This window comes from Chelon labrosus, assembly GCF_963514085.1.
Source record: "Chelon labrosus genome assembly, chromosome: 7".
NCBI lineage: Eukaryota > Metazoa > Chordata > Actinopteri > Mugiliformes > Mugilidae > Chelon > Chelon labrosus.
This window is the reverse complement of record NC_140343.1, coordinates 9,189,097-9,308,415: the sequence shown is the minus strand read 5'-3', so window position 1 is coordinate 9,308,415 and position 119,319 is coordinate 9,189,097. Positions and strand designations below refer to the sequence as shown.

General features: G+C 40.8%; 2 protein-coding genes across 3 annotated transcripts; one reads left to right on the top strand and one right to left on the bottom strand.

Moving 5' to 3' along the window:
* Positions 1–9,188: 9,188 nt before the first annotated feature.
* cUnh1orf52 (chromosome Un C1orf52 homolog) lies at positions 9,189–13,200 on the bottom strand. The gene is made up of 3 exons (XM_084548543.1): positions 12,663–13,200; positions 10,969–11,176; positions 9,189–10,555 (listed from the first exon to the last, which is right to left on the bottom strand). The coding sequence occupies exons 1-3, from the start codon at positions 12,948–12,950 to the stop codon at positions 10,401–10,403; spliced, it is 651 nt and encodes a 216-aa protein (XP_084404669.1). The 5' UTR covers positions 12,951–13,200; the 3' UTR covers positions 9,189–10,400.
* A 25,686-nt stretch (positions 13,201–38,886) lies between these two features.
* col24a1 (collagen type XXIV alpha 1 chain) lies at positions 38,887–119,062 on the top strand. Of its 2 annotated transcripts, XM_084548354.1 has the most exons (60): positions 38,887–39,562; positions 49,369–49,439; positions 52,996–54,320; positions 58,266–58,319; positions 60,097–60,150; positions 62,491–62,544; positions 63,959–64,012; positions 65,825–65,869; positions 66,421–66,474; positions 66,928–66,972; positions 68,061–68,114; positions 68,227–68,271; positions 68,641–68,694; positions 69,077–69,121; positions 72,947–73,000; positions 73,866–73,910; positions 74,304–74,357; positions 74,813–74,866; positions 75,495–75,548; positions 77,807–77,860; positions 77,946–77,999; positions 78,874–78,918; positions 79,110–79,163; positions 80,011–80,055; positions 84,762–84,815; positions 85,760–85,813; positions 87,252–87,305; positions 88,101–88,154; positions 90,628–90,681; positions 90,828–90,872; positions 92,340–92,384; positions 94,576–94,629; positions 95,239–95,292; positions 95,394–95,447; positions 95,629–95,682; positions 96,845–96,898; positions 97,128–97,235; positions 97,874–97,927; positions 98,171–98,278; positions 98,727–98,780; positions 99,994–100,047; positions 100,189–100,245; positions 101,103–101,156; positions 102,093–102,146; positions 106,709–106,762; positions 108,180–108,233; positions 109,070–109,177; positions 111,139–111,246; positions 111,362–111,469; positions 112,644–112,697; positions 112,829–112,891; positions 113,407–113,460; positions 113,553–113,588; positions 114,544–114,579; positions 115,324–115,350; positions 116,143–116,208; positions 116,307–116,475; positions 116,587–116,696; positions 116,909–117,142; positions 117,514–119,062. In XM_084548354.1, exons 1-60 carry the CDS (start codon positions 39,510–39,512, stop codon positions 117,658–117,660), a joined length of 5,121 nt encoding a protein of 1,706 aa, XP_084404480.1. In that variant the 5' UTR covers positions 38,887–39,509; the 3' UTR covers positions 117,661–119,062. The 2 variants fall into 2 exon arrangements, 1 of the variants encoding a protein (XP_084404480.1); XR_014699166.1 differs by lacking the exons at positions 114,544–114,579; positions 115,324–115,350; positions 116,143–116,208; ... (2 more) ...; positions 116,909–117,142; positions 117,514–119,062 and having other exon boundaries at positions 111,362–111,443; positions 113,553–113,582.
* The last annotated feature ends 257 nt before the right edge of the window (positions 119,063–119,319 follow it).

Below are 119,319 nucleotides of genomic sequence, written 5' to 3'. Positions count from 1 at the left end.
ACCAATGTTTAATAAATGTAGTATTTCCCAGGAAAAGTAAAAACTGCATAATTTCTCCAAAATAAACAAATAATTAATTAAAAATCCAGAGATAGAAATGACAAAATGACTTTACTGATGATTATTTCTCTGTTGATTAAGGACTCAGTCCATTGCCTGTTTGTTTTAGCCATCAGTAACAACTTTCGGGTCCCTATAATCCCTCTTTTAATGTTTTCTCCTCCTCATTAATAACAGTTAATGTCTCTAAAAAAGCAATTATGATGATGCAAAATGAATTAATACCGTTAATAAAGTAATCAGTAAAGGGGTGTGAGGTTTCTCTGGAGCAAACTGGTGAATGGATCTATTTGAGGAGTGGAGTTGATAAAAAGAGGTTGGAGGATGATGAACATCAACTGGGCCTAGTAAATTATTAATTAACCACTGTTTGCCTTTATTTAGGCGTGACTAATTAGAAACTGTAGCACAGGGGCATTTATAGCTGTTGGAAAACACACTAATAAACACTTATATCTGCTCATAACTACACATATCTGTGTTACCCTCCTGTCAGTGCTAAACACGTGGATTTAAGCGCGTTTATTTAATCAGTGGATAATAAATGGCAGCGGTGATAATATAAAATGATCTCATTGTTGACCAATAATTCACATTAATGTTCCCCTCATATTTCATTTCCACCTTAGACTACTAGTGTCCCATTAACATTTATTAGATGTTAATTTAAATGCTAAATAGAGGGACTTAATTAAACTGAACCACACTGATACATCTGTGTAATCTAGTGGAAGAAATATTGGGCGTTATCATAGTATTCACACAAAAGTCTTGCAAACATAGACTGACATAACGAGAAGTTTAATCAGGTTTAACTTATACCTTTCTACACATAAAACTAAGTACAGACATCAAATAAAAGTAATGTAAGTAAAAACTAATATTCCCTTTGGAAGTATTGGAGTACAAGGACTTAAAATTGCACTTAAGTGGCTGTTCTCTGGCTCTCAACTGTTAGGATGTCTTCATGTATGATCAGAATGTCCTCTCTCTCTCTCTATCTCTTTGTTTTATTTTATTTTATTTTGTATAACTGTCATGTTTTCAGTCTTACATGCGGAGAGAGTTTGCAAGCCAAAGTCCGGTTGACAGCCTGTGAAATGCAGCTCCATCCTCACCGTTGAAATTCAACACATATTTGACCCCGAAATGTGAATTAAACGCGGTTGGGGAGCAGCGAGGCAGGACTTCAAATTGCCACCTTCACTGGTAGCTGTGAAGGCATTCCAGCAAACAGCAGGGAAAACAACCCCTCATCTCTGGGTTGGGGGTGGGGGGTGGGGGGTTGCGCTCAACCCTCCTCTGACAGAGACGAAGAAAAATTACAAGCCGCCCGTTCTAAATCACAATCCACAATTTAACAAATGAACGGGATTGTGTATGCCGCGAGCCTTTTCATAAGTTCATCTTCATTATTTCACACATATGAAGGCCATTTTTTTTTTGGTGACAACACCAAACCCACAAGCACGACCTGCCTCGTGATGGATCGCCGTCGATTACTAGACTGCCACTTTTATCTGAAGTGTATCTTGAGTAATCCTCTCTTCTTTGACCTTGCATCTCACCCCTGCCTCTGCTCGCGGCACCACCCGAGGCTTAAGAGCGGCCAAGGCGGCGGAGAAAGGAATGAAACATACTTCACTTGAACCTTAAGCCATTTGTTTGCTGTTGCCTCTACTTGGAATGTGCGAGAGGATGAGCTGCTGAAAAGCTGCAGTGGGTGTACGAGTGCACATGCGCTCTGTACACCTCTCCCTTTAAGGCACACATCTGAATCCATTAGGAGCGCCCTGGCATAACTGTGTCTCTGTTAAAGGTACAATGTCTACCCATGATTGAGGGCATTTATTGTCAGAGCCATTCATCGACAGGGCCCCTCAACCGGCCCCCACCGCCTCCGCTGCCCTCAGTAAAACATGATAAGCATCTGTTATTGCCCTGCAGGAGCCGCGTAGGCCCCGACGCCTCGGCCTGCCTCCCCGACTGACTGACTAGACCCTGTCTGGGCAGTTATTCACAGGTCAAAACCTGCAGGCTGCATAGTGTGTGTTCGTGTTGTGTGAAGGAGAGGAAAAGGGAAAGCAGGAGGGGGGGGGGGCTGGGGACAAGAAGCTGGATGCATAGCGAAGGATGCAAACATCTGAGCCCCTATACGGAAGCGCTATAGTTGTTGGACACGCTCGCTGCGGGGCATGTGCAATCTCTTTTTTGACAAATAACGACAATTAGTGCAATTTTCATAGTGAAAATATCCTGCATTCTTCAGAAGGTGATTTTTATCTTGTGACATTTGTCAGTACCTGCAGGGACGTCTGTCTCTGAGAGCCGCAGCGTATGTCTGGGTCGCACAAAATGTAACTCAGAACATTAATCAAAAAGTATCTGAGGCCATTGTTTGATCCATAAAGCTTAAATAATCTGCCTGTTCCGCTAAACAGTCTAAAACATGGAAAGTTTTTCTAATACCTTTTTAAGAAATGTCTCAGGTAATTAATGCTGCTCATTATATGACTAATCACAGGGTGGAAAGATGGTGCAGTGCTTAGCCTTTTAGCCTCACAACTATAATGTGTGTTTCCTCCGGATGCTGCGGCTTCCTCCCACAGTCCAAAGACGTGTAGGTTACTCTAAATTGGCCATAACTGTGGCATAATTGTTCTAGGTTAGCCCTGTGATAAAAACGTCCACCTCTCACCCAGTGGGATTCACTTCACCCGCCCCCCTACAGGATAAGCAATTATACATAATGGATGGATGATTAGTTTCCATTTATATTGCAAATTTAAATTTATTATTATGCCCAAAACCGGTTTACGAAATATGATGCATCATTTTTATTACGCTGCCAAATTGCAATATAAATAGATCAAATTATCTCTTATTTGTGCAGTTGCATGAGTGATAACATCAAACTGTAGCAAGGCCTACGAGCTGCTATCCCCAAAAACTCATTAACATTGCTACACTGGGTGACATTTCCCTTCTTCAATATGAGCGCAGTTACAAAACATATTTAAATCTGACCACTGCTATGAAGTTTATGGCAAAGCAGAGTCTGTTTCACTCCCGGAAGTTAATTCTTGTCGGGGTGGCAAAGCTATTAAGACAATAAGTCTAGTGTTAATGATGCTTAAAATCTTCGACAAGAGAGTCCAGCTTGGAACGATTTGTCTTTTTTTTATATATCCGACAATGTAGTTAAAGAAATAACTCAGCATTTCCAGGACCGTCGAGAGAAACGATTGTAAAATGCTGAACTGGTGCATGAGCGATAACCCCTCACAGAAGCAACGTCTGGTGCTGGTTACGTTTCTGTGGCACACAGCTCTTACAGCTATTGTCCACAAACTATTAAAACGTCTTCAGTGAGCCGCGCTGTTACACCGGCTGAAATGTTCTCTCATTACCACGAACACTATAATTTATTTAAAGTCAGTTCCACATTCGTCTTCCCGCCACTGTACACACAGCTGAAAATAGTTCCCCAACAAATCCAGCGTTCATTCATGTTTAAGTAAAAACTATTTAGCCTTTTTGAATCACGCTCTGCCACACGGACAGAAGAGAAGACGCAAAATGGACATCCAAAAATGTCCATTAAATATTGTGGGTTTTGATGACAATAAGAAAGCTGATTTTGTGTCCACACTGGCAATATAATGTCTCCTTTTTCTGTTTTTGTTCCTCCACCAGTCACTTGCGCCCTTTTGTGAAGGCAGCAGCAGAACATCTGCTCCGCTGGCCTCTTTTCAGACGGCCTGGCCGCAGAGCGTACTAGGAATCAAACTGAGTGTGTGACATAGAGAGAGAGAGAGAGAGCAAAATAAAGGGAATGAATGTATATATGTGTGTGTGCATGCACGTTAGCCTGTGCACGTGTGTTGGGATTCGGGGCTTTGCAGCTGTTGGGGCTCTCCTCCTGATGGCCGCCCATTGTTCTCTCTCTCTCTCTCAGTGTCCCGGCCAGTTTATGGGCCTTCCCCCTATTTTTTTTTTTTTTTTTTCAGTGTACGCCGCAACTAAATTTATGCCCTTGGACACAAGTCTTTCTCAGGGTATAAATTAGGCTGGACGATCCCTGTCAGAGTAGTAATGCCAAGAGCCTGCAGCTTTAAGTCACAGGGCCACATTGTTGTCAGTGCCATTCACTCATATTTTACAACTACAAAAAAAAAAAGAAAATGCTGAAGGAGCTATTATTGTGCCTCCTTTATATCGGCACCAGGGTCTTGTTAAAGTTAGGCAAATGTAAATTAGGTTTTGAAGTATACATAGCAGCTTTAATGATTATTTTTAGAAGCAGAACATCTTTAAATATGAGTTTAACGCCCAGATGTAAATTCATCAGATAATACATAGATGCTAAAACTCTTCCATGAAAGAGTCCAGCTTAGATTAATGTGTCTTGTTATAACAGACACTGTAATTAAAACAATAATTCAGAATTTGCAAGAGCAACAAGAAACAGTCTGACACAAAACTAATGTTTTGCTAGACCCAGACTGACTGCTCTCCCCGTTAACCATGTTTACGCTAAGCTAATAGCCATAGCCTCATATCTAACAGGCAGAGCTCTGTCAAGCTTAAAAATCTGAAATCTGAAAAACAAACAAATCTGATAGAAGCGTCTCGCTACACCTGTGTAATCGGAGTGAAGACAAACATCATAAACTATACAACCTCCTCATAATAACCTTCGGTATCTTTTCATATCCTCTTGCCCAGAACCCAGATAAGCTCTTATCTGACCGAGACAGCCAGAATATTAACCTTGATATTCTGCTTTAATATAGACTGTAAAAGGTGGCGTTTAGTGCTCGTTGGCTGTAATTTCTGCACGTGAAGGATAAAGATAAGAATCAGACACTAAATAAGGTCTGATTGGCTGCAGCATCAGGAATAACATGGCACAAAGTGAAGATATTTAATTAGTTGCTGGCGTTCATATGATGTTGAAACTATGCACTCCCAAAAACAAATACATGGGTATGTTAGCATGTTGAGGTTAGCATTTTTTTCGCGGAATATAGCATGCTAACTGGCTATTCTAAAATGATAACTCCAGTAAATTTTATTTGCTAGTAATTAAGAGTGTAACTTTTATTCTAACTGTGGATATATCAGCTAAATGCTAAGTTAAGCTAATTTCCTCGCTCATTCATCACATAAAACAGTGTTTTTCAACCTTTCTTGAGCCAAGGTACATTTTTTTCACTGAAAAAATCACAAGGCACACCACCAACCAAAAATGTTGATGAATGAAACTCTGTAGTCTATATTAACAATATAAAGTCATTCTTGTCAAATTGTCTTGAATAGGAATCAAATAAACACAAAGAAAAAAGTCATATATATATATATGTATATATATACATACACAGACACTTGACAATGGCATATTATTTGCAGGTAATGATTAATTCGTTTTCAAAAAAATTGGATAATTTCCCATGGCACACGTGATGATCTCTCAAAGCACACTAGTGTGCCGCGGGCACAGTGGTTGAAAAACACTGTTTTATGGCATAGGATGCCGGGGAGGACAGAGATTGTGCGTAAGATAAGATAAACATAAATTAATTGAGTTGCATCTAAAAAAGACGTGTATATTCTAAAAAAACATGGATTATAATCAATAAATAAACAGAACAGAATGGAGGACGAATGTGTAAATTATACTGTCAGTTGTGTTTGTGTATTTTCTGTTTCTTCAAACTTACGCGACTCATTTTAGTCTGATAGGGTCGAGATAACAGAATTCACACAGATAGCATCTCCTCCATTTCGGGTCAGCTGACCTCCGCCGGCTCGACTAGACGCACAAACACACACATACACACACACTGCCTGGGCTGTTTTTTGGTGTCTGCTTCATATCGTTATCAAGAGACATGCTGATTGAAGATGGGAGGTCAGACGTCTCTCGCTACTGTTCTCTATCTTGTGAGAACGGTGACTGAACGTTCTTTTCTCTGACAGCCTGAAGTCTGTTCTGTCATGTTTATTCGTGTTGTCTCACTTTACGGTCCTCAAAACTACATCAGTGAGATGAGATCTAAAAACATTTGAATCCTTTCAGAACAATACATCAACTTTTCATGAGCTAGAAAAACTTATTTGTTTTCAGTTAGTGTATTCTGAGCCAATAAAGTAATTTGTGTTTTATTATTTGAAACGTTCTTGCTTGCATATGCAGATTATATTATATAAGAGTTAATGAAAAGATGAGATTTGTATCAAAACAAATTCTTATTGTTATCGTGATTCTATCTTTAAGTCTGATGCTGCTCTTTGCTGAAGATCTGATATTACTGGGTAAAGAGGTAGAGAGGTATGTCTGCTTCAAACAAGAGGGAACTTTTAGTAATATTCAGCAGCAATCAGCGGTCGGTACCACAAAGTTACTGTAAATTATAATATTGTGTTACTGCCTGATTATCGTTTGGAAAATTCCACCCTACGTTCAACACGAGAGCAAGGGAGACGAACCTGTGGTTTATAAAAGACCCGGTCAGCTCCGAGCCAAGCAGTAGCTAAGATCATGTTCTGCTTTGTCTCTAAAAGGAATTGGTTTAGATTAATAAAATATATATACTTCTGATCTGAAATAAGAGAATAACAGGTTAGAGGGATCTGTTTGAAAGAGGACTCAGTTCTCTGTTGAACATCTGTTTTACGCTATCTGCCACATATTGCTGGTGTGAAAAACAACTGTTTGCCTCTAGAAAACATCCAAGAATGAGGGTAGTCAAGGGGGGTGTGGACAAGAAGACAGCCTCCTAAATGGGTGTAGAGAGTTGCTGTACAGCACTACTGAAATACCATTTATTTCTAAATACCTGCAACTCCTATCAACCAGTTTGTTTGCTATGCTAATTAACTAATCATGCTACCAGGCTGATATAAGATAACAAAATCTGCAGATATTACTAATAATGACCATGTTAGCGTTGAACAAGTGGACATGGTGACGTTAGCATTTAGCTGAAAAGAGCAGCCTCACAGAGCAGTTAGCATGGGCGTGCATGCTATTACTTTAGCTGTACTCTGCTTTGTGCTAATTAGCTAGCTGTGGCACCATAACAGGCTACTCTGAAACAATAGACCTGGTAAAAATTACTTGCCAACAATCAGCATGCCGGCTTTGTTAATGCAGGTATATATGAAGAATTATTAGCATTTAGCTGAGAGGAGCAGCCTCACAGAGCGGCGAGCATGACTGTTGACCCTTTTTCCAGTAAAACCATGAAATTATAACTACCATGCTAGCTTTGTAAATGTGGTTGTGTTAGCATGCTAATGTTAGCATTAGGCAGAAAGGAATAACAACATGGCACAGCTAGCATGACCACATAGGCTAGCCTGCATGCTGTTACCTGCTAATCAGTAAATTATAGTATTTACTTATACGTATAAGCTTACCTAACATGACAAACGTGGTGAATATCACCTGCTAATCATCAGCATATTACAGGTGTACCTGTGGGCATGTTAGCGTTACCTGTTGGGGCACCCTCACAGAACAGCTAGCATAACAGTAGACACTGCATGCTGTAACCTTAGTTCTGCTTATTTTTATATTTTGCTAATTACTTGCTAATCTAAGATTAAAACGTGGTAGGGTTGTAGCATTTAGCTGAAAAGCCCAGCCTAACAGAGCAGCTAGCATGACTACAGAACCCTTTTCCACTAAAACCACCATTAAATAGCATGCTAACACCTAGTAACTATTAAACCATTAAATTAGAAGGCTAGCATTGTAGATGTGGATATGTTAGCATTACCTTAGCTTTAATGTTTTTGTGTAACTTAAAGCCTGCTAACATGCTAATCCAAGACAATAAACCTGGAAAATATTACTTGCTAATAATCAGTATGTTAAGGTTGCTAATGTGGATATATTACATCAACTGCATGCATTTGGCTGTGAGAGGCATCACAGAGCAGCTTGCATGACTCCAGACACTTTCCATACAAGAGAAAACTGTAGAATAAAGTTCTTGTATTGGCTCCGGGTGCCCAGACAGCAGCCAGAACTAAATTTACATACAAGCTGCGACATTGTGCTGACTCTTTGAAAATGTCATAAGTCAGATAGCAGCAGCTGTTGGCAGCCAGCTCAGTAAAAGGCCCCTGAATACTCAATGGCCATCATGAGGTCTTGACCTTCCAGTAAATGTGTCAGAGTGATAAAAGGTTAGTGGGACTGACATTTTTCAAAGCCCTGAGTGGATAAGCAAACAGCCACGAGTTACTGGAAATCTCTTAGTTTAGTTAATTATTCACCTTTTTTAAGTGAACTGAAATTTCTTCACTTGATTTTGACATTGAGAGTTTTATCCTAGGTGAAATTTATGAGAGCTGTTTTGGGACCTCCGTGACTAATGGGATTGGTACAAAGTGTAACATAAGACCGAGACGGTCCCTTTTATTAAATGAGGATAGAGTCAGCCATGTGTGACATCCAGCGGGACAAAAAAAATGCTTTCCTCTGGTAACATGATCCCAATAACACAAAAAAGGCCAGAGTCAAATAATGCTCTGGATATCACATCAAAGTCAGAAAAGATGCAACCCCACAAAAAAAACTAAGCTGGATTTGTAGTTTTCCAGACAGTTCGAAGAACGGCGCAGCGCAAAACATTTATCTTCTGGGAAATTTCCAACCACTAGACTGACAACGAGATGAGTAATTCTCAAACACTGATGGATCTGACCTCGCTGGCTATTTCTCATACAGTCACCAGGGAGGGAGAGAAAGAGAGAGAGAGAGAGAGAGAGAGAGAGAGGGGAGTTACTTGTTCATAAATATGGCTGATAAAATCAGTCCGCTGCCGTAGTCGTGCAGGACCAGGTACACATTTCAGACAAGGCCAGGCACATACCTGGAGGCTGGAATTTTATCAGAAGCATATTTACCACTATTTCATGTCAACCCACGATGACAGATAGGCCAGGAATTCCTCTGATCACTAAACTGTTGCAAAGTGGAAACTTTTTCAATGCTTGGAAAACCATTATGTTTACGGCCACAGAAATATAACGAATGACCGAGGGAATGTGCAGTCAATCACCTGGATAATAAACTTTTTTTTTAAAAACAAAATAAAAGACAGACATTTTCTCCAGTAAAACACACTTTATTGCCTTTAGTGGTTTATGACTGAATACTACAAAATACAGCTGTTTACACCTGAAAGAACAGACTTTGCGGAAGAAAGAAAAGGTCCATAAACAAAACATGGTTCCAATAATCTTCTGTTATAATACTAAACAAGTAGGAAGTTGATTTTGCTTATTTCAGTGCTGATTTTAAGTCTTGCGTTATACAAGGTACATGAGACTGAACAGTCTGTATGCATCGAGTATCTCAAGAGAACTGAGATGAGAGAAACTTCCAAATCGAAGATCGGCACTCACTTTTTGGGAAAAATTACACACACACACAAATATATATATATTTACACACACACACACAGGCCCTGATTGTTGTTTAGATGCCCAACATCTACACAGTCAGACCTGATCTGACTTCACTGTACACATGGAGGGAGGTCTAGTGTAGCTCAGGGGCGACATCTAGTGGCCAAAAGCAGAAAGAAGTAAGTTCAACAAGATTTACATCCATTTTATAAGTTTTTAAAGGAGAGACGCTGCATTAACACTACACGCACACTGTCATATTATTTCAGAGGTGAAAATATAATACAAGACAAACCACAAAAACAGAGTGAACTGCGGCAGCCAGATGTTATTTCAACTCAAATACAACCAGGAGGGAAAGCCAACTAACTAGACTTTCTGTTCAGTCTGTGACGGCAAGATGAACCTTCATTTAAAGTCAAACATGTGTTTGTAGTTTTACTTCTTTCAATTAAAATTACTTGTTCAAACGAGACTAGTGACCAAGTCTCAGATGGCTTGTCTGGTAATGCCCAGCGCTCTGTGTCTTTTATAAAGCAGTTTCTATTGATATCCCTCACCAGTGCATCTTTGGAAGACAGCTGGTGAGCAAAGCTATAAAAAATTAAGACCTGTGACAGTAATTAACAAAAATACACCAGAGTTAAAAGACAGCTGGACTGTCTGATATTCTCGGTCCTCGGAGATATAAAGCTTTGTCGCAGACAACATTAAATTAAAAATATTCTTTCACATGTGCGGACACCGAAACAAACACTAATCCTATTGCAAAATGTCAGTATATTGATAAAATGACCCTGTATGTCCCCAGCATATCACCTGCGTGGACTATATGCTGAAATCTGAGAATGTTCTCTGCTTGGATTTTAAGATTTAAATCATAAACTGCTTCCTGGCTGCAGACAGTTTGGGCCTCACTCAATGTTTTGCCGCAGGATCCTTTTCTCTTCCTCTACAAAGTTCTTGTCAGATGTGGCTTGTCCCATGTCCCTCTTCCTCTTCTCCTTCTGCTGGAAGGTCTCCACTCGCTGTTTCTTGGCCAACGCAGCCGACTTGTCCGATTCCTCGTCTGATCACCAGAGAGGAGGATTGGTGGGTTTGGGGGTTTTGGGGAGGGGTGGAGGAAAGGTGGAAAATGTTGAGCGCCATGTTCAAATATAAGAATAAAGCGAAGCGAAAAGCAGGGCAAGTGTGTTTTTTTTTTGTCTTGTTTGTTAATTTTTACTTTCCATAAGCCTGAGTGGAGACTGTTGCAGCTGAGGTTGTGTTTTGTGCATGTTTAGATATTTGCAAAAATCCCCTCGTTTAACAACCCCCCGGTTAGCTTAATTATTGCAAATGCAAGATGTTTTTTGTGGTATTAATTCTCAAAACCAGTGTCGGTTTAAAGGCACATCGAATTAAAAAACTGGTATAATAGTAGTTTGAAGAATAAAGCCTATGAAAGTTAAAGAATGTGACTATCCTGCGGTATTTACTTACCGTCAGAGTCAGAGGGCTGCTCCTCTGCAGGTAGGAACTGAGCCTTGCCGGTGAACGGTGCATCTTCCCCGTTATCTTCGTACACGTTGGACCACTTTATAGCCATGTCCATACCTGGTGGAGGTCCCTTCTTCTTCTCTGGCTCTGCAGTGTAGCTCTCAGGAGGGGGCACAGCGTTTGTCTTCCATGGCTTAAATTCTCTGGCAGGCTTTAAGGGACAGAAACAAACAAAACAGAAAACTGCTTTAGAGAATCCAACACGGAAAAGATGCAAATTAAGTGTCCAACAAATGCTCAGGAACAGCTCGGTTAGTCAGTGCGGTGGCTGCTGCAACTGTGGTTTGTTTCCGAGTTACAGAAATCTTTGGAGGAGCTTGTGGACTAGGGGTTAGAGAAGTGAACTTTGGACAAATTCCCCCACTATTGGATCTAATACATAGATCAGCCACAAGATTAAAACCAACAACCGGTGAATAACATTGAGCATCTCATTGTGATTTGTAATTCGTATGTGTAACAGGCATTTACGTGGATGTTAGCTTGATATGTTCCACCACCTGAACATTGTAGCAGCACCAGCATGGCAACAGCAAGGGGGTCCTGCAACCTTGGATCCTGGTACGATAACCTTTGCTTGTGCATCAATGAGCGTTGATCGCCCATTCATTCCTTTTGACCACTGCAAACCAGCATCAACCCACAAGAGCTGCAGTTTAGTTTTTTAGATGCTCTGACCCACTCATAGAGCCAGCACAGTTTTTCCTTATCAGATTGGCTCAAATCCTTCCACTTGCCCATTTTTCCTGATTCTCACATTGACTCTGAGGACAAAATGTTCACATGCTACCAGACATATTCACCGACAGGTGCCACGACAAGGAGATAATCTGTGTTACTCAGTTCAGTAGAGATTATAAGCGATTAGTTAAAGCCGACTGGTGTAAGCGATGCTATTTATTTAATAGATGCTTCAACTCGTTCTGTCTATTCATTATGTGATGGCTTGTTTTAAGTACCGGTCATTGGTTGCACCATACAAGATGGCATTTAGTGTCATGATAATAATCTGATTAATCAACATTTAACGCAGAGTAATGCTCCAAAAACGTGAATCCTTTTAATTGGTAATTAAACCAAAGTCTAAAGTGTTGCTCAGTTTCTGTCTTCTCACAGATGTTAGATTTATTTTTTAAATATCATACAAATTAGAAATACAAATGAACCGCAGGGGGAAAAAAAAAATGGTAATAAAATATTCAATAATTGTAACTTTTAATAAATGATATTATGTGTGTATAAAATACCCTTTTTGTGTATTTAAAAAATAAAAAAATACAATTTCCACCTTCACAAATAGGCTACTTCCGTTTTATAATCTAACCATATTTATTTAAACATTTCTCAGAATGTCACTAAATTTTATTTTATTTTTTAGCATATATTAAACATTATGTTGAATTATACTTAATTTATTTAAATAATGATGAACTAATATTACAAACATCTTCTATTATGTGGTGACATTAGCATAGATGTGGCTAATAAAGTGCTAACTGTGGACGTATGTGGAGTCTACTTTACCGTCATTGTAGTTAAAACAAAGCAATTGTCTCTAAAATATCCTAAAACTATCATAAACGTATATATATATATATTTAAATCTCTAAAGTGAGCTGTAGTAATGTTATTTTTACCTCTTCAGGAGGCTTGACCGTCAGACTCTCCCAGTCTATCTGCTTGTTCAGGGGGTTGTAGAGGAAAGCCGGCTTGGACACGGAGCCGAACAGCTCGTCGGGTCTGGGTAAAGGAGCCCCACCGGCGGCTCGCTTGGTCCCGTGTTGAGAGGACTGAGCTCCGCTTCCCGCAGCCTCAGTCCCGGCTTTCTTCTTCTGTCCCTCCTCGTCAGAGTCGCTGCTGCTGTCGCTCAAATCGTCGTAGCTCGAAAAGAAACCCAAAGAGGTGGACTTCTTCTCCTCTGTCATCTTGTTAGGGTTACTAACTGTCAAATTAGGAAATAATATGTATAAATTAAACTCGACAAGAAGATGAAAATAAGAGTCGCCGATTCTGACTCGGTTAAATGTAGACCTCTAAGCGCTACTCCATTTTGAATAAGCCTCCAAAACAGTCGTAAAGCGTGACAATAGCGTCGTGACGACTGTCGTAAAGCAAATCTATTAAAGGAGCAGGCAGATTAAAATCTAAAATATTCCTGCTTCAATTACGACTATATTAATATGAATATTAATATTAAAAACAACAATAATACTACTACTAATAATAATAATAAAGGAAAGAAAAAAAGACCAGCACCTATACAGTACTGTGAGGTAACTAAGTACATTTACATTTTTGAAAGACTTTTGCTATGACTCCTTTTGATTTTTTTTTTTTTTTTTGTGTAACTCATATCTAATCAAATCTAATTTTACAAATTAACCACTGTTTAACATTCAGCCCTAAAAGTCTTGCTTTTCAAAAAACAAATCCACAACGCCAGTGAGGTTATTTCCACCTTGTTTTAGCCATTTGGCTTCTGGGTTGTTTATTAAAGTAGCCATTAGAAAATAGCTTTTATCCAAAAAGCACATTGTGCTATTACTGGAAGTTTCATATTCTACAATGGGGGTAAAAAAATTCACAAAATAATTTTACCAGGGTTTACTATACGGTTCAGTTCAGGACTAAGAGACAACAACTCATGGATAAAGATTAAAGATTTGTCTTGTCTGCTACACCTGTATGCAGAAATCATTAAAAAATGATCTGTGCACACAGAAAAAGTGATTAGCAACTTTATTAAATATATTTTTTTCACTTTTGCAGAAGTCTTATATTTTGTATATTTACACATGTTTACAGTTTGTAATGTTTCCTAATTATGCTATAATATATTTTGAAAACTTTAACCCACTCATTGAAATACTTGGAAATTTCAACCCTAGAGTGTTACTGTCGGGCACAAGAAGACTTAATTACTTTTTTTAATATTGCAAAATTTTTAATTTTCATGCAGAAAATCGAGATTAATGAAGTTACCATGTATGATTCATTTCCCTTAAGTGGTAAACAAATGTAAACATGTATTTAGACCAGTCATGGTTCTGTGTTTTGATTTCATGCTGAGTTTTGTTCATGTTTTTGAGTTTCCTGTTTTATTTTAAGTTTTTCCTTGTTTCCTGTCTTGCTTTCTTCCTGTCCTGTGATTTCCCACCTGTGTAATTGTCTGCCCCCGCCCTGATTGTTTTCACCTGTGTCTCCTCTATATATGGTCCTGCCTTTCCCTGTATCCTCTGTTGTTTTTCCATGTCTTGTCTTGTCAGGTCTTATTATAGAGTTACTGTTTCCACGTCAAGTTATGCCAAGTTTTAGTCTTGTCATGTTCAGGTGTTCTTCTTGTTTTGAGTTTTGCTTTTGGATTATCCTGCTGTTTAGCAGCGCTTCGTGTTTCCTTCTGTTTGATTAAATTCGTTTTTGTCAACTCCTGCCTCATCACTCGGGGCCTCGTGTGAAGGGTGCGTGCCCTCAAAAACGTTCCCTACGTTCTTGTTCATGAACGTATGGTGTCCAGCATTTGGGTCCTACCTCATCCCTGAAAACCCTGACAAGACCATTAGAACATAAGTGCTGATTCAGGCACTTATCGATATTATCACATTAGACAATATTAAGACACATCTTCATGGTACTTAATAAAGCAGTTACACTCAGCGTTCACGCAGAGGTTGACCTTGCAGACCACATCTTCCCTGAGAACGTTGCCTTAATCTTCTCTGATTGGCTGAGTGAAACCACATGCTCTTAACCTCACTGAGAGGCCCAGAGACGCACTTTAAAATGTGTGCTGAAGTTACCAAATGTGATTCCTTGTCCTATAAAGGGTTAAAAAGAACTAATGAGCGTGTGCAATACACAGCATGATCATCAAGATGAGGACAATGGGAGGAACAGCGAGAGGCAACCCAAGAAGGAGCGTTGCTTCCATTTTTCGACCACTAGAGTGCAATACAGTCACACCAATGACAATCTGAGCTCTCCTGAAACATTATCCATGAAGTTTTGCGCATCATAAATGCTGCTGTCAGCTATACTCATATAAAACAGCTTCTTAAAGTCTTGGCTATGGCATTGTGAACTCTGATTCTTAAATTACTCGTTTTCCAATAAGTTGATGGCTCGTGTTTAGACAAGTTGTATTAAATGTTCAGCACATCTCCCAAATCTCCTCGTCGCCGTCCATAACCAAAAAAGTTAAGACCCCCCCCCCTTCTCTCAGCCTTTTCTTCTGATGATTGAGAGGCCTTTGGCGAACCTAAAGTCCACTCAGTCAGACTCAGAGGGGCCATGCTTTGCCCCTCATGCACAGGTCAAACACCCACTGCAGTGCACATAACAGCCATGGAAACATAACTCACCACCCCCACTCCCCTCTCTCTCTCTCTGTGCTCAATAATAACATTGCAGAAGCTTCAAATTAAGTGTTGCACATTTTTAAGTGACTTGGAGTTGCGTAGAGATTTACTGAAATCCCGGTCGTAGCATATCCTGAAGGTGAAATTTCTTGCACGGGAACATATCTGCATTTTTGTTTCCACCATGGGCCAAAGAGACGTCTGCACGTTTGTGATGAATTGTTGTTCTCTTCCTTCTCTGGCTTGTCATCACCTCATGCTTCTCCTCCTCCTTGTCGTCTCCCTGCTTTTTAGTGGGCAGTCGTGGAGCAGCGGTACCACCAGCAGCAGCAGCAGTTCTCGTAGCAGTAAACTAATCGCTAATGCTATCAGGAGGAGATAAGTTGATGTGCACGGGAGGACTAGCAGGTGTTGCTGAGTAATTCTGATGCATTACAGCAGCTGATCACCAGTTTTCCACCAACAGAAACACTAATTATTCCTTTTTAAAAAATAGATGTTTGGGAGACATAAATTAACCTTAAACAAGAATGGGTGTGGATGGACGGGTGTATATCATGGTGTTACAACCTCTTTTTATCCTAAGTTGAGCGCTTACACAAATCACAACGTTTGCCGTCAGCTAATGACACGGTGTCAGGCTGTAACTTCTGAGTGAGCCGATATTCTTCTTTTGGCGGCTTGACCTCGGGACGAGTGTGAGGAGAATTCACGGTTAGACATGATGGAGAAAATGACCTCGCCTGAAGTGAGCGTAACTTTTAGCTCTTTAACCTTAGAGTTTCTCATTTCTCTGAAGAAAAGCATGCACTGTTTTGCTGAGCCTTGATATTCAACATTTATGTTCCTTTAAATAACAGAAAATGTGCTTCTTGAATCCCAAACAAGGTCTTCCTCTTATATTTTTGTACGTGGGAGACGTCAAGGTCACATCATTTCTCCTCATAAGAACAGAAGGATTTCTAATAAATGCAGATATTGGTTGTCTAATCATGTTGTTGGCTTTGGACCACGTTAAAGCTGCATTTAAACGGATGGTTAATCCAGCACGCCGCCCTGTAGCTAGTGCAACAGGCTCTTTCTTTCTCCGGTTTCCACCGTGCCCGATCATGATGTGAGAAATTCCACACAGAGGTGAAAAGCCACACCTCTCTCCACGGCTCCGTCCAATCTAGCCGTTCATAATATCTCGGATTTTATCCCAACACTCAGCTCGGGTCGGGATACTTAGCAGAGAGAGAGAGCGCCCGGCAGATGTTTTCTGACTTAAATGAATCCTTATTAGCCAACGAGGGCATTCAACGACACTCACTGAGATGTTTAGCTGCATCACCTGCATGTGTTTTTCCACTTCTTGAACGCACCCTGGGTGATTTCCTTGCATATTTTGGATCCCAATTGTAGAAATCCTGTTTACATTTTGCGTAATTAAACGCACCATCTACAGATTCCTTGTATCTGCAAACGCTTATTAGTAATTGATGGCAACTTCCCACCGCCCAAAGACATGCTGGTTAGGATCACTGGTGATTCTGGGATAGGCTCCAGCGCCACCACGACAGGACAAGCAGTTACAGAAGAAGAATGAATGAATGAATGAAATACAAATGAGTAGAGTTTAAACAGACTATGCTACTGAGACGACCTTTGACCCGAGGCTCAGCTGATGTAGTGAGACCAGATAAAATATGTTAATGGAAAGAACAGACAACACAACAGTCAAGATCGTTGCTCATTAACTCTAATATGATTTCTTTCTTTTTACAAAGCTGCATTTCTACACATGCATTTCATTTTTTCCACAAAGATTTGTAACATCCTAGAGCCGCAGGTGGTACACAAAACATGATTCCTCCTCTTGACTAAATAACTGCTCATGACCCAGAACTTTAATTTGTCACATTTGCTGCATAAATGTTAAATTTCAGTTGTTTGTTCCTGGGTTGCTAACATACACCGTAGCCCGTAAAGTCAGAATATGTTTTTTTTCTACCTCTTCTCATGAAATATGATTTATATAAAGAGGAATAAACAGGGGAGTCAGTCTGAAAAACAAAATGATCCTAACTTTACGAGCAACAGTGTGTAAACCATTTCTAAATTCTCATTTTCCAGATAATTTATTCAGCACATATTTCTTACCATTGCTACATCTGCAGATGATTTTTTGTTTTAAAAGAAAACATTCAAACATGTGGAATTCCTTTTAAAATAGGTTTTGTGTGTGGCGCTGAAGCCCTGGATGCCTTTCCAAGACGTATTTGCAGATGATTATGTCGGTTTTACGCATCTATATTGCGCATGTCTTTATCTTTAGGTGTCCATAGAGCAGCTAGATTTGCTCTCTGGGCAGGATTCTTTGCTGCACGGTTGTTGTTGTATTTTTTAGCAGGCTACTTTTGACCATGAACAAAAAAAAAACATCATCCAATTGCCCCTCAAGCTGAGGCTGTTTCCCTCAAGTCCAGCCTGTGTCCTTCAAGAAACGTCAACTGCCCTCTCTCTCAGACCATGACAGTGTTGGATGATGATAGCACTTCAAATGTGGCCTTAAATGTCATGTAACACATGAAATGTAATAGAAATAACACACTTCTTTTGTGATTTTGCATTGTCCATTGTTAGTGTCGCACAGCTTGCATTGCAGCACACCAGCGGAACAAGATATGAAAAGCATCCAAAAATCCCTGAAAGTAGCACCTGTGGAAATCAAATATGCATGCTCTCCTTCTCTTCCAGCATTACTAGATATATATCTATCATCGCTTCCTGTTTTTTTTTTTTTTTTTCCATCTCTTTTTCCGTTTGAATCCAGCGGTGATACAATTAACTGTAAGAGAGAGAGAAAAAAAAAAAAAAAACAGAAAGCTGAGGTGGAAATAACATGTGGTGTCATGCTGGTGTTTTTTCCCCCTTTCTTTTCCCTCTAGAGGTAAAAAAAAAAAAAAAAAGAAAAAAGTTGCATCTGTTTTAGTTGGAAGTCGTGACGCTCATGTTAAAACAGGTATTTTTGTATTTATACACGCTCAGGGTAGCTGCATTTGCATAATTCACCTCTCTTCACCTTCCAGGGCTTTCTGTTTGCTTTCCTTTGCACTACCTTTTCCTTTTTTTTCTTTCCTCCTAATTCCTTCCCTTTCCTTGTGTTTTTGCAGCTCTTCTGTGCTGCGCAGACACACGCACACCCGCCACGTTGTTTTCACTGGTCACCTAACACTTTCAAACCTGAGAGGTGGCATTCTTTGGCTCATTACATTAAGTCGAGGCTCTGTTTGCACCGCGGCCTGTCGGGGCTCGTGGCTGGAGGCCGGAACAGGATTCAACCGATGTGGCAAGGGGGGGGGGGGAGAAGAGAGAAAGAAAGAAAGAGGGAGGGGGGAGAAAAAGTAGAGAAGGAGGAGAGACAAGTTGGGAGAAGGTGTGGGAGATCTGGGTCAAAAGGACAGGGGTTTGCGGGACGGCGGTGCGGGCAGGGGTGGGCGATCATCCCCATCACATGTTCCGCGGTGTCCTGCCGTGTGGATGGCTGTGGGCTAAACACACACAGCACACTCAACCCCGTGCCCTTCCTGATGCTTTGATTTTCGCCGCTCTCCCTCCTCTGAAAAACCCTGCAACCTCGGGAACATGCCCGTGCAGACACCGCACAGCCACTCACGCTCCTCTACTGTACTCTGAGGCGTTCATTCATACGAGAACAAGAGGGACAGCCGGAGAGCATGCAACGACCGACAGCGATCTTTATGCACAGTTAGGCTTAGATAGACTTTAATCATCCACAGGGGAAATTGATTGGTCACAGTAGCTCAGTTGCACGTAAAAAGCACTCTTAAGAACCACAAATAAAAAGAAAGATAAAATAAAGTATAAGTAAATCAGGTAAAATCTAGTAAAATAAAATAAAAGTGTGTACACATGATCAGGCGTGACATTATGACCACCTTCCTAATATTGTGTAGGTCTCCCTTGTGCCTCCAAAACAGTTGTGACTCATCAGAGAATGGACATGGGCCTTCTGAGGGTGTCCTGTGGTGTCTGGCAACAGGATGTTCTTAGTGGGGACCTTTGGGTCATGTGGGTTGAGGGGAGGGGCCTCTGTGGATCATCCCGCAGATACTTGATCAGTTTGGGATCTAGTGAATTTGGAGGCCAGGTCAACACCTTGTGCTGTTTTTGATCAGTGTAAATGCAACCAATGCCCCCAAACAATTTTTATAGGAGCAACTATCACTAATTAATTTAATATTGCTGTTATATTGTTAGCTAAAAAAAATATCCAGTAGAAAATGTTCAAATGTTCAGTCTTTCTTAGTTGTGGCTCTTGTCAGCGTCATTCGTTCCAGATCCAGTCAGACAATCTATCTGTGGGCTACATTTGCATCTTTTTGCTCTTGGCTATCTGTTTTTTTTCTTGTAAATCTGTTTGCGGTCATCCAGTTGTGTGGTTTTCTCAAGTTTGCGACTATAACGTATCTCTTTCTTTGCCAAACGTCCTGTAGATGTTCCTTCCGAAGTAGCGTTAAAATGCTTCGCAGACTTTAAACTCCAGAGATTCTGCTTCTCAGCTGACAAGAGTGAATTAACACTTCTTAACAGGCAGGAAAAACACTCAAGCAGGACCCGAAGAGACAAAAATAAACAGGGAAGAGTGTCTCTGTGATTTTTGCAAGACGAGATTCAAGGCTGTCTGCTGAACTTATTGGTCACCGCTCAGAAAAGCCTCCCCCCATCTGCGTGCTCTGCACATGTCACAGAAGAATGCTTTGAGCCGAGGCCAGCAGCATATATTTTCAAATGCATAATTCAAGCCCCCCCACCCACCCCCCATTCGGTTCTGTCTGCCAATCATGCCTACAAACAGGAGAGGAGAGCAAGGTATCGAAGGTGGCAGATAAACACGGGAATGAGAAATATCTGTGTGCATACTGGAGTTAATTAGTTAATGCACAAAGCTGATTTTTTTCATGTTCAAAGCAGCCGATAATCCATGTAGAAGATTCTCTGAACCAAAAGCCCTTTGTGATTGGAAACGTCAGCCTTTCTGCTTGTTACTACCAGCAACTGCATGTCCTCAAGTCTGAACTGTGCCGACAAACTTAAGGCGTCACTGTACACATATGAATGCCATGTGGGTTTTCCCTTTAACACGGAGGGAAGGCTGGGTGCCAGGAATCATGGGCGTTCCTGCAGGTTATCAGGCTCGTTCTGGCCTTATGAAACACTTTTGTTACGTAAAAAAAACACAAAGGGCATCACACTGCAAGTTGTTTTGAGAGAGAAAGAGAGATAAAGAAAGATAGAACGAGGCACGTCCCGCAGCAAAAGTCGTAAAATACGGCACGCGTTCTCAATCACTGCATGCCCCCAAGACATCAGCAAAAATATATTCCTGGCTCAGAGAACATGTGCGTGATTCCTTCGCTGCATAAGGGAAAGCCGAGTGCACATTATGAACTGATCAGATACAAATCTTTTAGGAATGTCTTTGATTTTTACAACAAATAAACCTCGAACTGGAGAGAGGGAAAGCGCCGTTTCTGAATTATTCTTCGCTTCATTATTCAAAGAGACGCCTTAACCCCAAATCTGTTTCTACGGTGAATTAATGACATTCTTATGTCAACATATTCACACTGCCTGGCCAAAAAAGGGTCACATACACTCTAATATTTTGTTGGACCGCCTTCTGCTTTGATTACAGCACGCATTTGCTGTGGCATTGTTTTGATAAGCTTCTGCAGTGCAGTGGAGATTTATTTCCATCCAGTGTTGCATTCATTTTTCACCAAGATCTTGTATTGATTGGGAGAGTCTGACCACTGAACAAAGCCTTCTCCAGCACATCCCAAAGATTCTCAATGGGGTTAAGGTCTGGACTCTGATGACTCATTGTCATCTTGGAATATGCCCGTGCCATCAGGAAAGAAAAAATCCATTGATGGAATAACCTGGTCATTCAGTATATTCAGGTAGTCAGCTGACCTCATTCTTTGGGCACATAATGTTGTTGAACCTAGACCTGAGCAACTGCAGCAACCCCAGATCATAGCACTGCCCCCACAGGCTTGTACAGTAGACACTAGGCATGATGGGTGCATCACTTCATCTGCCTCTCTTGGTTATTAGCATAACAATGTAGTGTACATTATTCATAGTGATCACAAATTATGCAGCATTTCCTTACTGTATTGCAGACAGCTCAGAAAACGGCAACCAGCAAGGGACATGTCTCCAGATTTCACACCGAAAACATGCAACACCATATTTACAAAAAACAAGATGAAATGGAGTGAATCACAGAAAATGATCAAAGTGAGACAACTTCAACAGACTGCGGAGCCTTCAAAATGAACCCAGCTGCCTTCACAAATGTTCCAATACCGAGTTGCACCTAGAACCTAGAAAGACGCAGATGTTTCACCTCTCATCCATGAGACTTCTTAGACTTTTATTTTTGGAACATCTGTGGGTGATGCACATCTGAAACTAGCATGACTAGAGTCTGATCGTGGCCAAACACGACAACAATGACTTTAATTAGAAGATGTTATTCAGAATAACCTGGGTGGCACCTACTTTTCGACGAGTTATACAGTTTTATTCCAGTTACCAGACCCCAGTCGTATGGGTTTCAGGTGGACAGCAAACCAAATAATGTTCCAAATGAAAAAAAAAACAACCTTTCTTTGTTTTAGCTTTGTTTTAGACACACTGAACTCTAGGGATCAGAGGAACTTGTTAGAAGTCTTATTTTTGTCAACAGGCCAGACTGGGACCTGGACATTTTTACTGAATTAAAGCTATAAAATCTGTTTTACAGTTCAGTTGTTGAGGTCAAACTAATTTTAAGTTGTCAAATGTGATGTAAAAGAAATGAAACACAGCACATGCATCTGGATAAGCAGGCTGGAAGAGCCTTAATGCTTTCACAATTTGCCGTGGTTACCCATAGGTGAACTACATTACATTACTAAACTCTTCCAGATTAAGATTTAAACACAACTTTAATACCTGTCCAGAATCAGAGAAGTACTTTGTGCTAAGCTAAGCTAAGCTAAGCTAAGCTAACAAGCTGCAGGTTGTAGCTCCATATTTAAGAGACGTATCGATCTTCTTGTCTAACTCTCAGTGACAAACCCAATCATTGTATTTGTCATTCCTTTAAACATTCCTTTAAACATTGTCCAGTAACTCTTCTGCTCCTGCGATGTGTCAGACACCGAGCCAGCCGTCTGTTCCAGCGCCATGTCTTCTCCTGCTGTAGGTCCCATGTGTGATGGGCCATGTAAGAAAGGGATTGGGGCACATTTCACACCTTGGGGGCAGCTTTGTGGGGGGGCTGGCAGCAGCTTGATGAGCAGGGTGCACCTGGCTGAGGTCCCCGAGCCTATTTGGTGCAGACATGGTTTACAGATCAAAGAGGTAATCCCTGCTCAATCCAGCCACACTCCTCCTCCTCCTCCTCCTCCTCCTCTTACGCCTTCTCCTCCTGCAGTGTCTCATCTTGAAGTTCAACAACCTGCAAAGCGGTCTCTGCGAAACGCTGCTCGTCCTCGCTCTTAAACGCTTGCACTACCTGTCTCCCCCGATACCCACGGTGAACCCTGCGGCCCTGGCTGTGGGATTTTCTGACTCATTAGCTCTGCTCAGTCAAGTGGAGCAGCCTGCAGATTCCTTCCAGCCAAGTTCATCAACCCGGCCGGCGACTCCGGCTGTGAGGCGATAAGAGAAATGTGGCTCCAGCCATCGGACCCCGCTGGGACTTTGTTTAGTGTGAAATGAGATGAGGAGGAGGAGGACAAGGAGGAGCAGGAGGGGAGAAGATGGGAGCGCTAATCAAGGCCCGCAGATGGTTTTCCGATGCGGGCGGCGGGGCGGCGTCGCGGCCTAACGCAGTGCAGCGTATTTAACGCAACTTAGCAGTGTAGTTACAGGGGTGTTAACGCCTGTCAGTTACACGGCTGCTCGTCTTGGCAGCAGGTGTCTGTTTGACCCTGGGCCTAATGTGCAGACGGTGTGCTGTTTGACCCGGACGGTTTAAAGGAGTACGATGAATAACGAGGACACAAAGAACACCTTTTCACACAGACATTCCCAAAATGTTTAATCTTGACCTGAATCCTGGTTTAAAGGATGATGTTTGCTCTCATCACATGTTCCCTGACATTTGGGTTTTGTACCTGAATAACACAAAATAAGGTCAACATCTTGTAGCTAATAGTCTCTCAGTAAGTCATAAAAATGCAACAGGGAATCAACGGCTCCGTCACTGAAGCAGCTAAACGGAATTCAGCCACATGTCTTGACGTCTTGTTGTTTAACTTTCATTCCAGAGACTTTCATTCATTAATTCAGCCTATCCCAGCTGTCATTGGGCGAGAGGGGACAGAGGCGGGGTACACCCTGGACCTACGGCCAATTTAGAATCACCAGTTAACCTAAACAACATGTCTTTGGATGGTGGGAGGAAGCTGGAGTACCCGCAGAGAACCCACAATGTCCTATAACAGTTCAGCTGCAGCTCCAGGTTATGATCATCAAGAAAATGTCTGCCTTCCTTTGCCTTGTGTGCAGGATTCCTTGACAAAGATCCCCACTTATAAAGTTAATTACACATTAATTTAGTCACACACGTTTGAATATTGAAAACATTTTTCTGGCAATGTTAGAAGAGTGAGCTCTAAACTTTCTGCAGCCACTTTCCAAGCCTACGGTGAGTTAGTTTTTAACGCTGAAGGGATGGATTTTAGACGTTCAAAATCTCAAACGTTCATCATTCCTTCGTTATCATTCATGTGTTACGGCCCTCGGGGGCCTCAGACCTGTCTCTGTTCACGTTAACCCTTGAGTGTATCACCAGTGCAGAGTTTCAGCTCCTTACCAGAGTTGACGCCGATGCCGTCTTTCTCACCCTGGACCTTTACATCTGCATCTGCACCAGGTTTATAAGGACGTCTAATTTCACTGATTTTATGTGAGCTGTTCCTCTTTGTGGGGGCGGCACAGTGGTGTGGTGGTTAGCACTGATGACTCACTGCAAGAAGTTTCTGGGTTCGAGTCTATTGGAAAGTTTGTATGTTCACCCTGTGTCTGCGTGGGTTCTCTCCGGGTACTCCGGCTTCCTCCCACCGTCCAAGACATGCTCTTTAGGTTAATTGGTGATTCTAAATTGGCCGTGAGTAAGTGTGAATGGTTGTCTGTCTCTCTGTGTTAGCCCTGCGATTGACTGGAGACACGTCCAGGGTGTACCCCGCCTCTCGCCCGATGACAGCTGGGATAGACTCCAGCCCGCCAGGACAAGCGTCTCCTGTTCTGTGATTACTTGTAGGTGCATGGAACTATATCTGTCCCAGTGAGTAAATAAATCAAAATCTAAAATTACAATTCATTAGATCCACTAGGATGTTAGCTGATTTGAGCAGGTATCATTACTGGTTTTGGTTGTGTTAGCTCATAGATAAAATAAAATTAAAAGAATAAAATTTCTGTCCTCTGTTAGAAGTTGTTTGGTTTTATTACTTTCTTTGCTTTGCAGTTTGTGTCTCATTTGTTCCTCTGTTAATTTGCTAAGCAACAAATGACCCCATGTCTTATGTTGATTCCCTTTACTCTAACTGAGCTGGAACAAAAGAAAAAAATGGTTAAATTATTTTTTATCCTTTTGTGAATGGTGCATTTTAAGGCAGCGAGAGGACAGAGGTCAGTCCCACTCTTCTCTTTGGTCAGAGAATCACAGGGTCCCTCTGTTGGACATTTGCAGGAAGAACTCCTCTGTGAGAAGACACAGTGCAACACCCACGTTACAGCAGCACAGGCCAACCCTCAGCCGAGCGTCCTTGCAGGCATCGAGTTAGATAAGTTGCTGCACTCACAGAGATAAATAAAACCTTGGCAGTTCCCATTTTTTTTCCTCTTTGGCTGCACTCAGATCTGATGTTAGCAGAGTTTCGATAGCAGAGCTCCTGAGAGAATTGAGGTCAAGGTATTGAAAAGATTAAATATCTTCTTCCTAATGGGAATACTTACCGGTTTCCTGCTTTGTTTTACTCATTTCTGGGCTCTTGCCTCCAATGTTGTTCACAAATGTGCGCCTTATTTATCTTGGCACATGAGGTAATTTTTGTTTTAGCGGGGGAAAAAAAAATAACAGGGCTTATACAGATATAGCCTTGTGAACAGGGAAGATCAAGTGTCCCTGTCTCCGTGCTGTAAATAAATGGAGCAGCAGCCTCAGTCTCAGTCTTCTGAGAGTATGAAACCCTTTTTTCCCCCCCAAACTTTATGTGTATCTTCAAAGACAGCCATGTTGTTTCATTTAAGTGCATTCCCTTAATTTCCATCTCTGTTACCCAGAAGAGGACGCAGACAGTTTGTTAATCCACCAACAGGCACTTCGCAAAACATGCAGGGCACAGATAATAGCAGGATGCCTTCGCTGTGTGTTTTTTTTTCTTAGCTCACGCCAAAGGCGGCTCATTTAGAGGAAATTGTTCGCAGATCTTTCCACAATCGTTGTCTCGGTCAGCAGAAAGGTTTCTTCCTGTAGAATTTGCTTTTAGACTTTGAGTTGATTTCCTTTTAGCGCAGACAGGTTTGAGTTTGGATAGCTGCACTTTACCGACGAATGAATTTGTCACCGCGTCTCCTGTTATCAAGGACTACCGTCTCTGAATCGTCTGTGTCGTGGTGGGAAACCTTGTAATTCAGCTTTCAGTCAGGACCACTTTAGTCAAAGAAACTTAAATTGTTATTCACAGCAAAAGAATATTTGGCTCTGTTCTGGGACGTTTGACATGCGTGTACATGGAAAGCCTAATGCAGGGAGAGGAGCGGCAAAGAAAAGCAGAGACCTCCCCAGAACAGGGGACATGACAGAACTGATTAAAAGAAAAAGAAAAAACAGCTGGGTGGGAGGTTTCTCGCTGAAGAAATAGCTTTGATTCAAGAAATAAGGTGACCTTTGAATTTGCCAAATAATACCTCAGCTAAACTATCAGCTGATGTGGACTGGATTAGGGATTAACTATGATGTAGATGCACATAGACTGAACAAATGCTACGCTCAGCTTTTGGGTGAATTTTCACTGTTGTGTTCTTTAGTGTAACTGACATAAAGAGCACATTGGTGCAGATATTCTCCTTTGAATCTCTGTGATAGTGTGAATGCATATTTAATATGTCAAGCTAAACCATGTCAAACCAAGCTAATAACTAAACATCATCCTCATCTTGGATGGTTTGCCCTATAGAGGGCTGCAGGGGCTATCAACAGATCCCAGCTGGTTTTGGGCAAGAGTCAGGGAACATAGCTAGTCACTAGTCCCGGGGAAGGCCCCGAATGCAGGACACATACAGAAGGACTGCACAATAACAGTGTGTAGTATCTATCTGCACATTTTAAATTGCACTGTGGATTGCACAGTCCTGAGTCTCAGGCACTCTCAGGTACTCTTACCGCTTTTGGGTAAAAAACTGTTTACGAGTGCTTCCCAGAAGCAGTGTAAAGAGGCAGTGGCCTTGGTGGGAGCAGATCTGTGTGTGATGTCTGTGGCTTCACGCAGACAAAGGTAAATCCAAAAATAAAAACCACAAACCAAAAGGAATCAAAAACTCAAGGAGATCCAGAAGAAACACACGAGGAACAAGGAAGGAAGAGGACTATATATATATATATATATATATATATATATATATATATATATATATATATATATATAGATAGATAGATAGATAGATAGATAGATAGATAGATAGATAATGATGGAACAAGACACAGGTGAGACTAATAAGGGGCGGAGCAAAGAGTTTGCAGGTGGGAAGACACAAGGGAAGCAAAACTAAGGAAAAGAAGCCGCAACGAGGACCTTTACGATTTAAAACTGGAAGTAAAATAATAAGGCTATTACAAGAAACTCAAACCCAGATGAAAGTCCAAAACTGAAACTGAAAAAAGAACACCAAGGAAAATCTAGGTCCACATCCTGACAGTGAGAAGATGTGCCGACTACGCCAAAGAAGATTTTTAATCACAACAGCACCAGATTCAGCTAGATTTTAAGTACGAACACAAATGTGCTAATGAATAAAAGATTTTACAGTAAAATCATTAGGTATTTATTTTGTAGGCCCTTCATTCCTTCTCTTTGTAGATCTCATTACATAATGTGTCCCCATGTGACATAACCCCCCGCCTTAGATGGCTAATGTTTGGGTTTCCATGCTGTCCAGTGTCCAGCAGAGCCAGTCGACTCAAAACAGTCTGAGAGTCACGGCGCTGTTGACCCCAGCTCTGCCTCTGTCTGGACTGCTCTCATACAATCTATTATTTATTCTCAAGGTTTGCAGCAGAGCGCGTTGCCAGAAATATAGCCACGTTGTTTCAATCTCAGCTCCCGAAACGTTTATTCATGAAATAGATACAGAGAGGTGTCTAACTGGATTAACGGAGCAGTTTTTCAGCAGCTGAACGTCACAGCTGTGTCTTCTTAGCGAACATATTACACTAACCACAGGATGCTGGCCGCTACAATGGTTTAAAGTCATATATTCAGTAATTTCTTTGTCAATTCATCAATACAAGGAAAAGATTAAGTATTGTGGGTATTTGTATGACTTATGTGCTCTGTTTGAGTCTCACATTTCCCTAAAAAATGTTCATCCAACTTCTCCAAGCTTCCAGTGTTTCAGAATCAAAAAATCTTATTGTCCCAGTCAATTCAGCTTCTCTTAATCCATCTATATGTGGCACTAAGCCCCAATCAAGCTAATTCAACTAAACGTTGAATGTAATCACGTATACACCGATCAGGCATAACATTATGACCACCTTCCTAATATTGTGCAGGTCTCCCTTGTGCCTCCAAAACAGTTGTGACTCATCAGAGAATGGACATGGGCCTTCTGAGGGTGTCCTGTGGTGTCTGGCAACAGAATGTCTTTGGGTCCTATGCGTTGAGGGGAGTGGCCTCTATGGATCATCCCACAGATACTTGATCAGTTTGGGATCTAGTGAATTTGGAGGCCAGGTCAACACCGTTTTTGATCTGGTCTGGTCTAGGTGGGTTGTACATGTCTAAGTAACATCCACATGAATGCCTGGTCCAAAAGTTTCTCAGCAAAACATTGAATTATCACAAGATGATCAATGTTATTTACTTCTCCTGTCAGTGGTTCTAATGTTATGCCTGATCGGTTTATATTCCTACACTTACGTTTGCATTTAACCCATTTGTTTGAGTGCACTTATAGCAGTGACCCTACAGTCCCTTCCCTTCTTTAACCACTTGTCCGAGGCTTCCCTTTTATCCAAGGGCTCTTTAGTTGTGGTAGCAGGGCGGCGGATGTGAGATTAACACTGAATAAACAACAGTGCTGGTGATTATAACAAAGGATCGTGTCACCCGATGCAACAATGTGCCTTAATGATGTGTTTTTAGTAGTTTTTGGAAAACAGCAGATGCAATCAAGAGGTTCTGGCCGGACATAGCAGGCAGCGTGTGTTAGCTGGATCAATTTATTGTTTGTTTTCTTGCTTTTAGGGGATTTGGAAACAGTTGAATGCAGAATTAAGTCTTTAATACGTTTTTCTATTGGCAATTTTAGCTTGTAATGTTAAGGCTGCGGAATCAAATTTGAATTAAACCTAATAAGATGAGAATCGCTTTAGACTTTACTGCATTAAAATGAGGCAACAGCTAAGTCCAGGGCTTTCAACTAAAGAAGCTCTTGCAAATTGGTTCCAGGCTAACCCCAGTCATCTCAATTAATCAGTCACCAAAGATACAAACCTGTGATCCTCGACCAGATCCAGAGCTGATCCAGGCCATTAAAGAAATGTATGAATGAAGTCCTTTATCCAGTTCACTGTTTCTGTAGGAAACTGTTAATCCCACATTATTTTAAATCCAAGAAGTGACCTAAGACTTTTATGTCTCTGTAATACTGCTTCTGGCAGCCTGGACGGCGTACACATATGAGGTAATGATTAGGAAGTCTTTAGCTGCGGGACAGCCACACCAAACCTGGCTGTAACCCTGATAGCAAACACATGAGGTAGTGGTGATTGTCCATCTGTGTCTGGAGCCTGGCTTTTTAACCTGCGCTCGGACTGACAGGTGGCAACCGCTCCGCCTCAGTGGACAGAGAGGCTGCGGGGCAGGAAGTCGGAGCTATTTTTTGCCCTGGTGACAGTAGAGGTTGACACGGGGGCAGCTGGTGGACTGAGAAGTGTCTTGGGCTTAAACCAGGCCTGACACGTGGGGAACAAAAGCTCCTTGCCACCCACTCTGTTTTTTGCTTGGCAGCAGGGGACAGCGACATGTTTACCGTGACCATTACGTATTAATTTAACATTTAAAGCAGGCCCCGTCAACATCGCTATATTAATGTCATGTGATTACATCGTTTCTCTCTGCTCTTCTGACCATTTTAGCCCCTTTTAGCTTTTTGTTTTGTGTTTTATTAGGGATTAGAAATAGAATTAACGTTACACAGTTAGAAATATTTGGTCTAAAAATCAAGATCTCGCTATTAGGATTGCAATGCATGTGATGTCCTTATCATTCAGCTCTGACAGGTTTGGCGTAGGGAGGCCTCATCCTGGCAGCGGCGTTGGTGATTTGCATGAGTTTGGCCTGTTTATTGACAGAGAGCTGAGGGGCAAGATGGGTTGAATTAACCCCCCTGTAATGTTTGCCTAAAACATATAAAAAAAAGGCAGACCCAAAGTAAATTTGAAGCTGTTCTTGAGCCATTTGGCGTACAGACATGGTTTTGGCCCCTTTTGAAAGCTAACACTCTGAATTTTTCTCAGAATCTGTCTAAGTGCTACAGGCACTGAGTGATGGGAGTTTGAATACACTGAAAAGGAAGGATTTTCAATAATATTTGCCTTCAAAATGATTGTAGTTTGGTGGTGTGTATCGGAAAACACAAAGGGATCGCACCTTGAAGTCTTACCTAGTCCCATTTCAAATTTGACAATAATACTACGGAAAATTTGTATTTTTTTCTAGGAATAGCACCAAGTGTGCCCAAACTGAGCCATTTGGAGACCATTTGGGTATCAATGGGTGATGATCTTGGGCTCTTATGAAAGAGGACGGGCCGTCGGAACGGCAACAGTTTATTAGGAGGAGATGGAAGCCAGCGTAGAGTTATTTAAGTTGTGAGAGGGGTTAGCAGAGATCGTTCTTTACAAGATGGAGAAGATCTTTAGCTGGGTACCAAAAAACTTTGGACAAAGTCATATGTGTCCGGAATTTAAGGGTTCGCCAAACAAGATTTGAAAACGTGGTGTAAGTCTTCATATTGTGTAAGTTGTAGCAGAGCACAAGGTGTACGAGAACGAGTGCGTTTGTTTGCCGAGCTTGGTCACACAATTGATCTGTAGGTTCCACTTCCATCTCTCAGACAGCTCTCATTGTAGAGCCGCCATGTGTCACACAGTATACCTTCGATATGAGGGATTTCTGATTCTGGTTTTAGAATCAGAAGGTGACGGGGGGAGAAGGGCAGCGTGGAAAAAGAGGAGCAATAAAATGTCTCACTGGAAAATAACAGAAACAGAGGGATGTCGGCAAATTACGGCCTTAAAATGGATCTGACAAACAAGAAAAACTACAGATCTCAAAAAAGAACTTAGTAGTGGCTAAAGGCGTTAATGTGCAGGCTGACATAAACAGCTAAGATAATTGAAACCAGGTCTTTTTGGTTCACTCTCACTGTTCTCACAAATAAATCCACTATTCACACAAACAACTCTCCAAATGATGCCCTATCTCCTTCGATCTACCAGACTGCTGCTAGGCAACTGATTGCAAACAAGTTCGACGACTTAAAGGCTGCCAGTACGTCCTTCTTTGTGTTTCTGCTGTTGTTGCTACCTCATCAGTCTGAAACCGATCTCCTTTGCCCCATGTTTGGCTCAGAGCTTGATTCCTGTCTTCTGCCTCTCCTCCTTCTTCTTGTAGACCAGCGACTGCAGTGGATATTCTTCTGCCGCAGCAGTAAACCTCTGTGCGGTTGTTTCTAATATTTGGCAGCATACCCTGTTTTTCACGCGCTCGCTCTCCCACAAAACAAATAGCGTGCCTGCTTTTCATTGTTTCAGTTTGACGTTTTAAGTGGATGCACTTGGACCTCAGAGAGGATCTGCACGGGTGCAGTGTCACGCACAGATAAGGCCAAAAAGAAGAGGAGATGACTTTTCCCCTCCAGTGTCCCAACAGGGGCTGTCCAGCGGTTATAAAAAGGGAGACATTAATTGCCAAGACGCCATAAACTCTGTCGCTAAAAAAAAAATACATGGAGGTGTCTCACTGTGTCCTGTCTATTTTCTCCGAGCACTCTACCGTCGAAGCCTGTGCCAGATAATATTTTAACGGAGCGTTTGTTTAAATCCATTTGTAGCGCCGGATGTGGGGCGTGTATACTTAAAAAATAGAAAAGTGTATTTGCTTCAGAACAGCTTGTCAGATTATTGGAATTTTTTGACTTTTTGAAAATGCAGAAAAGCCACAAAAAGAAGAGCTACGAAAAGAAAAAGGTTTTTTTCCTTCTAAATCCTGAAAAACTGTCATGTGGGAAGACTCTCATGGTTTCTTGTTGTGACAGGTTTCATAAGTTCATGAAAGACATCTCAATCTCCACCTCTAAATCTTTGAGATGATATGATGGCAGACAAAACTCTCTTTTTGTGTGTGTGAAAATATAGAGAGAACAGTAATAGACTCCCACCCTGACGCAACTTCTGCTAAAAGCCGTAATTATAAGATGAATGATAGTGGACGGTTGAGCCGAGAGGGCTGGGCGTGGGGGTTGACCTGAAAGGTAAGGCCGGCCTGCGGTCAGAGCAGACATGTGAAATATTTCCGTCCCTCTTAAAGTGCGGGGAGAGGCAGCAGCGAGCTGGTGTGAAGTCTTTTCTGGGTTGGACACTTCCGTCCGTGAACGAGGGGGACACGCATTGCTGAACCGGTCCCGCCAAGGTCACTCCCGCGCGGCGCTGCGCCCACTGTCTCCTGTTGTCAGTCTGGCACCTGTGTCGTCTCCTCTGACAGCTACTCTCGGTCTGAAACTGGATCCGGCGACTACTGAGCTCTGCTCTTCGAGTGCCCCGGTGAGATTTAGCCCAGTGTTTGTAAATTGCACTTCAGATACTTCCAAATATTATAAAACTGTCCGGGCCGAGGAAGCTTTCCCAGAATCATAAACCATGTCTCATTCTTTTGCTGCTTTAGCTTAGGCAGCACATGCGGCCGTTTCGTCGTCCGGTAACAGAACTGAGCTGTCAGTGGTGAGATGAGATGTTTCATATAACTCTTTTATCTGTTTGGTAAATAAGAAGCTACCACCAGCAGACGGCTGATGCTGCTTTCTGCAAAAAAACAGGAATAAAGGAAGATAAAACAGGATTATAGCACTAGCTTAGGTTCATCCAAAGGCAATAAAATCCCTCTGGAGTGCACTACATTCAGTTAACACTTCCTAACATGTTATATTTCTTTGCATATAAGCCCATATGAAAAGTGGAACAACATCAATTTGCATTTTTATGGGGCGTTACTGTGTGTGCCAGACTGTTTCTTTATGTTAAGCTATGCAGCTGGATGCTGACTGTAGCTTCATCTTCTCATCCAATGCTTGGCAACGAAGCAAACCAAAGTATTTTCCTAGAGTCAAATGCAGGAATTGTAAGGAGAGGTGAAACGAAAGGGATTCGGGATCCTTCCTGAGTCGCTGTCCTGATTGTTCAACACGTCATCCTTGCACACAGATTATCTTCATCGGCTCTGGTTTCACTTCTCGCAGAAAAGTATACGGGACCGGGCCTAAATTACTCGCGGCCTAATAGTATCATTGGAGATAAGCGCAAACATGCCTTTCAAGCCGTCCTCTCAACCCTCCCGAGAAATTAAATGGGACTCTGTAAGAGGAACATTGTGGTTAGCAGGCATAAAGCCACTCTCTGTTCCGCGGCCAGCTCCTCGGAGGATTCCCGCCAGACGGAGGATCAGCCCCAGAGATGAAAGTGAGGTCAAGGTGGCTTTTTTCTCGTCCTCCCTAAATCAAGCTTCTTCTCTGGCTACTCCTCTTCTGTTCCCAAACTGAGAGCAGACAGAGCTCTGGAAAATGAGGGATGATGTTGATGTAGGGGAACTGTGTTTGCCAAATATTGGCTCAGGTTGTCTGAATGAAGACAACTGCACCGGCACCACATCTGGTGTGATCGACGGATTTTTGGAACGACTGTGCGTTGGTCATGTTTTTATCATGTCTTTCTGCATCCAGTGCTGCAATTTTGTTGTTCGACTTAATGCACGGGGATGCATGCTCTGGGTAAACCTGTGCATCTTGCTGTTATGCTGCAGAAGTGAAACCCTTATCTGGACTAAGAGCAGTGTGCCCACTTATTTTCTCAAAACAGAGTCACTTTACACGATGCAGACCAATAAAATAAGACAGAATGAGAACTAGTGAGCTCATTTTCAAAACATTTGTAAAGTTTTTAGTTTTCCCACGACCAGGCTGGCCCCAGTGATTGTGAAATTGAAGAGTTTTGGAACATAGTGACTTGTCCAAGATTTGGCTAAAATTAAGTAGCTTAGGAAGTAGAGCCTTGGTCTGGGAGATGACTAAGAACCCAACAGGTGTGCAAAGTCTTTCCCTAGAATTTCCCTAGTAATGTAAATCCAACAGACGTCAGAAGTCCTTTGCAGAGCTCGGAGAACCGGCCTAAAAGGATGACCTTCATGGTAGAGAGTGAGGAAAGAAGTGAGTGGGCTGGTGAAAGAAAAACAGAAAATATGTGTTCATTGAACACCAGGCACTGCTCATCCCCTGCTAGTAACAACTCCACAGTGAAGCCTAGTGGTGGCAGCATTATGCTCGGGGGACACTTCTCATCCACCTGCGACAAGCAGACCAGTAGAAAGTGAACGATTGCAGCCAAATACAAGGAGGTCACTCAAGACAAGCTACTGCAGAATGAAGCAATCCCCCAGATGCTATGAAGACTGGCCACCTTTCAGAACAACACTTTAGAGCCAAGACAGCAAGTCTCTGATTATCCCTATGTGTTCCAGCCAAAGCCAAGACTTAAGACTGGTTTATACTTCTGCTTCTACTTCTGTAACAACACTGATCATCTTGTGACAATCCAATGTTCTGCTGGGAAATGTCTGGACCTGGCGTTCGTGTGGATGTTACTTACACATGTAGCACCCACCTAGACCAGACCAGGCACCCCCACCCCATAGCAATGACAATCCTTGATGGCAGCAGCAGGATGCAGCCTGAAACAGGCACACACACAAAAACAGTTTAGGAACAATCAAAAAAAAAAGTAAAAAATCTGTCAGGAGGAATGGAATACGCTGCCAGAGTCCAGGTGTGCAAAGCCTGTAGAGACTTAACCAAGAGGAACTGGAAGCAGTAATGTAATGTAAATAACCTGACGAGGCAATTCAGTGGAGCCACTTCGCTTCATTTCTTCTTTGGAAATCACATTTGTTTAATTTGGAGAACGTACAACTTTCCTTTCTCCCTGTTTCTAAGGAAGATGGGAAAACCATCTGAATACTTCTGGATCGAGGCCTCATTTCACAACAGGTGATTTCAGAGCCACCGCGGAAAGACTGCAGCAGCAAAAGAAGGAGCGCTGCCACATTAATTGCTTCCGCAGTTTAAAGAGCACTCCTACATCTTACCTCTTCACCTGTTTTTCCAGTCAGCTACCCTGTTCCCTGTCTATAGCTAAATTCAAGTACAGACACTGCGCTGGGTTCCGAACAACTGTTAATTGACAATGTTAGAGAAAACTATAAATTATTTAATGTTCATCTGAAAGTAATTTATGATCTTGCAACATGTGATTTAGGTCGCGTTTAGATGCCAGAGGTTTTTAAAAGTTGACAAACGGGTTTGTTTTTGCGGGCTAGGTTGACTTCTGCTCGACATGTGCAAAACTAATTACAGACACACTTTTTAACGGGTGCAGCTATACGTACAGTCAGTTTCCTTCTGGTGATTTCCTTACAGTGAAGCAAGAGTATCACTTAAATGTACACCTAATACATGATCTACAGTAAGTCAGTTTTCTGTGAATGGAAATTAGATCTGGATGCCCTTCAAATGAACCATCAAATAATTAGGCGTTGATTCAAGAGTCGTTCGTGCGACTCAAGAGTCATACGTACGATCGCTGTGCTTGCAAGTCTTCTCAATAAAATTAAAAGCCAAACACGCCTCCCTGAGCGCTGTGTGTGTTCCTCCGCTGTGCCCCCTCTCCACCCCACATGACCCCCAAAGGGGCTTTCACTTTCCCCGCACACTCCCAAACTTCCTCCCTGCCCAAACACCCCCTTCACCCTGGACTCCCCTGGCTCCTCTCGTCGTGCTTTCCCATGATCCCTTAAAGCGCTGCAAACCACCTCGCTACATACAACCTCTCGCACACACATACACCCACACTCTTACATGGAGCATTGTTTCAGCTATCAACTGCTCTGTATTTCACCATCTGTTAAGCACTCTCCCAGCTGTTGCCCACTCTCTCCCCGCTCGGCAAAATAACAGCCCTACGAGCCGGTGACACGCACGCAGGACAGAAATTACACAGGCCCGTGTCTGCTAATTAGAGACAGGGCCATGGTTTAGCATCTTGTCAGTCTGCAGGTAGAGTCAGCTGTCCCCCTTCCTGCACAGACACATGCCAACCCTCCCCCCCTCCCAGTTACTGATGAGCTAATGAGGCTGATCCTGTCGAGAAGAATGCGCTTATCGTGGACACTTGAAAGCACATTTTTATTTAGTCTGCTTGCAGCTCGCAAGAAAACTTACAGTTTAACCAACCGCAGAGATATGTTCTGGTTTCTGGAGCCAGACCGGTTGACTCTTAAGCCTATCGTCCCGAAAGCTCCCCACATTTACAAGCTGTTACTGTACTATGAAATGTTAACCTGAAAGACAATACGCTCCGCAACCGCAACCATGGCTTTTGGATCCAGTTCTTCCAATGGGAAGCTCTGGATTTGAAGTCACTGAAGACAGGGGAGTGTGCAGATAGATAGGAGTGCATACATGCAGCTCCTGGGACTCGGGCCAGGAACGAAGCTGCATCCAAATGAAGTACAGACTCCAAACATCATGCTACCAGCAAAGAGAAATTTTAGTTTTGAAACATGCAAAACTGAATAAGATGAAGTTGTTTTAATGTCAAAGCAACAAGAACTACTTTGGAGCATTAAAAAGTCGAGCTAGATTTGGACATGTGCGCATTATGTAATGTTTGATCATATGGAAGGACTTTGTCTGTGACCACATGCAGCTGTAATCAGATTCCTGTCTGGCCTTTGTGTGCTTCTAAAACTCTGCAGTCATCGGCCCACAGCACGGGCCTTTGTTTTGTGACTCGATTACAACACTTTTACTGACCAAAGGTTTTGAAACTGCAGGAGGGGGAATACCACATGTTACAGGACAGTGTCAGCGCGCTCTCATCTGTGTCGGCCCGTTCCTCAAGAGTGAGGCACGGGAGAAGCGATCTGATCCTGATTATCGGACATCAGTCGCTTTCTGGACCCTGCGTTTTTGGTGCTCGGTGCACGATGGACTGATTAGTGCACATCTGGACTCGTGGAAAAGGAAAAAGCGTGAAAAGTTTGCTGTGTATATATATGTGGCTGAAGACATTTTACAGTGTAATATCGTAAAAAGGTTTTTACAAGACATCTTTATTGCCAGAGAGGCAACATTTCATCAATCAGGTTTTATAAACACGACCCATGTCTGAGTTCAAACTCAAGAGACGTGTGATTTAAGCCTCCAATATCTGTGTTCGCTCTGTGCTACAAAACAATCATGTAATTAATTTGTTCATACTGTTTCGTCAGAGCACCAGCATCTCCACATCTCTTGCTTCCTGGTAGTGGAAGAAAACATCTGGTCGAAACATTGCTATCCTGAGATGCTGGTTGATGGCAAAGCCAGAGAGGGAGCGACTGAGATGGAGAGGGAGAAAAAGTGCATCCCGTGCATGTGCTTCCTCCTCGGAGACAACCGTCTTTTATGAAGAGGGGGGAAGAGAGATTGACCCACTGCTGCAGACAGACCTCCGTAGCACAAAGGGCCTCAGATACCTTGTTTGCAGGCACCACGAAATCTTTATTAACCTCACTGTTTATACTGGCTGGCGGGCTCACTTGGAGTTTCCATGTCACTTTGACCTCTCTCACATTACTCCATGTTTGGGCATTGTAACTGTTCACTGTAACTGTCTTTTTGCGGTTTTCAGGTTAAGGAACCCTTTGTGCTCCAACTGGGATTCAATGCAGGAACTGCTCTGTCTCCTAGTAGCCCCCCTCCCCTCACTCCCCACAAACCCACCCTCACCTCTGGTCCCTTAAACTGCAAACCATATGGAGTCCCTTGCTGTCCTGGCTCAACTGAATCTGCGGACATCTAGAGGAGGATGCTGTGGGGTGCTGTGGGGGAGGGAGTTGGGGGGTGGACGAACCGGGGCCCGGGGACCCACAGAGCTCTGTTTGTTCGAGGTTAATGGGTTAGCGTGGATGGAGGGTGTGTGGGGGGGGGGGGGGGGGGGGGGGGGGGGGGGTGTGCTGGAAGTGGGTTAGGGCCTGTTTGTTTGGAAAATTCGATGGCAGAGATAACGAAAAGAAACAGTGTCGTTTTCAAGAGGGGAAACTCTGCGGTGTTGGTTACAATGGAACAAAGAAGGGTTATTCCCACATATAATCAGTGCCAGCGCAAAAAATCACTTATGATGAACTCCACTAGATGTGATACACCTAATAAATCGGTGCTTGTGTACAGTAAATCGCCTTCAAATTCAGCGTCCTCAGACCTGCATGTGCTTTGCATCACAACTGTTTGTTTACAGCCGAGTACAAATGCAGCTAATAGGGGGCCTGTGTTTAAATACGAGGCGCTTTGTATGCAAGCCCACGAAAATAAGGACCACGATGCACTTGAGTTGTTTCACATACTGCGAGACCACGCATCTCTTGAAGGCATCAAACTGCACAGTTTCACCGTGCCTGACACCACAACCCTGACATTACAACAAGATCATTACGGAAGATTGCAAGCGCTTGAGCCAATTTAGATCACAGATAACCATTAACCAAGGAAGTAATGCCCCCAAAAACCTTTTCAGTTACTTTTAAAAGTGGGGTTTCATATTGGAAATTTATTTTTAATCATATTTTTAAGTGGAAAATGGACACTGCACCCACTTGCTGGAACAATATTCGCTGTACTTAACTGTAAAATGGTCCTAATATAAGTTGTTTAATGCTAGATAACAGATTTTTTTTTTTTTTTGTTTGTCACACTTTGCAGATTTGCATGTCAGCAAAAAGCTTCAGGCTTAATCAGCTGACATTGTTTCATTGTTATTCCATCGTTTGTGTCTTTGCAAATAAAGGTTTTACGCTTCTCTCTACTCTAAGCACAGACACTCGCCCATGCTGAGCACATTGTGAACGTACAGTAGGCAGTGGGGCTAATACAGTAGTCAAAATAGACAGCAGACATTGACAAACACAAGCCAATACTCCATCCGTGATGTCACGAGTCGGTAACTGGTGAAACCCAACACCACCAGCTGGAAGGAGCTGTGATGGGGTGAATACGGATCCCCTTGCATCAGTGCAAGTCAAGGCACATAGCAGGAACCACCGCCTGGAGGTAAGGACGCACCGAGCTCAATCTGCAGCTGAGTTGAAGACCAAGAAGAAGCCGAGCGCTGATTCTTTGTATCCCTCAGAGCAGTCGAGCTAACACCGCTGCAAAACCGACTTGTCGCTGTCCGAGCCAGTTTTTCTTTTTTTTCTATGCAACTGTTGCGCGTCTCCACTTTGGATAGAAATAGCCTGATCACTGCGCGCCGCAGAGCGCAAGGGATCTGAGAGGCTTCGGTTTGAAAGAGTGGGAGAGACCTCTCCTTCGGACTGCAGTACGATGAGGAAATTCTGAGGTGGCAGCACTCCTCCGTCCACTTCCACGCTTCCTTTGGCTGTTCCCAAAGGGCTAGCCCATGTGCAGGCATCCCCTTGAGTGTGATTCTGTTTTCACCCAGATCTCTGCTGCCTGGACAAATGCATACAAATGCATTTAGGAGCTCAACGGACAAGGAGTGGACACGTTTCCGCGGCAGCAACGTAAGTGGACATTTGGTTGAATACTGTGCAGATGTCAGACTATCTCTGCGCATTGGCGCCATTGAAACGGGGTTTTCATTTAAAATGGCAACTGGGACTTATCTCGGTTTATGATCTTTCCCTGACAGGGGTGTGAATTGACTTAATAATTCCGGTAGTATAGGTAAATATTTTTGACACCACACAGAACAGAAGCATTAGATTTAATATTAGGATCCTTACTCTATCTTAAAACTATTGTTTCTTTTTAGGCTACAACCAGATCTCCTTGTTTTCCATTAGGTTCAATCTGTCTTCAGTGTTGAGTGTGCTACAGTGTAATTGTGTACAAGGACTCTCTGCTGTCCAGGTTTACCATCCCCATCTGACAACTGTTCTCATTGATACACTCAACTCTGAAAGGGTTAAATATTTCAGAAGCAATTGTGTTTCATCTGTTTTATACTTGACAACCGAAGTCTTGGCTTTGAACTCAACATGTGAACATGCAAGCCTGGGATCCCTTGCACTATAATCTGAATACCATGTGGTCCACAACTGAACTGAATCCCCTCCTTTTTATCTGACTTCCAGTCACATAGCTGCGATAAGCCGGAAAATAAACACATGGAGAGAAAGAGAGAGGGAGAGAGGGGACGGATGAGGATGTCTTGGAAGCAATTATGCTTAGTCAGCATGTTGTAAACTATTGCCATAGTATATTGAAATAAAAGATCTGAAGCAACTGTATTGAAGACAAATGGATTTATCAATTTCTGTTGAAGTCTTCAGCTCAAAATGGCAAAAAAAGATACCCTAAAAACTATTTAGCCCCCTTAAACCCAAACATTCCTCATGGAAGTGTGTGTTATTGACATCTAGCGTGCAGGTTTTGTTGTCCTGTTACATTCAGCCGGGGCCGTGCAACATCAGAAATGTGCATGCCTTCAAAGGATACTTAACAGTGAATTTACTATCTTCTATCAGTTTGTCCAAGTTGTCTGCAATCCATTATAAATCTCTTCCAGATATGATGTATTAAAAGAAGAAAAAAAAAACATCACAAAGCTTTTTGTTTTCCTCAGCTGATAGTGTTTGTTAGATGGAAAACAAATTGGACCTGAAATCCTGTGAGATCCATTTGTTTTTGTCCTTGAGGGTGAAAATGAGAGCCTTATGGGAGAACTGAGTTGAGAATAAATCTGGCCTCACTTGAATTCACAGTCAGAGTTAGTGTGTATGCATCGGTGGTTAACTGGCTCCTGAGCCCCAAACAATCACCCACTGTTGGAGGCGTTGCTGCTCCATCGCCACCAGTACAGCCACAGTGTCTCCTCGACACAGGCTGATGGTTCCCATAATAAGTCGATATGTTTTTAAGATGAGAAGTGAGATGTCTAGACTTAAATGAAAATCACCTCCGCGTGTTTTTCGTTGGATCTCGATTGGTTTTAAAAGGAAAGTTTGGGAAGATGTTTGGAGTTGTGTCAAGAACATCACAGTAAATGATGACAGTGGGCTTTAAATTGAATGTGGTGCAGGCCTTGAGCTCTCGTGTGATGGCTTTTGTGTTGGGCTGTAGTAGCAGATCAGTGTTTTTCCAGGTATTCCAAACTTTAGAGGAATGTAATGACCACTGATGCTCCTATATGATTGGATGCCGTCAAACTCTGACTACGTAGGCATGTTTTTCTCGTCCGGTGCTCTCCATCTCTTATTTTCACGACAGGAACCACAGATAATGCAGCTGGCACGACTTTATGGCCTACATTTTTTGTTTTTTATGTATTATCTCTGTACCATGTAAACACATTGTCATGCATTCTCAAGTATGAAGTGGTGAGATGGATTTTTGCTGTGTCGGTGACACAAGAGAACATGAAACCTTTGGTTACACTAAATAAAATAACAATAACACTAAAATGGCCATGTAGCCAGTTATGATTTTATTTGTTCCTGCTGCTCAGACGTATCATTCAATTTAATTTGTGGTCACAATAATTAGAAAGACATGGGAACAGCTTAACAAATGCAGACACAATGTCCTGGTTTCTGCAAACATTGTTATTAACAACTATGTTTTTGCTCAAGCTAAAAACTAAAAATTGGCCCTTTCATTCACAAACCACTGCTGAGGTGGAAAAATGCATACTTTTACCTTTTTGTCTTTGTTTGCGTTGGATTGCTCTAACTAAGCCTGATAATCCCAGAAGAAAGTAATTCATAGTAGGATCAGAGCCCAGTTCCCATCTTCTTGCTCACCTTCTCCACACCAGCGGCTTTAGGGATTTTGGCCTGTCTGTCTGTGTGAGTGAGTGTGTTTAACCCTCCTAACATCTGCAGGTCCCTCTGCAACAGGAAAGGGCAAACCAATAAAGGCTGGTGGAAGTTTACTCACAGCCCTTTGTCTGCTCGCTGTCTTGTGGACTAAGTCAATCTTTACTCTGGTCTGCGGTGACCTCTTGACTTCTGAGCACCAATTGAGTGAGCTTTCAAGCCAGCTCTTAATCAGAGAAGGAGCAGACAAACGTGGCGTGCTGCTTCTGGACAGTTGTGTGTAGATTTACATTTTTATTCATTAACCAGGCTAAACGCAGCAGTTTGGGAATCATTATTGTTTCAAGCCCTGGGAAATGAAGAACAACAAGTAGGCAACTGAATCCAGGAAACTTGTTGACCTGCTAATTTCTACTGATGACCATTTGGAGAGGAGCAGACAAGCCCACTTAGTTCTTCCGTAATGAAGCCATTATGATCAGGATGCAGGTACTAAAGCTGAAACGCGGCCAGCGGGAGCAGATATTGGCAGTAGATCAGTTCCCTCTTCATGTCCAGGAATGTTTTTGATGAGATCGAGAAGCAAAGCATGCAGGAACAGAACACCTGATTTGCAAGATATTGATCTCTTCATTGAGATAAATCTCCGGTAGACTTCTACCACAACGTTCATACGGTGCATGTAACTTTTCAGATATGTTACGAGCCTCAATACGACTCCTTGGAGCTCCATGTCACTTTATGCTTCTCAGAGTTATTGGTTTCCCTCTGTTTTGAATTCCATTTTAACTCGGGCTCAACTCGACCACGTTTCGCCAAAGGGGCATTTAACAGTAGGGGTTAAGCAAATGCTCCAAGGTCAAGCTCTATAAACCTCAATTCTCTGAATAATGACTCTATGCGGAACACTTCCAAAGAGTACTGCCTCTACTGTGCAGATATTCCGGTGGCTGAAACTAACCACGGACAGCAGAATGAAGTTAAATCTGACGGGTCAGTCAAGGTGACTCCCAACCGGTTTGTTTTGAAGGTCCAACATGTCCTTACAAAACAGGGAACCATTTTGCCAAAAGCAAAGTAGAGAAAAGCAGCTGTACATTTTTTTTTTATTTTTATTTTTTTTACCTCAACGATTCCTTCTTGGTAATCCTCCAGAAGTTTAACAATTTGGAGTTGTTTGGGTAGATAAACAGCTTTGCAAGCTTTGTTGCTACTCGTGGATTTTGTAAGCTGTAAGCCCCATTACACATGTAAACTGTGAAGGCCATCTCTTGATAGACAGCAGTGATGAACGTAAGAAGATTGTTTCCTCTTCCTTATGAGGACTGCAAATACAACTTAAGTGACTTTGCTCCTATTTGCCAAGCCTAATTGGGCACTTCGCCTCCCCATTTGCCTCTCAGCCTTCTCCTCGGCTGAATGAACCATTGTTAGGGATCCAAGCTAATTTTGAGGGGAGAAAGGCGAGATCTGTTACTGCTGGTGTGATTCATTGCACAGGGGAGTTTTGAGTTGTGATTATTTATAGTCTTGACATGACACCCACTCCCCACATAGTGGTATTTCCCTTAGTCAACAGAGCACTGTTTGGGGAGCTTTGTCTTGCATTCAGCAGTCTTTTCCATTAACTGCCAGGACTGGGATACATGTCATAGTGTACTGTCACTTATACAGACATTTACCTCAAGATTTAATAAAGAAACAGGAACAATGGTAGATTTGCTTGATTGATTAGTCCTGTTCACTCCACTGAAGCTTTAAATGTAAAAACCAAGTTCGCTACGTGATGCTGGGGCTGAAATCTGGCAAACAGCAGGGTGGCAAATAGTTAAGGTGCTGGAAAATTCCCACCGCTTACGTCACTATAGATGTGCTGAAGAGATGACCTGTGTCTGTTTGGTGGTAGAGCCTCAGGGATGCTTTAAATAGCCGGGAGACTGCGAGACAGACAGCAAAAAAATCTGTCTGAATCAGCATCAGATGGCCCCACACACACTCCTAAAGGGAATGTTAAGTGTTATATTTAGTTTTTTCCTTTTTTTGTTCCACTTTTAAAAGCTGCCAAGCTTTAAGTAGAACCAGCCACTCATTGGGCCTTATAAATGTCAGTTTTATCCTCTCTCAACAGATGAGTGATTGTATTCATATATTCCACGCTTGTTTTTCTGTATTACTTTTGCCTAGTTTGGATAAGTCTGTGTTCCCGGTTGTGGAATGTCGCACCACTTTCTTGATGGGGGACAGGTGACAGACACAGCCCGTGGTGTTTCTACTCACAGATGGCTTTTTTCTTTTCTTTTTTTATATTTTTCTCTTGTTTTCTTTTTTTTGCCCTAATTTTCCTCTTCTTTTCTGACTTTGATTATGTTTTTTTTCCTCAAGTATGTCGGGCCGCTTTGCTCTGGGAAAACAAATATGGCTGCCTATCTGTCTGTGGTTCTATGTCAAACAGAGCTGCACAAACACTTGTAGCTTTTTTTGCTTGTTTAATCCGATGCTCAAAGGCCACAGCGGAAAAATGTTTGCACGGCATTTATCATGCTGTTTGCAGCCATCGCACTCGCGCAACAATCCCTTAGAGTTTAAGGTGCCACAGCAGAGCATGATTGATAGCCCTCGTTTTTAGACTTACACAGCTGAATATTAAAATAGCAGGCCTACTGTCTCCTCATGTATTTTGTACAGTCACCGCACCGTGTCAGTGCTGAAAATTGTGACGCTAGTGGCCAGAACGACTTCAAGCAGCTGTTACTGTGCACAGGGCTGCTGATGTGATAGATTTGGCTCTGAATATGCAGAGCATGCCTGGAAAGTATGTTGAAGGAAAGATGTAGGGGCAATTTAGACCGCTGTTTAATTTTAAAAACCAGTCCTTAATTTTGTATAAATACACAGTTTATAATAGTTATTGTATGTATATTTTTAATGTACTGTGTAGTGTGTTTTTTTTTTAACTTTATCATTAAATCCAATCTGAACAAAAACATGACTATTTTCTATGGTTAATGATACTTTTTTTTGTCTTTGACACTGGTTTACAATTTTATAACAAAGGGGGCAGAACATGCCTAGCTCTGTTTGCTGTAGTCTCACACAAACAGAGGCACAAATGAACAGTTTTACCTTAAAGGACCACTATGAAGAATTTAGTGACATCTAGAGGTAAGATTGCAGATTGCAACCAAATTAATACTTGTCCAATCATTTAGAACATAATGGTATCTGATTCCAAACGATGGTATGGCACCACCAAGTTCAAGTTGCCACTTTAGTGTAAAAAGTGTGAAAACCGCTTTCTGGTGTTTGGCTCGTCTGTTCGTGGGCAGCTGTAGAAACCTGGCGGACTCTGGGGAGGAGGACCAACTGCCTCTGTCAATAATACGATGTTTAGTTATAGGAGATTATACACCAAAGAAAATTAATACTATACTGCATTTTTGCTAATGGGAATCTCTAAATGCTGCAAAACTGTGGGAATAAAGGCTGGGAACAAGAGTGCCTTGTTGAACATGGTGGCGTGTGCAACTGCTCGTCTCTTGAGTGTGTATCCTCTGAAGGTAAATACGCTGTATCTGCAATAAAGCAGACATAACTTATCCAATGAATTATAAGTTAAAATACAAATTTTCCATTAATTAGTTTAAAATGTTGGGTAGTTTTAACAGTGGTGTTAAAGTGCACTTAACTTGACAAACAAAAACGATAGGATTTCTGTGAAAACTCAAACAAGTCCCATTGCCCTACTTTTTAACATAATAAAAATAAGTCACAGTAATAAATCAATAACAATGTGACATGTTTTCTGTGTCAGTGCAGATAAACCCTTTTGACAACTTCTATATAATATTTGACATGTGTTTTGAAAATTTCATCTTAATGAAGAAACGATGTTAGTATATTGTCCTCTGGGTTCATTTACATGTCATTGGCCCTTTATAGATCATACACACAACATGATGCTCTTCCCTCAGTTATATAGAGGGCAGTGCCATCTAGAGGTGGGGGTCAGCGAAAGTCAAAAGGTCACAATATGAAGTAAGACTACCACAAAGGCCTCTGTATCTGATATGTGTGATTAGTACTTTTCAAAATAAAAAGAAATATTTTAAATTAGTAGACTGTCAATTGGATAAATCTGTTTTTGTCAATGATGTTCCATGATCCAGATGCTATTTGAGGACATTTTCAAAGGCAATGGTACATGAAAAAGAAAAATAAATTTTCTCATTCGCGTTGTATTTGTGGCTTTTTAATTCTGTGTAACAAAATAGCACAGTAAACATCCCCTACAAGCCCTTTGGGAATGAATCTCCATGAAGAAAAGTCCTTACAGCTCAAGAGAATTATGTCTTAAAAGGCGAGCACAACACTTGTCTCTCTAAATCTTAATAGGGGCTTTTCCCTCCGTGTGGTCACAGCTTTATTGAGCGTGCTTCCACGAATATAGCATTAAAAAGTTATTAACTAACTGTGCCTTTGAGACAAAATCCATCATAGCCTGGAAACAATAAGCCATGATGACACAGAGATGCGCTATGCATTGCTTTTGACTATATTTTCAAGGTTGAATGCCTTCTTAAACAGAGAATTCAGGTTGCTCTTTTTTTCAAATGTTCCATGTTGTTATTATCAATGAATCTAGACATTATTTATCTGTTTCGTTATTTAATTGTTTAGTTGACAAAATATAGGAAAACGACTGAGTTAATTGCTCTGTTGCTTGATCTGACCTTTCAGCAGTCGGAAACCAGATATTAAAGGTACTGAAATTTCAGAATACTGTACTTTAAAATTAAAAAATGTTGATATATAAAACGTACCAACTTGGTTTCACATATTACTAAAAAATAATATATTGAGAGGATAGGTTGGGTTGTGTAGATGTTGCATTTGCACACACTTTGCAAAACAATATTACAGTTTGGTATAAATAAATATACAGCAGGGACACTAAATATTATTTTAAAAATAAAATGTTTGCGTATATAAATGCAAAAAAATTATGATAGTTTATAGCTTGGATTAGCATTATTGCTTGTCGGTTGGCTTTGGCATTTCTTTCATTGCAACGTAATGTCATTAAAAAGTGATATTTCCTACTTTTCAACTGAACCTGAACCGCGCAGCGACGTTTGACATGTCTCAGACCCCGGATGTTGGCACGCGCTCTCAACATCAGTAAACAACAGTTAATTAGTAGACTTGCAACGGGTTGGAGTGTCATTCATAGCGAGAATACTTATACCATATCGAGGTAGGTTAAGCTGGCATCAAACAAAAATTAACAGAAGTGTCCGTTGTGCGGTAGCGATACAGCCGCTAAAATAAAAGTTCGGATAAAGGAGGAAGAGGGAGTTCTTCGTACCTGCGGAAAGAGAGCTCACCGCATCATCAATTGCGACTAATTGGTTAAGAACATTCGAGAGTCTTAACGACCCATTATAGGTTTTATTGAATTATATTTCAAAGCTAAGTTAAACTACTCCCGTCAAAATTTCTTTCTTACGTTTTTTTTTTTTCTCTGTGAAGACAGATTTCTTTCGTAAATGATAAGTTTACTCATGGTTTAACAGATGCTCTTATAAACTAAATTCACATTTACTTTGGCTAACACATTTCAACAACCGGCTAACATTAGCCCGTTAGCCTAACGGTCATCTGGACAACCGTTAACTTTCAGTTGTTGACCGTTATTTAAATTAATTTATTTATGTTCTTCAACTATTAATGGGATATAATTGTGATTGTTTCCCGCTCTTCTCATGCTTTGCGAGTTTGCCAGTATTATTTTAAGTAACATTTTTGTTTCCTTAAATAAAAAAATCACTCTGGCGGGCATTACAACTAGCAGCTAATGTTAGCTCGCTAGCTTAACCTATGCAGTTATAACATTATACAGAAATCTCGACGACCGTTAACGGTCAGTTATTGACCGTTATTTAAGTGTGCTTTGAGAGTTTGCTGGTATTATTTTGACAAACATTTTTCACGACTTCACTTAAATGCAAAACTCATATTTACTGCCAATCGATTATTGACCATTACTTCAAAACAACTGGTATTATGACCTGTAACTGTTCCTAGCCCTTCAGATTGTTTGAGAGCCACTGTAACTACTTGACTGAGAAATACACACTGATCAGACATAGCGTTATGACCTCTGACAGGAGAAGTAAATAACATTGACCACCTTGTGACAATTCAGTGTTCTGCTGGGAAATGTTTGCACCTGGAATTCATGTGGATGTTACTTAGACATGTACCATCCACCTAGAACAAACCAGGCACCCCGACCCCGTGGCAATGACACTCCTTGATGGCTGCAGCCATCCCCAGCAGGATGCAGCCTGACACACACACAGAAACTCAAAAAAAAGAACACCACAAGGTGTTGACCTGACCTCCAAATTCCATAGATCCCAAACTGATCAAGTATCTGTGGGATGCACTGGAGCAAGCAAAGTGATCCACAGAGGCCCCTCCCCTCGAACTAGTGGACCCATAGGCCCCCACTAACAACATTCTGTTGCCAGACACCACAGGACACCCTCAGAAGGCCCATGTCCATTCTCTATTGAGTCATAAACAGTTCTGTTTTGAAAGCAGAAGAGAGACCTACGCGGTATTAAGTAGGTGGTCATAATGTTATACCTGATCAATGTAGAATTCATATTTACTTTGGCAAACAGGCATTTCAACAAGCAGCTAATATCAACTTGCTAGCTGGTACATGGACCACTGTCAATCAATTAATGGCCCTTACTTAATAAGCAGTTTTCATCTTTAAGCACTGGTGTCACAATGTCTCATTGTTCCTAGCTCACCCCATGCTTTAAGAGGTGGCAGTAGGCAACGATTATTTCATTTAATTTAACTACAGACTATTATGATTGTGGATATTATTGCAAGCGTATTGGTATGGTATTGTGTATTGTGCATGCTGGTTTAATGGCATGATTTACTGACACACGCTAACCTGAACAGGTGTTGTTTAGCCCTAAAGTGAGCATTCATGTTCTAACCAATGCTGCCTGCTTCTGTTGGCTTACAGGAAGTATTTTCTGAAATAAGTGTCCTTGTATCATCACCCAAAGCTATTGCTTCAAATAGATCTGAGCTTTCTACTTAACCTGTAGATTTCAGGAACAATCTTTCGCCTTAGTGTTACCAAGGAAAAGCTAGACATCTAATAGCTAATAACCGAGTGGGAAGTTTGTCTCAGATTTAGCTGAGACACCTGGTATGCTTTTTATGTTGAACAGCAGAGGCTCTTGTAAACGACAGTATGTCAGCAGTTTTGCAACACGCAAGCTGACTTTCTCATACTTTTGCCCTGTGATGGTCTGGCAAAATAAGCTGACATATGCATAAATAAGAATCGGGTCTGTTGGGGAAAACGCACTCATCTATGCAGTACAATGTTAGCTGTGCATCATGCTCATCCTTAATTAGCTAAACACAGTTAATTCTTTTGCTTACTTTTTTTTATTTTTTTTAAACATACAGCTAATCTGTTATTTAATAAATTTTTTATTTTTTTGTCCGTCTAGGTGGAACTTTCTCCTGCTCCTGTCAGTATGCTCAGCAGTACTCTCTGGAGAAGAAGGATATCTATCTCAAGGTAAACAGCAGCATTAATCATTTTACTTTTACTGTTTTTACATAAATGTATTTTCTGTTTGATTTATTTGTTTTGGATGAACTCTCTCTCTTACATTTGATAATGGACCGATTTATTTGTTAATTTGCCTTTTCCCTGTTCATAATAGATCTTTTTTTCATGACTTACATCTCGACTTGTAGGGAATATTAATAACGTCTTCGTTTCATTTTGGGGGACCTAAGTTTGTCCATGCTGGTTGACTGTCATGATTTAACTGTGACAACTGAAAATGAACCTCCAATGATAACACCTGTGCTTTCCCTACAATGAGGGCCTTTTGTAATGACAAATTTTTTGGCCCTATTTGAATTTTAGCATTCCCTCCATCTCAGGTCTCATGTTACCTTACATAAAGCGTATGCATAAAGTATACAGATTTAAAGTATTGAGAAAGAGAGTACTGATATATTACTGGTACTTTTTGGAACATTTTCTGTAAATAGGATCTCCTCTTTCTTTGCCCCCTTTTTCTCACTTTTACCTTCTCTTCCAGCATGTCAGCTCATGCTCTAAAAGTGCAGTCTGAAAGGCCACTCAACTTTTCCTACCCTTTTTATCCGTCTGTTTTCTGGCTCGCAGCCCTCTCATCTCTCGTCAGTTAGAAAAATTTGTTACATACAAACGCAATTTGAGCTTCACATTAAGCACTTCAGGAAAGTACACGAATCAGCCAGAGAAACAGGTAGAGGAAATCTCAGGTAAATACTGTTTTGGCAGATGTAGTTGCTTTTTTGCCAGTCCAGTTTAGTTTCTTAATAGCAGCTGGATTGTTTAATTCACTTAGACGTGGATTGATGCCATTAAAAGAATCCGAAGAATGCTTCACAGATGGTTGGATGAGTGCTCTGTGAATTAGTATACAGGGTATTTTTGAATGGCATATCCCAGAAATACACTATCTTGTATTATTACACGCATTGCACATGTGTGTAATGCATGTGATACATTCTTGTCACGTATTAAAGGCTGACCTCATGACAAATCCTCACATATTTGTTCGCATCTCTACATGTATGTGCATTGTCTACTGCCTCGGGCACAGATGAAGTAAACTGCCTCAATGTTCCCTTATTCCAACTTGCTTTGTCATCTCCCTTTGTATGTATTGTTAACCAGTTCACTGCATGTAGAAACAGTCCATCCATCATAATGGTGGGGGAGGGGGGATGCACACAGAGTGCGTGAGCAGCTTGTCTTAACATACGAGACAGGTTAATTGGAATCTGGGCTGACATTACCTTAGGCAAAGAATGTCAAGGACATTTCAGTGGGAGCTCAGATCAGCTGCAGATAGACAGTCTCCCAATCTGGACTGCAAGAATAAAATCCTTGTGAAACCGCATCCAGGACAGCGTAGTGTGTTGTATTTCTCTTTACCACACTTCCTCTCTATATGTCTGTCTTGCCCTCTTTCCCTGACCTCCTTCTTGTAGACAGAATTGAGTATGACTGAAATTGTGTTATTAAAATAACAAAACTAAATGCATTTGATAAGTGGTCTACCGTCGGCATATTTACCAAAACATTTAGTGTTGTGATACTATATTCTTTGTTAACAAAAGCCCGTCTGTGACTCCGGCTTCCTCCCACTATCCAAAGACATGCTCGTCAGGTTCATTTGTTGATTCTAAATTGGCCGTAGGTGTGCATGTGAGCGTGAATGCTTGTCTGTCTCTGTGTGTTAGCCCGTGATAGACTGGCAACCTGTCCAGGGTGTACCCTGCCTCTCGCCCAATGACAGCTGGGATAGGCTCCAGCCCCCCGTGACCCTTCACAGGACAAGCGGTTACAGAAGATGAATGAATGAATGAATTCTAGAAACTACTTACAGTGTTTCCTCTAGGATTTTTTTTTAGCAGTGGGGGCAGGCCTGCCGAAAGCACCCCCCCCCCCCCCCTTTAATATAATACTAAATAATTATATATATGAGAGTATTTGGCCGCTATTCGCGGAGAACTTAGTAACGTCAATGATTCTGATAAGCTCAGGCCGGTCGCATTCGCCTCGCAGCCGCTCAATTTGTGATCTGCTGCATAAATCCTTCGGCCGGCCGGCCGACCGGGAAAAGTCCTGGTCGTCCACTCCGCCCCTGGCCCCATTTCTGATACAGCGGCAGCAGAAAATTAAACCATGGCGGGCCGCCGCTCCAAAATCAACATAGAGGAAACACTGACTTATGCTTTAAACTTTTTCAGAACATGTAATCTTAAAAATCCCTTTCCTGCTTTAACCCCAGCTCTAAAAAATCGTGCATGTAGACTTCAAATGTTCTATTTGTTCTTGCTATTGTAGGAGACATAACGTAATTGGTTTATGCTACCGCTGCATTCGTGAAATTACCTTTTGTGTGATTCGACAAAAGGTTTTAAACCAAGACTATAGAAAATGTATCTGTCAAGTTAGTTAATTAATTAGTACTGGTATCGATATTTATTCAGTGTTTAAATTATTGTAAATATTTTGTTTGTGGTTCAAATCGGTATACGTCACTGAATGGTTGATCCCAACAGGTTATATTTAAGGTACATTAAGGTACATTAGGCTGTAAATATGCAGCATTATTTTTTTTTAAGCAAGCAAACATCATATGTTATTAATTCCTGCTCAGTAATCTGCTCAGGCTTCCCACATACAGATGAAAAGTTGGTTCAAATTAAAGTACTCACTTTTCCCTCCGCCTGTCTATCTGTCTATTGCTTTTTACTCAAAGCCAGAACTTAACACAATATCCTCTGTCTTCAGGTGATGTTGAAGTGCTTTTACTCGACTGTGCCTTCTTGTCATCAGACTTAACATAAATTCTTTGAAGAAATACCAGCGGCATGACAAAAGAGTGACAGTACCGTTTGATTCAGAAAGGCTGTGTGCACTGGTTTCCTGTATCCTAGTCCGGTCCCATGCTTCTCTCAGTCTCCTCTGCTCATCTGGGCTACAGCTGCCCATCTGTTACGTAGAGAAAATCAGGGATAAGATCACCAACATCCCAATAACGGGGTCATACTGTTTGAGCATAATGGCTCATCAGCGTCTTTTTCTGTCATTGCATGAGATTATATACATTATGAAATGAGGAAATTATAAAATTTCTAGCAGGGACACTGGACTTTTTTGTAAAATTCTCAGCGAGGGAGGAGAAAAGAGGAGGATTTAACCACTCTGACACTGATCATACCTTTCTTTGAGCAGCAGTCTGTAATGACTTAAATTATAAAATCACATTTACACAAATAAGAGCTAAAGATGATAGTGTGGCAGACATTGTGGGTCTTGGGTCTACAATAAAGAATTGTTTTATTCTATGAAATTAGTTTAAAACAACCTTCATAAAAACAATACATTTCAATACAGTTTTACATATTAAACAGTTATCTCAAATGCAGTTGAAATTAAGAATAAGTCCAAGTTGACTTTTGTTTATTTTTATTTTTAGAAAGTTATGAACCTTAGCCAGTCTGCTTGCTTTGTGATTGAATGTCAGCATTTTAAGCTTACCAGTGTGTCCTCTGTCCTTCAGGAGTGGATATCCTCTATCGATTGGGACTTACAGCTCAAAGCAGCACAGACGATCCCTACGAGAGGACGAGCTCACCTCCTGTCACTTACACCAATGTTCCCTCAACTGTGGATGTCCCTGTCTCTGGATATGGGGTGTTACTCGATGCAGCGTCTCTCTATGAGGCTCCAGCAAGCAGTCTGTTCCCAACGGAGTTTGGCGAGGAGTTTTCTGTTGTGGTTAGCCTAAGCTCCTGGCGAGCAAACAATGCTTTTCTTTTAAGTGTCAAAGATGGCAGGGACAGGCTGCGTTTTGGCATCCAGTTACTACCACGCAGAGTGGTGGTACATACTGCGGAGAAAACCTCCATCTACTTCAACTACAATTGGCAGGATGGGCGTCAGCACCCTTTTGCTGTTGGTGTTCGTGCTCGCTCAGTGTCCTTCTATGCGGATTGTGGAGCGGTGCAGCAGCAGGAACAGACCCTGGGGAGATCTCCAACACTGGGCGACTCTGGGGGTCTCTTCACTCTGGGGAGGATAAACTCCAAAGGGGCACCATTCAGTGGTCGAGTCTGCCAACTAGATATCTATCCCTCAGCCAAAGCTGCCGCGCACTACTGCAACTACCTTAAAAAACAGTGCCGGCTGGCCGACACTTATCGATTGCCTGTGTCACATCCTGGTGTGGATATTCAGGTAAATGACCCCCCTTCAACCCATCTGACAAAGTCCCTTCTTGGAGTCGCAGCTACCCATCACACCATCATCAAAGCCACTGCAGCCGTCAAACTGTCCCCACAGTATTCAACGGTACAACCTCATCTGAGGGACCAAAGCCACATTTCCACATTAGAACCCCTGTCTGACGACCCCACTTTTGCGACCCCAAGTAGACAAGCAGCTCTCGATCTTGCCTACAGTACAACAATCGCCACTGGCAAAAATGTGTTGGTGGAGAGCAGCAGGCCCCAGGGGGACAGTGACCACTCAGAAAACAGCACCGAGGAAGAGAGCAGCTCTGGGATCCAGCACACTCTAGATGCTGACCCAGGCCTGAGTTCCCCAGTCAGACGGAATCGAGTGAAGGAAGCACTCAGGAACAACTCGATCACCAGCTCTAGTCACCAGCCCCAACAGACTCATCGTGTCTTGGAGACTAATCTGAAAGTCAACAGCACCACTTTGTACAGGGAGAATCAGGTGGACACCTCAGAACATCATGATCTGGATGGCAGCTATGATGATGTAGATATGGGAGGATATGATTATGGATATGAGGAGCCAGACTTCTTCTACGACTATGAAGATGGATTCCGTGGCCCCAAAGGAGAGCCAGGTCCTCCGGTAAGTGACTGAATTTATTAATGACAAGCAGAAATATGAATGTTTATAGAATAAAATGTTTTAGATACCAGTCAAATGCATTGCTGGTCATGATTAAAGTAAAATAGGTACAAGGCATTCAAAGCAAATGTATGGCCCTCACACGTTTAAGTGTAAAAATTGTCTTTCTTCCATACACCCAGGATATATGAAAAACGTTTTGGCGGTGTGGTGATTTAAAGGCGATGACATGTCCAAGCATGGTTATTTTTTCATGTATATACAAGTTGTTAAAACACGTCATTCCATTGCTGAAATACTGCCAGCTACTTTCGTTCTTATGTTAGAGAGAATAACTCATCTGTGAACAGGAGACTTTTTTTTTTTTATATATATAATAAAACATTTGCTGTTTCAGCCTGATGATGTAAGCCATCTATCAGAATAGCTTTGCCTCCGGACAGGCTTTTATAGCTTAAGAATTGCTTACTTCTCCTCGAGTGAGAGGTGCCAAGTTTAAACTGAAGACTGTATTTAATGATGTAAGATGTCTGGTCTAAACTTCCAGATTCTATAATGCTCCTTCACTTATGAAGTTCCTTCAGGCTTGTGGAAGGGACACAGTTTAGCCAGCCCAGCACTGTTGTAGTTTATCTCCATATCTCACAGGGGTTCATGGACTGAAGTATAATGAGCATGACACACTCTTATCCAAAAGTTAGTTTCCAGTGGATTCTTTTTTTTTTGGCACAAATTATGTTAAATTGGCCAGAGTGTTCTTTTGTGGTGTAATTGTTTGTTTGTCTTGGCTACTGTGGTTAGCTACAGTTAGAGGCAAGTACAGTATGTGTTGAATGCTGGGTCAGTTGAAAGTCAGTGGTTCACTCTGTGTCAGTGACTGTTAGTTTACATTAGAACAGGTTGGCTTACGCCCTCAAAGGAAGAACTGCACAATTTTTCAGTCGCATAAAAGGACAAGTACATTGGTTTGTACCTAAGGTGCCAATATCACAGCTGAAGTGGAAAAACTATATTTTATGTATTGATTTGTCTGTTATAGGTGATGAGAAAGGAAGCTGCAGTGAACTTTTTAATTTTTAAAATGCAGATTTATATAACCTCCCCAGCTCCGCACTGTCATGGTGACTATGGTCATTATGGTTGCTTCAGTACTCTGGTGTTAGCCAAACAGTAGTCCACAAATTAGGGATGGCTATGCCTCTACAACCCTGTGACCTCATAAATGTAATGTAATGTTTTTTTGCTTGGTTGGTTTTCCCATATGCCAAATATCAAGCTCAAAAGTCACAGAACTGATGTTAGTTTATCCTTCTGATTGTAGTTTAAAGCCTCTGAATAAATAATCTTAGATTAGATCGACTTCATTATTACAAATATCCAAAAAAGGTTCAAAAAAGGGGCAACTGGACTTGTATAGTTTTTTCAGAAGACGTTTCACCACTCATCCGAGTAGCTTCTTCAGTTCTGGTGGACTGGTGGGAAGTCTGAGGTTTAAATAGGAACTCCTCCTGAAAAAACTTGCTTGTTATGCTAATAACCAGAAACTGGTGCAGCTAATTTCCCTTAACGACTGGGTACTTACCTGTAGTTGAGGGGGGGACTGTGTTGTCCCTGTCCTCTATCCTATGAATGGTTCTCTAACGACTCTTGTCCGTCAGAGGCTCCAGTGTCAAGGTGTGAATGAGACTGAAACTTCTTGGGGACAGAAGGATGACTGAGAACCTTCACAGACTTCATTATTACAAAGCTTTTGATACATGATACTGTTGCGTTGGGTTTTATTGAGCCATTACAAGAATCATCTGTGAAATAATCAAAATAAGTCAAGTTTTATTATCCCCAAATCTTCATCTGAAAGTAAGGCATATGTGGAAGTTAAAAAGTGGTTAATAAATAGTACTGCGTCAAAAGAGGACGTAGTACTGAGGTTTAATGGTTATGTGGTTTGTGATGATAGTGATGTTTTAGTTTGAACTTAAAAAGAAGGGCTGAAGAGTGGACTTCAGTTAGTCGTCACCTTTTTAATACATTTCTCCTCTTGGTAACGTATTAGCTGCTTGATATACACATGTAAGCTACACACAGCAGAAATCTAGCTTATTGACCTTAGTGTGGGTAACAGCGCCTGGGACATTGTGATTCAAAAGATGATGACCTTCATTCTGCCCTTTGACTTTCCAGAAAATGTACTCCTTGAATTGACTCTTTCGGGAAGATTTGACCTTTGACTTGGCAGCGCAGAATATTATCATTTTACTGTGTGAGTGCCTCGGTTTCTTCAGGCCCTGTTGTTGTGGTGAAGGCGGTGGTGTGCTCACAGTTTCCATGTGTCAGTGTGTGGGAGTCTGGAGGCATAAACAGCTGTTTCTTTATTCATGTTTCCCTCTGTGCTCATGTACTGCTGCGATAAGGGACATGGATGATCCAGAACAACACACTGTAACCACTAGCACAGCAAAATGTCTTCATAGTAAAACTGCTATAGAACAGTAAACGCTTTTCATTTAAATGTCTGAGTTCTGTATCTGATAGAAGCGTAGGCTTTTGGGTTGTGATGGCAACAGCTTCTCAATATTATACAGTGATGTCTTGATATTATTAGTATTAGTTCATTAAGAATTCCCTTAGCGGTGATTAAAATAATTCTATATACATGCTGACCTTATAAATGTCAGTAATATATCCTGCTTTGTTAGATTTTGTGATACTTGACTCACTCTTTACTTGATGTTTCTCCATTTTTCACCATGCTACTTTTGTAGGAGACCAACCAAATCAGTAGTGAAGATATCTTTTTACACTGCAGATCAGAACTGACGTGTCAGGTCCGTTGTAAATGAGCAAACTGAATTGAGTAAACCTTTGCTTGGTTTTATAAGCCTGGGCCCATATTGTAGTAGTTTATAGGATATCACACCACTTTCTTTGGCTTTTATCAGATCTGCCAACAAACATTGATTTAATTTGCTATCTGTGTGTATTCACTATTTGCAGTGGTAAGTGTGGTAGTAAATTCTGAATGTCATATGATTTCTCTGTTCTCTTGGTAAACAGAACAGCAGAAATGTCTTTTCAGTTTAAACCAATTTCCCATCTTTGTTAAAATACTTATACATCCAATTATAATGGTTTAATGTCTTTTATTCTTGGTGATTTAACACGAATGAAATAAAACTTGTATAATTACATCTGCAAAAATAATATACCACTGAACAGTAGGATAAAGCCAGTCTGCTGTATATTGTCAGCTTTTCCATGTTTCTCTGAGCATTCATGAAATCAATCGTGTGATTACTGGAGAATTACTTTTTAAAACTACTTTTTACTTTGATTAGTAGTAAACTGCTTGATATATGTGTCATAGTTGCTTCTCTTAATTAATGAGGAATTTGCCCAAGTTAACTGAGTATGATCACTCGTATACTAGATCAGACTGAATGAACAAATAATACATTTATAATACATGAAACATGTAATGAAACAAATAATACTGATTTATTATTAATATTATTATTGGTAAGTGTGCTTTTATACAAATGTGTTTTTACAAAATTCTAAGATAGTGTAGTCCATCATAATCCTAGTATTACAGGGCTTATTTCATGGCATGATGATGAAGGACATGTTAATCCCACGGGTTGACCAAAGACTGCCAGTGTCCGTCTCATCCTGAGACTGTAACCAGACCGTCCTGCTCAGAGCTTTCTTAATAGAGCTTTTAGCCGAGAACACTTTGCTCATTTCTTTGAACGTGGCTCTTACATAAATACAGCACATACTCACCATTGCAGAGCCCGGGACAGTGAGCTACATGTTATTGCTTGCCATTAACACACTCTATCTCTTTTTTCTTTTTCCCCCTTCACTCATCCTCTCTCTTTATCTCTCTCTATCTGTACAACATTCCCTTCTTTCTCTTCCTGTCCCTCTGTCTCTCTGGTTTAGGGTCCTCCCGGTCCCCCTGGTTTACCTGGTCCTCCGGGCAAAAGAGGTACTCGGGTGAGTAATCAGTGCACAGGTGATGGTACACAGACAGTATGCTGAAATCTGTTCATCAGGAGGAGCGTTTTACTAACGTGTGTGTAACAGGGGGAGTCGATTAAAATAGAGCTACCAGATATGTGTCTTTATATTTCTTTCCTCATGCAAGCAGAACTTAAAGGAAAACATAATAGTATAGACTCAAAAAGTACAGTTTTGTTTTGAATCTTTTGAGAGACTGACCACTCTACAGGGGTTGTCAGAAATGATTATGGAAGGACTGTAAACAGGTGAACATCAGGTCTGTCGGCTCTTAATGGACTGAGCTTGAGCTTAATTAACACATATGTTTGCAGTCAGCGTGATTAAACTCAGGAACCAACCTGTGTTTGCATGACAACGAGATACTTTGCATTGAGGGTGCAGGGGACGTTGTAGCATCAACATTAATGGCCAAAATGTTTTAGCCGCAAACAGCAGCAGCATTGGCAGCGAAAGGGTACATCTCTACTCTGATCTTGAGGCTACTCTTGCAAGGTAGTCATATGATGCAACGCTGTGATCATGCCACCAGACCTGGCATCTTTAAACAGAACAAGACACATTTACTTAACGGATGGGGGTGTGTGCTAGAGGGGTATAAAGAAGTTGACTCTTGGTCTTTGCTCTGCCTTGCACAGCCAAATCATCATGGCTAATTGAACTCATGGAATGTAAATACCTGAGGTGCTTCAGTAGAAGACATCATGAAGTACAAATAACTGTATTTCTTACAGTTAGTTTTATTCCCTCTTAATGTGTCTAGATGAGTGGGGTTGTCTCTCTCTGGATATTATGTGTGTCCATGCTTACAGTATGTGGTTTCATGTGGTTTTATGTCTTGAGTCTATCTAATAGTCTTAGCTCAAAGGAACACACAAATGTCATTTTGCTTCCTTGTATTAAAACAGTGCAGGGTATCTGTGCTGCCCAGAGGGTTAGTGGGCGAGAGTTGTTTAAGCTGCAGGCAATGAAAGATGATCCAGCAGAGATAATGTGTTCAAAGAGTTATCAGATGCCAGAATACCTCACAGCAGTTTGTAATGCTGGAAAGTTACGGTTGAAAACCTCATGTATATTGTTATTGTGTTAATAGTGGAAATGGTGGTCCCATTATGCAGCAGACTATATGTATTTAAGTGGTCACTGCAGGAGTTTGGCATATGATGTGATGTTGGTTCCAGTTTGAGAAAGGATACATGTTACAGCCAGATGACCTTGTGTCCCTATGCTGAATTTCTGCTGCTGCAAAGGATTGACTCCCTTCAAATGAAATGGAGAGCTGTCCTTATGTCTGAAGGTTTGGAAAACATGGTTGTTACAGAACATACCCCATAGGCTAAGTCATAAAATGGAAACAGAGTGAAGCTTGGGATCACTATGTGATAAAAAGCTGAGGGCAGTGCACCGTGGCTGACTTTCTGCTGCCTCAGCACAGTGGAGCAGACTCATTTTTCTGCCTCTGATTGTTAGCATTATCAGACTTTAGGCATATGAGGGCATGACATTTGGTGTGGGCATTTATCATGGAAACAGACTCTAATGAGATGTAAAGGTCTTTAATTTGAAACAATGAAGGTTAAACAATGGAGATTAAATGAAATCGTATGTCGAGCTGTTTTCTCTCTCATTCATGTCACCTGTCTTTAGATTGCTACTGTATATTTAGCCATTTTAAGACTTACTGACATGTTGTCAGCAATGTGCAATAATTTGATTTTGTATGTGTTTTTTCTTCTGTGTGGATGTGTTCCAGGGTCCCACTGGTCCACATGGAAACCCAGGACAGCCTGGACCACCTGGGCCCAAGGTGAGTAAGGGAGACATAGGCAGCTCCCTAAGAGTACCAGAGCGTTCTGGCTCCTATCTGTGTATGGTCACTGGAAATTAACATATTCAGTTCTAGGATTCTGTCAAGAAAACGCAAACAAGTCCTCCTTTCTTTTTTTTTTTCTTTGATATACCATGAATACCTGACTATTTGAGAGTCTTAAACATATTAGGAAAGAAGTGAAAAGCAAGTGATGAAATAAAATAGCCAGTTTCCTCAAAGAAAAGGAACGGACAAATGAATTGGTCATGCTTCTCAGGTTTTGTTAGGCTCAGGCTGGTTTATGGACTTTTACAGGAAACCTCTACAGCTCATGTTGCTTGCCCTGCAAGACACTTTTGTAGTGATGTCACCAGGTCACTGAATTATCCTTAAAATCCTGCACACTTACGGAAATGTGTTCTGCCATATAGTAAAAACTTTAACTGCCACAAATGGCATCAATTATAGAAACTGACGTGTTTGTTCCCTGAAGAGAGAGAGAGCATGTGCAAGTGGAATTAAACCAAACACGGCCAGATGTAGACTAGCATGATGATAATGATCAAGCATATTGTCACAGTGTAGCAGGAAAGACAGGAGGGTGGTTGTTGGCCTAGATGACATACCCTTAGATCGTTATTACACTGGTTTTCACCACGGGGCCTAAATGTGCTAGTCCCGGCTCATTAACTGATTTCATATAGAAGAAAAAAAATGAAAAGAAAGCTACTATGGGAAGCCTTTCACCAGCATGGGACCAGATACATTAGTACAACTGAGCAAGGATGTGGGCAGCTCCATGCAGATGTTTGTGGTGAGTGTATTCCTGGCTGGCTACCACAGAGTGGCTGCGTAGACCATGCAATCAGTGGTGTATGCAACAAAAAGTCATGTTATAGTACCATAAAGTGAATGCTTCATCCTCCCCCCTTCATCATGTTGGATACCTCCACACTTGTGGTTAGCAGATATACTATACCTCTAAAGATCTGTATTTTATTATGAAAGAACCAAATGTTCTCTTTTCCTTATTCTGTCAAACAGCACAGGGAGATGGATTCTTTCTTTTCACCTTGATGCATATGTGGTTGAGGTGGATTGATTGGTTATCATGAAATACTGGGTCACCTTCTGACTGTCTGTTCCTTCAGGTTGTACACCCACATTCATGAGGACAAATACAAAGTGTATCTAATACCGTCGTGACCGTTTAGTGAGTCAGCGTCAGCCCCCAAAAAACCCTCTGTGGAGGCAGGAAGGGGATTGAGAGACTCTTTGTCTCAGTTTAGAAAAATATCTCCTGTTTTTGGTTTGTAGGACAAATACAAAGGATCTAGTCACTTATGCTGAGCTTAGTGCTTAGTTGATGTGTTTTAAGCACAGTCTGAAATGTTATGACGATGTGCTCTAACCTTGAATAGGCTTGTCAATCTGCTTCATGCATTGCTGATTGTTTTTTAAAAACAGGAAGGATCTCTGGTTTTATGCTATGGGAAAAGTTTTGCTCTCCCACCCTGAGCCTTTGTATGCTTCACTGGCTGTCAGTCAAAACTATGGAAACACGATGCTCAAAATTTAAGTTGCCAGCTGGAGTTACCAGCTAGTGAGAGAAAGTGTCAACTGGAAGTTTTGTAGAGAAATGTTTAAACATCTCTGAATTTTATGCTGAATTTTAAGATATTGCAGCTTTGTCATTGATGCTGGTTTTATGTCTTACTATCCAGAGACAGTTTTCTCGTGTACAGAATTGCCTGAGTTCTGTGGCTGTTGAAATGTAGTGTAGCTGTTCTCTTACTCTTACTGTCATTCTGTAGTAGTTCTACTTTTTATTTTAAGGGTAACTGACCTGTTGTATCACCTAGTGCCTGAGCGACAGCTGTTGGACAGCTGCCCTGACATTTTACTGTTAGATACCTTGATGAATTCATGGTGGTAGCCAGTTTCCTTTTAATGCCATGCAGTGCTGCATGCATGGTAAACATATGATCGATGTTTGTGCCATCATTAATACCTAAGCTCTTTTAGATTCATTAATATTAGTCAATATACTTCTAACCTCCAGATTGGTCTAAACCTTTGCTATTTCCTGACTCATTACTTTTGTTAATTCATGTCAGTATAAGGCTTCTCATAGACTACATTTCTAACCTACACTGTGAATGTTGGATTGACATATTCAACCTAGAATGGAAAGAAAAAATGCAAAACATTTTATAAGTGTTGTCAGAAAAGAAAATAATGAAACATTGTAAAAAATCTAGTGCTGTTAGAGATTAACAGATCAAAAATAAATTTGACTTAAAGCACCCTGACCTTGTGACCCTGTCTCTGTTCAAGGGTTCGAAGGGAGACCCCGGGCTGTCTCCAGGCCAGGCTCCACCAGGAGATAAGGTAAGAAATCAGCTACTTCTCCCTGTCCATCTATTCCTTGTTTAGTTTTTCTCACATTCTGTTTTTCCACTTTTCCACAAGGTGTCTTCTGTTCCCCTATGTGTCATATCGTTTCACCTTACTTAGTGTCTGCTTACTAACTGGTTTTGTCTCACTTGTGGATTACATTAACAGTAATTGAAGCAAAACATTGTGAAATTATCCTAAAATGCTGGTACAAATCTTATGGTATAATACATTTTTTTACAAACCCACATGTGATAAGTGACTGAAGACTCAACGCTCTAATGCATAGATGATGAAAAACAGATCTTTGACTTTAATCTAATAAAATACGTTCAATTCAAATGTAAAATGCATTTGAGGGTCTGGTTTTCTGCATCCGATTTAATGCATTCAACAACTTCCCCTAATGTTCTTTTGTTAATTCTATTTACTATGATGTATGATAACTGGCCATATCTCATGTTGTGTCAACACATCTGGTTTCATTCCATCATCGTCTCTTTTTCTTCCAGACATTCTTATAATAATGATTTTCCTGAGCAGTGCTGCTAAATCTCTTGACCTGAACTCTCTGCATGAAAATTCAACACTCCGCGTACTTATAGAAATTCCCCCAGATAAATATTAAAGTTCTCTTAAAACCAGCATTATAGTGACTTCATTGTCATGTCAGACAAATTGTTGTGGACCTGTAGTCTCACCCAAGGGGTTTTCCTGCCATAAAACCTCCATAAAACTTAAGACTTAAAAAAAACTGTCTTGCTGCTGTCCTCTATGAGCAGCACCAAAGGGTTTTGCACAGTACCTAACTGAATGATCAAAAGAAATGTATGCTGAATTATATACTGCACTGAAAAGAAATGTTATAATGGCAAAAATTTAACCTACCGAATGACTGTGCATTGTACTCTGTGCTCTGTACTCTGTATGAGCTGTTCAGACACAAAAATGAGCATAATTTGTCTAATCTCCTTTCACCCTCTCACCTGACGTCCTTCCTAATTTTTCAGAATAGCTGAAAATCTCGCAACATATGGTTTTGGTTTAGAGGCAGCCATCTTTCTTATAAAAACATGGTAGACACTTTCTGAGGCGCTCATCTCGTTTGAGCTGTCCATCTCATTAACCTGTGAAAAATTCAATACTACTTTCTTTATCTTAAATAATGAATAGTCTGTTGAATCAGTGAATCAGTTCATTAATCATTTGAGAAAGTAAGAAGGTTAAGTTATTAGTCATATTTAATAATTTTCTCTAACTAAATGCATTAAAATATTGGTTATATTTTAGTGCACTGCCAGTCATTGTTACATTACCTTTATAAAGTTTTAGCAATGGGATCCGATCAATATCTTGTCTTATGGTCTTATTCTCTTAAATGACAAAGATCTTCCATTTGTTTCATTAGGGTGACCGAGGTCCACCAGGTCTACCAGGACCGGATGGATTCCCAGGTCCACTGGTAAGATATAATATGTTTAACTCCTTAGAAACTACAGACCTGTCTGAAAATATGTTTGTGTGTGTGTGGCAGTACTTAAGTTTGTTTTTTATATTTTAATGAAATGTGTGGGACTGTATTTTAGTTTGAAGGGAGGATGTTTTTTTGTTTTAATTTTCTTTAAATCCTGTGTATTTGCATACCCACTGTCTTCTTCACCTAATCATGCTGTCTGTCTTCAGTCCATCGTTGTCTCAGTAGGAGGAAATGTATACAGCATATGTATAACTTCATCTACCTGCCTCTTCACTTCATATAACTTATATGCCAGTCTGCCCTTCTCTCATTTTGGGTTTGTGATCTCTGTATTAGGATGTGCTGCTGCCTTGCTTAAATCTAATAGTCCTTGAAGTCAAGGTCAGAGGTCATCTGAAAGAGGAAAAGCACTCTTCGACGGGTCAGGTGGTCATATCCCACGCCTCCTCAGGTCCTAGATCAGCAATCGTCATGCCTATAAAAAAAGAAATCATGGGTGCTGCTATCAATAAATTAAAGGACACTGGCATTCTCCCTTTATCCATCCTTCACACAGCCATTGATGATTGTGCAATAGTTAATTCAGATTCTTTAGTGTGTTCATTGTCTCGCTTTAAGGGCCACGTTGTAATCATCAATAGACGTAATCATCCTGCCGCTGACATGGCTATGTCTACACAGTTGTCTAAGTAGGCTCTTATTGAATCTCTTGAGTCTGGTCTTCACATAGCTGGCCTTAACCTTCCTCCCAGGAGGCCACACCACTGTTTGCAGTAGCTGAACCTAATATACCCAGCACATGAACTGTGCCCCAACAGATATTTTCAGAGGAAATGACTGGCTCGAGGCCTATGCTCCTTACCCCTATGTGGGCCTATTATTGAGTGTGAAGGCTCATGTGTCACAACCTGTGAAGTGCACAACAGAGTCGGTGGGACTCTTCAAGAACGTCTGTCACTGCCCCAAAAAGATACTGACCTGGCCCTGACCTTGTGTTTTGTAGCTGCAAACATCTGTTGTTGATTATCACTCCAAAGGGAAAAAGAAAAGCTCTGATTTACTGAACAATAAATCCTGTTTAATTTTCAAAGAAGATGTGCTTATTTAACTAAATGTGGGATTTGGCTGGAGCACAGAACTAGCGTTGGATCAGAATGAGCCAACTTCTCCAGTTGTATCATTTACTGCTTTTTAATTCCACAGCTCTTTATATTTTAATTGTGTCCTTTTCCTTTTTAAACCTCACCCGTGCTGTATTCTGCAAAAGAGCTTGTTTTGTTTTAAAGAAGCTGTCCCATTTTGAGACAAACACATCACATCTTGAATCATCACCTTCTTCCTCAGGACAATCCCATGCACACTGTCCACAAACCACTACTGCTAGACTGTTTTCCTACTGATGTAGCTTTTGTTTGGGCAGTTGGTTGGTCCACCATGTTGTGCCAGACTTGCTGTGTGATTTTGGACAGACAAAGTCAGGATGACTTGGTGCAGACATTCACGTGTCCCCTCACCACTGCCCCCCAGTGAATTGCAATCACTCTGGCAGTCCCTTGACTGCACTTGAATTTGTCCAGTGCTTTGATTCATGACACGGCCTTTGGGCATCAACATTGGCCTCAATTTGTGCTTTGTGTTAAACTACCTCAGTGAACATGATACACGGTAGACCTCCTTTAGTATTGAGCTTTAATTAGTGCATGATTAGTTGTTAGAGCAACTGGAATGACTGTGAATTCTTTGTCCTGTGTTTATGCTTCAGAAATACTCAAAATACTTGTTTAATTCATTTTTAAGGGTCCCAAAGGTTATCCAGGTCCACCTGGAATGCCAGGAGAACAAGTAAGTAGTCCCGTGCGTACAGTATGTGTGTGTTCGTAAACAGCAGTTTTATATCGCCGGAAGTCCATCACTGCATTTCTTTAAAGGTTTAAAGTCTAAGTCAGTAGATGGACTGATGCTGGTTGTCTGTGTCACAGCATGCGTACGCAAACGTATACAGTATACACAAACTGGAGTGGTCCATATACTGTACAGATATACAACCACAGCTTGCATATGTTGTAAACCAGTTACACCAGTCATTCAGCTGTTTCCTTTTATCTTCTGTTTCTTCCTGTTACCTTGATGCAAAACATTTCCAGCTTGTCAAAGTACAGGTAACAAGCCCTACAGTGGGCTGGCACAACAGCAAAGTGAGACAGTGAGGGAGGGGTGGGTTGGAGGGGTGCAGAAAAGTGCAGTTAGTAGACAGGGTTGTCTGGAATGAACAGTGCTTGTTTTATTCCTGCTGGCAGAGCTGGTAGAAGTCAGTGTTTCTCTTCTTTCACTTTATCCATTCACCTAATCTCCCTATTCACTGTTCATTCATTCATTCTCTGTGTTTGCTGCAGGGCATACCAGGACCTTCTGGGGAAGCTGGAGCTGCAGGTTACCCTGGCAGGCAGGTGCAGTGAAAAACACAAAAATAGCTTCTTCATGAATCCTTTAAGATTCTTCATTGCTTTACTGAGAACCCAACAGAGTACATAACCATAATAATCATAACTGCCAAACGCACACTGATTTCTGCTGCAATGTGCACATTACATGCTCATTTTGGATTTGGACATAAGTGATAAACATTTGCTGTTTCCCCTTGAAAATGTACTGTAGCTTACAATGAAATGCAGACATAAATGGTCTTTATTTCCTTTGTTTTCATTTGCCAGCAGTAGGGATGAGAAAATATAAAGTGCGACTTAAAGTATAAACAGAATGTATTTGCAGTCAACTGTCTACAGCCAACTGCATTTCTCTTCTAAGCTCCTTTCAGAGTTTCACCATGTGAAATCGATGTGGCTGATTTTACTGTGACAATAGAGCCTTCTCATCAGAGTTTTTATTATTGTTTCTTGCAGGGCTCAGCTGGGCCACAAGGTAGTCCTGGACCTAAAGGTGTCCGTGTAAGTACAAGTATATCTCTTCAGTCATTTTGCCTAATTTTCTGGCAGTTCTCGATTGAATACTTTATTTTCTGAAAGGATTAGGACAGTGTCAGACCATCTGCCTTCCTCCAGAGAGACTGGTCAAGGTCTGACTTGTATTTCTGACATACTGCCTTGAATCTGAATCTGCTTGTGGGGGCTGGTCAAACTCTGTGTTGTCACCACGAAGGCTGACATTTTCTTCTTACTACAGTTCATTCCTCTGTAAGGAATGCTGCAAGACAGGAGAATGTAGGAAAAGAAAAGGGGATGGAAAAGAAACAGATGGGAGAAAGTATGAAAGCAAAGGTAAAGGGGTCAAATGAGCTAGTGAGAGAAGGGACTTAAGTGCAGCATTGCTGCTCAGAGAAAGAGGATATCCGGGATTACTGTGTCAGACTGAGGAAAAGGAGCCTCACAGACAGACAAGGCTGGAGTGTGAATGTGTGAAAGAGAAAAGGAATGAAATGGTGGGACAAGAATGCACAAATGACTCATACACATCACCTTTAGCGTACACCAACTAACCAACTAAAAACCGGAATACAGCAAAAGTAGTTCTTTGCTGCAGCTGTGTTTTGTGTTGAATGGAAAGGCAGCAACACTGATCCTGCCTCTTACTGAAATTACTCGAGATTTTCATGTCACCTCATTGTACTTACCCAGCCAACAAATGTAAAAAGAGTGTGACATATCAAGCATCTAGCCAGCGACGCCAAATATTATTTCAGTCATAGAAATGCAGAAAATACTTAATTCTAAATGATGTTGTAGTACTGTGTGAGTTCACAGACACAAGAGCTCAGTACAAGATTGATTCATCATGGCATCCCATGGGAAATTCTGTAAAATGTGTGCCCTGTGTGAGGCTCGAACTCCCAACCTTATGAGACTGACGTGCTGCTTCCTTCAACATGCTGTGTTACCACTATACCAGCTTTTTTGGTGCCAGGTTTAATAGAAGCACAGTGGAGTGATTTACCAAATTAAATTCTCTTTCACACTGTAGATGTGTTTTTGTGGTGTTGGAACACAGAACACCGAAATGAAATATTGCTCATTTTCAGGGTTTCATTGGACCTCCTGGTGTTGCTGGGCCGCCAGGACTGGAGGGAGAGAAAGTGAGTGATGTTTATTTGTTTTAAGTGCACGTCATGTCGGAGTCCTTTTGGTCATGATTCCATTGATTAAATTTTTATAGTAGTAATGCATCAACTTGTTTTTATTTTCTAGGGCATTCCCGGTCCTGTTGGAAAACCTGGCCCCAAAGGAAGACACGTAATAATGAATCTATTTATTTTTATTTTTTCAGCCACAATTCCTAGTTTGCTGAACAGCAAAGATATTCTTGTGTGGAAAATTATGTAAAAAGGACACTGAGGACCACAGGTTAAATGGTGCAGAGAGAGCTAAGACAAGAGAGCCATATTGCAAATGCAGTATTTTAAAACTATGCTACTGTGTTGAAGTCGCCAAGTGGGCCCAGTGTTTTATCTAGTTAACATACTGACAGATCTTGCACCATTTTTATTTCATGTAAAGTTAACGTTGAGCAATAGTTAGAGGAAACTGTGTCGTAAATGCTAACTGTAAGTTTGAAACTGAACGCTACATGACATGCATGACGTGAGTGTACTTCTCTGCCAGGGTGTGGTGGGTGATGCAGGAGAGAGGGGGCCTCCTGGCCCAGATGGCAATGAGGTGAGAACTCGTATCTGCCTCCTGGTGAATGCCGTTTTCCTCCTATTCAGTCCTATCTTGTTGTTTCCTGCATTAACAAGTCATTCTGCAACACAGTGGATGAACAGAAACCATATTAATCTGTTCAACTGTACAACTTTATAAATAGCTAATATTATAGTACATTTGGAAACAGCTTTTTGAGCAAAGTTTAGTTTTTTTTAAACTTTTTTTCAATTTTACTGAGCAGTCCTGGGTTTCAGACATAAATATGTGTGTTGAGATGCTTTGTCATTTAGGAGGTTAGATTTGCCCATTGTACAGTAGCCTTGAGAATGAGAAATTTTCTGTACTGTAAATTTCCTGTCCTGTGTACTTAGGATGTTGCTGTGATGTTTCACAGGGCCCTGTTGGTGGGATTGGCATCAGTGGCTTCCCTGGTCTGAGGGTGAGTTTATATTTAGCAGAGGTAATTTTTAATGTTACATTTCCCAGTGTCTCATCGGCACTTTGTTAGATGTATCTTCACTTGGCTCACAATTGTGCGTCTGTCTGTCCTCGTCTGTCGTTTTTTTATTCTGCTTGCCTGTCTGTAATGATTACAGTGAGGTTTGGTTGATTGACGGCAGGATGATTTTCTTGCTGCCAGCTATTTCTTGATTAGACTTGCAATATTGCTTCTTCTTTTGTATAGATGTATTATGAGTCTCACTGTTAACAACTGCCTCTACTGACAGAGTGACTGCCAAAAGTTATTTCCTGTGTGTTTAGAGTTTGGCCACTGTTAAGGCTTTAAGTAATCCTGAGGGATTCAAACAAATAGAATGTAAATATGAAAAGCTTCAGACCTTAACATGGGCTTAGCATGTTTAAAAGGTCCAGATGTTGGAAACTGTTGAGGAAGTGCAGCTATGAGGTACAGAGGAAATGAAGGAATTCAACTTCAGATTATGAAGATGTCCTGTGTGGATAGTAGGGCAGGTGTACAGACAGTGGAGCTTGCATTACAGCTGTACCACTGGGGCGACCTTTTTTGTCTAATCTTGACATATCTCTTATCTTTATCATTAATCAAACAAATGGGTCTGCGACTCTGCATAAAAATGTGCATCATTCCAGTTAAGATATTGCAGCATTAATTAGTGTTAGTAAAACGGATAACTTGTCATGTCACAAGCAACACATTTTAATAATTTCATCATAACAATAGGACTGTTGAAAACATACCTAGACACCACTGCAAAAACTATTTAGAACTGTCTCACTTAATTTTACAAATCAACATGGTGTTTGAGAAAAACACTCCCACCGTAATGGTGAGAGAGAACCTGGGAGGTTCTCATTACACTCCAGTCATAGGTCTAATAGAGAATATTTTTTTTCTTTTTCTTTTTTACGGCAGAATGTAGTACAGCGTGAGTTCACAGAGGCCGCTTAAACATCTAGATGTTAATGTCAACAAAATGAATACAGCTGGAAACAACACCTTCCCTGTGCCACCCTTTCAAGCTTCATTTATGCTAGTTCGCTGTCCTCTGAGCAGATTTATAGGGGTGTTTGAGGGGATCATTATGTGGCACTAGACACATCTGGAGGGATGGGGTTTCCTCAACCTTCACCTCAGCTTCTGGCTGTAAATCAGCTTTAATACTAACACAGTCAGCCATGAAATATTCAGACACATGTTTAAGTATTTTGTTTTTACTTAAACAATGCTTTCATCTAGCAGATGGTTACAGATAAAAAAATATATACAGAGAACACAAAGGCTTTAAAATAAAACAGTTTTTCTTAAATTTGAATTTCAATTCTCATCAGAATATGGTACCAGAGTGTGGTAACATGCCACTGAGATTTCAATATGGAAATGAAGAGGAAAAAATACACCTGGACACAATTTGATTGTCCTGCAACCATCAGAGCCATTTCAGCAAATTCAACTCCACAGTACTCAGATGACTTGTATGACTACATCACTGTTACTCCTCTGTCCGTCACCATATAAAACCCACCAAAATGGTCAAAGGGGGTCGGTGCTGACTTGCTGTCAGTCCATTTTCTTAAGATAAGATTAATGTTGATGTATGGAAAGAGTATTTTGCCACAAATTGTGAGCTTTGGTTGTAATTTAAACAGAATCATAAGTCAGAAGCCACAGTGGTAATAAAACCTCACGTTGTCAGAGTCTGTCATTCTCTTAAGCCCTTTCTTTTCCTTTCCTGGGTTTACATTATACTTCTTAAGTCTCTGTTAAGGTGCCACACACTTTGTGCCTCACGGCTAGTGAACCACACTTGACCTCGTTCAGTGATGTTGAGCATAATTTCTGATGCAAGTGTGTTTACAATGTATTTTGGCTTGACTTTGAGCTTTAGTGGTATGTGACTGAATAAACACTATGCACCATTAATAAGCTGATGGAGCTGATGATAGGACTATGATCTTTATGTAATGATTTATTGCGACAGATTTCCAAAATGCTGTAGCTGCAAAGAAAAGTGTGCATGCATGTAATGTATGCTTCATTCATATGACAGTTCCATTATCCCACTTTATCCTGCAGACATGTGGACAGCACATAGAAAGGCTTTATCCACTCAAACACTGTAATCTAAATTAATTTTTCCCACTGGTGTTTTACATTTTGGGAATGTGATAGACCCTATTTACAGTCAGTCTAGTCAGATAGGAAACACAGGGGTTTGTAGTTTGCAGCCAAACCATTTAGACCTCACTAAAGAAGCAATTGAAAACTAGCCCAGTGACTTCTGCATAGGTGTGGGTGAGAGAGCCTTGTTTTGCCTGTGAAGAACTTTTTTTTCTTATGCTTACAATGATTTATTTAAACTGTTTAAGTGCGTAAGTAATTCTTCCAGTGTGCATTAGGATTGGAGGAAGGCCAACCCTGGCTGGTATGCAGCCAGTTAAATTTGTGGCTACGAGGTACATGTTGTATATGTAGCCAAGTGTAAATTAAAAAAAACTTTAATCTGATTTGGATTGTATCTAGATATGAAACACTTGACATGACAGCCCTGTGTGCAGAAGCATTTAATATTTGATTGGATTTTGAGGCTACCATGGTTGTGTTGAAACAAGAAGAACAGGAATGCAACAATCTGGTTTTCATCTGGTCTTGAATCACTTGTCTTCCCGTGTGGCTGGCAGATAGTGGTTTGGATGATCTCTAACCACCTGGCAGTCAGGCCTCCTCTTGACAGCAGTTAGAGCAAAGGCTTAGTGAGGTATGTTGATGCACCAGATCACTACAGCTGGATTGGTGGACACCAGAGGTTTCTGTTCTCTTTTCTGTTGATCTTTTTTTTTTTTTTTTTTTTTTTATGTTTTCGCTATTGAAAGCCTCTTTTGGTGGAACATGTGATTTGTGTTTGGCGTGTCGCAGTACGACAGTGAAGCTGCAGCATCAAACGCAGATCTTACAGGGTCCAGATGGACTTCTAGTTTAAGCCACATGTCCGAATGACACACCATAGGCCATGTTCTCTCACTCACCTCTCACTTACAGCTTTTATTTTGTTTTTGTATTTATATCTGACATTGGTCAGTTGGTACAATGTCAGATTTGTTATACTAACTTTTTTAATGTCGAGATTTGCTGCAAAGAAGTGGTAGAAATGTTGGATTCTCAGTTGTTTTATAATCATTGACATTCATTCTATGATTTGATCGTTTACAGACCTTGACTTTACTCGTGGCTTTCTAGGAACAAATTCTGCCAAAGACATTGTTTTACACTTACTCCAGTCACTTTCAAGCCTTCACTCTGTCTCAAGCATGAATAAAAACTTAATTAGGCAGGGTACTGGTTTTCTTAATAAATAAAACCTTTACTACAATACCAAAGGAATCCATGTCCATACACAGGCACAGAAATCTGCCATTAATTACTCTTTGTCAGTGGAACAATGTGCATGTGCTCTTTTGAACCTAGACACACATGCACACACTTACTGTTGTCACCACAACTCAAAAACACAGCGAAAACCACCTGATCACACTTTCTGGCCATTCTCACCTCACCTCTGTCAATTAAGAGTGGATGTTGTGGGCCAGTAGAGGTGAGCAGGGCCGAGCCCAGACCAATACAAGTCTACAGAATACACTGTCAGCACTGCTTAAAAGGAACGCTCATGTCAAGAAGGGATCAGAAATATTTTGTGTAAATAATGTTACTCAGTGTTAGTCCAGTACAAGTAGTATTAATGGCTCTGTGCATTTGTGATACATAAATATTATGTCATTCTCTCCACAGGGGGATCCAGGGCCTGAGGGACCACGAGGACTGCCTGGTTTGGTGGGACCTCAGGTAGGCTAGATATTGGCTGCTGCTAATGCTCTAAATTTTAGGAAAACACTGTACAATACTGTTAGTTTATTAATTAATAATGAAAGGCATAAATCTAGACTTAACATGTACATATGTTGACATTAGGGGTGTAACGGTACACACAAGTCACGGTTCGGTACGTACCTCGGTGTGGGGGTCACGGTTCGGTATGGGTTTGGTACAACGGGAAAAAAGCAACAAAAACTCACACGTATAAAACTAACTTTTTTCATTTATTTTGACACCAATAGACTGAAAAAATAAAAACCACCACCTGTTATAAAAGTAAAAAGTAAAAGTAAAAATTTGAATAAAACATAAAACAGATGCATTAGGAGGGTTCTCATACCATTCATTCATTTTGTTCATATAGAGGAAAAGAAAAAGCACAATTTCTTGTAGAGATAAACTGAGGGCGTGCCATCGCCGTTATGTTGCACCGGGAAACCAAAGTGTTCCCACACTGGTGTTTTAAATGAAGCCGACGGCTCTTCCAACTCCACACTTCTCTTAGTACATCCATCCGTGCTCCACACTGTCAGTTACTGTTCTTCTTCGTCTGTTTTTCTTCTTCTGTAGGCTAATAACGTTTGCTGGCAGCTTTTAGACTCATTACCGCCACCTGGATTGAAGTGAGGACTTTTTTTTTAATAGGCTACTCACTCAGACGTATTTACTGTATGACTGCGTGCACCGAACCGTGACACCACGGGACGAATACAAATACCGTTGCACCCCTTGTTGACATGTATAAACATAATGATCAGCGTCCTTGCTTTTCTTTCATTCTGTCTGACTGATTTTTCAACTTTCCCTCCCCCCTCCTCTCTTCACTCCGTGGCAGGGCCCAGCAGGACGAGCCGGCCTGCCTGGATTGAAAGGTGATAAGGTGATCTAAATATTTATATTATTGCAGTGCATCTGTGTGTAATGTGTCACTAGCTTAGCTGACATAATTTGACATATTATGAGAGACCCTGCGGACATTTTTGTAACACAGTCACTAATTTGAACTCAATATAAAGTTCAATATAACGACAGTATGTATAAGCAATTCTTTATGTTAAATATTGCTATTGCTGCTATATAACTTCTTACAATCTGGTCAATGGATTTTGATGGTTTTAACGTGTTCCTACACAATGTAATGTGTATATGTTTTACAATATACTGTACAATGTGCACTGGTTTTTTTCAATCTATTTGTTATCTATGGTTGTGTTAGGATTACTGTTGCAGGGTGGTGTTGTGTTATATCTCTGTATGATACCATGAAATCTAGGGTGAAGTAGGACATAGGGGCGAGCCAGGAGAGATGGGGTACCAAGGTGATAAGGTAGGTCTTCTGTGTCACAAGAATTACATACCACTTGGCATCTAACACAACAATCAGTAACTTTTATCGGACATGATGTCACTTTCTACAACCCCAGCACACAGAGACACATATGACCTGATAATACGTCTACGATTAATGCATTCTGTTTCAGGTTTTTTAAACATGCTGATGTGAGCTTTGTTTTTCAGCTGTTACAAATAACTGGACAATAACTATGAAAGAACAGTTGTCTTCTAAATCAGGAAAAAAGTAAAGCACTTCCATATATTCAGAAATACATGGTGTGAGTTTAAATACATGCAGATGATGATTCATTAATCATATGAAGTCATCACATAAGGCTTTTTCCATGTGGATGAGGGAGGCACATCCAGACATGCACTGTGTTGTATGGAAACACACACAAAGGGTGTGTATGACCAGTTTAAGAGAACTGTGTCTGTATCTTTCAGGGTGCTTCTGGTGCACCAGGTGTTCCTGGACCCAGAGGGAAACCAGGACCGCCGGTATGTTCGTGTGAGTGTGTATGTGTCTGTGCATATATGGGTGCATGTGTAGAAATTACTGAATGTGTATTTATTAGTGCCTTGGCGTGTTTGTTCCATTTTTGTTAAACTTGACAAAGCAGAGTAAGCATGGTTTACCACATAATTTGTTTGCTTGTCAAAAGACTCTTTTAAAGAAGAAATATGAAACATTAAAAGCTCCCCTGCAAGGAACAAGGTGAACAATTCATGGTGGTCTAGAGTAATGAGAATAATCACATAGTTGAACCAGTGTAATAAGAAGGAGAAGTATGTAAACTTTTTTACACATACATTTGCCAAAAGAGCTGCAGATTAACTAGGGTAAGTGCTACTGAAGTGTTTCATCCATTCAGTCCACACTGGCTCCAGCCTCCTCCTAGTGTAAGTTCCTCAGAGCCAAATATTTTATTGTCAGTGGCAAAGTGGAGCTGACAAGGTGACAGAAGAGAAGGGTTATTGAATAGTATCAAATTGTTGTCAGAAAATAATGTAACGTCACTTACACAGAGTAAAAGTGATTTTTTTGATTCCACATTTTCATGCTGTGTTTTTTTTATTTATTTTTTTAAACTATTGTCTCTGGTTTTCTTTTCTGTATTTTAAACAGGGTAGAATTGGAGAAATTGGGGCACAAGGACCATCTGGGCCTCCAGGACCAGAGGTAGGATGTTATCAAGTTTTCTTTTTCTTTTTGAAGTAGTATTATTATTATGTAAAATATTTGTCTCTGCGTACAATGAGGTCTGTATGCATAAAACAAGCCATATGAAATGAACACACGATCACACAATCTGAACATTCTGAACATCTGAACAATCATTTTGCTGTGCAGTTTTATAAGCAATTCAAGTGTAACAACCTGAATTCAAGTCACTGCACCCATTCATTGATTTGCACTTAATATTAGTTAGATGAGCTTTAATGGAAGCCAGTTATCAGCTGTTTAGGACAGATTCCATCTTTTGTTTTCAGGCTTGTAAACTAAATGCACAGAAACATGAGTAAGAAAAAGACAGAAGGTAGCATAAGGGTGTTTTCACACCTATATTTTGTCTGAATACAGGGAGTAATTGATACGGTATTGTTACAGTGTTGCATTTAACCTTGGTTCAGTTTGTGTTTTACAGAGCAATTGAGACAAAGTTTTGACAGTCCCTCAACGCTATGTTCTTGCAATCAGTTTGTAATTGGTCATAATTTTGCAAAAAAAAAATAAAATAAAATTTTTTAAGAAATAATTAAATAAAGAGGAGCAGAGGCAGCTAGTTGGGCCATGGTGTTAACTGTGCTCTCTGGTTCATGTACTAGTATTCTGTGTATAAACAATATGTTCGGATCAAGCAACTAGGCTGCGTGTAGAAAACAAGGTTTAAGTGTATATGATGAGACAATGCCCTGCTGCTGCCACACACCTCCCAAGGAGCAGCAGTGTGCTGCCACACACCTCTACTGGAGCAGCAGTTTTCAGACTTGGATAAGATGAGACAATAAGAAATGATCCCAATGTGGGATTATTTATGCCACAGTGAGCGCAGAAACTTGGTAGGCGCCTTACTCCTTGGGCAACATGTGTTCACATGGTGAAAGAACTGCTCTGGGGAGCTTTTGCAGTCGGGGTAAGAAAGCCCTCTCTAGTCTGGCTCAGCTTGGTTCACTGGTTTCACAAATGTGATTGCTGTGTTCACAGCAGCAAAAAGGAACCGACCTGAGGGATAAACACTCACACTGTACTGATACAAGTGGCATGACACCTTGAACTCTAAAATATTGTCAAGTGCATATTGTTATTACAGTTTCAGTAATATGTTGAGACAGCAATCTACAGATTACTTGGTGTAGTAAAACAGTTGTAATTGGCATTTCCAACATAGACACATATGTTTTACAAGATTGCTAGACATTCATGGTCACTGTTAATTAGTAATGAATGTGTGATTGTGTGGTGTTTCTGCTGATCTTCACTTTGATCTATGACCTGATGTCTTGAAAACTAATGGAGTTTTAGGTGATCTTCTTACATTGAAATGATGTTATGGGAAATACGAGATTTCAAAGATGACTTTTTGATGATTGTATTGTCCTTTGTTTCCTTCACACTCTAACATCAACAGTTTCACTTATAAATTAGATAGTGTGGTAGTCTAGTAGAAACAATGATTGCAGCCCCTGCCATGGTGACTACTGAGCCTTCTGCAGTATATCATAATAAGATCAGATAATAGATTTCACTCTGATTCCCTGTTTTGCGCTTTACTTATTCACTCTTCAGTTGTGCAATGATTGTTTGATTGCAAGCATTTAAGACACCAGTCATCTTCCCTTTACAGCATTAAAACAACATTTAGACGTTTGTTTTTCTGTTTCTTGAATAGTCTTCAAGCAGCCTGTGTTTTGGATGTTGGATACTTCACTTTTTGTCAAAGAGTCATTGTTGATGCTGCACAGCATGTGAAAAGCATGGAAATGTCATAGACACATGCAGCATTCAGGAGTGCTACATGAGTCAAGGTCACATAGGCCACAGCCAGCAGGCATATCTTCTTAAATGAGTGATTGTGTCATCGCAGGTATGCCTGGAGGTATTCAGCTCAGTAGCAGTTGTCACTGTTTTTACATCAGTTTTCTATAAGCCCGCCTACGCTCAAGAAAGACGCTGCCCCTGTGTCTGTCTGATGCAGATTTATGCAGGACACCTGCAGTTAGTTGCAAGGAGGCGTTGCTGTAGTACATCAGCACATAAAAGGCCCACAACTGTCAGACCTAGTGGGACCATAACTGGAATGTAAAATGTAGTGTCCTGTGTTACACCCAGAGATGCAATGAGTTGGATTAATGCTTGGTATTATACAACTCTGTTGACACAATAACTATATATATATATTTATTTTAATAATAGCATCTCTCTCTTGATTTTCTAAGGGATTTCCTGGAGACATTGGAGTGCCAGGGCCCAATGGTCCACCTGGACCAAAGGTAAGTCTTCTTTGTCTCCCTTTATTTCCATGCACTCTTCCACTCTGTCCATCCAGCTGAATTCATGCATCCAACTGCATTTCAGGGTTTGCAGGGTGCAAGAGGTCCCCAAGGCCCACCAGGTCCGAAAGGAACGCAGGTGAGGCAGTTTAACACCTGAGTTCAACACGTGTGCTCAGGTTTTAGATTCACTGATACTTGGAGGTGGAAAATGTGGCTTCATTTGATCAAGATCTGTCAACACATTGCCTCGTGCCTCTCAGGTAGCATCAAGTCATATTTCAAACTGTTGCAGCTCAGATCCAAGTCGGAGTTTTTTTTTTTTTCCTGTGTGATATCTCTTGAGGCACGTTCCACCAGGTGAAGTCATGATTCACCGTTGCGTGCTTGAAAAAACAGGACTGATATTTTTCCTGCTCTGGAAAGAAGAACTGATCCCTTTAAATGGTGCACAAGACATACAGTTTTCCATTGTGCTGAACGTTACAGCAAAAACCTGGCACCCATTCACAAAGGTGTAGAGCTGGCCGTGAACTGACACATACTTGAGTCACATAAGAGTACATTATTTATTTTTTATTTCATGTGACTGTAGTCAGCATTTTTCTGTGACTTCAGAAACTAGAGGAGTACAGCAAATATTTTTATTAACACTAAGCTAAAGCTACCAGGTGCCCCTTTTAATACTTAAACATGTGTGGAAAGTTAAATTTTCTGATGACAAATACATTTCTTTTTTATCACGTTAGTTAAGTGTGACTTACACTTCATAACAAATTAATTAATTCTAACTGCTACTGTGCTGTGTCGTTTAAAATTCATGTCGTACAGAGGCAGGAAGTCCCGTTTCTAAATATATGGTCTCTGTAAACAATGAGCTTTTTGTAGATCAACATTTTCATGTATGCATTTGTTGTTCATGTTTGTTATGTGATTACATGACAGGGTTCTGTTGCATGAGAGTGTATCTTTGTGAATATTTGTGTTCTATAAACTATGCTGTGTTTCCTCAGGGTGATGAAGGACCTCTCGGCCCACCCGGCAGCATTGGACCCACTGTAAGAACTCACAATTTGAATATGCACACACACAAAGACTCACATTTACAGGTGGTTGGAATGAAACAATTTAATTGGATGTTCTTTTAGGAAGCAGCTGTGATTTGATGTGATATACACGTTAAGAGCTTTACTATCTCTTGATCAGTACTTGTATGTGTGTGCACGTGTGTCTCTGCATATCTTTGTAGGGAAGATCTGGAAGGAAAGGCTACATAGGTGAACCTGGCCCTGAGGGTTTGGAGGTGGGTTTACCTTCAATATGTATTTACTGTTGTGTTACGGCTTTGCTGTGACTGCATTATCACTACAATTACAGATGTATACATTTGTGTCAGGAACAGTTTTATATCTCTGGATGCCTTAAGTTGTACTCAGTAGAAAGAAGTTAGGCCATTTTTACACTCATAGTTTTTTGTCATTCTGAAGATTATTTGTGAATAGATCACTCAGTAGTAAACATAATGTTTTTTCAGAGATGTTTTGTGTTTTTATAACAGACCAGAGTAGGACTATTTGGGCTGTGTGATCAAAATGACTAAAAGAAATTGAGAAGTCTCTTTGCATGTGTGTTATCACATTGCACTAAGACCACTTTTTATATACAGTGTACATTACTGAATACCTTCATCTTTGGGACACAGTAATAACCTTATTGCTTGCCTTCAGTGTCAGTCAATGTGTTTACTTTAGCATTCATTGCTTGTTTCTCTTCTTGTTTTATTGGCTGTAATTAGATTTTGAACCCACCACATTTACAGCGCCATAATCATCATATCACGTGTTTCTGGATTTTATTAATCTTAATTATGGTCTAGTGCTTACATCTGAGTGCCATTGGCTCTGTGTTTTCCAGTGTTGTCTGGACTTACTGTGTTGTAAACATGCTCTTAATTAGAGGGGATATTATTTCTTCCAGCTCCATCATCATACATGATGGCAAACCACAAAGTTAGTCACAGTCCTATGCAGTCTGTGTGTGTGTGTTCCTTTTTACACTTAATATCCTGAGTAGCAGGGCATGATGGTGGTTGAGATCTGTTTAATTACAGGAAGCTAACCAGCACGCTGTTTGATGTTTACTGCTTGCAGGGAGAGAAAGGCGACATGGGAAATGTTGGAAAAATTGGACCACAAGTAAGTTGCTTTCACACTTCACCAACTGACGGCCATAATGGTGTGGCTTAGTAGCTTTTCATTAAATCCCTCTTTAAGAGTGTCAGCGTTGAGTCTGAGCCTTAGCTTTTATTACTGATTAACTACATTAAGAGAGAGATGCATAGACCACAAATGGTATGAATAGCTCCAGTGTGGCAACTGTGGAGGAAGTTACAGTAGCACTGTCTGGTGGACTGTTATTTTTTTCCTGACCCACTTTTAATCCTTAGAAATGTTTGGATCCTCTTCTCAACATTATCAGAAGTCCACTGTAAAACAGAAGCAACACAAATCAGGGATTTTTGGAAGTTACCTCCTCTTGGCTCAATTTCTGCAGAAAGTTTGTTAGATGTCTGTTGTTTCCCAAGACTTGCGCTCATGTTGCATGTCACTAAATGAGAAGTAGTGATCCAAAAAGATGCTGGTCTGTGTCCGTCAAGTGATTTTGCAAGCATCCCAAAACAAATGTATTTATATGTCTGTTTTATGCTTGAGTTATTTCTTTATACCCAGCACATTTACCCTAAAAAGTTGCTTGCATGTGTTTCCTCTTTGTAAAATCCATAGATGTACACAACTGCTGTGAAGATCCAAAGTAGGTCTGTGCTTCCCGGAGGCCCCTTAATGTTAATATTTGCATTCTGTGAATAGTAGAGGCAACAAAGTGGGCCATGTTGGACTGTGTTGCTGCAGTGCACATATGAGAGGCATTAAGCAGTTACTGAGTAGAGGCCTTTGAAGCCAAACAGGAACCATGGGGCTGTGCAGAGAAAAAAAAAAACTCTAAACATATGGAGACTCTAATGAATACCATTACATCACTTTCTAGATAAATTAAATGTGCAAGAAACTGAGAAAGGCAGTTAACATGGGGTTGCTGCAATGAGGACTTAGTCCACCTGTCTTCACGTAGTGCCTGGTTGTCACCGTGAGGCCTCTCATAAACTGTTCCAACTGAAATTTTACTGGAGGTTTAAAGGGCATTGTGTATTTTAGCTGATTGGATTAGCTGCTGAGTGTTCCATTTTTGTGTCACCCTGCAGTTCACGTCTAATAAAACATTTATTGGTCCTCAGTGACCAAAGTCACCTATGGACGGGCTTTAAATGTAGTTCACATGTCTATATGCTGTGTACTTACATGCATGCATGAGGGAGAACCTCATAACAATATGTGACCTGGGCTGTATTTCCTCCATGACATTAAGGTTAATGGTTAATAGTTTCCCTACCCGACCCGTGCTGTCTGAGAATCCAGACCACCTTCGAAACATTACTGTTAAAGCTCCCATGTCAAGACCCTGTCATGTGGAAAACCCTTTAAACCCCTTCCCTCTGTTAAACTATACAGGGTACCACTTCTATTCCCAATTAAGGGATTTGAGGTCAATTTCGAGCTCCCGTTCCCATGCCTGCAGGCTGCATCCTTCCACTGCTTTACACACAACTGCTTTACTTACATTCAGCAGGATAATACTCTTTAAGGTGATGATACATGAGTAACACTTTCAGGCTGTCAGCTTTGCTAGCTGAGCTGGAAATGGCGAATGGAACAGAGTCTCATTGTGTTTATCTTAGTGGTCTGCTTCTTGTCTTTAACTTTGTCTCACATTTACGCTTGCGTGAAGAATAAAAGTAAATACGAATCTACACTAAATGATAATGTGGTGCAAGTAAAAGTAGTCTTAGAACTTGTTATCTATAATAAAAGTCAATATATCAAATGCAACACTGGAATTTGGCCTAGACAACTAAGACGGCAGCAGCCTGACCACACTGGATTTAGTGGTTGACCGCTGTGGTCTGCATCAGGCAGTCATATGAATTATTACACTTAGGTTCTGCATGGAGCTTAGTGCATTTAGTACTACAGAAAATACTGCTACTGCTACTACTACTACTACTACTACTTCTAGAACCACATTACCACTACAGTATTATTATGTTGCTTTAGTCTGGATACTGACATTGTATTTTTTTTGTCAAGTTTCATATTTTACCTGTGAAAGTAAACAAAGTGACAGAGTTTAAAAAATACAGCTGGGGTTTCTGGTTAAGTGTCTAACTAGTTACCCATAAATCTTGCTGTTGGTCCTGAACTTCAGACTGTCCAGTGGAGGGTCTGGCGCTGGTCCAAACCACAGCCTCCAGCCCAGATGACTGGTCTGGTAGTGATTAAACTCTTCTGATAACTCCTACGTTTACATTAGTGAGTGTTTTTCCCACAAGGAGTCCTCTACAGCAGGAGTGGATCTAGGATGTCTCCAAGTTAGGAGCCACATTTTACACACATGGGCCAAGTATATGTCCAAAATCAATCATCACTTGTTTGTCGTTGGCTCTATAGCCTTTGGCAAAAGACACTCAAGCCACTGAATATATTTTTGAAAATTCTTCCTTGTTCAAGCACTCTGCGTACCAAGTGGGTGTCCAAATAGGATATTGAATATTCCACAAGTTCTGAGGTGTCTGGGATGGTGAGGGTCACTTTTATTGACTTAGCAACAATATTGGAGCAAGTACCAAAACCTGCAGCTTCCCATTGGCCAGTTGAGGCTTCAAAAGCGAGTCAGTTCTTATAGATCTCTATGTTAAAATGTCCAACCGGCAAACATAAACGTTAGCTTATCTCCAGGTTCATGGTGGGGTGTGAATTTTTACTCAAATGTTTAAACTGTATTGAGGCTTAAAGTTATACTAAATTAAGGAAATGACAAGTGGATGCATGCCTCAGCTCTACCTCTTTTCCTATTTTTTTTAATCAGCTAAGAGTTAGATGGACTTAATTATTGCCAAGATGGCCGAGCCTCTACACTCTGTATTCTGTAGATCACGTCATGGAGGTTGATTTCGTAGCTTACTATTTTGTAAAATTTGAGGTTCAGTCACAGCAGCAGGTAAATGCTCTGCCCCATGTTAGTGCTATCTAAAGTGCAGAATTAAAAAAATGTTGTGGATGATAAAACAATCATGCCACTTTCAGGTCACATTGGACCAGTCACCCAATTATCAATACAATTCTCGCCAACTACTAGTAGTAGTAGTAGCAGATGTTTTCCATGTTGCGGTTACTGACCACATCTAAATTATTACCATGTGACTCTTTTCCATTATTATATTATATTATATGAGCTGGAAAAAATATTAGGAATCAATAGTAGTATACTGACTTACTCTTTTGTTAAGTATAAAATCATTCTATACATTTTATGACTTGAATTAACTTTATTTGTCACTATAACAAGTACAGCGAAATTACAGCACTCAACCCGTCCGTACATATACAGACAATACATACAATAAGACAGACATACAGGATGAGTGTTAGGTAATAGTGGGGGGAGGAAAAGGGGAGAAAAACAAGAGGAGAGGGGAGGATTAAAAAAAAGCAGCTCCCAGACTACACTCCTCTGGGGAAGTACAGTGTGTTGTGCGTGTGTAAATAAGCCTTGAGAGTCGCTTCGTCTAGCCTCCCAATCAGTGCCTCAGTTCGCAGGATGTCATCGCGATAACACAGCAGGTTGCCATGGAGATGTCCCTGATCGGGTCCCAGACAGAGTCAACTATCAACAGGTGTCCGTGAAGGAAGGGAGGGAGGGATAGGACAGAGCGTCTCACTGCAGCGATCTCGTGGGGGGGTTGTTCCAGCAGCGGCCTTGGCCAAGGCCGGCCGGGTCCGGAATGCAGATTAGAATATGATTGTTTGGGTTAGGGCGAGTAGTCGCATTTCAATAGACACGACTTACTCTGTTTGTCCATTCTGGTCTTCACATCCATTCATTCGCCTTTGCAAAGCCGAAATCTTCTCCAAGATGTTTTCCATGTTGCGGTTACTGACCACAGTCAGAGCACGAACAGCCCTGTCCAAGGTGTTATCCATGTTGCGGTTTATAACCACAGTCAGTCTCTCCAAGGTGTTATCCATGTTGCGGTTTATAACCACAGTCAGTGCGCTCATAGCTCTCTCCATGGAGTTTTCCATGTTGCGGTTACTGACCACAGTCTGAGCGCTAACAGCCCTGGTCACTCCATCAATCATGTCGGGCAGCTTCATGGGGCTTTGGACTGCTGACACCGTCTTCCGGATTTTCCGATACACCAGGGCAATGCCTAATCCAATCATCAGAAAGCCTGTTATCATGGTTCCGAATATGTAAAGATCCTCGACGTCCTCTATGTAAAGAATGGCCAGGCACACGACCCTCCACTTCTCCCAGGAGTCCATCATGTATCCAGCAGCAAACGTTCCGTCAGGGCAGGCAGGTTCCCCCGAACCCAGTCCTCTCGTCGAGAAGATTCTGTCAGTTGCATTGAGAGACCAGTTGACCAATTCCATGATTTAAAATTTAGAGAGCAGTGCGGAGAGAGGCTCTTAAAGTTTGAGACACAACAGGACGAGACGTGAGAAGCAAAGCAGGAAAGATAAGGGATAGGGGAGATAGGGAGAGAGAAAGAGATGCGTCCGCCTCCGTTGAGAGCTGGTTAAGAATACTTTTAGCAATGAAACTCAACATGTGAATCTCTACTGGTTTCTCCTCAAATCAGAATCCCTTCCTTTCGTTTTACGTGTGCATTACATAGTGGAGTGTGACCTCTTACATTCCAGGTGTCATGGCAGGTGGGGAAGTAACTCAGTGACGAGGAAAATCATACCAGGTCTTACTAACTACTTCCTCTCCTCTCCAGGGTCCGGTAGGCCTGATTGGGATAGCTGGGGTGATTGGAGTTCCCGGTGAAAAGGTAAGGAGTGTGTTTCTCTGTCATTAGGCTGTCAGACATCATCAGCTGCTGGCTCGTCAGCGACACTCCACTGTAATTAAACCTATGTTTAACAGCCAAGGCTTGAGGCCCCGGAAAACATCATTGTATAAGAACTCAGCACTCTCACGTCCACATAAACAACAATATTGTCAAAGTCACGTTACCATGACTGCCTCTCACTCTTCACATCTCTGCTGATATAGGCATTTCAGGAGAGAATTTCAATTAAGCTGCTGACCAACCTCTTTGGACATTATACCATTGTTTTTTCCAATGCAGATGCACTCAGATTAAATTACTCTTGATGATGCATTTTCTATAATTAAATCTATTACTTCTCAATGTAATTAAAAATTACAATACACGTGAAATTATTTGACTGACAGACTGACTGGTCATTGATTATTGACAAAAAAAAAAAACATCCACCTGTAATTTTTGTCAGAACATGTTCTTGTGATGGGAAGTCATCTGCTTGTCAGATTCTTGCTTGTGCTCTTACTCCTCTTTCACACAGTCCTCCTCCTGGTTCAATCTGTCAGCACCAGCCACACAATTTAATTCAGTGCCATCCCCTGATTCTGGTGTTTCCAATACAGTGCCTTAAAACTATGTTTCTCACACTTCAGTCTGTACAGTCAAGGAGGATTAATGCATCATTCAGCTTACCCAAGGTTACCTTTGCCTTTAACACACTGTGCAGTGTGCCACCAAAGTGGTTTCAAAGTACCTGCTTGCTGTAAACTCCACTCAGCCAGCTGTCACTCTAACCTTTTACATTTAAGAAGCTGCTCTCCAATTACCTGGCTTTTATTAGAAAAAGCATATGTGAAGCTGTGCTGGGGTTTTAGGCGTTGAGGTTTGAGGTCACATTTTAATGATCAGCTCTCTCTCTCTCTTTCTGTTTTACTGTTCTTCTCCAGGGCGACCGTGGACCACCGGGTCCAACAGGTCCAGCTGGAGAGAAGGGGCCGAGGGTAAGTTCATTCACTCCGGATATTGTGCAGAGCTCTGAGTGTTAGTAAACCTCAGCGCCACAGTGTACACTAAAAACAAGAAATGTGCAATGCTACATCGATCTACCATTCAGAGCGTGAATACATTGTTAAGTAAACTAATGTCTAGGGATAATGAATGCAAACCTGAACCACTGAGCAACGTTTGTATGTTTTGGCAGATATCATTTATAGTTGTATGGTTTAGTTGATGAAAATGAAAGCAAAAGCACTAGAGGCCTTAGTTTCCAGACTCCTGAATGTTGTAACTTTTTTAAATCTTTACAAAATTCAGCCAAATTGATTTTTCCACGGTTATGCTGGGAATTGGAATTTAAAAACTTTTTTCCCCCGCAGCTATTGGATTGCTCAATGTGTCATCAGTTGAGATGTTTAACAGGAACAGGAAAAGCCCATCAGTCAAGTCTTAGAGCCAGGGTGAATAAGATCATGACTATATCCTCTACAAACCGATACCTTCTATTTTGTTGTCATTCCAACAGCTGAGTCTCAAAACTATTTATGAATACATATCTACAAGTTAATTTATGCATTAAAACATTGTTATACATTCTACTGTAGAAGATGTGCTTGCATAAGCATCATTTTTGACATCGTTAATTCTCCTGAGAAAAGTGCTGCTGTCCAGTTCAGCAGTGTTTCCGCTGTCTGCTGTAGTGATGTAGTGCTGCATGAGTCTTAGAGAGAGGCTGGCCTGGATCACTCACTGTCCCAGGGCCTTGGATTAGCTCCATGTCTGTGGATTTGGGCTTCATTCCTGACCTAACTGGCTGACAGAGTGGCAAGCAGGCTGACTGATTGGCTGGCTAGAAGAGAGGATGACTAATTTGGTGGCTGGCTAAATAGTTAGATGATTGAATCACTGCCAGTGTGTGTGTCTGGCAGAGGGAGAGAGAGAGAGAGAGAAGGACACTTTAGGGAGGATTTGGCAGGATTGGCAGTTTAATGTGAATACTTTGGGCTGTTACATCACAGATTACAATGATCAGATCCTAAAGTTCTGTTTCTGTTTAAAGATGGTTTTCGGGGATGAGCATTTTCTGTCTTTCTTTGTCATTGTGCCGTGATTCCTTTATAGATTAATATAGGAGGAGAATGGAGAGTAGAGGTGATGAGAACCCAGCTTTTTTTCTTGAAGGCCTGGGGCACATTCTAATATAAAACACAACTCTACAAGACACTCCGAATGCTTTCTAGTTGCAGATGTGAACATTTTTTTACTTCACAGTCTTTCACTGCTGCTGCACTGGTGTTCCACATTAGTCACTATTAAATCCAGAAGTACTGAATGCAGCATAGTTTGGTCATTTAAAATTGAACCACTTCTACTTTGTTTCATGTGTTACAGATAGTATTAATAATTGACATTATTTTTTGTCATTTTATTTTTTGGTATAAGGGTTATCCAGGGTTGCCAGGAGGTCCAGGGGACTTCGGCCTGCAAGGAGCACCTGTAAGTGTCGTACTCTTGTTGCCACCATGTAATGCCAAATAATGGTTCTTCTTTGCACTGAGATGATAAGACGACCTGTAACTATAGTTTCAGCATGAGTTGAAAAGATACACGTTTACCCCTTCATATGCATATTGTCTTCTCTGCTGAAGCTTTTGCTCACTCTGCATTTTAGAATGAGTCATACGCGCACACTTGAGAAGCTTGGGTGCATTAAACCTCATCTTCGGTACTCAGTTTTTTCACTAGATATTATAAATTCAAAAATTGACTTGAAACTGGTTAAGAGGAAAATTATTTTTTGCAAACACTAAAATTTACATGAAATTCAGTGGTCCTGTTTTCCTCGATTAAGCTAGACTTCTGTGAGCAGTGCATCTCTTAACTGGCTGAATCCTTTGAGTACTTTAGATCACATGACTGGTGATGTATGTTGATGCACAGTGAGATCAGGCCCTGCTTATTCATTCATTCATTCATTCATTTTAACCGCTTGTCACCAGTCTATCACAGGGCTAACACAGAGAGACAGACAACCATTCACACTCACACCTACAGCCAATTTAGAATCACCAATGAACCTAACGAGAATGTCTTTGGATGGTGGGAGGAAACCGGAGTACAGGGAGAACATGCAAACTCCACACAGAAGGGCCCCAGTCGGCCGATGGAACCTTCTTAGGCCCTGTTTAATTTTGTTTAAATATTCTAACTGATATAGTGGATCAAACTCTTCATAATCCTTATTTTCTGTTTTGTCTTCTGTCTCGTGTTCGTATTGTTTTTTTCTCACAGGGTCCTCAAGGACAGAGGGGTGGGCCGGGGATTGCTGGGCCAAAGGGTAGAATGGTAAGAGCTGTCTCTGCTATTGAGCATCATTTCTACCCGTCTCTTGTATGTGAGCCTACTTTACTTCAATAGCAACCATGAAGACTTAATTTATCAGACCTTTGGTCTGTTTCACATCACAACTCCATTCCCATAAACCAGAGATTAAAGCAATTAAAAGACACATGTCTGTGTTTCCACTTGGCCTGAGGCTCTTTATAGATGCAGTTACAACTGTTTCATGAGCCCTAAGATCCTCATATAATGTCAAATGGATGCGGTGTGGTGATACTGGTGGGACACCGTGTGGCTACGAGAAGAATGACACCACCAGCTGAAGAGGCAAAGATAGAATTCTGATTTGAAATGTGTGTTGTTTTTTTTTTTTTTTTTTATGTAACTAGCAGAAACAGAAGAAGCAAAGATATATAATATCAGCGTAAATAAAGGGATATAACTAAAATGGATTCTGAACCAATTTGAGGCGTCTGCATGTCACCGTGATAATTATATTTAATAAGAACACTGCATGCAGTGCTGTTGATATAGATCATTAATGATTTCATTATTAATTTAATCACTAAATATCAGGCAATGAAAAAGCAGCAGCACCCTACATTTATCATTATCAGAATTGTTTGCTTTTTGTTGCTACAATATGAAATCCATTTTTTCTTGACTATTGATGCTAATAATACGACACAATGTTAATCTGTTAAAGTAACAACACTGGCAGACAAAGCCCTCTACTTGAATCTGTCCATTTCAGGTCATTCAAAAAAAATGGGTGAGAAGCACTAATAAATCAGTCAAGTCCGCTCTGCTTCCCACACACCATCACTAATCTGTAATCATCTCCTATTATCATCTGTTCACTTACTTTTCTCCAGCTCAGCATTTTGCCAAGAAAAACATATGGCAGCAGTTAACATGTTCTGGCTTTGTTGTTTACTGTAATCCACGTGTGTCAGTTTGTGGTTGCATTTCCTTTGTTGCTGAGGTAAGATATACCGCAGATATCCTTAAATCCGCCCTCGTTCCTCATCCATGCTTTGGCTCGATTGTCAAGGCGTATGACCCGTCATGGGCCAGTGGGAAATGCAAAAGCTAATAATTTGAGCCCAAGTCTTATAATCCCATTCTAGCTGCTATTGCAGAAAATGTCAGAAATCAGTAGGCGTACTTTCTTGTGTTTTCTTCATAAAGAGATTAACTTCCGAATACAACACCAGATTTATGACCTGGAGCTGAATTATGTATGAGTCTAGCTGGTATATACCTGCATTAGTTTTAAAACTAGTTGTCATTGTGGGAAGACAGGTAGCGTGTCCTTTGATCATAAGTTTCCGCCCCCATATTTAACCTGTCTAGTTTTTCACCACCATTTTAATGATCACTCATAGTGTAATGCTCCTCATCTACTGCAGAGATATTCATGTAGATAATCATGTGTAAATATGAGTGTCAGTGTTTTTAGATGAGCTTTGGTTTGATTGGCTGTCTTTCTGCATTTAGTGGTCTGTAGCTAAACGTTATTTGTTGTTATAATTTGCCTCTTTGTTTGTTATGTCTGAGGTAAACCATCTAAATTGTAATACACTGTTCTTGTTTTGACGCAAGCTCACAGTGAAACGTCTAAATAACATGAAAGTAGCAACTTTATCCTGAATTATAGTCTGATATTGATTTGATTCATCGACCTCTTTTTTTCCCAACATTGCTGTTACAGCCAGCATCTGGTGAGAGTCAAACAGGCCATGCAGCTGATATGATGCTCGGTACTGACATTTAAAATGAGTGATCACAGTGCAGTGGTTATCATATTGGAAATACTCTGTTTATTTAATACACACGCAAACACTATGTTGCCTTTTCAAGAGTCATTATTTGGAGTCTGTTTTGGAAAAGCTGACGTACTCTCTGATGAACTGAGCATTCCCAGCCTATGACCAGAAGCTATTTAAGATCCATTAGTTGAAAAGATGGACCACAAGTTATAGTGGCATTGTTCATCTTAAAAGTATGGCAGAAATAATTGCCACAGTGACCTTTAAATCAAAGTCAGAGGAAGGAACAAATAGAAAGATAAAGACTAGAAAGATAAAGACTTCTTTGTCTGGAAGCTTGAAGGAAGCAGAGTGACATTAGAGGCATGGTGGTCTGACTGAAGGAGCTGACCAGTCATCAGAGGAAGAGCTATAAAAGAGGAAAGATGAGATGGAAGCCACAGACTGAAAATGAAAAAGTCTTGAAAGAATAGACGAGGATGCAAAGGGGGGGGGTGTGCAGTGGTATTTACAGATCTTTATCACCGATGTGTGGGGGTGATAGACTGCATCATCAGGGCCGAAAACTCCTCAAGCAGGAAAGATACAGACTAATTGTTGTTTTTCATTTCACGTTAACTATAGGCATGTCAGATTGAATAAAAAAAAAAAATGTACTGTTCGGTCTTTGTTGTTAAGAGGTGTGTTGTTATGTTGCTGTTGAACAGGGGCCCCGAGGTCCAGATGGCCCTCTGGGAGAACCAGGTCCTGAGGGCACCAAGGTGAACATTCACATCATTTTGTGGAAAACATTGCTATGTGTAAATGATGATAGAATAAATACAGAGCTTTTGCATGAAATAAACTACTTCCCATGGTATTAGAGCTGAATTAATAATGTGTTGTAATGTATTGTTTTTCTTTGCAGGGTGAAAAGGGTGAGACTGGACAAAATGGAGAGCCAGGATTCATAGTAAGTAGTATTTAAATCAGTGCAGCCCATTTATAATCTAGACGCTTCAACTGTTTTATATCTAACACATACTTGTTGTGGATGAATGCTTCAGGTTCTGATGCGAAGGAACATTTATATGTTGCCTCATTTATCCCAAGCCAAAAATAATCTCTCATAAAAAAAATTTAAAAAAAGGCATCATCCAGCTGCAAGGCATTAACAAGTGCATACATCCACTTTGAAGATGTGCCTCATTCACCTCATGGAAAAGTAATTCCCACATGTGATTTCAGACATCTCGCCAGCAACCCTCTGGCCTCTGTAAAAGCTTGGTCTTTAATCAGTTTTTATTTGCGCCGGAGGCCTTTGTCTTTTTGCCTCTGTTTCAGGTGAAACCCAAATGCAATTCGTAAGCAGTGCTGCCTGCTTTCAGTAAGGATTACTGCAGGAAAGGAAAGAAAAGCAAACCTGAGTAAATAAGCTTAGGAATAGCAGGATCAAAGTGTTTAACTGATATAGCTGAGTGAAATGGAGTCTGCAGATCTGTTCTGATAAAGGATTTGGCATCACTTCTTTTCACTTCTTTTCAAAAAGTACACTGATTTACCAAACACGATCATTTTGGAGCTGTTATGTGATTTCAATTGTATGCTCATGTGTTTGTGTGATGCTCAGTTAGGTTGACTAGTTAAAGGAATAAGTGTAATTGATGCTATTGATACCTTGGTGCTCTAATGTGGAGATGTAAATGTAACTTGCATTATAATAAGCATTGAATTGGCCGTGTAATTCTATTTTCTGCTGGCCCAGAGTGTTGCTAACAAACAGGCTAATCGTAACTAATCTTGAAAATGGTGTGTTTAAGTGATGACAGTAGTGACTGATAGGTTCAAGTGACACCTAGAAAACACGAGATGAAAATACTCCCCAAGTCTGCTGAATGCGCTTGTTGAAAGCCATTGATGCCATGGTCTTGTCAGTCTCAACTAACCCAGTAAATATGACATGTGAGTTGGCTGAACTCCAGCAGTGTGTAACCAGTACATCAACCAATACATTAAACCTTTTTAAAGTAAATTGCAAGCTTTCAAGCTATGAGTTTATTACATAATACTAATCTCATAGATCTGCACCCTGCTTTTTGTCACAAATAGCATGTATGCTCTAGTACTATATTACTTCAAGACACATCATCAACATTAGCCTTTCAACCTCCATTTATAATCGTTGCAATTTGTATTCATCTCAGAAAAACTGCCAAAAAGCTTTGTTTGAAGGGTTTGCCAATGATGCCAATAAATTCAGGTTACTACCTTTGCTGTTCACTCCTGTTGATGTGCATATGTGCAGCAAACGATATTGTCATATCATTGTAACCCAGGGTTACACATTTTTAATATGTAATGTGTGGTCAGTATTCTTCACATAAAAATGTAAATAAGTCGAGTTGGTTAATTATTGAAATACTGATTTTTCTCTTTTAAGGGCAAGGCTGGCAGTCCAGGAGAGAGAGGCCCCCGTGGAAAGCCTGTAAGTAACGTTTAAACTTCACAGTTTTAATTATCATCTTCACTTCACCAAGAAGCATCACTTTGGCTACAGCAAAATACACAGACTTGTAAAAGATTTTCACTTCCTTTTTTCCAACTGTAATATATATAATATAAACCAATAAAGTCACCCAAGAGGAAGTTGTCATGCATAAAAGAAAAAAACGGAGTGAGGCTTTTTTCATCTAATGTGGCAATAAATTCAGTTTATGATTTTAGTTTGGATGAGCACATAGTAATTCCTCAACTCCTTTGTGTATAATTTGAAAACCGTTCACTTTGAGTTTAGATGAGCCAGTAATCTGCAACAAGTTTCTACATTACCACGAGCATATCTGCTGCAGGCCTTTCTGTGTGGAGCTTGTGTTCTCTAAGTGCTTGCTTCCACGGTCCAAAGATATAGAGCTAAGCTAAGCTAAGCTAGTGTCATCATTCTGTGCCTGTCATACCCTCCAGTCCCCCGCGTTCCTTAAACAGGATATATAATGGAAAATTTATTATACTTCTGGGTCTGCATTTTTGTCTACATCTATGTTTGTCTACTTATTTGTTGACATATGAGCCAATACCAATATCCATGTATTTTGCTGATAATGCTGGATGATACTGGCTGGAGGATTTATTGGTCCACTTGAAACTTTAAAAGCCTCAGAGGAGAAATTTTGTCTTTCAGCAGCCAATAATAATAGTAATAATAAAGACAACAGCTCACTAACTGCAGTGTCATGTTTTAGTGCCACTGCATAGACAGAATCTTGGCAGCTTTGACGCTCTGTTTTGGCAGCAAATGTTTGTTTTTTCTGTCTTTGCCATTAAGGAAATGATGGATCATCGTTCTGAAATGCTTTTGAGCAGCGAATGGATAAAATAACTGATGCTGCACAGATGGTAGAAACATGCAAACAAAAACAGATCAAAGCCAGATTCAAAAGCTGATCCGTGTAGGTCATCTAATAGTCATGTGATGATCATTTCAGTATATCCACAGTATATTTCTTAAAGTGCAGTTTGTTTCTTTCTTTTAAGGCCGGATTTACAGATGATCTTTCACATGCATGCTTGTTGGACTCTCACACAGTTGTTTGGCTTGTCTTGTTTTCCACTGACAAATGAGCTTCTTTCCATTTTCAGTCACCATGTATTGGCTAACCATTTGATGTTTCAAGATTGCTGGTAATTACTCTCAACTGACGCACAGAGACACGCGCAGGCCTGTGCTCTCACTCTCAGACATCCATCTGTATACCCAAACATTTACAGTATATCATGCTCTTTTTGGACATATCAACATGCACTTGGGGCTAGTTGTGACCTGTGTGTCATTCACTGAGACCTTTTGCATTAGTTAATGCTGAAGTAAGTTTCAGACTTTTGATCTTAATCCTTAGAGCAGCTGTTGATCCTCTGTTGCTGGCTGATGTTAAATGAAGAACATCTGCCCAAACTCAGAACTTGCCCACGATCATCAAAGACAGAGAAACCCACTCTATGATTTGTAAATACTGCATATTTGGCTGCTGAAGGCAACAACTTTTCCACTGTCCATTCTGGAGTCATAGTGCCATCTTGTGTCCAATAAAATCTCCTCAAAACTGATCATGACTAATTCCTTATACCTCTTTGCTCTTCAGTTAAAAATCATTGCGTGAAAACAATATTAGCTATGATCTTGGAACCCATTAAGCCTAGTTTTCACATACCTTTTTTTTTTTCCTTTTAGTTCTGATTCCCTGCTCAGAGCTTGAGACATTAAAATACTAATTTCTTTTCGTTTATGTTAAATCTACTCGGTGAATAGAAACAAAACTTATTTGAGCTTTAATCATCATGAGTTTTAATGTTATACTGTACAGTACGTCAACTGGCCGGCTGCACCTAAGCATTACCCAGGTGAATTAAGTCTGCTGTTAGGAGTCATGTCTAAACTTAGCACACAGTGTTTGGATTATAACAAAGAGTCCTGACTTTGCAGGAAATCTAATCTGTTGGTACTACATCAAAGAGTTTCTATGTCTTGTTTGAAGGAATGCTGGAACGCTACACTTGCTCATCATGTTTGTGGTTACGCTGCTAATAATGATGTTGTTTCTCATTCTCATGCTTTCTTGTACTTTCTGTGATTACACAAATGAATGGCTGAAGCAACATCAGGCTTGTGTTTGTGTTTCCAGGGTAAACCGGGAACGCCAGGGGGCACAGGGGAGAGGGGGCCCCAAGGTGGACCAGTAAGTATGATGCGTTCTGACTGGAAACTGCAAGCAAACATCTTATTGTGAAAACAGACCAGTTTTGATTCTGTCATGTCTGTGGTGGGGGAAAATATACAGAATGATAATTGCTTACAAAAGTTCCATGAGATAGTAGCTGTCAGGAATGAATTATTTAACAATCACTTCAGCTGCTCATTATCATGTTGATCATTACCACAAAGTAAGCTGTTTTAGATTTTGTTCCTTCACATTCCTCACACACCTGCCTTGCGCCTCCTTTCTTAGATTAGTCTTCAAATTCTTGATTTTCCTGGAAACCAGCCAACCCCTCAGGGACATAGAGAATGTAAAACAATCAGATCCAGATTTTTATTTGGGCGAGAGCTTTCAACAATGCCAGAGGCACAGTTTATGTTATGGGTCTCATCTTGTGTTTGTCTGAGACCCATTTTTTATTTCCAATTCTTCCTTCCAACATCCTTTGCTCTCAACTACAGATTTAAACATTTAATTGTGTGTTTGTTTTGTCATCATATGCCTGAGTGGTCTATTTTGTCTGTTCTGGTTAGAATATTGAGAGCGCTGTATCTTTATATTAAGAAATGTTGGTTATTTTCCTTTCAGGGACCCAAAGGACCTCCTGGAGAGGCTGGACCTGATGGGGAGCAAGGAACTGAAGTACTTTACATTAAATATTCAGAACTACATGTCGGTTAATAGATTGGTTCCTAATAGGTTCCTAATTAAACATTGCTTACTGCTCATTCCAATCTTTGTAGGGTGCGCCAGGTGTAGAGGGGGAACCAGGTGCAATCGGAGAGCCAGGGTTAAAGGTCAGTACAACCTCACTGCATTTGTTTGCAACAACCGCCGCTACATTTGCCCTTAGTAAACTTACCCTGTAGAAATGTGGAAATCCATGGACATGCTCAGCCAGTTTGTATATGACATAACTGTAGACTAAACCGTAGTTAAAAGCAGGATGCAAATGTAAATGTACTTTCTCTCCTATAGGGTGACATTGGACCTCCAGGAGCTGAAGGGGAGCAAGGACAGGAGGGAATCCGAGTGAGTGACAGCAAACAATCCACTAATCCCTTGCTTTCCTGTGTTTGGGTAGACATAACCCAGTTGTTACATATGCTCCCACTCATTCTGACAATGATGTTGAATCTGTCGGGCCAGAAAAAAGAACGATGAATTTGCTTTTGTTTGATGAACTAAACAAACAGAACTTGGACTGCTGGTGTCTCATCTTTCTACAGAATTAGATGGAACATTCTTTAACAAGGTTATACAGACACAGTACATTTTGTACTTCCTTCATCTGAATGGATAGCCAATGCTCTCCATTGGAATTCTGTCATCTTGTTTGACTGTCTGGGTCATATCTGACATATCTGGGTCGAAGAAACACTGGAGTTTGTCACTCTGACTGTATGTATAGTCTCCTTAATATGGATGTTCTACAAAAGAGTCTTGTCTCTTCAGAAATGTATTTTATATCAAAACATACATTTAGTTTTAGATAGTGTTACAGGATTCTTGTTTTTCATAAAGTAATTGGTCTTAATGTAATTTTCAACCAACACTGAAGCTTTTGTTCCGTAATTACTCGTCTAAAACACTAGTCAGCTGTGTTGAGTTTTGGTGTGTTGGAGGCAGAAGGCATCAATATATCTATTTATATATCTATATATCTTTTTATATATATCTATATATATATATAAATATATATTTGGCACACCTTGCATAACTGCATACTCTGAGGACTTGCACTGCACAGGTTTCTCACTCAACTGTATAGCTTTCCTTTAGTCGAGGTAAATTGCAAGCCTTAGCTATTTAGCTTGCTGGCGTTTTGCAGCCGTTTCGTGTTAGACTGCACACGCGTTTGGAGACCTCAGAGGGGCCACTTGTCAAGCCGACATTGTACTGTATGTCAACCAAGTGTCAAATGCCAACGATTTATTCGCGCAACCTTTTTGATCTAGATGGATCTGAAATGCCATTTTTAGCAGACTGCTAATGCGCAGGTGAAATTGAGGATGTGCTGACTTTACTGTTGGTTGTGGTTATAGGTGCAACAGAGTGCACTTCAGGAGAGCTAAAACAGTCTGCTATAGCAGACTTTAGTGATTTCAAAGTTATTTTCAAACAAAACGGTTTCTGTGTTGATTTGTCACTTTCTACCTCAGTGAAGACGTTTTGTTGTAAACTGTGTTAATAGGGTCCTCCTGGTCCCCCTGGTGAAGACGGCCCGCAAGGGAAAGACGGAGCCAAGGTAAACAAGAAAACTCCTTTTTGTTGTTGACTTATTTTTACACCTTTTCAACAAAATGTTGGCCTGGATCGTGCACTGAATCTTGCCACAACACACTGTCTTTCTCACTTGTACACTACATTTGAATCTGATTCAAGGTTTAATAAAATAAGTAAAGTCAAGCTCTTGCCATGTTTTGATTTGTTTGACACATTTTGTTTGTGTCTCTCTGCCTCTATCACACTGTTAGGGTGAGCCTGGTGAGCGTGGCCCATTTGGGGAGCCTGGGGACAAAGGGACAGAAGGAGACCCTGGACCCCCAGGACCTCCTGGAGAACCTGGGAAACAGGGCTTCCGTGTAAGTTTGTTTTCTTATTGCCAGATAACAAAACAGTCTTATGTTGATTATTTCTTGCTTTTTAGATTACAGTTTTAAATATCTGGAACTGGCAGTTCTCTTAAATAAATGCCCATGTATCCCAGTAGGGGTCAGCCTTCTCTTCAACAAAGACTTTTTATTAAGTCAGTAAAAGGTACCATGTCAGATTTTGGATGTTCAGTATTGCCTGATGGCTGTCAGCCTTCTCTTAGTGCTTGTTTGTTTTGGGATACAGATTCAGGTGTAGCCTTGGGTGTAGAGCGGCTAGAAGGTCACCGGTGTCAGGAAGGAGGGACACTTCAGGGCACAGATAGAGAGCTCTGTTTGCGCAGAGAAGCTTAGTCCAGTTGTCCTAAAAGTGTAAGCTGATAAACGTGATAAAGCTTTTGAACAACATTGTACACTACAAGATATTTACTTCAGCGTACACATGGGCCAACTGATAAGGCCGGGAAAAGATCTTGCAGTGTCAGGATCTGCTGGTTGGTGTCCTCAGCAGGAAACGTAAGATCTGGTAATGTGAGAAAGTCAGTGAGAGTCAGGATTCAATATTCAGCACTTTACAGTTACAGTAATCAAATCCTTTCAGTATAAAATAGATGTGTCTTGTTTTTCAGGGGCCAGAAGGAAAACTGGGACCTCCAGGGAATAGAGGACGGCACGGAAAGAAGGTAGGAACCTTGTTCATCATCACTTTTTCAGGACACTGTGTTTTCCCATAGAACAAAGCTGAGTGGTCTTGTTTAAATGGTCTGAAAAGTCCTTTGTTCAACATTTTAAGAAAGATATCAAATAACCGGATCAAGCATTAAGGACAGTTCAACTGAACTGATGCTCCATAGCTGTCAAAGGGCTTAAATGCTTGCTTTCTAGTGTTGTTTGTCATTCGTTAATGACTTTTTGTATCTTTCCAGGGAGAAAGGGGTCCTCCGGGTATTGCTGGTGAGATTGGCACTCGAGGAGACATTGGCCTGCCGGGCGAAGCGGGGCTGAAAGGCGCCAGAGGAACTCGAGGCACACCTGTTAGTTCCCATTCTATATGATTTTTATGATGAAAAAACACAAAGAGAAAAATGTGAAAGTCGCTGTGAAAGTGTCAATGATTTCTGTGTCGTAATTAGTAACTGACCCATGGACACAGCTGGACTGAAGTCAAGTCAGATTTAGTTCTTGAAACTTTAAAACCAAAACAACACATGCTTGTCTTTTGGTTCTGAGAATGGCCAAGTCCAGAGAAGGGACAGCCAACAATAAGACATCATTTTTCCTTCTTTACATAGAAAGCCAGCTTAACCACTGTTATAGCTGTGGAGAAAGGATTATATCCATGTCATGAAACAACTCTCATCACACTTGATGTGCCTGTTTGAAACCAAGGTTATATTTATCTGAACCAGAGAGAAAAGCTGGCTAAAGCACCAAGACTGATTCACCACCTAATTTTGTGTGCATATTTTTCATTGCTTCTAGGGTCGACCTGGAGTCATGGGGGTAGAAGGACAACCAGGACTGGCAGGATACCCAGTGAGTTTCTGCAGTTTATGGTTTTATCATGGCAATTGGCAAATACATGCGCACATGCATCCATATTGGCCTAAAACATGGCATAAACACACAGCATAAAAATACTTGTCCACATATGTCTCAAACTACAACTTGGGATCCAAGTTTCACACTCTGTACACAAATAAACGGCGAAACATTTTGGCGCGTAGTAGATTATTATGCAAACAGCTGCCGTATCAAAACAATCTGGATCTATACCAACCACTGTTTCAAAACCATAAACAGTGTTGGCATTACTAATGAACTGACAACACATTCTCTGCTTTTGTGTGTGGTTGTGTGTTTTGTTTTTCTGAATAAATGAGGCTTATGTAGAGGACATCAGCTGAGTGACCAGTCCATCAGTGTGGACAGAACACATTGTGTGTTTACACTGCTGTTTATACTGCAAATGTGATATAAGTGATTGGATCTCAAATGTCTGCTCATATGTTCTGGATTTGTTCCTACTTAAAACAAGCCACTTATAATCGTATCACTCAGGATGCATGTTTATACCAGTTCAGAACAGGGCCTTAGATAAGTAAGTATAGAAAAATATGGGTTCTCCCTAAAATCAAGAACATCAAGAAGTATAAAGGACTGTTTATTGATCAGACTTAATTCTTCTTCATAAAGCTTCAGAGACAGATCTTAAAGTTGCCTTCCTCTCTAGCTTTATGCCATAAATGTTATATGTGTGGAGGACATCCTGAGTGTGAAGCTCCAGACATTTTAATAGCTCCCATTACCCTTCCTTGCCATCCAAGGAACGAATTAAAAACCTTTGTAAATACTCCACAAAGCAGGTGGAGCTGAACTTGTAGTCTATGTATGTATTGTTCCAGACAGGTTCACAGCATGGTCATGCCAACACTACAGAGTTTATGTTGCATAACTTGAACAGTTCATTTTGTCCCTTTTTGTGAATGTGTGTATGTTAGAGCTTTTATTCTCATTCATTCTTGACTCAGATTGCAGAGTGATTTCTGAGTCTGTGCCAGAAACATAAATCCTCAAGTGACAGATTAGAAGATCTTCTCTACATGGAATTTTGTTTACATCAAACAGCTCTGATTACTATGTTAACAGCCTTCACAGTGGAACTCATGTTCCTCAAAGAAACATGCTGTAGCCAGCAGAAGCACGGCAGGCATTCTGTACAGTTATCAAATGTCTTTCTTTTTTTAAGGGTCACCTTGGCAAGCCTGGGCCCATTGGACCACCAGGGCCCAAAGGTGAAAAGGTAATATGATACCCGAAGTAGTGTTTGAAAGAGAAATATCTGCATACTTGGATTTGGTATATTAATGCAGAGTGCTTCAAAGTACAGTCTGGTTACTTGTGATTGTGTGTGTGTGATTGTGTGTGTTTTGGTACATTCCAGGGGTATCCAGGCGAGGACAATAAGACCCCAGGACCACCAGGGCCCTTAGGTGAACCAGTAGGTCTTGCTTTCCTTTAAACTCTCCTTTCTGAACACTCCTCGCTCTGTTTAACCCAAGACATTTAAATACCAGATTGACGCTGGAAGTAAAAGTTAATCCTATTAGCTCTTGAGCTCAGCACCAAATGTGCTCTTTTTTTGTGTCAGTGTTTCTTTTCCTCATTTGTCATGCACAAGGATCCAATTATCAGCCTGTGTGTCGCACTTACAGACAGAACAATTAAACAGCTTTGTTTGAGGTCTTATCACAACACTGTGATAAACATGAATGTTGATAAAACTGAAACAAGCTTCATTACTCTAAGTTTTAAACATTTTAGTCTTTGACAAGAGCACAAGTGCCAGTGAAGGTGATTATTCACCCCAAATTACCTCAAGAATTATTCTGCTGTGACCAAGAAACCAAAGTCTTAGACTAATATCAAAAGAGGATCAGGACATATCAAAGAGTTGTAGCAGCTTGGGAAAGCTCACAGCCATACAGTAACATGACCATAATACTCTTTGAGGCCCAGGTCCCAGCACTGGATGTGGCCACTGAGACTGCCCTACACTGCAGGCACAGTCAGGTTTACTGGCTGCATGCACAGGTATAGAAAGCAACCTCCCATATGAGTAGTATTAGATTATCAAGTTGGCACAGAATTACAGTACAAAGTATGAGCAATACAATGACAGCCTCTGTGTTGTTGCAGCCCCGACTGAGACTCGTAGGTCACATCTATAGAATATGTTTTATTTGTGTTGGCCTGAGGAATAACTGTCTTTAAGTCGCAGCTCTAGGTAGGTGAAAGGAAGCCATGCATATACAGGATGTGTATTCATGTGTGTGCGTTTCGTTTGTGTCTGCACAGGGGCCTCCAGGTGAACGAGGAGACCGTGGAGAGCCAGGGGATGAAGGATATCAGGTAGACAAAACCATTAAGTCAACATCAGGCATATCGCACAGACACCACTCAGGGAGCTTTTGATGCTCTACTGAAACAGTGCTCTGCTCAGATAAGGGCAGACCACACATGTCGGAGAGGATTACCAGATCCCCAGCAAAAAGGCTGGGAAAATCTGGTGTTTTTGTTGCTTCATGCCTTCCAGGCCATGGACTCTTGGCTCTCAAAGACACACGCAAATCAAATGTTCACTGTGCAAGCAAGTTTGTATTTTAATTATTTTATTTTGACTAGTTGGCATTTATGATGTTATTCTAATCTGCCAGCGTGTGAGGCTGCAACATGTTGAATTGGCAAAGGCATGTTTGGTTTTGAGTACACGTGTCTTTTGATACATTAATGTGTAAGTTCTTCTTAATTTGTTGTTCTTCTTTTGATTCATTTTATAAATAAGACAATTGACGTAAGACTCACTTGATGTTCCAGAATTGAGTCTGTACCTCATACCACAGTGCAGTTGTCTAGTAGTTGTATGACTATTGTAAGTACAGTCCTGTAAGGAATCACTAGAAGTTATTCTCAGCCGATTTCCAACTCCAGTGGAGGTTAAAGCCATAAAAACTAATACTTAGCTTGGCATTTGTTTCATCATTTCCCTGCACACTTAAATTAAACACCATAATAGGTCACTTTTGGCTTTCTGTTAGTAAATTTATTGGTGTCTTAGTAAGAGCCACCAGTGGCCTATCTTAATGGTATACATAAAAACCTGCCTTGGAAACCGTTGTATATTGTTTCAGAGCTGTCGAGCTTGTAATTGAGTCCTTTACTTCATGTGAAAATAGTGCTCCTGAGAATACACATGCAGTCACTTGGCTTTGAGTACGATCCTGCTAGTTTAGTGAAACACAGGAGAGTGACAGGTGTGTATAACCATATATTAAAATTATATTCCAGGGCCATGTTGGTACCACTGGATCTCGTGGGGCTGTTGGACCACAAGGCCCCCCGGTGAGTCAGTCAATGTCCCCAATACAATTGACCTTTGGCTAAGCCCCGCCCTAGAATGTAGATTGACCAATCACAGCCAAGAGAGCTCCCACAGGGGTCCGACACTTTTTCCACAGCGCTCCATTGACTTTAACGCAGGCGTCTCATATTTTCAGTTTCGGCAGGCTATACTGTCGGTATATATACAGCATCCAGGGTATGGATAAGCCCAATGATGTGCGCGCAAAACCCTGTGGAGCTAACCAAAACATCAGGCCAGGAGGCGGAGTTGTAGTCTTACACACTTCTCTGCCGCTTCTCAAGGACTGTCTCACACCCTAAACTCTATAAACTCTATAGATGTTCTGTCTGCTCCCAGATTATTTAAACCAATAAATAACAAAAGAGGAGTTTCTCATAGGAACCTTATTCAAATCAGTACAAGTTCATTGGTAGAACAGAAGAATAGGAAAATTAAATGTGGTCTTTTAAATGTCAGATCTCTCTCATCTAAATCTCTTTTAGTGAATGATCTGATAACTGATCATCAGATTGATCTTTTTAGTTTGACTGAAACATGGCTACAGGATGATGAATATGTTAGTTTAAATGAGTCTACTCCACCCAGTCATAGTAATTATCATATTCCTAGAAGCACAGGTAGAGGAGGAGGAGTGGCAGCAATCTTCCACTCTGATTTATCTATTAATCCTAGACCTAAGGAGAGCTTTAATTCATTTGAAAGTCTTACTCTTAGTCTTCCCCATCCAAGCCAGAAAATACAAAAACCAATTCTTTTTGTTGTGGTGTATCGCCCACCTGCTCCTTATTCTGAGTTTTTAGCTGAATTCTCTGAGTTTTTATGTGATTTAGTTCTTAGAACAGATAAAGTCATTATAGTAGGTGACTTTAACATCCATGTTGATGTTGTCAGTGACAGCCTTAGCTCCTCATTTACATCATTATTAGATTCAATTGGCTTTTCTCAGAATGTAAACGGATCAACTCACAGTTTTAATCACACCTTAGATCTTGTCCTAACATATGGCATAGAAACTGAAGGTTTAACAGTATTTACTCATAACCCTCTTTTGTCTGATCATTTCCTCATAACCTTTGAATTTACAATAATGGATTACACAGGAACTGAAAAGACATTTCATTACAGTAGATGTTTGTCTGACAATGCTGTAACTAGATATAAAGAATTAATTCCTTCTTTATTTACCTCAGTGCCATGTACCAATGTTGTGGACGACAGCAACCACAATTTAACCCCTGCACTAATAGATTATTTTGTCGATGGCACTGCAGCATCGCTTAGTTCAACTTTAAACTTAGTTGCTCCTCTGAAAAAGAAGGTCATAAATAGGAGGAGGCTAGCTCCATGGTATAATTCACAGTTGCGCTGTTTAAAACAGGCAGTCCGAAAGCTAGAAAGAATTTGGCATTCCACTAATTCTGAAGAAGCTCGCATAGCCTGGAAAGATAGTTTAACAACTTATAAAAAAGCTCTCAGTAGTATTAGAACAGCATATTATTCATCATTAATAGAAGAAAACAAGAACAACCCCAGATTTCTTTTCAGCACTGTAGCCAGGCTGACAAAGAGCCACAGCTCTGTTGAGCCATCTATTCCTTTAGCCCTCAGTAGCAATGACTTCATGAGCTTCTTTACTAATAAAATTGTCGGCATTAGAGAAAATATTCAAGGCATCCTTCCAACAGCTGTTAAAGATGCAAGTACAGCGACATTAGAAACTTTTGTACGACCTTATCAATATCTGGAATCCTTCTCCCCAGTAGATCTTCTTGAGCTCTCTTCAACAATTACAGCATCTAAACCATCAACCTGTCTTCTAGATCCAATCCCAACTAAATTGCTCAAAGAAGTTTTTCCATTAATTAACACCTCCATATTGAACCAGATAAATTTATCTTTATTAACAGGATATGTGCCTCAGTCTTTTAAGATTGCTGTAATTAAGCCCTTACTTAAGAAAGCCACTTTAGATCCAGATGTTTTAGCCAACTATAGACCAATCTCCAACCTTCCCTTTATTTCCAAAATTCTAGAAAAAGTTGTTGCCAATCAGTTGTGTGACCACTTAAACAAGAATGGTCTGTTTGAAGAGTTTCAGTCAGGTTTTAGAGTTCATCATAGTACAGAAACAGCTCTGGTTAAAGTTACCAATGATCTCCTCATGGCTTCAGACAGTGGACTTGTCTCTATACTTGTTCTGCTAGATCTTAGTGCTGCATTTGACACTATTGATCATAATATTTTACTACAGAGACTTGAAAGTGAGGTCAAGATTAAAGGAACTGCATTAGACTGGTTTGAATCCTATCTATCTGACAGATTCCAGTTTGTTCATGTCAATAATGATTCCTCTACTTATACAAAAGTAAGTTATGGAGTTCCTCAGGGTTCTGTGCTAGGACCAATACTCTTCACGTTATACATGTTGCCATTAGGCAAGATTATTAGAAAACATGGCATAAACTTTCATTGCTATGCAGACGACACCCAGCTATATTTATCTATGAAACCAGATGAAACTAATCAGTTGGTTAAACTCCAAGCATGCCTTAAAGACATAAAGGCTTGGATGACCTGTAATTTCCTACTCTTAAACTCAGACAAAACAGAAGTTATTGTATTCGGTCCTAAGCATCTCAGAGATTCATTATCTAATCACATGGTGTCTTTGGATGGCATTACCTTGGCCTCCAGTACTACTGTAAAAAACCTTGGTGTTATATTTGATGAGGATATGTCCTTTAAATGTCACATAAAGCAAGTGACCAGGACTGCCTTCTTTCACCTGCGTAATATCGTCAAAATTAGGAACATCCTGTCTCAGAGTGATGCTGAAAAACTAGTTCATGCATTTGTGTCGTCCAGACTGGATTATTGTAATTCATTACTGTCTGGCTGTCCAAATAGCTCTTTAAAAAGCCTCCAGTTGATTCAAAATGCCGCAGCAAGAGCATTGACAGGAATTAGCAAGAGAGATCATATTACTCCAGTTTTAGCTTCTCTTCACTGGCTCCCTTTAAAGTCTAGAATAGAATTTAAAATCCTCCTCCTTACATACAAGGCCCTTAAAGGCCTAGCTCCATCGTATCTTAAAGACCTTATTGTACCATATCATCCCAGCAGATCACTTCGGTCTGAAAGTGCAGGCCTACTTGTGGTTCCTAGAATTTCAAAAAGTAGAATGGGAGGTAGAGCTTTCAGCTATCAGGCTCCTCTCCTATGGAACCAGCTCCCAGTTTGGGTTCGGGAGGCAGACACTCTCTCTATTTTTAAGGTCAGGCTTAAGACTTTCCTTTTTGATCAGGCTTATAGTTAGGGCTGGACTAAACCATCCCTTAGTTATGCTGCTATAGGCCTAGGCTGCTGGGGGACGATGCACCAAACACATGTCCTCCTTCTTTCTTCTGTCTCCTCTCTCGCATCCTCCACTTTCTTTTCTCTGGCACAGAGCTCTTGCCCTCTAATTTCCTATATACTACTAGTCATACAATTCTGAGCTATTACTATGTAGAATGTTTACTGCTGTGTGTGTCCCACCCCCCTTCCCCCCCCTTCCCCCCCTTCCCCCCTCTTCTTGTGAGTATCTCTGGCCTGGAGTGGTGTGTTTCCTGTGGAGCTCTATACTACATCTGTTGTCGTGGTCTCATCAGCCTGCCCAGTCTTCATGGAATCCTGCAGTTATCCACTCCTACCTGAATGAACAATTCTCCAACCTGCCTATGATTCCTCTTACATTTTCAAACTGTCATGTAACATCATCAGTTTGTATCATAAGATTCCACATGTACACTTTAGTCAGATATGTGTATCTATGACAGATGTATGTTTATCTTGCTGTTCTCTTCTCTTCTCTCTTTGCTGTTCTCTTCTCTCTTTCTTCTGTCTGTACCCGGCTGGCCTTAGGCAGATGGGTCCCTCCATATGAGCTGGGTTCTGCTCGAGGTTTCTTCCTGTTAAAAGGGAGTTTTTCCTTGCCACCGTTGCCTTCAGGCTTGCTCTGGGGGTTTCAGGCCGGGTTTTTGTAAAGCGTCTTGAGACGATTTGTATTGTTATTGACGCTATATAAATAAAATTGAATTGAATTGAATTGAATCACCGTTACAGCTTAAGTTGCATAGTTGTTGATACGCTAGCACACGCTGAAGAAATACAACGTTATACGTGCGTAACGTTAGTCCGTTTGCTTCGTAATAACGATTATAGAAGTGAATAGAGACGTACCCAGCTTTGCATGTACAGTGTTGCTCCTTGATATTGATACCAGAGCCTTATAGATAACCAGAAAACCACAGCCCAGAAGAGAATGTCGGACGTAGCAACAGTAACTAAGGGGGGCGGGGCTTAGCCAAAGGTCAATTGCTACAGTATGGGAAAGTGTAAAGTGTAATTCTCATTCATTCGGTTGTATATATGTAGACGTTTTTATCCTTTCTTAATGTTCAGTTTTATAGATTATCATGTAAACAGATTGTAGATTCATTAACGTTTTTGTGATATTGTTTGTTTTTGTATGTTTCTTATTTGTTCTTTTGTTGTGCAGGGATCTCCAGGCTTCCCAGGAGAGCCAGGCCCAAAAGGAGAAATAGGAGCTCCGGTGAGTCACTGTAAACAGTATATGTTCATCTTTTCACTCATGTGTAGAAAAGATAAAAGAGTATAACATATCTCTCTGCAAATGAGTTGTACAGCTGCGTTCGTACTTAACACAAGTGAAAAGAAATGTCTCTGTTTGCTGCCAGAATGAGACCAACCACGGACATGTTACCAATGCACCACTGTTCATTGTGTTAATTTATCATCACGTCATGTTTGATGATTTTTTGCTAAGCTAAGTTCAAGGCTTTGAACTTGGCAGCAACTCTGGAGATAAAATTTCCATGGCTTTGTTTCTGTTGATGTTATCAGGGACATGTTCCTTTTGTTCTTTGGTCCTTAGATATCATCTTTCTGCAATATGTGCTGTCTTGAACTAATAGGTTCTTTGTCTTAGCTGTCATTCTTTTGAGTCCTCAGACTTGTCTCAGGCTTTTTGAATACCTTTATTTCCCCTGTGAAATAACTTTGAGCCTCCTCCAAGGGTCTATATAGCCTTCATAGTGAAGAAACAGATAGTTATCTCTGACATTCCTTCACATATGAAACAGATTGTATCAATCAGTGAGTATATTATTAGTTCACATTCAAAAAAATATATATGTTCTTTGTTAGCACGTATATGGACAATAAACAGACCACAAAAGACTGCTTGAAATGCAATAAATGAGAAAAATCGTTTAATTTATCATTTGCAATGGGAACATCTATCCTGAAAGGCAAAGCCCCAGCTGTCCATCAGCTGCCCTCAGATTAATTGGTGTCAATTTGGCAGTGAAGTTAGCTAGCATGATGGCTAAAGAAAGAGAGAAAAGCAAGAAAATGTGTAAATATGTAAGTCACATTGTAATCACAGTATTGAATAATATTATCTAACAATTTTACTCATCTTGCGCAGGATGTCTTCACAGGCAGCATGTACACCCATCTGTTCAGAAACATTTGTAGCCTGCAAGGAAACACTGGAAATGTTTTGGATCTGCAGTATTCCTGTTTCAGACTGATGGCTTCAATAAAGTGTGCCTTGAAAGATATCTGTTTGGGACTGTACATAAATAACCATCCAAACATAGACAGTTTTTTAATTTTCTGTTATGTCTTTGAAGCATGCACATTTATATAATTGTACATATGGTGGAAGTTTCCTGCGATACTTTTACACCACGCTTTTTTTTAAAGCCTCTGGATCCTCGCTGTTATTTAACTGAATCCCTTTTGAGGTGTTGCATATATACAGTAACAGATGTGTACAGTATATCTCTTTGACTGTCTGGTCTGAGTAACATTCCTGAATGTGGAATCTCCATAAGACTTGTATTAGACATTGCCTTTAAAATTTAAGCGGAAAATGAGATATATAGTCTTTAGTGTTTTTTTTTGTGAATACCCATGTATGTTTTATCCTTTCTGTGTTTTAGGGTACAGCTGGAAAGAAAGGAGCAAGGGGTCTGACTGGAGCACCTGGCCCTGAAGTGAGTATCACATCACCTCAACTAAATGCATGACTTGGAGAAAAACGGAAGATTCAAAGAGCAACATTTCAGCATAGTTAGCTGAGTAACTTCAGCTTCACCAACGTATTGCCTGTTTACAATTTACCAGTACTGCAGATAAAAGGGAGAGAGATGCAATGGAGCTACTAAAAAGTGCAATTAAAAAAAAAATAATAACTGATTGATTTAATAATGTTGTATTCAGGATAAGTAGTAGCTAAATTGCTGTTCTGTAGCATTTAACACTAATCTCACTGTTTTTAAAAACCTGACCAACATAGTTATGCTTGAGGTTTGATTGCATTTGAACAAGTCAAATTAAATGTTTTGACTTTAAAAGTTAAATATATACAAGAAAATGTTTGTCACATACTGCAGTATAATACATATACCTTTGCAACACAACTTCATCTGTAGGTTAAGGTCAGGAAAAGGACAATAAATCTTATGTTTTCAATCTCAGAATTCCAGATGTTCTCGTTTGGCGCCTCATTATCAGTGTCAAACACAGAAGCTGCGTGTAAAAACCTGATATAGTAGTAAGAGTAGAGCTGGTCATGTCTGTAGATTGAAGGTTTTTAATTGTCATATGCGTTATCACTGGGACTGCAGCAATCAAATGAAACTGCAGCATCTTCTGACTCCAAATTAGCAAATAATTTAAAGTTAAATAAGATTTTAAAATGAAAAGTGTAAATAGTTGTGTAAATAACAAGTTAACTGAGATAAAGTTGAATAAGAAAAAAAGTTTAAGGATAAGATAAGCTTAAGCCATATTTGCAAGATTGAGTTGGAGTGACATTGTCATCTTCCAGGGTCTGACTGGTTTACCTGGACTCATGGGACTGAGGGGTTATCCAGGGCCAGACGGTCCCCCAGGACTGACTGGCTTACCAGGACTACCAGGAATAAAAGGACGACAGGTAATCAGTGACATTATTTCATCAGCAGAAGTGCATCATTTAAAAGAATTCTTCGTTTATGTGACTTTTGTCTGATTTGCTTTCCATTTTTGGCTACGACACATTTATTACAAATATAAAGGGCAAAAGTTTCTGATAGGGTTTGTCTCACCATCATAAATGTAAGCCACAGAAGGAGTTAGGGCTTTACTTACATAACTAAACTGTCAACACGACATTTCGTTAAATCTCCATAGCAGACTTGTGGTCTGTATTGGAAAGATTTAGGGAGGCTAGTGCAGCAACGCACTAATGTCTCAGGAGAAACTATACAAACCTTACTAAACATTCATTCATCATGCTGACCTTTACCACATTGTCCCCTTAGCACAGGTATTTCATTTGACGTAGCCCGATTGCCCAAAAACTTTTCTTCAGCTGTTTCGATCTGTTGTTTTTAGACTGAGTCCAAGTTTGACTAACCATTAAATGCTTTGTTTAATTTGTCTGGCTTCTTCTGGTTGCAACACAGTCAGTTTATTCAAGTAAGCCAGAATGAACTGGGATTTCCTGCATAAATGTCTCTGTCCTTTTCTGCCAAGAGTTGGAAAGCTAAGGTCTTTCATTTACATAATTTTGTATAAAAGTCAAACAGTTTTGGCGACTCATGTTTTTCAGCTGGGCAGAAATTATATTGTTACTCCCAAACCAGAAGCTTTCACAGCCCTTAGCCTTTCTGTCCTTAATGGTTATTATTCCCATAACAATAGTCATTTCATTCATTCTTTTCCCCTTTTGGACTGTGTAAAAATAGCGAGCAACGAAATCACTCCCTGGATTCAGACATACTAAGTTCCAGCTGCATTTTAAGATCCACACTGTTGTTTTGTAATTCAGGCATCACGCAGGTGTTTCAAACAACATCTCAGCATCAAGTCTGACAATATTTAATTAGGATCCATATCTACTGTATAGCAGTTCTGTACCCCTTTAACGTCTAACGTCAAACTCTCGTTTGTTAGAACCTGTGTGAGGGTTGATAGTCTTGAGTTTCTCAGCACCGGCAGATTGTTGCTAGTTTCACCTTGTAAACCTACAGTGGTGTAATTTCAACTTGGTTCCTCTCCTCTCCTCACTGACATCAAGGAACAGAAGCTATATGTGAGGCGACATCCTCAGTCTGTTATTCTAATATCACTTACTCCCTTCTGCCTCACTGCACTGCTGATGGAGTAGAAAACTGCTGAGATCTTCGATGAGAGACAGTCATTCAGTAACAGGCAGTGAGCTGTATGGATACACTTTAAGAGCAGGCCGTCAAGAGCTGCAAATTTAGATTTGTTTTCACATACTGAAATACACTTTGCAATGGAGACATATAACACAGATTCACAGCCTGTTTTTAGTAGGAAAGGCCAACGTAAACACAGCTATATTACATCTAGAACTATTTGTCATCAAGTAAACAATGGCCTCCACTAAAATTACATTTCCAATTTTCCAAAATAGATTTACACATTTGTTTACTTTCCTTTTTTGTTTGTTTTTTATTACTTAGCTTATTGCATAGGTGTAACCTACATATAATATAGTGTGTCACTGTTTATTGGAAACGTTTCCTTGTTGGTGGATTAAGGAAAGTTCTGTATGGTTGTAATTTTTTCCACAGCATTTTACCCATCCATTTCTACACAGTATTGTCACTGCGAGGTAGTGAGCTGACTTGGACCAATGGGTCACATGCAGCGCCCTGGTAGCTCAGGGGTTTCGGTCCATTGCTCAAGCCCAGTTCAGCCATGGATGTATTCACTCCACCCTTGCACATTTCTTGTGGATTCAAGCCGATGAAAAACCTTGGCCTCAAATAGCCTCAAAGGAGGTTATTTATCTCCTCAGATTATTAAATTGACTAACTATTGTTGCTAAAAGAAATTGTATGTATATATAACTTTTTTATAATAATATGTTTTTGTTCCATCCAGGGCCAGAGAGGTTTGGTGGGAGAGGAGGGACCTGCTGCACGTCCAGGTCCCAGGGGAGAGCCCGGACTTCCTGGACCACCTGGAGAAAGAGGACCTCCTGGCCAGAAGGTGGAAATGACCTAATCTCTTTTATGTTGTTGCAGTGTGTTTTAACAGACAAAAACCATCTCAGCTGAAAAAACATTTTATTAATATTTTTAATCCTCTGTCCTTGTTGGTTCAGGGAGAACTCGGCCTGCCAGGGGACAGGGGAGCCTCTGGAATAAAAGGCATGGAGGGAGCTACGGGTGACCAGGGCAGAAAAGGTGACCCAGGACCTAAAGGACAACCAGTGAGTTCAGTAAATACAGGCATTTGTGATTTAGAGCAAATGTCCGTCTTAAAATGGGAATCGACTTTTTATCTATAGCCTGTAAGAGTGCTGTGAACACTGTGGCAGGTGTTTTTTATAGGAACTCTTTGAGGTTCAGTTCAGATTTGTTAGCAGCATTTGTAACGTTTTAACTAAACTGTGCGTCAGCAGTAAAACATTAGGTAGTCCCGTTGGATTTTATTGCAATATAAAAAGGCAGAGTGCGTTATGTAAAAATCTTCCTTTTGATGTAATGCTGTCTTTCTGTTCTGTCCCTGTTTTGTCCTTAGACCGGTACATTTTTTGTTAATGGTTTTTAAAATGTTGTGTCTTTCACATGTTTTTTTTTAATTATCGAAGTCATAACACTGGAGGTCACTACTTTTCTCTTTTTCATCCCTGAGAATGTTCTTGTTAAAATACGGTTTCATAATCTTCTATTCATTCTTGAATACATCTCTAAATATAGCTTCAGGGGCCCATGTAGGCAATCTGTGGTGGGGTTGAAATGTGAGTGTCTGACACTTTTCCACCATGAGTGGAGTAACAAATTATCTGGGCGAGACCTGGAATGGAAACATTCTGCCTGTTAAGGCCAAGTTATGTAAGATCCTCACACTCCAGGGACCTGGAAAAGAGGTGCTCCACTTTACTTATGTAACTGCTCAAAGAATGAGAAAAAAGAAAATACATTCAGTGCCTCACTCTCACCTCCCTCCTCTAGTCATCTCCATTGATGCTCGTGAAACAGAGAGGAGACTCAGGCCCTTGGGTCGGATCCCTTTACACTTTGCAGTGAATAGAGTTTCTCAGCCAAAGTCACTGGTTTGAAAGTGGACCTGTCTAAAGGACGTGAATGACTAGCTGTACAAACACAGTGTCTGCCACTCTAAACCGCAGACAGCGCTCAGACACAGAATAAAGACCAGACATCCATCCCAACAAAATGTTCGTCTATGTGAGTGTGTACTGGGGCTACTGTAGATTCACACATAAACCTTTGTGCGCGTCCCAGTTCTTTAAAAAAGGCCACTATACCTTAGTCCTCTGTCTTGGTGTGTCTGGAGCTGTAAAATAAAACACATACACTGCATCCTCTTATTAACTGAAGACCCCTCTGTTGCCCTGATGTGATCTTGTTTTCTGCTTTTAGGGGGAATCTGGAGATCTGGGAATGGTTGGTTTGCAGGGCTTTCCAGGGCCAAAGGTAAGAGACTGAATAGCAAACCACTGTTTAAAGTGTAAAAGATGATAAAACATGACAGAATGAGATATGAACATTATTTTCATATATATTTAATCCCAGCCAATTTACAAAAACTCTTTATGTTCAAACAGGGGCCAAACGGTGATTTGGGACTGAGAGGCTTCCCTGGCCCTAAAGGCCCCGTGGGGATTCTGGTAGGTTTATTACAATTCAAAATAGTATTAGATAGACACACCAAGGTACTTTCTTTAGATGGACAACTGGAAGTCAAACCACAGTCATGTGATAACTTTCAGACACGAAAAGTTCTTTTCCAGTATCCAGTTGTCTAAGTGCACATGAAGATGCAAAAAATACGAAGAAGACTCACACATATCAAGAGTTTGTGTGAATACACATTTTGGTGCTTAGACTCCAATGAGAATCAACTTCATTGGGACAGAAAGGGACAGGACGCTAGACGCTGGTGATGGTGGAGCAGATGAATTCAAAGAACAGGGACTTGGGACTCATTGGAATTGACGATGTCAGAAAACAGATAGTTTGCTGTAATTGAACACCCCAAACTGACTTTATTTAATAGCGTTATTTATTAGCTTAGAACACTTGGGATTATACATACTGTAACTATCTTACCAACGTCCATGTTAAAAAGGTGTAAATTTAAACTTGTCTGTTGATCCTCAATCTTACTGTTTGTTTGTTTCAGGGATTCACTGGACCTGTAGGCCCTGAAGGAACGATGGGTCCAGTGGGAAAACCTGTAGGTTTCCATGTGTCTGCCGGTGAGAATTATATGACAAGGCGGTTATTATGGGATATAATGTCTTAATATTTTCTTTTTCTTTTCTGCAGGGGCCGAGGGGACCAAAAGGAAACAATGGCGAAATGGTAAGATGTAATTCAAACCAGCAGTCAGAAACAAAACGTCTGTTAAGATTACCACAATAATTTCCCATATGTGTGACTACATACGGATGTACTTCATAATTATATCACAATTAGACTGACTTACTGAGAAAGGATTGCTGAGCTGGTTATCAGCCGGGTTGTGGGTGTAAGAAAAGACACTGTAGATGACGCAAACTGTGCTTAAAAAATGCATGACTTCAAGCTGGGGTCCAGTGGTAGTTCTGTTTATGTGATCTGTTGATCACTTTGGATGAGTAACAGCTGTTCCATCTCCTGGAGCTTGCTGTGTGGCCTTCTGGTACTTTCAGACCTTCTTGTGTAAACATTGTTGAGGAAATGCCTAGTCAAAATGTTAGCATGGCAAACCACAGAGCAATCCTCATAGTCACTTCTATATCCCTGTTCCTAGTCTGTAAACTTAAACTATAGTTAGGTTCTTAGTTCAGCCTGAAATCCCTACACAGTTCACACTGCCACACACTCACTGAGTGGGCCCCTAATTCTACCCTTTCTCTCAAACATTGATGTTGTCAAATATGTGCATACTTTCACATTTATGGACCTGAACTTCATGAAATCCCACCAACAGACTTAATAAAGTCCAGCTGCCCCTGGTAGCCAATAAAGAAAAGTGTTTGGTGCCTGGGCAGCCAGAGGGGGCAGTAGGTAACTACATACTGAAGAATACTACTGCTGCACTTCACAACATAACATAAGAGGGAAGGTTAAATCCCATTCTGCTCACTGTGGTGCTTCACTTAAAGAATAGTGTGCATTGAAATGTTTAAGCTCTCAGCTTTACTTGTAGTGTGTATTTATGTATGGTCTAGTAAATACCATATTGCAGCAGTAGAGTCTTCACCAGGATGAAAGAAAACATAATTTATGAATAATTTGAACACATTTTTTTTTTTTACTTTTCTTTCACTTTCAGGGGCCTCAAGGGCCACAGGGAAGTCCAGGACCCAGAGTAAGTGTCAACTTCACTATCACATTTCAGAATTATACCAATAAAATGTAACAAAGAATTTTTAACAGTAAAGACTTATGCGTGAGGTCCCTTTCAGTCCAGTTCAGGACTATTTTTTAAATTTTGGGCAAGCATGTAACTGTATGCTGTCATGATATATATTATACAGTTGTAAGTCTAGAGCTAGATTTATGATTCTGCTTCAGTTCTTCCACGCACTTCCCCAGAAATGTAACTACACGTCACACCAACTCAAACCACAACAGCTGTAATTACTCTGAAATTAATATTCCGGTTGAACATCTCAGCAGCCACATAAAAAAAAAAAATTCCCTCCTTTCGCCTCCCATGCACCACCGACTCAGACATCTTTTCCTTGTTGCGGTGATTTCAGTAAAGGTTGTTCATAATTTATACGCTCCACCTCAAACCTCTCAGTTCTAGTCACCTCTGCTGGAAGTACACAGAAAAACTAATTTACAGAATGATGCCAACGCACCAGCATCTGGTTGGGCAGATCTGTTGCAGAAGTAAAAACCAGGCTTAAGAAACTACTTCATTCCAATTTCATTCAGCCAGGATAAGGCAGTTCAGAGGTTGCACACTCTAACATCTCCCAGCAGTATAGCTTCACAGAGCCCACTGACACATACTGTACATGACAGACCAGGAAGTGAACTGACCACAGCAGGATAATTTTTCACTGTGTCACTCATTTTGTCTTTTTCTTTGCTCCCGCCATAGGGACCCCCTGGTGCTCCCGGTCCAACAGTAAGTACTTAGTGTCAATAACATAGAGAGACAGACAGGATCAGCCTCACGGTGGAGTCTTTGTTTTTATGTCAAATACAGAGGATTTGGACCAGAAATACTAAAAATATACAGCACTTGCGTAATTTAAAAAAAGATATCTTCTTTCACGCAGCCCAGTGTCCTGACCCAGTTATATGTTTTTATATCATTCTGGCTGGTGTGTTAAATTTCTGTTCTTTCCTGAAACCTAAGATATGCGCCGTTCCGAGCTTTAATAGACTTCCAGAGAAAAAGGTCAAATCCTCCAGGATATGATAAAAACAGGCCAAGCTTCTGTTTCCTTTCTTGCTGTAGATGAGAAAACAAATCATCTGTTTAAGTGATAAGAAAACTGGCACAATGGAACGTTGATCCTTTTCAGTAGCTGTTGTAACTATTTGATAAGGCGTCACTTTCTGAACAATTTTTTCCTGTTTGAACAATTCTAAGAACGCAGAAAAACAACTATGTTTACCCACATTACGTGATAGCTGGGGTGTTTACACTGAGTTGAACGTGTTATTCTTCCCCCTACTGAAGTCAGGAATGTGGCGGTTTATTGACACAAGGCTTATTTTACTGTTATTCGCAGGAATTAATATGTTTTCTGATTCTGTTAAAATTTTCTCTTTAAACTGGACGTGTATTGACACTGTTATGTTTTCTATAACCAGTGAACAAGCCTACAGATTAAAATCTTTTACTTTAATAATGAACGAGGAACTGAATCTGTTATTCATTGAATGTAATATGTGGCTTGTGAATCCACAGAGGCAGATATATGATATCTCAGCAGTCTACGGTCTATCTGACTCCAGTGGCGCCCTCAGGACAGAGGTAGAGTTCTTACTGAGTCCAGTACTTGTTGGAACTGTAACGGAGGCATCTACAGCTTATTTGACAGCTGACTGTGTTGTCTTTCCTTCCTTAACTAGAGTTTCCAGAACATGGAGATGGGCCTGCCAGAGCAGAACACAGATATCCTTAAGACCTTGCATTACCTGAGTAGTGTGATTGAGAGCATCAAGAAGCCTCTCGGTACGAGGGAGAACCCGGCTCGTGTCTGTAAAGACCTTCTGGACTGTCAGCACAAGATGAAAGACGGTGAGTTTTGTCACCATTACACTGCATCGATGGGATGACGGGATTCTGCTGTCGTTGAGTAGATTGTCTCACTCTCGGCCTCCCTCTGTCTGTTTAAATGTTGTCTTTTAGGTTGGTTCTGGATTGATCCAAACCTGGGCTGTACTTCTGATGCTTTTAAAGTATTCTGCAACTTCACTGCAGGGGGACAGACTTGTTTACATCCAGTGACATCTGATAAGGTAATACTGAAGTAGGCAAAAGCAAGCCTAGATATTTAATCCGGAAGAATAAAGTATTAGTTATGACCTAAACTTTTAAATTCAACAATGATTTGCACTTTGCTCACATTCCGGAGACATTCAGTAAGAAATATCTTAGAAAGATCTTTATTCCTGTGTGGTTATGATGACTCCATAGTCCGAGTACAGACTGTCTGTTCTCTCTCCCACAGATGGTGTTTGGTGTAGGGAAAGTCCAAATGAAGTTTCTCCATTTACTAAGCACAGAGGCGAGCCAAAACATCACGCTCCACTGCCTGAGTGATCCACCCTACGGTACCACAGACGGCTTCAGCTCCGGACCAGTACACGGAGAGAACACCAGGATTCGGTTTCGTGGCTGGAACAAACAGATGTTTGAGAAAGACACACTACTTGAACCACATGTGCTACAAGATGAGTGCAAGGTAACGAGCAGGACAGCAGAGATGTCATCACTTTACTTCACAGCACTTATTGTCTGAATGAAACAGAACTGAACTGGCGTGGTGAAACATTTGTCTTGTTGGCTTTTAGAAGGAAGTGGTTATGACTGTTATCAGTCATTGTTGACTACATGAAAAAAGTTATTTGACAGTTCTACTATACAACCCAGTACATGCTTAGAAAACTGAGATGCATTGGTTTTTATTACATCACACAAGATGTCAGCTGATAAACTCAGTGGGTTGTTTTTAAACAGATGAGATCATTTTAGATTTCTGAATTTATTAACTGTTTGGATGAGGAATACATCAATCACTGTTTGTTTTCCTCTCCTGGACTTTTCATGTTTCAGATCCAAGATGGCAGCTGGCACCAGTCACGTTTCTTCTTCCACACTCAGGACAGTTGTCAGCTCCCTATCGTAGACCTACAGGAGTTTCCCACTTCACAGCTCAAAAGTCAGCTTCACATAGAAACTGGTCCGGTCTGCTTCCTCTGACACCAACCTCACCCTCCTATAACCCACTTACATAAACCACTTACAGACATTTAAAAATGCCTTCCTACCAAAGAGCCTTGCACAGCAAGCCTGAGTGAGTGTCCTTCAGAGTTTGTGTTGGCTGGGACTTTGAGAGAGTAACAAATGCCCAATGTCCAGTTGCGTGCAAGACTAACGTGGAAGAACTTTGTGGAACATCCAGCCCAGAGAGGCCAGAGGAGAACAGTGTATGCAGATATTTATCAAATAAATGTGTAATGTGTTTAGATTGATTTTAGTCAAACAGTGGTTAGGTTCCCTGCCCATGGACCCATAGTACTCCCTGATCACAGGGTAAGGCTTCATGGTGCAGCAGCCTATCCAAACTCAGTCCTCCCTTCCCCCTCACCCCAAACACACCCAGGCCATCCTGAGCAGGAGCCCAACCCGAAGGATCGTGCCAAGCCTCTGCATAAGGCACTGTCTAACTAAAGGTTAATATGAGTGCAATAGCATGTGGGTAATGTGTGACTGCTTTAATACTTCATTTTCCCATCAGAGGCTTTATTTGACATTGTTGTCATGATGTTTTTGTCTTCGTCTCAGTCGGGCCCGTACATCTTGACAGATGGTCCTCTACCTCTACCTGCTTATTTACTTTCTAGAATAGTTGCTAATGTCAAGTTAGTCATTTGTGTTGTATGTACCGGTTACATCGAGATTTGTTATGTTGTATAAGTACTTATGTTGATTTGGTCATTTCTAATTTATGAACCATTTTTTGATACACTACATATTTTTGTAGCTTTTCCTTCTATGTGGTGGGTTCCTCAGGGGAAACCTATCATTGGTGCTGCAACAAAGAATGAGTCATCAGTGACATTTCCTGTGTATATTTTGACAGCATACTGTATGTTTATTTATAACCTTTTTTTTTTGTTTGCATTACTGTAACACAGTAAGTTGTACTCTCAGAGAACTCAACCACAACTCAGTCTAACAACAGTATTTATGTTTAAAAGGAGTTTCATACCTGTGACTGTGTTCATCATACCGTTTTCTCAGTTCATTCAAAGGACTGGCGCTAGGCCGGAGTCTGACAAAAACAGAAAACAATCGTCATACTCTTTAAGTTAAATTTCAGAAAATTGTCATTATATAAAGTCTGTGGAGGATAGGGTGGGATGCAAATGTGTAAATAATAAATAATTTTACAAACAAATAAATGGAACATTTTATCCACAAATGGTTTGGTACTTGTTTTTCTCCTCCTCCCTCTAGTTTCTGTCTCTACCCATCCAGCCTCAAGCAGACGAGTCCTCCCATATGAGCCGGATTCTGCTTGAGGTTTCTTACCACCGTCTGCTTAGGTTTTGCTCTGGAGGATTCAGACTCTGGGTTCTGTAAAGCATCCAGAGAGTATTTTGATTATTAGTGGTGCTATTTAAATAAAATCAAATGTAATTTAACTAAATGTACAATGAAAGGCTACCTGGATGCAGATAAATTAAAAAGGGCAAAGTGAAAGTCACCCACCCACCCACTCCACTCACTACCACCACTGTAGTACTCTTGAGCACGGCTTTTTATCTAACCCCACATTTTAATTTGCTCTGAGTAAACCAATAGTTAAAGACAGGGCTGTTTAAAGGTTTGAAAGTGCATGAACGTGATTACACA

Coding starts and splice junctions, on each gene's coding strand:
- cUnh1orf52 (XM_084548543.1), bottom strand. CDS start 12,950: ATGACAGAGGAGAAGAAGTCCACCTCTTTGGGTTTCTTTTCGAGCTAC. Junction 11,177..12,662: donor CGGTCAAGCCTCCTGAAGAG/GTAAAAATAACA, acceptor TGTCCCTTAAAG/CCTGCCAGAGAATTTAAGCC. Junction 10,556..10,968: donor GCAGCCCTCTGACTCTGACG/GTAAGTAAATAC, acceptor TCTGGTGATCAG/ACGAGGAATCGGACAAGTCG.
- col24a1 (XM_084548354.1), top strand. CDS start 39,510: ATGCATTTAGGAGCTCAACGGACAAGGAGTGGACACGTTTCCGCGGCA. Junction 60,151..62,490: donor CTGGACCACCTGGGCCCAAG/GTGAGTAAGGGA, acceptor TCTCTGTTCAAG/GGTTCGAAGGGAGACCCCGG. Junction 97,236..97,873: donor CTGGGAAACAGGGCTTCCGT/GTAAGTTTGTTT, acceptor CTTGTTTTTCAG/GGGCCAGAAGGAAAACTGGG.